The sequence below is a fragment of the Dama dama genome, chromosome 11 (assembly GCF_033118175.1).
Source record: "Dama dama isolate Ldn47 chromosome 11, ASM3311817v1, whole genome shotgun sequence".
Lineage (NCBI taxonomy): Eukaryota > Metazoa > Chordata > Mammalia > Artiodactyla > Cervidae > Dama > Dama dama.
The window spans coordinates 20,244,001-20,388,179 of record NC_083691.1 but is presented as its reverse complement, the minus strand read 5'-3'; the positions used below and the strand labels follow the sequence as shown (position 1 = coordinate 20,388,179).

General features: G+C 47.3%; 1 protein-coding gene across 2 annotated transcripts; it reads right to left on the bottom strand.

Annotated features, from left to right (window-relative positions):
- Window positions 1-61,747: 61,747 nt before the first annotated feature.
- LPIN1 (lipin 1) lies at window positions 61,748-134,679 on the bottom strand. 2 transcript variants are annotated; one of them, XM_061154827.1, is made up of 21 exons: window positions 134,552-134,679; window positions 111,762-111,962; window positions 110,829-110,924; window positions 107,591-107,898; window positions 104,675-104,800; window positions 102,473-102,577; window positions 97,974-98,103; window positions 96,313-96,631; window positions 95,734-95,827; window positions 94,878-95,068; window positions 93,800-93,893; window positions 93,002-93,071; window positions 89,375-89,467; window positions 86,040-86,119; window positions 80,228-80,354; window positions 78,822-78,970; window positions 78,218-78,304; window positions 73,575-73,727; window positions 69,977-70,091; window positions 68,039-68,142; window positions 61,748-64,210 (listed from the first exon to the last, which is right to left on the bottom strand). In XM_061154827.1, the coding sequence occupies exons 2-21, from the start codon at window positions 111,951-111,953 to the stop codon at window positions 64,051-64,053; spliced, it is 2,793 nt and encodes a 930-aa protein (XP_061010810.1). In that variant the 5' UTR covers window positions 111,954-111,962; window positions 134,552-134,679; the 3' UTR covers window positions 61,748-64,050. The 2 variants fall into 2 exon arrangements, with proteins under 2 accessions (XP_061010810.1, XP_061010809.1); XM_061154826.1 differs by lacking the exon at window positions 102,473-102,577.
- Between the last annotated feature and the right edge of the window lie 9,500 nt (window positions 134,680-144,179).

Below are 144,179 nucleotides of genomic sequence, written 5' to 3'. Positions count from 1 at the left end.
TCAACACCATCAGAGTGAGATTCACACAGGAGAATCTCAGGCCTGGCACTACCTGGGAGGCTGTCACCTGAGAAAAGGGAGCTGTTTCTATGAGGAATTCCCACCAGCAAAGGTATTCTCACCTCGCTAGGGCCGTCCTGTCCTGGACCAGGCGGGAAATGTGGTATTTCCCAGCTGCAGGCCTGATCACTTGTTAACAAGTTTGTTTTTCAGAGGCCACAGGGGACTCACTCTTCTTCTAACCAGATTCAGGGAGAAATGTTGTTGTAAAAGACCCTGATGCTGGGAAAACTTGACAGCGGGAGGAGAAGGGGACGACAGAGGATAAGATGGTTGGATGGCATCACCGACTCGATCGACATGAGTTTGCATAAACTCCGGGAGTTGGTGATGGACAGGGAGGCCTGGCATGCTGCAGTCCATGGGGTCGCAAAGAGTCGGACACGACTGAGCGACTGAACTGAACTTGTAAAAGTCATAGGGAGGTTGGACATGGAAGGTTCCAAGTCCTGCATGGGTTCACCAGGCTCCCCCATCTGGAGACCACAAGTCCTGGGCCACCCTGGGCCAGGCAACGTGGGGTCTGCCAAGAGGGTCCTCTCCTCCAGACACCGAGAGGAAGAACTCAGAATTCACCCTGGAATCCTGACCCCAGTCTCTCCTCTCCCAGGCTGGGTGATGTAGGACAAGCCCAACCTCACGAAAGGCAGCTCAGTGACTTCATGTGGATGAAGGCAGAGTTCTGGCCAAGCAACCATAACGTTCCTCCCACTCTAGAGTGCTCTGCTCATTTCCAAAGATAAACATTAGGATTAAAGATCAAAGTGGGCTTGCATGTGGGAGCCGCCGACATAACCTCCCTTGATTTCCTTCCTCTCTGCCTGTCTCCTCTGTGACCTCCGTCTTTCTCTCTTCCTTTGCTTCAAAGTGAATCCCCTCCTCCAGGAAAGGGGAGAGGACAGCACCAGCTTGTGTGTCCCTCCTGCTGGGTCCCAGGCCCCTGGATCTGGACCGAGCCTTTGTGCAGTACTCTCACCTCATTTAATTCTCAGAACTCTAGGAGTGGCTACAGTTGTGCCCAGTTTACACACTTGGAAACTGAGGCTCACAGAGGTAAAGCAGCTTGAGGTCTGGGTCCTGATCTCCAAACTTGGTCACCTTCTTTTCTAATTTAACCCTGCATCACAGTACCGCTTCTTTGGTCCCCTGATGTGAAGAACCGCTTCATTGGAAAAGACCCTGATGCTGGGAAAGGTTGAGGGCAAGAGGAAAAGGGGACAACAGAGGATGAGATCGTTGGATGGCATCACCAACTCAACGGACATGAGTCTGAGCAAACTCCAGGAGATTGTGAAGGACGGGGAAGGCTGGCGTGCTGCAGTCCATGGGGTCGCAGAGAGTCGGACAAGACTGAGTGACTGAACAACAATAATCACGGTACCAAGCTTACCTAGGAGTCCTAAATCTGTCTCCTTCTCCCTCCCAAGGGTCAGGTTCAGGCCTCCATCCACCCTCTTTTTTTTTTTTTTTTCATCCTGAAACACACAGGATCTTTGATCGTCTCTGTGGCAAGCAGGCTCTCCGAGTTGTGGCATTTGGGATCATAGTTGTGGCATGTGGAATCTAGTTTCCTGACCAGGGATCAAACAAAGGTCCCCTGCATTGGGAGCATAGAGTCTTACCCACTGGACCTCCAGGGAAATCACTGCTCTCTTCACTGTTTCAATCTCACCCGTCTTCCTAAGTCATGCCACCCTGCCTCTCCCATCTCAGCAAGTTCCCTTGTTCTCCCGAAGGTCTGCCTCAATGGCCTTTCCTCCTGTCAGTGAATTCACACATCAACAAATTCCGCAGTCTTAGGACACTGGAGGCATTGTTTACAGGTGACTATTTCCCATGCACTTCTAACTAGTTCTCCTCTGCCTCTTTCACTCTGGAGTATCATGGGGCAAACATGGACTGAGAGGTTCTGGGCTCGTCCCTGGTCAGCCACTTTCAGGTCTCACTGATAATTATTCTCCTAAAGCTTTCTCGGATTCTGCCTGTTCCCTGCCCAAACCTTCCACACTTCCCCGTAAACTACCACCCTGCTGGAAATAACACCATCATGCAAGCTATCTTCCAGACACAGGGAACGGGTGCAAGTATTTTGTGGATTCATCACAATGCACTTCCAAGGGAAAATAAAAATCAGGTCATCTTGCTTTCTTAAGAATGCTGATCTGAATGCAGAATTCAGATGCCACAGAACTGCACTGTTTATTCAGATAGATGCCAAGAAGAAAGCTTAACCCTTCCTACCTCAGAATAAATTTCCATAAGCTAGAAAAGGGATCTCTTTGCAAGGCTCTGGAATATTTAAGCTTTACCAAGTATAAATCAACATCTGTGAATAGGAGATATATGAAAGGGGCACTAGAGCTCTAAATTTGGAATGCAGTGTTACACAATAAACTGACATCTAGAATAGAGAAGATTCTCTGTTCCAAAGTAGGAAGGATAGCAGGAGATTCGGCTTCCAGTTCTGGCACTCCACACTATAAAAATATCCTCTCTTTCTTCTCACATCCTCCTAAATAAAGTAAAGAAAAAAAATTTTAAACACCTTAGCCAGGAATGATTAAATTTGCCATAGCCAGAGTATGAACAGTTAACAAGAAAGATGAGAAAGGAGAGAGGCAGCAGGGTGGTGCTAATCATATATTGACAATTAAAGGATGAACCAAAGCATCATATACAGAAAAATTAAGTCCAAATTAACAAAAGGAGAATTCAGCTCTAATGAAAACCCACTGACCACTACCTCTAATAACACAACTTTCATGCAAAAAGAGATATGAGGGTGTTGTCCAAACTTTGAAGAGCTCAGACCATTGCCTTGTTTTCTGTTTCATCACTCCCAAGATGAGGGTGATAATTCCATCAAAAGGTTGTTGAAAGAAAGAAGTGATGTCATGTATATACCCAATCTGCCTTAGAGCTTGGCACCTAGTAAGCATTTCATCATTTTTAAAGCTTTTCAAAGTTGAATTCAATGGGTCCTTTAGAACTCTCGTTCTTATTGACCACGTGATTGGAGGAACAGAGCTATTTATTGAGTGTCCATTACACATTCATCACTCTACAAGGGACTTATCAAGTGGAGTGTGTGGGTGCAACCCATGTGATATTTGGTATTAAACAGTCAAAGAACATTGCCCCTCCGAGCCTCCAACCATTGCAGGATTTATTTCTAATAGTGTGACGCATGGGGTCTGCATTTCTACCTGAGAGCAGACCCTTGTTTTCAGCTCAGACGCCAATAAGGAAGTGAGTCTTGCTTCCAAAAGGCATTCACCACACCCCTCCCTCCTCCACCAAGCAGTGGAATTTGACGTTGAAAGAGGAGGTGGGAAGCTAAGAACAGAAAAGGAAGCCATGCCTGAAATCACAAGGAAAGGCACCCAGTGTTGCTGGCAGAGCGCTGACGGAAGCTACCCTCCTCAGAGCTCCAGCAAAAGTGACTGCACAAAGAAAAATGGGCAAGTGCCCCCAGAGGTAGGTCAGACGTGGTCTCCTCTACAGGAAGATGCCGTGGAAGCCATCACCCCTCGGGTGATGGGCTGAGGGAGTGATCCTCCCAGACCACGTCCTGCTGGTTACCAGTCACTCCTGATAAGGAGGTTCTCGACACTGCGTGCACCGCACATCTATCTGTGAAACACGCTTGGTTGTCCCCTGAAAAGTGAAAGTATTAGTCGCTCAGTCATGTCCAACTCTTTGTGATCCCATGGACGGTAGCCCCCCAGGCTTCTCTGTCCATGGGATTCTCTAGGGAAGAGTATTGGAGTGGCTAGCCATTCCCTTCTCCAGGGAATCTTCCCAACCTGGGATTGAACCTTGCTTTCAGGCCTTGCAGGAAGATTCTTTACCATCTGAGCCACCAGGAAAGCCCCTTGGTTGCCCCCCTAGCTTGACCTAATTAGAACTCTCGGAAGATGGTGCCCCAGCAACTCACAAATAATAGGCATCATTATCCTACCTTTGAACCACCACTTCCAATTCTTCAGTATCTCTCCTGCCTCATTCTCCTACATCTGTTTTTGACCTTGAAGAGACCTCTAGGCCCTGGATTCCTCCATTTTCCCACACCCTCTGGGTCTCACTCCCTTTCTCTCCCAATCTGAAGTCTGGATTAGTTTGTGGTCTTCAGAGAAATAGAACCAATAGGAGATAGAGACAGGGATGATATAGACACAGAGACAGACAGAGACACACAGGGAGATTTATGATGAGATTAGCTCCCGTAGTTAAGGAAGCCAGGTCTCAAGGTCTAAAGAGCAGGCTGGACCCAGGGAAAACCAATGGTGCAGTTCTAGTCTAAGGCAGGAGAAGATTCATGTCTCAGCTCCAACAGTCAGGCAGGTGAAGTTCCCTCTCACTGAGAACTATTTTCGTTCTAGGATGGTCCTCAACTGACTGGATGAATCCCAGTGACATCGAGAGGGACAGTCTGCTTTGCTCAGTCTACTGATTCAAAGGCCAACCTCATCCAGACACACCAACACAACTTCACAGACACACCCACATAAGCTCATAGACACACCCAGAATAATGCTTAACCAGACGCCAGGGAATCGTGTGCCCCAGCCAAGTTGACACAAGACAAACCATCACAGGTTGATGATCTGAACCACACTGATATTAACAGCTTCTGCTGTCCCTGCCAGCTGAGCGCCAACCCTTCTGCATGTCTATACCGAAAGGGCTCAGTGGTCCTGGGGGAAAGTGAATATTCTGGATTGGGAACAGCTACAAAGTCATCTCTTCAACCCAGCTGGATCCTATGCCCTCCTTTCAAACTCTTCACTTCTCCAGACACCTCCACCCCAAGTTCCTTCAATACACACATTTACCACTCCTCTCCAGCCCCCTACTAAACACTTCTCATGGCCCTACAACCTCATGCCTCCCAAGCTGTAAACCCAAACATACCCATTCCCATTGCTACTTTATTTTTCCCAATTTTCCAAAGCTTTCTCCAGCTGCAGTTGATGTCCACTATTATCATTTCCTCTCCTCTATCCCCAATATCTATCCATCTATCTATAATCTCCCTGTCTCCCCCATTCTCTCTCTTTCCTACCTCCTTTTCCTCAGACTTCAAACATGTTCAATTCTCCCCCATCCAGTATTTGACAGAACAATGCCCCCACCCAAAGATGTCTAATTCCCAGAATCTGTGAATGCATTACCTTATACAGCAAAAGGGACTTTGCCAATTGATTAACTGAGTACCTTGAGCTGGAGAGATTTTCCTAGGTTCTCCAGGCAGACTCAGTGTTATCACAAAGATCCTAATAAGAAGGAGGGAGGAGAGTCAGAGTCAGAGAAGATGTGACAGCAACTGCAGAGGTCAGAGTGATGAAAAGAGGGGACCATGAACTAAGACACGCAGACAATCTCTAGAAGGTGCAGAAGGCAAGGGAATAGATCCATCCCTGAGCAGAAATGCAACCCTGCATTGATTTTAGGACTTCTCACCTCCAAAACTCTAAGAGGATATATCTGTGTGTTTTAAGCCAATAAACTGGTAGTAATTTGTTGCAGCAGCCGTAGGAAACTAATATACATCTTAAAGATGATCTCCCTTCATTCAGATCGCTCTTTAGCCCACCATCCAAAACTCACCTTTCTTTCTTATACGAACTTCTAAAATGAATTTCCTGACCTCCTCTCTTAATACTCCCTCAACCTTCCATTCACTCTTCAACCTACAGCTTCCTGTCCCATCCCTATCGATATGGATTTTATAATTTATTAGTTATCATAACTCATTGTCAAGTGCAATGGAAACCATCCAGTCATATCTTATTAAAGTCACTGCATGAGTTTATTGAACGAGGAGAGGAGGAGGGGTTTGACTGCCACACAAATACTCACGTCCTGAAACCTACAGCTCCAGCCAGACCTCTCCCCATGGCTTCAAGCCATTATATTCACTGCCAGGTGCACGTTTCCATATAGGCTCCCATTAGGAGCCTTAAATTCAAGTTGTTCAAAACAAAACTCATTTCCATTTCCATGGCCATCCACCCGGCAAAAAGCCTCTTAATAATCTTTCTCAGTTTGAATTACACCGTAGAACAAGTCATCGATTATAAACCCAGGGTTCATCTTCAATTCAATTCAAGCAATCTGACACGGAGACTATCTCCTGAATCCATACATTTTTCTTCATTCCCCACGGTTGCTATTTCATTCGAGGTCACCATTATTTCCTGCCTGGAATTACCTCTTAATCTATCTACTTGCTTCTACCCATATTGATCTGCTATCCCCACTGCAACCAGAGTCATTCATCCAAAATGCAAATCTGACTCTTTACACCTGGCGGACAACCTTTCAGGCTTCCTGGATGAGACAGAGCAAGCTGTGCGGCTCGCAGACCCCTCGATAAGTGCATGCCTATTTACCTCTCCAGTCCCATTTAACCTCAGCCTCTGTCTCAAGCATGCACCAGCCACAACACAAATTCAGCTATTCCTTTTGCTCTTGTTCGTTCAAAGCCTCCCAATCCCCTTCTCAGTTACTTGTCCTTCAAGATTCAGTTCAAGCACCACCTCCAAACATAAACTTTTCTAGACTTTCCCCAGCTGAGCTAGGCTCCCCTCTTCCAGTCTCCCAGAATGTGCTTGCCAGCACTTGGCACAGCACCCAGGGCACAGTAGGCAGTTCTGTGATGTTTGTTGAGTGAATAAATGAATACGTAAACAGTCCATGATAGTTAAAGGATGCACCAATAGAGGGGAGAAGAAGAGGCTCTAGGAACATAGTGGCGGGCACCTCGCCCCTCCTGGAGAGTCAAGGAAAATGACTTGGGAAATGGCCTGAGAAGGAGAAGGGCTGTGTGCTGGCCAGATTAACAGAGTCAGCTTCCCGGGCATGTCACCTGCATCACCGCACAGGGACCCACTTGCTCTAATCCTCTGCGGCTGCCATCTTGAAATTCTTCACCTTTGAACATGGGGACCAGCATTTTCCTTTTCACTGGACCTGCAACATAGCTACCTGGTTGCACAGGTAAGATGAGCGTGTACAAAGGCAGAGGGACAGGAGAGCTCTTCAAAGGGCTCATTGGGACCCCTGAATGCCTGAGCTCCTCCAAGCCAGACACTCAGCCACAGGAAGAATGAATCTGTCTACCCCTCGCCCCCGCCCCACACACTGTGCCTCTTGATCTATTTATAAATGTTTAGAGTTTCGGAGGGAAACACAAATCCACATTTCCAGGCCTTTTTCTGCTCAAGACTTAAACGTGCGTATCGTGGGGCAAATCAGATCCATATGCTTCAGATTCATTTACACTCTGTTCAGCAGAAGGGCCTCCTACTGCCTCCCCAGGAGGACAATCTTGAGTCCAAGAAGCCACTGATGCCCTCTCGAAGCTTCTGAGTTTAAAAAAAAGGAAGGGATTTGAAAGACCTGAGTCTCACTAAAGAAAACTGGATTTAAACCTCAAAAGATTCAATTACATTTTGCAACTCTTCATCCCCCAGGTTAGCAAAGCTTAAATCCATCCCCTGGGTCACCCTAATATCCCCATGGCAGGCAGGGCCCCCAAGGAGGGATGTTTCCTCCCAGAGATGAGTCAGGGCCTTGACTATACATGAGGAAATGAGAACACAGAGGAAATCATATCGACAGTTGTTTGAGAAAAAAATAAGCCTCTTGCTCATACTGCTGTGTTTAGAATCACAAATCCATAGGACTGAGCAGGATCATTGAAATCATCCACAGTAATAACTACCATCTGCGAAGCACTTTACACTTGATAAATCACTTTCACACTCATTTTCTTATCTAATCCCCATAGCAATTTTGTAAGGGCGAGATGGTTATCATCACCTTAGCTAGGGAAAAAATGAGGCTCAGAAAGGTTAGGCAGGTTTCCCAAGCTCACACAGCAAACAGCAGCAATGCCAGACCCAGACTTATGCTCTTGACACTCCCCCAACACCCCCAGGGCTTGTGTCCAACCCTACTCACCATTTCTCAGAATGAAACAAGGCCAGCCATGTCCAAGTCCTCCCATGGCATGCCAGGGTCCGCTTCATGCAGGGAGGGCACGACAAAGTCAGAACACCCACCTCCCCACCTGGTGCCTTTTCTGCTTCTCTCAGTGCCCCCATCTCTCTTTGTTGGAAGATGGGAGGTAAGAATTCTCCTTTCAAAGGAGCAGCTTTATTGTTTCTGACAACAACCAGCCCTTAAAAATAGCCATAAGCAGAACAGCTCGATTTAAGCAATGCTATCTTTCCAATTCTTACAACAACCTGGTAACATAGATATTCTGTAACCTCTCTTCCTCTTGGAGGAAACTGAGAGTCAGAGAGAATAAGTAACAGCCTCTGTGCTGCCCAGGTGGTTCAGTGGTAAAGAACCCGCCTGCCGATGTAGGAGACCCAAGTTCAACCACTGGGTCAGGAAGATCCCCTGGAGAAGGAAATGGCAATCCACTCCAGTGTTCTTGCCTAGGAAATCCCATGGATGGAGGAAAATGGCGGGCTACAGTCAATGGGGTGGCAAAGGGTTGAACACGACTTAGCGACTAAACAACAACAATGTAACATAAGTGTAAACAGCTAACAGTGCCAGGACTTCAACCAAGATTTCTGACACCAGGTCTAAACCACGATAGCATTTGGCTCCCATCCCATGAGGATAACCTGTGGCAGAAAATGGAGCCAATGGAGGGGAAAAGGGAGAGAGGAACAATACCTCTAAAGGACTGCGAATGGGACAAATTACTACATGGTTTGCCCATTTGGCGAGGATTATTAAAGCCTGTAGGAAACTCTTATGCACAAGGAGCAAGACAGACTGAGAGGAGCGACAGGCTGGCTTGGAGAAAACTGTGAGGAGCACATATGTATGTGCACACAAAAGACGCTCAGCTTAACCTCTTCCAAGTATATGCAAACTAAGCTATAAATTAGTACTAATCAGTACCCAGGAGGTGAATTAATTAAAAAGTTATAATTCAAAAGAGGCCTACATTACTTCATAATGTATCACCAAAGTTTATGAATATGAGAATTAATTACTTGGCCCAGATGTTGAAGGAATGCTTAATTTCTTGATCTCTTGGTTTTTAGTATCCACTGATTTTATTCAGCATTGTAGTGAAGCTAACGATGATTATGTTTACTAAATCATTATTTGAACAGTCATCATTTTATTAATGAGTTAATACGCAGGGTCTTGCTATGCTGGTTGTAAATATCATTTCATTTAACCTTCACAACAACTACATAAGATGGACATAATTATCATCACTTTATATGCGCTAAAAAAGAAAAATGGGCTCTGTGACCTAAGAAGCCAAAGTCACACAAATTAAATAAAGAACTGCATACACAAACTTGTATCTGTCCAATTTCACCTATGGCAATGACCTTTGTTTCAAATAAACCCCTTGACATTTCTGGTTTACACAACTTCAGATGCTAAGGATTTATTTCAATGGCTTTGGATGGTTTTCATTCAACGCTTAGGAGTTACATTTAAATCGAAATTTTTAGGCACATAAGTCCATTCATTTCCATGCTGTGTGTTCATTCCTAACTTGTTTCTCAGTTCCTCTTTAACCAAAACCAAACTCAAATGTTTCTGACTGGTAGGTAGTACAAATATGGAGCCAAATTCCAGTCATCATTGTGAGGACTTGGGGAGCAGAATGAATGTAAACAAGTTACATCAGCAAAGTGTCTAGGCCCCACTGCTAAGGAAGCCGTGGAGACACTGGAATTTTTAAAAAAATAATATGATTCCATGTGGTTTTGAGTTTTTAAGATGTTTTCAATTTTAATAGTAAGTTTGTATTTTCTACCATGAATATATTTTTCTTTTGTAATAGGAAAATGCATGTTAATTGTTGAAATTACAAAGGGCAATTTGACTGGATATAGAATTTTTGAGTCATAATCCTTACAAACTTTGTAGATGTTGTTCCATTGACTGCCTTTATCCAATGTTGTAGACAAATGTCCAAGGACTCTTTTTTTCCACTGTACTTGTGTTTTTTTTGTCTGAAGTTTTCTAGGATTCTTTCATTGTTCGTGGAATTCGTCATTTTCACCAGGATTTGTCAAAATGTTTGTCAGATTTAATTAAATCTTCTGGCTAAGTCTCCTGGATAAAGTTCACAACTTACTTTGTTTTCAGAAACTTTTTTTTCTGAGTTACTTTGAATACAGTTTCTGACTTATTCTTTAGGCCTAAGAGTTATTCTTTTTTCTAGTCTATGTTTATTTCTATCATCTTTTCTCTGATTTTTTTTTAATCTTTGTCATTTTTTCTTTATTTTCTGGAATCTGTTTTATCCCATCATGGTAATGCAATTTCAATCAAAATACAATAGAATGTCTTGGAAGACTTAATACCCTAGTGATTATCTATAGGAATAAAGCTATAAAACTAAATGGGACATTGTAAGAGAGGGAATGGAGAGCAGCAGAAATAAAAGGAGGGGAATCTGTGCAATAAAGATATTAAATTGAAATTTGAAGCTAAGATAATAAAGACAATGAACCGTAGCCTCTTGTCAATATAAAGGCAGGCAAATCAATGGAACCGGATCATTTTGTTTATTCTGAATAAAGTGTTTCAACTGGGAGGAGAAAGGATTTCACTTGGCAAAGGCAATGAAAATCCTACCTCACTTACTTAGGGAAAAGGTACCACACTAGAACCCTGACTTATATTTTATAGCCTGTGACATGTATATGCTCAGTCACGTCTAACTCTTTGCAACCCCATGGACTGTAGCCCACTAGACTGCTCTGTCCATGGGATTTTTCAGGCAAGAAATACGGGAGTGGGTTCATTTCATAAATTAAAGATTTCATTTTTTTAATACATAAAGAATACTTAGATAAGATTGATGAATATTTACATTATCTTTATATATAGGAAAAAGTTTGAAGTATATCAACAAAGACAAAAGCCATAAAGCAAAATCTAACAAATTTAGAAGAACAAAAAATTGAAGGTAATGGGAAAAGACACAAATGGGAAATTTTTTAAAAGGAAAGAAAAAAGGAAGAGAGAGAGGGGACAGAAGGAAATATAATTGATCAGGAACCCACAAAGCCTTCCTTGAATAAGACTTCCCCTGCTGTCATGTCCTCAGCCTGCCTTTTGTCTGTGGAAAAACTTCAGTCAATGAAGAAATTTAATCAGAGAAGTGAGAAAATGAAGAAAGAAAAGAAACAGTCAAGCAAGACAAAATATTAATAGTTTAGCCATTAAGCAAAGTCTAGGACATTTAGGACAACAGACTGGTTCCAAATAGGAAAAGGAGTATGTCAAGGCTGTATATTGTCACCCTGTTTATTTAACTTATATGCAGAGTACATCATGAGAAACGCTGGGCTGGAAGAAGCACAAGCTGGAATCAAGATTGCCAGGAGAAATATCAATAACCTCAGATATGCAGATGACACCACCCTTATGGTAGAAAGTGAAGAGGAACTAAAAAGCCTCTTGATGAAAGTGAAAGAGGAGAGTGAAAAAGTTGGCTTAAAGCTCAACATTCAGAAAACTAAGATCATGGAATCTGGCCCCATCACTTCATGGGAAATAGATGGGGAGACAGTGGAAACAGTGTCAGACTTTATTTTGGGGGGCTCCAAAATCACCGCAGATGGTGATTGCAGCCATGAAATTAAAAGACGCTTACTCCTTGGAAGGAAAGTTATGACCAACCTAGATAGCATATTAAAAAGCAGAGACATTACTTTGCCAACAAAGGTCTGTCTAGTCAAGGCTATGGTTTTTCCAGTAGTCATGTATGGATGTGAGAGTTGGACTGTGAGGAATGCTGAGTGCCAAACAATTGCTTTTGAACTATGGTGTTGGAGAAGACTCTTGAGAGTCCCTTGGACTGCAAGGAGATCCAACCAGTCCATCCTAAAGGAGATCAGTCCTGGGTGTTCATTGGAAGGACTGATGCTGAAGCAGAAAGTCCAATACTTTGGCCACCTCATGCAAAGAGTTGACTCATTGGAAAAGACCCTGATGCTGGGAGGGATTGGGGGCATGAGGAGAAGGGGACAACAGAGGATGAGATGGCTGGATGGCATCACCGACTCGATGGGCATGAGTTTGAGTAAACTCTGGGAGTTGGTGATGGACAGGGAGGCCTGGCATGCTGCAATTCATGGGGTCACAAAGAGTCGGACACGACTGAGCAACTGAACTGAACTGAACTGAGGACATTTAGTTCCTCCTCAAGGTCTGTAGATAATATTCTGAGCCAAGATCTCTGAGTTATTTTGCAGATATTGAAAACCCCACCATGTGGAAGAAGTGAACAGTATGCTGCCCAGATCAATTGGAACCAGAAGGTTGACAATGTTGACTCCTGCTTACCTAACTGCCAAGGGATCAGAAGAATGTCCAAGAGCTGATCACATACCCCACCCACCCCCTCCCTCACCCTGTCTTTATAAACCTGTCCCTGAAAGCCTTTGAGGAGTTCAGGTCTTTTGAGCACTAGCTGCCCTGGACTCCTTGCTTGGCACTCCTTGCAGCAATTTACACTGCATCTTATTTCACCACAACCCAGTGTCAATAAATTGGCTTTACTGGGCATGGGCAAGCAGACCCAAGTTTGATTCACTAGAAGGAAGGAAGGAAGGAGGGAGGGAGGAAGGAATAAAAAGTAAAAGAAATACGTATGGTCCAAAACTTAAAACAAGTAACCTCACTGTAATCAAAGCATTATAAATGGAAGGTAACTCTTACTTGACCAACAAAGGTCCATCTAGTTAAAGCTATGGTTTTTCCAGTAGTCATGTATGGATGTGAGAGTTGGACTATAAAGAAAGCTGAGAGCTGAAGAATTGATGTTTTTGAACTGTGGTATTGGAGAAGACTCTTGAGAGTCCCTTGGACTGCAAGAAGATCAAACCTGTCAATCCTAAAGGAAATCACTTCTGAATATTCATTGGAAGGACTGATGTTGAAGCTGAAACTTAAATACTTTAGCCACCTAATGTGAAGAACTAACTCATTGGAAGAGAACCTGATGCTGGGTAAGATTGAAGGAGGTAAAAGGGGATGACAGAGGCTGAGATGGTTGGATGGCATCACCGACTCAATGGACATGAGTTTGAGTAAACTCCGGGTGTTGGAGATGGACAGGGAAGCCTGGAGTGCTGCAGTCCTTGGGGTCGCAAAGAGTTGGACACGACTGAGCGACTGAAATAACTGAACTCTTAACATGTTCTCAACTTTTATTTCTTACTTCAGTGGCTCTATTTTTATGCATTGTGAGATGCAAAAGGATTTGACTGAAAAGCCTTGTAAGACCTGAAGTTGGCAGAACTCACTGGAACTTGGTTCAGGAGAAGGCAAATATGAAGTAGAATAACATAATTGTACCTGAAATTAAAAAAACATAACAGGTAGGACTAAGCTCAGATGACAGAAAACTCACCATGGCTAATGTCATCCAAGAAGACATTCCAGAGCCTGGAATCTTGAACTTGACCTCAAAGAAAAAAAAAGAACAATGATCTTGTGCGTGTGTGCTAAGTTGCTTCAGTCATGTCCAACTCTTTGCAATGCTATATACTGTAGCCCGCCAGGCTCCTCTGTCCATGGCATGCTCCAGGCAAGAATACTGGAGTGAGTTGCCATGTTCTTCTCCAGGGGATCTTCCTGACCCAAGGATCAAATCCTCACGGGGTATTCCAAACTTAGCAACATGTGTGAGGTGACCAAGATGACTGTGAGTTCGCAAGTGATAACTGAGCAATAAGAAATTTATTAAATCTAGTTTGCAAGAAAGTGTGCTTATGCACCATGCTTTATAATCTAAAAACATAATTCAATATATTATTTTCACATAATCTTCCTGTAACCCTTAGTATTAGGCAATGCAGAGGTCATACCCCTCATTTTAGGAAGAAGAAATAGAGGCCTAGAGAGATGGGATGATGCACCTGCAGTTGAACTACGAGACCTTCCTGAAGGAAGTACTTTAGCCCCATTTCATAGGGGAACCCTGCCTTCTTTCCTGACCACTCCTGTTGCCATGTGGAATAAAAATTACCAGCTTCACACTTCCACAGTACAGCTGCACCCGCTTCAAATAGTAGAAGCTCATCCAAATTTCAAATGGTCGTGCTAAGGAACACCAACTGCTGTTGCATGTAAAATGTCCTTGAAGAATCCAGATGCTCTTACCACCAAGAGAACCCTTTTGCTGTATCTGTGAGGCCTTTCTGGAAAAAGTAGGGAAACACTGCAGTGAAACTATAAAAGTTCCTGCCACTGTAGCCTAAGAGCTGTAAACAGATAAATCAGAAAATACTTCTTGGGTTTCTCTGATGGCTCAAGATTAAGAGATTTGCCTGCTGATGCAAGAGACACAGCCGCAATGTCTGATTTAGGAAGATCCCACATGCCACAGAGCAACCAAGCCCATGCCCTGCAACTATTGAACCTGTGCTCTAGAGCCCATGAGCAACAACTACTGAAGCCCAAGAGACCTAGAGCCACGCTCCACAACCAGAGAAGCCACCAAAACGAGAGACCCCACGCACCGCAACAAGCCTGCACAGCAACAAAGACCCAGAACAGCCAAAAATAAATAAATACCATTGTAAAAAAATTTTAAAAAAGCACTTCTTGGGACATGCTGCCAACCACACAGAACTTACTATACAACACTCCTTACATTGAATCTCAGTTTCTCCAGCTACAAAACTACCAGTGAGATGCTCCCTAAGTTCCCTTTCACCTCTGACTCTTATGGGTACCACTGTTTGAGAAGGAAGTAGGCATACACAGAGAAGATTAAATAGGGCAAGAGGACTGGAAACCATGTGATGACAAGGCATGGCCAAAAGAAGCAAGGACTAGTGATGGGGAGACACTGGGGGACCAGAGTGAGGTCTGCAGGGCTGGCTTAGGAAAGACAGACTCAATTCACCCCCACGAGGCCACACAGAGGGAAACAGACTGATGGGTAAAAGCCCAGGGAGTCAAAACTTGGTCTAAAAATAAATAGACCCATCAGAAGATGAAACAAGCAGCTTCTGGGGAAGGGAAAGAGAAAGGAGAAAGGAAAACAGTTATTGCCCTCCTGTCTCAACTTTGACATGCATGACCTCTGACCTCAATAACAATCTTGATACCTGGGCATTATCAAGTCTGTTTTCCAGGTTAGGAAACTACTGCTCAGAAAGAAACCACGTGATCAACATCAAGGTCATGCGTAACTGAATACCCCATCAGAAGGATGTTGAAATGGAGGATGAAATATTAACTCAAATGTATTTAGGCACCACATGTAGAAGACTGGAGAAAAATCCCCTCCAGCCTCAGAATCCCAAAATTCTATTGTCCCTGGTGACTCAGTGGTAAAGAATCCACCTACAATATAGGAGACACAGGTTCAAGCCCTGGTTCGGGAACAGCCCCTGGAGAAAAACACAGCAACCCATTCCAGGATTTTTGCCTGGGAAATCCCATGGACAGAGGAGCCTGGCGGGCTACAATCCATGGGGTTGCAAAGAGTTGGACATGACTTAGAGACTGAATAAGAACAACAAAAACTTCCTAATCACGAGAAGGATCATGTACCTCAAAATAGTGAATGGGAAGAAAAAGACCCATTGCTTCCCGGCAGCCACCACCATGATAACCCACCACTATCATCACAATCACCACCACCATCAGCAGCACCGTTATCGTAGCAGCATCTGTCATGTGTCAGATACTAGTATAAGCTATAATTAGAGATGTTGATTACCATCAAATACAATGGCTATCAAAGTAAGTTTCTTTGTCATCATTTCACAGATGAGAAACTGAGCCTCAAAGAGGTAAATTATTACCATTGAGCAAGTAAATGGCAGAACTTGGGCTCAGGACCAGTTCTGTTTGATTCCAAAGCTGGTACTGTTTTCAGAATACCTATCCACTCTCTCCCTAACACCCCCAACATGCCACCATACCAGTCGTGCACCTGAGCATAGAATATACCACACTAGGAAGTAGAGGATCAGGTGTTGGAGCAGTTTCTATTTCCATGGTTTGTGTTTTTTGTTTTTTTTTTTTTAAAAAAAAAAAAAAAGCTCTCTTATATGTAGCTCTCACAACAAGTCTTAGTTCACTAGCTACCACTCTTCTTGAGTAACATGAACTTGATGGCATATTAAGAATGAGCCTGGCTTCTCAGCTCTCTGTGGCTCTGAAAAGAAAGCTCCAGGAGACTGGCCAGATCAGTAGGAAGTTCTACCTGCAGAACCTCAAAGAGACAAGATGCTACCTTTCAGAGCACTTTGTTGTTGTTTAGTTGATAGGTAGTGTCCAGCTCTTATGCAACCCCGTGGACCACCAGACTCCTCTGTCCATGGGATTTTCTAGGCAAGAATACTGGAGTGGGTTCCCATTTCTTTCTCAAGGGGATCTTTCCAACCCGCCAATACAACCCACACCTCCTGAATTGTCACGCAGGTTCTTTAGCACTGAGCCACCAGGGAAGCTATGCAGATCATATTGCACTGGAAAGATTCACCTCCCAGAGCCATCCTCCCCCCTGGGGGTGCAGACTTGGCTTGCCTTCCTCACAAGGTGTGAAGGCCATCAGCAACTTTCCCCACACTCAGCACTTTTTCCAACCCCCTGGCTCTTTCAGCTGAGGCTGCAATGTTAAACACGTAGTTTTGTAAATTAATTCTTTGAAGATTCACTCTTGTCAGCTAACTTTTCTCACTGCAATAAACCAAGGAAGTCACTTCCTTGCAACCGAATTTTCCACTTTCATGTACTCCTGAGCCTTTTTAATTTAAGACAGTGTTCCAAAATCTCTATTCAGCAAAACTCACTGGGAATCTCAAAAATGTTCACTTAAAATTAATGGGGAAAGTGATGAACCCATCTTGGCCTTGGATTTTAAAAACTGGGTATATCATCGGGAGGGCTTCCCTGGTGGCCCAGACAGTAAAGAATCTGCCTGCAATGCAGGAGAGACTTGGGTTCGATCCCTGGGTGGGGAAGATCCCCTGAAGAAGGGAATGGCAATCCACTCCAGTGTTCTTGCCTGGAGAATTCCATGGACAGAGGAGCCTGGCGGGCTACAGTTCATGGGCTCGCAAAGAGTCAGACACAACTGAGCATGACTTAAAATAGTCCCGGTTTTCCAGTTTTGTCTTCCTCTCCAGGCTCAGTTCAGCAGTGATGTATGCCTTGAACAGATTGGCCAAGCTACAGGTGAGAACTTAGAAAAATGAGCCACTGTCCCTGCCCTCCATGAGGTCACAGCTGAACAGCAGAAGGACACAGCATCCACCATGGGGCTGGCAGTCTTCAAAGGTGCAGGGGTGTCCTGGGGGCTGCTCTGGGCTAGAAGGCCTGATCCTGGCTTGGGTTCTGACTGCACTCCTCATTTACTCCATAAATTTGGGTGCATCTCATCCCCTCCTGAATTTCAACTTACTCATCTTCTAAGAGAAATAAGGTAGAACCAGATGATACCTAAGATGCCTTCTCTCACAAGCTTTCTAAGAGTTAGGAAGAAAAAAATATTCCAGGAGAAAAACACAGGTTCTAGCAGAAATGAAGAGAGGGCTTGTCTTCAGGTTGATCGGGGAAAGTGCTGGGGATGTGGCCATGCTGGGCTTTGGGAAACACCTAGAACATTGATGGATCTGGAAATGAAGTACTGAGAGACATTCTTGTCAAAGGAAACAGATGACAGCGCAGAAGCCGGGAGACGAAGGGAGACCAGAAAGGTAAGCAGAGGGGAGACAGAAGGAAGAACAGGAGGAGCGCCACCTGATGAATAAGAATAATAGGATCTGCATAGCGCTTTGTAGCTCACAGAGCAATTCCATATACATGGGCTCATTTAACTCTCGTAACAAAACTGGGAGGCAGGAATTGGCACTTTACCCCTTCTTATGGTCTCAGAGGGGCTTCCCTGGTGACTCAGACGGTAAAGAATCCACCTGCAATACAGAAGACCCAGGTTCGATCCCTGGGTTGGGAGGATCCCCTAGAGGAGGGCATGACAACCCACTCCAGTGTTCTTGCCTGGAGAACTCCACGAACAGAGGAGCCTGGCAGGCTACAGTCCATGAGGTCGCAAAAAGACACAACTGAGCGACTAACACATACACACGCACATGGACTCAGAGTGGCTCATACATCTGGTAAGTGGTGGAGCCAGGACTCACACTGAGGTCTGACTGACTGCAAGCCCCACATCTCACACAACCACGAACACAAGCTCAGCAGGCTGCCCCCACACAAGAGTGTCCAAAGGAGGTCCACACAGGTGTCCCTGGGTGTGCTAAGGGGTAAAGTGATCTCCATGGGAGATGAAGGAGAACCACACTGTGCTCTGATTAGCCCAGGACCACGGCTTTCAGCGCCAGGTCCCACACATCGTAAATCGCCCCATTGGAACACTGCAGAGAATGGGTAGTATTCCTAAAGCCAAGCAATGTTAGCCACAATGGAGGAATCCTGGCACATTTGAGTGAAGAAGACATGGTGGGTACACAATATACTAGAATTATCTGAAGGGCTATTATATCAGCCAGAGTCCCAACTGGAAACAGATGGCTTAATCCAGTTGAGGTCATTCAAGGAAGATTTGTCTATAAACGGACTGTTTGCAGTGGAATAGGTGTGAAATAAAGTGAAAGTTGCTCAGTCGCATCTGAATCTTTGCAACCCCATGGACTACACAGTCCATGGAATTCTCCGGGCCAGAATACTGGAGTGGATAGTCTTCCCCTTCTCCAGGGGATCTTACCAACCTAGGGATCAAACCCAGGTCTCCCACATTGCAGGCGGATTCTTTACCAGCTATGCCACAAGGAAAGCCCAAGAAAACTGGAGTGGGGAGCCTATCCCTTCTCCAGCGGATCTTCCCAACTCAGTAATCAAACCAGGGTCTCCTGCATTGCAGACAGATTCTTTCCAACTTAGCTATCAGGGAAGCCGGGAATATGTGTAGAGGAACCAAATGAATAAGGCTAGGATAAGAGATGCTGTTTACCCTGAGACATAGAGTACATAAAGAGGAAGTTGTTCCTAAAACCTGAAGAAAATCATGCAGAGAGCAAATCTCCTTGAAAAAAAAACAAAACAAAACAGTATCAATAGGAACAAAGCCAATTAGAAGGAATCCCCCAGGCAGGCACCTGAGTAATCCACACATTCCAGCTTCCTCTCCTCTCTCCTTTCAGCCTCCTGCCAGGACACTCCTATGGCCAAATCCAGCCAGAAGTCAGGGCACACAGGACCCCATGGATGGAGCCCAGTGAATTCCACACAGGTCAGCCTCGCAGGGCAGAGGGCAGAGTGACAGTGAGGAGGAGGTCTGGAGAGGCAGAGGGATGTTATCAGCCATGGCTATTCTTATAGAAGAACTAGACTTGGGGATGAGACCATAAGGGGAATGGGGAGGTGAAGAAGGAAGTGGGTCCAAGGAGACCTTATTTAGAAATGAATTTTAGCTAAATTTTACGATAGAAAGGAAGAAATCAATAGTCGGAGAAGGAGGGATAAATTAGGAGGTTGGGATTAACAGATACACACTATTATGTATAAAAGAGATAACCAACAAGGACCTTCTACATAGCACAGGGAACTATACTCAATATTTTGTGAAAGTGAAAGTCACTCAGTTGAGTCCAACTCTTTGCAACCCCAAGTTCTATACAGCCCATGGCATTCTCCAGACCAGAATACTAGAGATTACAGAATACTTTCCCTTCTCCAGGGGATCTTCCCAACCCAGGGATCAAACCCAGGTCTTCCACATTGCAGGCGGATTCTTTACCAGCTGTGCCACAGGGAAGCCCAAGAATACTGGAGTGGGTAGCCTATCCCTTCTCCAGCGGATCTCCCCGACCCAGGAATCAAACCGGAGTCTCCTGCATTGCAGGCGGATTCTTTACCAACTGAGTTATCAGAAAAGCCCTTTTTATAATAACCTGTACAGGAAAAGAACCTGGAAAAGAATAGCCATATATGTGATATACATTAATATGTATCAGTTATAAATGTATGTCAGTTATATATATATATATATCAATGTCAGTTACATATATAACTAACGTGACACTGTAAATCAAGTGTTCAATTTTTTAAAAAGTCTCCCCCTCCAAAAAAACTAGGAAGACTACTAATTCATACTGAGCTTCCCATCGCCAAAATTCAAGCCAAGGTTAGAAGACCAGAGACTCACAAATTCTTTACAGGAAATTCAGTGATAAACTGTACTAAATGACTTGTAAAGTTTCATCTAACCTTGATATTTAAATACTTCATATATAACAAAGGAGATAAAAAGTAGAATAATAGAAGGGACTTTTTAAATCTATCTAAAATTTCCCCCAATCTTCCTCCTCAACCTTTTTCCAAATTAAGTACCTGCATTCATTGCCTAGAAGATAATAAAGGATGTTTATCGATCAAGGATGGTACCCCAGAGTTAAAATTCTGATTAGGTAGAATTCTGAAGTCTTTTGAATTTTTTAAATGTATCTCTTCTTTGGTTTATTTTGAAAATAGGATACCTTGACAAGGAAAGGGAATGTTCTTTTTTATGTGATCTTTTTTTTTTTTCAGCCAGTCCACATGGCATGTGGGCTTTTAGTTCCCAACCAGGGATCTAACCAGTGCCCCTTGCATTGGAAGTGCAGAGTCTACTGAACAGCCAGGGAAGCCTAGGAGTGTTTTTTTTTTAAACCAAACAACTTCAGAAGACCACTTTCTACAGTATCTCAAGATGTGTCAAAATTTTCAGCCATAATTTCCCCAGAATCTTTCTAAAATGGAGTCAAAAACTACAAATAAGGGGGTAGCTGACAAGTGACTTGCAAACTTTATTAACCTTTAGGTTTTTCCCCCTTGTTTACCAAATAACTATAACAATATTTTCCCCTGACTTATTTACCCAAAGAGTTGCATTGTGATCACTGCCACGGTTAATTAAAATCTAGATTTGCTGATGTTTCCATTTCCTGAATTTTCAAACAAATGCTTTAGAAGACTTTAGCAATTTCATAATTAGCCATAATGTATTTCATATACTAGAGGCATCTCCTGTGGGGTTTGTGTTAAATGAGTAATAGCAATGTTGTTCTGAGTGAATAATAGTTCCGTTAACTCCATTGTTACTAAGTAATTTACACTCAGTTAGAAAACGGAGAAGGTCATTTGGAATTGTGTGCATTGAAAATTGCCATACCTTGGTTACACAATGTGTTTTCCATTATTTCACAATGTCTCCAAGAATGGAACTAATAAAGCTGATATTCCATGGTGTAGGGTGCAGACTAGCAGTTTGATGTAATTTACAAGGAACAGATTAATCTATTCAACCGGAGAAAAAGACCACCCAAGGTTTAACTGCCCAGGTGAGATGCAAAGAAAAACTGGCTGACAATTATTTTCTCACAGAATTAAATGGATCCAATTGGCATATCTCCCGAACAAGCATGACAGAGCCATAGGTCGATGGATTCCAGTCCTGTTCTAGGAAAACTGTGAATTAATTCAGTTATGTTCAGGAAGCCGAAACACTACAGCCATTAGGGAATCTTTTAGAAGCCGTGGTTTTTATTTCTTTGTTCCTACAAAAAAGACTTGATTGTGAGCTCAAGCCATGTCACGGCACATTAGCACAGAACACTGCCCACCCAGGCAGGCCCTTGAGAAGGGCAAGAGGAACGCTCGTGCCTGGGAAAATCTTCAAAAGGCAATTCTCAATGCCAGAATTTCACCTAATCACCACAAAATTCTTGCCACCTACATAATCTCTCCTACCCTCTCCCCAATATAAGGTTTTTAAGTCCTAAACCAAAAAAGCAATGCCTGTCCCTTCTCTGCATTCATTCAATAAAATCCACCTTCATTCATACACTTGTTCACATTCGTCACAGACATGTAGGCTCTTCACCTACATTAGGCAGGTCTTCATAGACCAAGGGTCATCCCACTGGCACACTATGTCTGCCGTGCATCAGTGTCATTGGGGTTTTTATCATTATTTTTTGTATTTTTGCTCCCTCACAACAATGCTGGTGTATGTGCTTGCTAATGCAGCATGGCTCACAGATGCAGGGACAGACTCGCATGGGTAACAACTGTTGAAAGAGAAAATGTTAGTCACTCAGTCCTACCCAACTCTTTCCAACTCCATATTAGCCTGCTAGTCTCCTCTATTCATGGGATTCACCAGGCAAGAATGCTGGAGTGGACTGCCATTCCCTTCTCCAGGGGATCTTCCCAACCCAGGGATCAAACCCAGGTTTCCTGCATTGCAGGCAGATTCTTTACCATCTGAGCTACTGGGGAAGCCCCCACATGGGTCATGGACTTGCCCAAATCACCTGGTGCCTTAGTCCACTCAGGCTGCTATAACAAAAATACCAAAGACCGGATGGCTTATAAACAGTGGATACTTCTCTCTCCTAGTTCTAGAGGCTGGAACTCCAAAATCAAGATGATGGCAGATTGGAAGTCAGGTGAGGGCCTGCTTCCTGGTTCAAGTCCTTCTGCTGAGTCCTTGCCTGGAAGGGACAAGGGCTCTGTCCTGGGGTCATTTTTAAAAGGGCACTAATCCCACTCATGAGGGCTCCACCTTCATGACCTCATGTGTCTGCTAAGTCGCTCCAGTTGTGTCCGACTCTTTTCGACCCCATGGACTGTAGCCCACCAGGCTCTTCTGTCCATGGGGATTCCCCAGGCAAGAATACTGGAGTGGGTTGCCATTTCCTCCTCCACTGACATCATCATGACCTTCATGACCTCATCATGACCTCCTTCATGATCTCCTTCATGACCTCATCACCTCCCAAGGGCCCACCTCCTAATACCAACATATTGGGGGTTAAGTTTCATCACCTGAATTTAAGGGGAACACAAACATTCAGCTTATTATACCTGGTTAATAGTCACAGAGCTTGGGTAGCATTTCAGGTGAGTCTGACGGCAGATCCCATAATCTTTCTACTGTAGCAAACTATTTCAACATTATAGTGTCCACCACTGTCTCATGAGCTCGATCAACAATCTTACAGAAGACTCATCCTGGTCACTTCCAGTGGACTCACACATACAAATGCCTGGTCCTCATTAACCACTCCCCATGTGCCAGGCAATATTTAAATGCTTTTGAGCTGCTTACACACCGTTCAATCCTGACAACTATCATGAGGAGACTGATTAGTATTATTCTCATTCAACAGATGAGAACAGCAAGGCACAGAGGGGTTAAGGAACTTTCCTAAGATCACACAGCCAGCACATAGAGAAACTGACATTCAAAACCAAGTAGTATGGCTCCAGAGTCTGTGCTTTGAACCTCTATACTACCCTCCATCATCATATTCTGTCTTCATTTATTCAATAAGCTACCACTTACTAAATGCCTCCTGTGTGCCATGGTTGAACAGGTCCTGGGCATTCAAAAGGTAATAAGATGGTGTGGTCATTTCTGTACTAGAATGTGCAGCATAACGGGAGAGACGGATGTCGAACAAATAAGAGCAATGGAGGAAAACACACAGTGAGGAAAAAAGAAGATAATGCAGAAGCAGGGGACAAGGTCTTTTTTAGACAGAGTGGTCAGAAAAGGCTTCCTGGATGCAATTTGATGAGATTCCTAACTTCAGAGAAATGTAAATGATGGATGAGAGGGACACAGATTCTCCCTTCACAGTTCATTTCCTCAGCCTGAGTTTACATCTCAGCCTGGACCCTTCCCAGTGTTGGGGCTTTGAATAAGTTACTTCTTTGAGATCCCATTTTTGTTTTTGTTTAGTCACTATGTCATGTCTGACTCTTTTGTGACCCCATGAACTGAAGCCTGCCAGGCTCCTCCGTCCACGGGATTTCCCAGGCAAGAATACTGGACTGAATGGCCATTTCCTTCTCCAGGGGATCTTCTTGACGCAATAATCGAATCCGAGTCTCCTGCATTGGCAGACAGATTCTTTATCACTGAGCCACTAGTGAAGCCCCTTAATCAACTATGTTGATCCCTCAGTCATGTCCAGCTCTTTGCAATCCCATGGACTATAGCCCACCAGGCTCCTCTATCCATGGAATTCTATAGGCAAGAATAATGGAGTGGGTAGCCATTCCCTTTTCCAGGGAATCCTCCCGACCCAAGGATCAAACCCAGGTCTCCCACATGGCAGGCAGATTCTTTACCATCTGAGCCACTAGGGAAGTCCTCCAATACAAAATTAAAAGTTTAAAAAAAATTTTAAAAGACAATGAAGAAGAAGAAGAGTGCAGCACCCGCATCCTGGCCAGGACAATGGGAGGCTGGGGCCAGTGGTTAAAAAAAAAAAAAAATGCAGCAGCTATGAGCCATGTGCAGGTTTCCTGATGGGCTCACAGCATCACCACGAGGCCCCAGGGGGCCTTTGTTGAGCATCCTTGTGTCGTTAAACAGGGACCCTGAAGGCAATCAACATAAAGCTCAGCTGGAGGGGAAAACGTCACACAGTAGATCAGCTCTGCCTGTCAGTCATGGTTCCAGAGACAGACAGCCTTTCTGAACACTGCTCTGCCAAGTGGCAAAGCCACTACGTCTTATATTTTTCAAGAGGTAGATCAAAAAAGCATTGTAAACATGAGAGCAATGACTTATCAAAACAGAAAGAAAAACAGATTGAACGAGGAAAACTTCTGAACTTCTACATGTCAAAAAAAAATTCCCCGAACAAAATTAAAAGGCAAAGGATAAGCTAAGTAGGAAAATATTTGTAACTTAGCAAACATGAATACAAAGTAATTTGTACAAATTAATGTAAAATGTACATCTTTTTTTTTTTTCAGGAAAAGGACATTCACAGAACTATAAATGGTCAATAAGCATTTCTAAAATGTTTTTCCTTACTGCTTACCAGGAATGCAAATTAAAATAAGGTACCATTTTTTTTTGCCTAATTGGCAAAAAGGATCTTTTTTCTCTTTTCAAGCTAATACTTAGCACTCTTGAGAGTGCCACAGTGCAGGCCTTCTCCCACAGGTCGGTAGGAGAATAAATTCCAGGAAAGCAATTTAGCTAAATGTATCAGAAGCCCTAGAAATGTTATCTTCTTTGATCTAGTAATTCACTTCTGGGAATCTATCCTAGGAAACTCACCAGAAATGAGGATAAAGATTTATATTCAAGAGTTTTTAATATACTGTCATTTATATTGACTAAAAACAAACAAAAAAGGAATGCAAGCAACCTAAACAGCAAAAAAAAAAAAAAAAAAAGATTTACTAAATTAAAGACAGGGTAAGGATAAATATAGTGGAGACAAGATAGAATACTAAGAGATATATATTCAAGAATTCTTTGGCGATATGGGGAAATGTTCCTGATATAATGTCAGTTAAAAAGGAAGACTTGGATATTATTCTTTTAAAAGAAAATACTACACAAGCATATATGCACATGCAATGATACATTCACTCACATGCTCATAAGACAGGAGGAAACACAATAAAATACTGACAATGATTATCTCTGAGTGGTACATTACAGATGATTTTTTTCCTTCTTTAGATTTTTCTATATCTCCCTAATTTCCAAACTAACATATAAGGTTGGCCAAAAACTTCATTTGCATTTTCCCTAACATCCTATGGAAAAACCCAAACAAACTTTCTGGCTAACCCAGTATATACACGGTGGCGGTGAAGGTTTAGTCACTAAGTCGTGTCTGACTCTTTGCAGCCTCATGAATTGAAACCTGCCAGGCCCCTCTGGTCCATGGGCTTTCCCAAGGAAGAATACTGGAATGTGTTGCCATTTCCTTCTCCAGGGGATCTTCCTGACCCAGGGACTGAACCCTGGTCCCCAGCATTGTAGGTGATCTCCTGCATTGTAGGCAAGTTCTTTACTGACTGAGCCACAAGGGAAGCCCTACAATATATACATGATACATATACCATACATACATTCATTGTTATAATTTTGAAAAGTGTTTTGAAAACAGAATGGGACAAATGAACAACAGCAACTCGGATTACTCCCCTCCTACCTCCGTATCCTTGGAGGGATGTCACCACACTGACTCTGAGCCAGGTCACTTGGTCAGTGGGCTGTCAGCCATTGTACTGCAAACAGGCTGAAATGCATTCACAGGCTAGAGCTTGTCTGACCTGGTTGCTCTTGGATCCCACGACAGCTACCACGTGATGGAGCCTGAGTTTGTTTGCGGTGTGATGGGAGACACGTGGCCCAGTTACCTCACTGCCCTAAACATAAGCCAGCTGACCTCCAGAAACAGAGCTGCCCAGACAACCGGCAGCTCACCACCAACGCAGAAATACCACCCAGCCGAGCCCAGCCTAGATCACCAGCCCAGAGAGTCATCAAATACACAGGCTGTTGTTCTTTCAATCACTAAGATTTGGGGTCCTTTTTCATGCAAATAAATGACACAGGAAAAAGGAAATCGTTCTCTAGTAGTAAAATGGGAAAATCCTGAGTTTTCTCCGTTGCCTCCTTCATTTAGCCTCTCAGTGACTCTATGTCTTAATCTCTAACATGAGAATAACAGCACGTGCCTCCCTGGGTAGCTGTGAGAGTCAAGTTAGTTATGATGCATGAAAGCATCTGACATATAGTGAGGCTAAATGAACATGGGATGAGTCTGAACTATTATTGTTAGGAATTGTTAAGAAGAAAGAAACACTTAAAACATTAGAAACAGATGAGTCAGGATACATCTATGTCCACAGTGTAAGAATGGGCTAAAAATATTATTTTAGTTGTCAAAGGATTTCATTACTATGAGTAGAGGATAAAGGCTTGGGCTGGAAATTGGGTCCATAAGTTCTACACCCTAACTCTTCTAATGACTTGGAATGTGGCATGGGATACTTTTTTCCCCAAACTTGAAACTTTTTATTTTCTATTGGAGTATACCTGATTAACAGTGTTGTGATAGTTTCAGGTGAGCAGCAAAGGGACTCAGCCATACATATACATGTATCCATTCTCCCCCAAACCCTGGGATATTTTTTTTTATATATAAATTAACTCCCAAGTGGTAGTCTCTCAGGTCTGAGTCAACTGCAATAGTGCAAGGGAATATGACTGCATTTGGAGACAGGCATTTAAAGAGGCGATTAAATTAAAATCAAGTCTTTAGAGTAGGCCCTGATTCCCTGATGGCTCAAATGGTAAAGAATCTGCCTGCAATGCAGGAGACCCACGTTTGATCCCTGGGTTGGGAAGATCCCCTAAAGAAGGAAATGGCAACCCAGTCCATTATTCTTGCCTGGGAAATCCAATGGACAGAGGAGCCTGACAGACTACAGTCCATGGCGTCACAAAGAGTCAGGCACGACTGAGCAACTAACACCTTAACACCCTCAATCCAGTATGACTGATGTCCTTATAAGAGGAAATGTGAACATGTAGAAGCATCAGAGGAAAGACCACGTGAGGACACAGTGAGATGGTTCACTTCAGTCCAGTCACTCAGTCGTGTCCGACTGTTTGCAACCCCATGGACTTCAGCACCCCAGGCTTCCCTGTTCATCACCAACTACCTGAGCTTGCTCAAACTCATGTCCATCGAGTCTGTGATGCCATCCAATCATCCCCTTCTCCTCCTGCCTTCAATCTTTCCCAGCATCAGGGTCTTTTCCAATGAGTCAGTTCTTCGCACCAGGTGGCCAAAGTATTAGAGCTTCAGCTTTAGCATCAGTCCTTCCAATGAATATTCAGGACTGATTTCTTTTAGGATTGACTGCTTGGATCTCCTTGCTATCCAAGGGACTCTCAAACACCACAGTTCAAAAGCATCAATTCTTCAGCTCTCAGCTTTCTTTAGGGTCCAACTCTCACATCCATACATTACTGGAAATACCATAGCTTTGACCTTTGTTGGCAAAATAATGTCTCTGCTTTTTAATATGCTGTCTAGCTTTGTCATAGTTTTTCTTCCAAGGAGCAAGAGTCTTTTAACTTCATGACTGCAGTCACCATCTGCAGTGATTTTGGAGCCCAAGAAAATAAACTCTGTCACTGTTTCCATTGTTTTCCCATCTATTTGCCATTAAGTGATGGGATCAGATGCCATGATCTTCGTTTTTTGAATGTTGAGTTTTAAGCCAGCTTTTTCACTCTCCTCTTTCACTTTCATCAAGAAACTCTTTAGTTCTTCTTCACTTTCTGCCATAAGGGTGGTTGTCATCTGCATATCTGAGGTTATTGATATCTCTCCCTGCAATCTTGATTCCAGCTTGTGCTTCCTCCAGCCCAGCCTTTCTCATGATGTACTCTGCATATAAGTTAAATAGGCAGGGTGACAATATACAGCCTTGATGTACTCCTTTCCCAATTTGGAACCAGTCCATTGTTCCATGCCCACTTTTAACTGTGAGACAGTGGCTCCCTACAAACCAAGAAGAGAGGCCTCAAAAAATCCAAACCTGATGACACCTTGATGTTGAATCTCCATCCTCCAGAAGTGGGAGAAAAATGAATTTCTGTGGTTTGAGCCACTGGCAGAGGTGACTGGAAATGTGAGTTTCCCAAATGGGTCACTAGGGAGTGATAGTGAGCAAAGCCAGTCTTGCGCCTATCTCTTAGTTCCCGGACCCAAGTCATCTATCTCTTCCACAGCCTATCTCACTCCAGGGACTATATTTGTCTTCTCACACCCCCTTGTCCAAGGGCTCCTGGGGGCCAGGTCTGTTTTCATTGCTCTTTGCACCTTTCATCATTCACAGTGCCCGGGATACATCGAGGGGGAAAAATAGAGGAGAAAAGTGCTTTCTCGCAACCACAAATATCATGCCTCCAACAAAATATCAATTCTCTGGTCTTCAAACCTGACACAGGGACAATGGGTCAGAATGTTAAATTGGGACCATCCCAAAATACCTGCGGGGCTTCCCTCATAGCTCAGTCAGTAAAAAGAATCTGCCCGCAATGCAGGAGACCAGGGTTCAACTCCTGCATGGGAACCCCCTGGAGGAGGAAACAGCAAGCCACTCTAGTATTCTTGCCTAGAGAATCCCAGGGACAGAGGAGCCTGGCAGGCTACAGTCCATGGGATCACAAGAGTCAGACACGACTTAGCGACTAAACCACAAACCACCACCATAAGATACTTGAAGCATAACTACTCAATTTGGGACAGTTCCTTAAAGACCCGGAAAAAATGCTAAATATTAGCAGCAGCATATGTGTGGTTGAGAAGAGGGAGAGGGATGCCAAAGGCCAGGGTATCCGAGGTAAAAAAAAAAAAAAAAACAGATGAAACCCATTTCCTTGCCAGGCAAGGGTCCCCTTATGAGGGAACTGGGGCTGAGAGATAGTCACCTGGGGTCACAGCAGAGTCAGGTCTCTGTCCCCAGGACCACATCAGGTTCTGGGAGTGGGAGATAGGAGAGCAGAAAGAGTAACGGTAAAAAGAACTGGACAAGGACGGGCTCCCTGGCCACAGCCAACCCCGGACATCCTGCCTTGGCCAGAAGGGGCCTGGAAAGGAAGCAGACACAGAACAATTGGGAAAGGTCTAAAAACCACAGGAGTTTGATGAATAAAGCCAAGAGGCTGCCCAGTGATGCAATTCATGGGAGACAAAAAAAAGAAAGAAAAGGAAAAAAATAAATAAATAAGAAAAAAGAACTCTCCAGTCCTACCCGGGAGCATTCATCATTCAGCGTGACCTTCCGGGAATCTGCTGACAGACACACAGTATTCTGTGTGACTTTCTGCCTGGGTCCTGGAATGACTGGGGAAAGGAGGAAGGCAGGGAAGGGACTGGAAAGGGGCCGGGGGAACTGGGGGAACGGGAGGGTTGGGGAGCTGAGGGAACCTTGTTCCCAGCACCCCACGTTGTTGGGCGCCATCTGCTGATGGCCTGGGGAACTACAGCCATCTCCCTGCCCAAACAAAGTTAAACGTTTCAGAGAGAAGGTACATGTCCGAGGAGAGGAACAAAAAATTAGATTTCCACCTCTGATGAGCCACAAGCATCCAAGTACCTCGAAGGTTACATTCCTGTTAGGTGAAAATTGTTGTGTTTGTTTTACAGGGGGGAAACTGAGGTTCAGGGAGATGATCCATTTCACCAAGGGCGAGGCAACCAACGCGTTGTCATTGAAAAATCCATGCTCTTTCTGATCTCATAGAGCCTGGAATCATTCCTGGAGTGTAAATGCTCTGTCAATGAATGACTGGACAAGGCTTGAATAACTGAGTCTTTTTGCAGTTTGTCTGTTTGAATCCAACAGAATAAGAAAACTGCTGCTGCTGCTAAGTCACTTCAGTCATGTCCAACTCTGTGCGAATCCCTAGACGGCAGCCCACCAGGCTCCTCCGTCCCTGGGATTCTCCAGGCAAGAACACTGGAGTGGGTTGCCATTTCCTTCTCCAATGCATGAAAAAGTGAAAAGTGAAAGTGAAGTCGCTCAGTCGTGTCCGACTCTTCGCGACCCCATGGACTGCAGCCTACCAGGCTCCTCCATCCATGGGATTTTTCAGGCAAGAGTACTGGAGTAGGGTGCCATTGCAGAATAAGAAAAACTAAATGCAAAAATAAGAACAGCAACTCTTTTTGTCAGAGGTGCTCAGGAAATGCCCAGGGCTTTATCATCCTCCAAGATTGCAAACTACTTCAAAGCCTAAGAGGGATCTGATTTCTTTCTGACCTCTTCAGAGCACTGAGCTATCCTGCAGGGACCACATCAGGAAGAAGCTCAAGCTCCACCGGGTCGCAGGGACTTGAACCAGTCCCAAGTAACAGGGGGCAGCCACCACAGAGAGTTCTGAAAAAATCATTCACTGCCATCACAGCTGTACTCCAGTCATCCCTTTTTCTCCTGTCCCAGACCAGGACCCTTCTTCCTCTGCAATGTCTGGTGGTCCTCAGGCACATTGGGTCTCTTCATGCTAGGCCCTACCTACCTCTTCATCCACCAATCCCCCCGCCACTAGTTACCACACACAGGCATATACACTCAGCTTTCCTACAAACACAGAAGCATGCCTACTATCTATACTCCTATACACAGGCAAAAATTGCATGAATCATGGACTCCAGCACAGAAACCTCAACATTCACAGACACACTGGAATCTGACACATCTTTGAATCTTGGCAGTACTTTTCTTCCTCTTGTTCTCTAGCTGGGATGACTAGCCTTCTCAGACAAACTCCTATTCAACCTTCAAAGCTCATCTCCAATATCACCCCCTTGTAAAGCATCACCCCTGACCCAAACTACATTCACTATTTAGTTGTTCTCTTCTCTGAATACCCAGACTTTGTGCATATTTTATATATTACCACATGTAAAGACCCTTCATGGATCATGGCCTTGCAATGGTAAAGGGGCATGAGTAATTCAAGGAAGCTATGAGTCATGCCATACAGGGCCACCCAAAATGGACAGGTCATAGTGAAGAGTTCTAACAAAATGTGGTCCAGTGGAGGAGAAAGTGGCAAACCACTCCAGTATTTTTTTCCAGTAATTATGTGTGGATGTGAGACTTGGACCATAAAGAAGGCTGAGTGCCAAAGAATTGATGCTTTCAAATTGTGGTGCTAGAGAAGACTCTTGAGAGTCCCTTGGACTGCAAGAAGGTCAAACCAGTCAATCCTAAAGGAAGTCAACCCTGAATATTCACTGGAAGGACTGATGCTGAATTTTGACCATCTAATATGAAGAGATAACTCATTGGAAAAGACCCTGATGCTTGGAAAGATTGAAGGCAAAAGGATAAGGGGTTGGCAGAGGATGAGATGGTTGGATGGCATCACCAACTCAATGACATGAATTTGAACAAACTCCGGGAGATAATGAAGGACAAAGGAGCTTGGCATGCTGCAGTCCATGAGGGTACAAAGAGTCAGACACAACTGGGCAACTGAACATCAAAAACATAAAGCACTATCTTCATCTACACATGCCCTAGATAGAAGTAGATATTTAGTAAGTGTTCATTGAAAGAGTAAAGGAAAGAATGTGCCCACACTTCTTATAAACCCTGAGAAAGAGAAGAAGTATCAAAGTGGAAAGGAACCTGTCTGCCATTAGCTGCTAGATCCCAGCTTTAGGCTCAAGCAACTCTCAACTCCTGGGTCTGGTCTAGAGCCCCTCAGCAAGCGGGCCTGACACTCTGGAGGGGAAAGGAAGTGAGAGGCTCCCAACTTGTGGAAGAACAAGGGACAGCTAGTCAGAGAAAAAATGACCCTCAGGTCAGCTACATGTCAGAAGTATTGAGATCTAGAAGCTTCTGCATCAACTCAGCTCCTGTACAAACCTGGTCCAGCCCTGGGCACTCATTTTTTGTGCTTAGGCTCCGATCTCTCTTGATTTTTACCCAGCATATGGGATTTGCTGAGTGCCTAGGCTAAGAAACAGCACTGTAATTCTTTCCTAATTGAGTGCTTTAAAAATAAGAGGACAGGGACTTCCCTGGTGGTCCAGGGGTTATGACTCTGTCCTCCCCATACAGGAAGCCTAGGTTCAATCCCCGGTCAGGGAACTAGATTTCACATGCCCCAACTAAGAGTTCAAGGAGATTGAAGATTCCATGAGCTTCGACTGAGACTCAGCACGGCCAAATAAGGAAATAAAACTAAAAATTTTTTTAAATACTATGTTTAAAAAAAAAAGAGGACAAAAGGGATCAAAACCAGTGGTAAACCTGCTCATCTGAGACTCTCATCCCTGCCCCAAGGCACTGAGTCCTAGATGACGGTGACTCCCCCCAGGAGGGGAGAAAGGGACCAACAGTTAGTGACCATCCCCTGAGCAGCAGCCGCTTGACGTGCACAAATGACCACGGTAGATGCCGTCTTGCTTCTCTGGCAGCTGAAGACAGAGGCTCAGAGAAGCAGAGGAACCTGCCCAGGGGACCCAGCTGGTCAGTGGGGCAGCTGGCGTCACACAGGGGCTCACTGCAGCACATCACCCACCCCACTGCATGGATAGCCCGCCACAGACTCTGGGAGCTGGGAACTGGGTACAGATACAGTGGCCTTCCTTTGCTGCTTATCCGCCAAATGACCCCCCTTGCAACTCTTTAGCTCACGTGGGAATGACAGGGACTCTAGAGAGGGTTTGAGGGAAACTTGGGGCTTCGCTGATAGCTCAGTGGGTAAAGAATCTGCCTGCAATGAAGGAGGTCCCGGTTTGATTCCTGGGTCGGGAAGATCTGCTGGAGAAGGAACAGGCTACCCACTTTAGGATTCTTGGGCTTCCCTGGTGGCTCAGCTCATAAAGAATCCACCTGCAATGCGAGAGACCTGGGTTCGATCCCTGGGTCAGGAAGACCCCTTGGAGAAGGGAAAGGCTACTCACTCCAGTATGCTGGCCTGGAGAATTCCATGGACAGTCCATGGGGTCGCAAAGAGTCAGACAGGACTGAGCGACTTTCACTTTCACTTTCCAGAAAGCACAGAGAGGAGGGCAACAGCTGAAGTCAGCTCTTCATTGGACGAGCAAGCACATCTAGGGTGGGCCAAGTGAGGCTGGCCCTCCCACCCACGGCACCAGGGACAAACTAGCACTGCCCACCCCCGCAACTATAGGGCAGTGCCTCAGGCCTTGGGAGTGTAACACTGGTTTAGGGTCGCAAATAGGTACACAACCACTATTTTACCAAAGTTTGGCCAAGGCAGAGAAGTGGGAAGATCCCGTGTTACAGGATGTGAAGCTAAGATTCAGGTGAGCAAATTCTTGATCAGCCTTCCTGAGCAGTATTGTCACGGAGCATGGCAGAAACACTCACTGTCTGAGCCAAACACTGCCTGGCTATTGGGACACAAAGGCAAAGAAATACCAAGTGATCATTCTTACAGCAGAAACAAAGGACACATCAAAATGGCAGGACCATCCCTCTGGGAGAGAAAGATGCCAAGCAGGGGTAGGGATATTCGCACCATTATTTCCTATTTGTTTATTCATTAATAAAAGTGCAGTCATATTCTGAAGCAATGGAGTTGGAACTTCAACATATGAACTTGAGAGGTTATAATTTAGCCCATAACCCCTAGGTTATCAAGAAGCAATTTCCCACGGATAAAGAAAAAGAGGCTGGAATATCATTCAACTGTAAAAAAGAATGAAACATTGCCATTTGCAGCAAAGTGGATGGACCTGGGGGCTTCCCTTGAGGCTCAGCAGATAAAGAATCTGGCTGCAATGCGGGAGACCTGGGTTCAGTCCCTGGGTTGGGAAGATCCCCTGGAGAAGGGACAGGCTCCCCACTCCAGGATTCTTGTGTAAGTGTTAGTCGCTCAGTCGTGCCCAACTATTTGCGACCCCATGGACTGTAGCCCACCAGCCTCCTCTGTCCATGGGATTTTCCAGACAAGGACACTGGAGTGGGTTGCCATTTCCTTCACCAGCATTCTAGAGATTATCGTACTAAGTGAAGGAAGTCAGACAGAGGAGGACAAGTATCATATGATATCACTTACATGTGGAATCTAAAATATAATACAAATAAATCTATTTACAAAACAGAAATAGACTCACACACATAGAAAACAAGCTTACGGTTACCAAAGAGGAAAAGAGGGGAAGGATAAATTAGCTGTCTGGCTTTAACAGATACACACTACTTATATATATATATATATATATATATATATATATATATATACATATATATATATAAACAATAAGGATTTTGTGTAATACAGGAAACAATATCCAGTATCTCATATTAACCTATAGTAGAAAATAATCTGAACAAATATATATATGTAGAACTGAATCACTTAGCTATATGCATGAAACGAAACCACAATATTTTAAATCAACTATACTTCAATTTAAAAAAAAGAAATTTAAATTGATTTTTTAAAAAAAAATTCCCTCAACCGGTTCACAGCAAAACTCCTCAAAGAGGTCATCCAAACTCATTGCTTCCACTTCCTCACTTTCATTTCCCTGAAAACATTCTCAGGATTCTAAAGACTTCCATGGCACCACATCCAATGGACCCTCGTATACAACTACCTAACAGGCATCTTACATTTAATGTGACCTAAATGGAGTCAGGGCCTTCCCTGGTGGCTCACACGGTAAAGAGATTGCCTGCAGGAGATCCGGGTTCAATCCCTGGGTCAGGAAGATCCCCTGGAGAAGAAAATGGCAACCCACTCCAGTATCCTTGCCTGGAAAATTCCATGGACGGAGGAGCCTGGCAGGCTACAGTCCATGGGTCACAGACAGTCAGACACAACTGAGCAACTTTACTTCACTTCAAATGGAGTTAAGTGGACGCCTCCCTCCACCTCTCCTAATTCACTTCATCTGCTACCACTGTCTTGCTAGTTTAACTCCAAACATGGGAAACACTCTTGATTTCTCCTTTTCCTTTAAGCCTCACATTTAAACAATCAATCAAAACCCCTTGATTCTACCTCCAAAGTGTTTCTTACACCCACCAGGTACTCACTCTCTCCACTGTCCCTCCCTCGGGTCAGGCCTCCATCTGCCTGATCCCCGAGTTGCCTCTCTGCTACTCATCCTTCCCACAACAGCCCCCCTTAAAGTACCTCAGTGACTTCCCTGTGCTCTTAAAATCCACTTCCTCACCATCCTGCTTAGACACCTGCTTAGACTGGCTTAGACACGTGGCTTAGACACCATGGCTGAGGGAGGTTCTGAGTAACTGGCCCCCCACCATTTCCTTTCCTATCATGTCCCTCCAGCTGCTGTCACACTGGCCTTCTTATACTGCTCTGAACACACCTGGCTCCCTCCAGCCCCAGGTAATATCCTGTTCCCTCCACCTGGAAAGCCCTTTCCCCAGCTCATTTGATGGAAGATTTGCTCTCAACCTCAAGGCTCAACTTCAGCACAGACCTTAGCCGGACCCTTTACAAAAGGAACGACCCCACTCCTCCCCAGCCGGACCCTGCGGGGATTCTGCCTCACCTCCAAGCAGCTCCTTTTAGAGCATCCTCTTGCTCAAGCTGTTACCATCTGTACTTCAACTACAAGGGCAATGCCAAGGCAACAGGGACCTTCTCTCCCATCACTGGACTAGCGCAAATAGAAGGAGCCACAGCTGAGTGGAGGTGCCAGCAGGTGTGAATGGAAGTGTCAAGGTCTAAGTGTTCACACAGCATCACCCTAGACAAACACATCTGGCCAGCCCTCTGAACATTCTAGCCTACAGTGGCTCAGGCCCTTCCGAGCAGGTGTCTGAGGAGGACTTCAGTCCTGACCACCTGAGATGCATTCCCCCCACCCCCAGCATTCAGGGAAGAGCCACTCGACCAAAGACCTCTGTCTTTGCAGGGGTCCCTGCTCCCTGCCTGCAACAAACAGGACAAGAATCTTCTCCATTGCTTGGTTTCGCTTTTCTTTCTAGGACCCTCCATTAGCTCCTTATCACCTACAGGCACTTCAAGCCACTGTATCCAGCCCCACTGGCCCATTCCGGCCTCATCTCCCACCATGAGTTCACAGGACCTGCGCTCCAGGCACTCAAACCCTAAGACCCCCACATGCCACACCTTAAAGCACTCGGTTACATTTTTCTCCCAGCCTGGATTGCTTGCTTGCTTTTTCTCTACTTCTCTAGACTTAAGCACTTCTTCCAAGCTACTCCACACCTCTGTATTGATATTTCCCTTTTGAGTCTCTCCCATCAAGTCTCTTGGATTGATAGATATCAGCTCACCCCACTACAGGGTTGTGAGACCATCTAACACCAAGCTAAAATTATTAAAATCATGTGATTGGCCACGTGTCACCACAGAAAAAGGTCATGGCAGGGGCAGGACAGCTGAGTAAGATGCCACAGAATGGGGTGGAAGCTGCTATGGGAAAAGAACTGGATTTTGAGCCACATGGGAACCAGACTTCAAAACTCTCCTCTGACACTTCTTAACAAGGCAGGCTTGAGCAAGCCACTTCCCTTCATCCCTAAGCAAGATCATGAGGTAAGCGAAAGTGTTAGTCGCCCAGTCATGTCTGACTCTTTGCAACCACATGAACTGTAGCCTGCCAGGCTCCTTTGTCCATGGAATTCTCCAGGCCAAGAATACTGGAGTGGGTTGCCATTCCCTTCTCCCGGGATCTTCCTGACCCAGGGATCAAACCCGAGTCTCCCACATTGCAGGCAGATTCTTTACCATCTGAGGCACCAGAGGTGATTAAATGAGATCATGTAAAATACTTGGTGCCCAATGAGAGTCAATAATTGTCCAGCCCCTCCTCCATCCCCAGGACTCTGCTATGAGCCACCTCAACACTTTTTAGCCTCTCTGCCTCTATCTCCTGTTCTCAGCTCTGACCTGAAACTCTTGGATCCGAGGGATGCATTTTGGTTATCACCCCAGCCTTCCCCAGCCTAGCTCCATCCATGGACTTCACTGTCCCAGCTTTGCCCCTGCTCACCTCCCCTGATGTTGGCAACCACATGAGATTTCAAATTTCAGACTCAGGTTCAAGTTCCAACTCTGCTACTCATGGGTCACCTGATCTTAGACTCAGTAAAACACGTCTTCACAGGATGGCATTTATCCACTCATCAGCCCTGGTTTAACGCTCTGGTTGATGTGTGAACATGCTCTGTGACCTGCAGACCCTATACTCACCATTGTTACTTGGAAGCCAGGAAAGGGGTTTTCTCCATGGCTCTTCTCATATCCATGAAAATTAGGGTACTTGGCCGAAATTACAGACCACATCCTGTTGGACAATAGTGAGTGAAAGTTGCTCAGTCGTGGCTGACTCTTTGTGACCCCGTGGACGATAGAGTCCATGGAATTTTCCAGGCCAGAATCCTGGAGGGGGTCACCTTTCCCTTCTCCAGGGGATCTTCCCAACCCAGGGACAGAACCCAGGTCTCCTGCATTGCAGGCGGATTCTTTACCAGCTGAGCCACAAGGGAAGGTATATTGCATGATAACTTAGGATAATTTATCTCTCTGCCACTCCACTGTGGGTTTCTTCTCTCTGTCTTCCCCTGTGGAAGCACAGTTTTGGCAGAGAAGATGCTCAGGAGTTTGTCATTGGAGTCAAGGACTCGCAGACTCATTCAGTTCAGTCACTCAGTCGTGTCCGACTCTTTGAGACCCCATGAACTGCAGCACGCCAGGCCTCCCTGTCCATCACCAACTCCCGGAGTCCACCCAAATCCATATCCATCTAGTCGGTGATGCCATCCAACCATCTCATCCTCTGTCGTCCCCTTCTCCTCCTGCCCTCAATATTTCCCAGCATCAGGGTCTTTTCAAATGAGTCAGCTCTTCGCATCAGGTGGCCAAAGGATTGGAGTTTCAGCTTCAAAATCAGTCCTACCAATGAATATCCAGGACTGATCTCCTTTAGGATGGACTGGTTGGATCTCCTTGCAGTCCAAGGGACTCTCAAGAGTCTTCTCTAACACCACAGTTCAAAAGCATCAATTCTTCAGCACTCAGCTTTCTTTATAGTCCAACTCTCACATCCATACATGGCCACTGGAAAAACTGTAGAGACTAGATGGACCTTTGTTGACAAAGTAATGTCTCTGCTTTTTAATATGCTGTCTAGGTTGGTCATAACTTTCCTTCCAAGGAGTAAGCGTCCTTTAATTTCATGACCGCAATCACCATCTGCAGTGATTTTGGAGCCCAGAAAAATAAAGTCTGACACTGTTTCCACTGTTTCCCCATCTATTTGCCATGAAGTGATGGGACCAGATGCCATGATCTTAGTTTTCTGAATGTTGAGCTTTAAGCCAACTTTTTCACTCTCCTCTTTCACCTTCATCAAGAGGCTCTTCAGTTCTTCTTCTCTTTCTGCCATAAGGGTGGTGTCATCTGTATATCTGAGGTTATTGGTATTTCTCCCGGCAATCTTGATTCCAGCTTGTGCTTCTTCCAGCCCAGTGTTTCTCATGATGTACTCTGCATATAAGTTAAATAAACAGGGTGACAATATACAGCCTTGACGTACTCCTTTTCCTCTTTGGAACCAGTCTGTTGTTCCATGTCCAGTTCTAACTATTGCTTTCTGACCTACATACAGGTTTCTCAAGAGGCAGGTCAGGTGGTCTGGTATTCCCATCTCTTTCAGAATTTTCCATAGTTTATCGTGATCCACACAATCAAAGGCTTTGGCATACTGCAGACTAAATGACTTCAATTTAACCAAACCTCTCTTCCAAAATCTCTGGGCCCATTTCTTCATCTGCAAAATGGAGAGCATATGACTCCATGAGGCAAATGTAGTAAAGTTCTCCTCATTCCTCTCCATCACACTTTCCTTCTGGAATTCTCCTCTGGACAGGCGCCCCACCCCCACCCAAGCACCAGTTGTTCCATCCTCCTCCTGCAGCCTTTGTCCAAAGGAAAGACTGTAGATGAATGACGTACTCCGTGTGTGAGCTTGTGATCATATCGACGCCTCACCAAGCGTCTCATCAGGTACAGTTCCTGTGACTTAACCTGATGACTTACCTGTCCAGGCATATCCATACCCTCCGAGAGAACCAATCACTTAGGTTTGGGGGCTGAAGGAAATTAGAACTCTAAAGATCACTGGCAGTGAAATTTCAGATTCTGCGACAACAGATAGGAAGCAATTTCTTCCCCAGGCAAATCTACATCCCAGAGGGACACGGCTAAGAAGAGACTGTGATGGAGACTTCCTTGGTGGTCCAACAGCTAAGACTCTGTGCTCCCAATGTAGGGTCCCTGGGTTTGATCACTGGTCAGGGAACTAGATCCCACATGCTGCAACTAAAAACACCCTGCATACCACAACAACAACAAAAGATCCTGCGTGCTGCAACAAAGACCCGGGGCAGCCGAATAATTAAACACATAAACAAATTTTTAAAAAACAAGCTATGATGTTTTCCATCCATCTAAATACCTACAAGGGTACAATTCAAGTCCAGCCACTTCCTAGCTCTGCTGACTGAGGATAAGTTTATTTAGCCCCTTTTGCCTTACCATCTGTAAGACATTGATAATAATACCTATTTAAAGGATTACTCGGATGATTAGAATAATTAAATAAATATATTAAAATCAATAGATGAAATAGATACAATAAATACATGGAATAATTAGACATAGAAACCCATTCTATGATAAGTACACTATTTGCCTGCATAATAAGTACTCAATTGGAGTTTCGCTCAGTCGCTCAGTCGTGTCTGACTCTTACCACCCATGGACTGTAGCCCACCAGGCTCCTCTGCCCATGGAATTTTCCAGACAAGAATGCTGGAGTGGGTGGCCATTTCCTACTCCAGAAGTATTCAATAAACGAAATTAAACTTAGTGTCTGGACTCAAGACTTACTTTTCGTGTGACTTAGGTCAGGATCTTTCTTTTCTGCACTCTAGAGTTTTCATCTGGAAACCAGAAACAACTCCCCCCAGCAACCCTGCGATGAGTGTAATATGACGTCAGAGATGGGATGCCATCAAACCTGCCACGAGGCAAAACATAATTTCCTTCCACGGGTTCTCGATCCGATAGGCTGGGAGCTGGGGAGGTCAGGGGCCTGAGATCACACATCCCTCCTTCCTTGCAGCACCGGGACCCCCAGAGTTAGCTGCTCAGATTTGATTCTGGGACTCCTCTTGAGCCCCCAAACAATTCTTAGAAGCCACCCAACATGTGATGTTGGCCACATCTACTATGTGCTAGATTCTGAGATAACTATTTCCTGGTTTCATCCCAGACCAGCTCCAGACAGCAGAAGTTCTGTGAACAATCAATGTGTCCCCAGGATCTGGGGAAGCCTCCCACCAAAACAGATTACCCCTTCTGGGGCCGCAGGCACCCTTCCAGGGGAGTGCGGGGCACATGGTTGCAGCTGGGGGCTGTCCGGGCCAGTGCACACTGGCCTGATCGTGTCAGAAACCAGTGGGAGAAACACGACCTGCTCTGAGACTCACAAAGCTGCCAGGTCAGCCCCTCTCTCCAGGTGCTGCCCCTGGGGAACCTTTCAGTGGCCTTTCAGGACAGCAAGCAGCACCATTCTTAATGTATTCCCTGTGGGGCTTCCGGACCTTCCCACAGCTCTGCTTTCAGCGTTTGCTTCAATAAATTAGTAAATGGAATTCAGGTAATAGTGATAATAGGTGATGCCTTGAAAGGAGCTTACCTAGCCACCTATTTTAGTTCCATTTTCATTGTGTGAGGCCGCCCTCCCGCCCATCGTCAGAAGCAGATGTCATTGGTAATAGGTACAATCTGTCCTCTTCCCAGATAAGAGCAGGGAATCATAGACTCTGAGCCAGAAGGAAACGTAAAATTCCCCTAACCCAGTAAGTCTCAGACTTTAGGTTATATTCAAACCACCCCTTCCAAAAGGCCTGGGGAGACCGACGGCTGCAGCCTGAGCCCCAAAGGTCTGATTCCAAAGGTTTGGGCTAGGGCCCGAGAACGCGGATTTCTAATGAGTTACCATCACGGAGGCTGATGCTGCCCGTGGAGAACTGTGGTCCAGCCCATCAGTTACTACGTTGATGGTGGAGCAACAGGAGCCCAGGAAGGGGAAGGGACTCTCCAGAGGTGACAGCAGGAGTGCAGGGGAGTGGGGGGCAGACTTCTGATAGGCAGGGCAGTCTTAGCCCACCCACCCGGGGCCCTTCAAGCTTGTTTTTTTCGCTGTATAATCACCAGTGATGATCTGGTTTCTACCACTGGAAACTAGTGACAGAAGTTAGGGTGGGGATGGCCTGGGGTCTATCTGATGTGTTTTCAAAAAATGGTCCCCAGATTTCTCAGCAGAGAAAAGAGACAGGGCAATGGGATGGGTTAACGGCTCAGGGTGGCTGGGCTGGGGGCAGTGGGCAGGGAAGACTGGATGGGCAAGACCCATTCCAGGCCCCATCCCCGCAGTCCGCTGGCCAGGCTCCAAGCCACATAAGAGAGTCCCTGTCCCTACCTCTTTCTCTGCTCATCTGTCCCTCTGTTCTCCACAGACCAGCATGGATCAGGGAAGCCTGCCCCAGAACAGATCAGAGCTTCTGGAGAGATCCTTATAACCTCTGTGCAGAGAAACTCAGCCCAGCTCTGGCACCAGCTTTGGGTTCGAGTCCAGGCCATTACGCACGCAGCCTTCACTCTCCTCACCTTGAGCATGAAGTTATAATCAGCAGGAAGCCCCTCTCATGATGCCTGATATAGAACACGTGTTCACGTCTCCATTCCACCTCATTGTTCTAACCCCAGTGGTGACTCTGCAGGTTTTTATCTGAACTGAAGACCGTCCCACAAACAGAAAAACAGCAGAGAATTACAGATGCCATCTCTGATCGGGTGAAAACTCTGGAAAATGCCCTCAGAGGCTGTCCTGCTGAGCTGACGGAAGCTGGTCCATTCAGGCCGGAGGAAGGGTCCACAGAGTTATCACCGCCAACCTTTCTGAGGGGTCTTGAGGGTTTGCAAGAGCCTTTTAAGTCAAACCCACTTTCAACCTCCATCACATGTCCCCCACGTTCAGGACCAGCAGCAACTGAACCACTGAGGCCACAGTCAGTCTTTAGCAAGAGTTAAACGTAAATCTTTAAGTTATTGGGTCCAGAGATTAAAAATAAAAAAGCTACAATCAAACCAAAAAATCAGATGGAACCCACTGGGACCAAGACGGCAAAGAATCTGACCTTGAACTGACCCCATCTCATTATACACTGACTTGACTATAAAGCATATTCACACCTGCCAGGGGTCGGACATTAAGGACCAATAAGGATAAAAGGGGTGCTGCCCCCTCCCTCAAAAAGTCCTGCCCCTTCCCAGCAGACTAAGGCATGTGCCTCCCTGTCATTAGCCTCACTCCTCCTCCCTTTTTCTTTACTCTTAATTAAATTCCTCTTGCCACGCGGGTGAGAAATTGATCTGTGACCTTAATTCCCACTTCTCCATCTTTTGGCCACTGAATAAAGCCTGTGCAGTATTGATCCCGGCTTCCATTTCATTATTCCAACAGCTCGAACCCAAAGGGAAAAAGAACTGTTTCCTCGGAGGCTGGGAGCCTCGGCCAAGCTAGGGCCAGAGCAGAGTCCATACGATATAACTTGGTACCAGCTCAGCCAGGGAAGAAATGACCTGTGGGAGAAAACAGAACATGGTAAAATCCAGTGACTGCATGACCGTGGTTTAGCAGTTCAGCATAGCAACCAGGATATATGAATGTTGTCCTATGACTTTAGTCTTTCCCTGACTTGGGTATGAGTTTGAGCAAGCTCTGGGAGTTGGTGATGGATGGGAAGCATGGCGTGCTGCAGTCCATGGGGTCTCAGAGTCAGACACGACTGAGCAACTGAACTGAACTGAACTGACTTGGGTTTTTTTATGTTGAAACTACTCTTTGGACTCCCCGGGTGGCTCAGTGGTAAAGAATCCATCTTCCAATGCAAGAGACTTGCATCTCTTGCATCTAGGATTTGTGCTAGAATAAATATAGTTTCAATCCCTGGGTCAGAAGATCCCCTGGAGGAGGAAATGGCAACCCTCTCCAGTATTCTTGCCTGGAGAATCCCATGGACAGAGGAGCCTGGCGGGCTACAGTCCATGGGGTCGCAAAACAGTCAGACACGACTGAGCACAGCGCAGCTCTTTGTTCGATCTATGTATAATAATTCATTAAACAGTAATAGCTAATACTTACAATGCACTTAGTAGGTGCCAGGAACTGCTCCAAATGTTCACAAACATTAACTCATTGATTCAATCTGCACAGACTACAGGTATCATCTCCATTTGAAAGGCAAAGATGCTGGGACCTTCCTGGTGGTGCTGTGGCTGGGGCTCCAAGCAATACCAGGGGGACCAAGTTCAATCCCTCGTCAGGGATCTAGATCCTGCTCACCGCAGCATGCCACAACAAAAGACCCCAAGGGCCGAAACTAAGACCCAGAGCAGCCAAATAAACAAATATTTTTAAAATAAATTATAAAGGTGAAGATGCTGAGACACAGAGAGGTTAAGTAATTTGACCAAGGACACAGCTAGTGAGCAAAGTCAGTGTGGCTGACTGAATCACTGCTTTGAACCACAGCTGACATGCCCTGGTCCACCCTCCCAGGATCCAGCTATCCTTGTGCATGTCACAGGAATTCAGCCACTGATGTACTTGTTCATCTATCTCTTTGTCACCCCCACCACCAGTCTAAAACTCCTCCTGATTCCTTGGTGACTTAGGGGTAAAGAACTCTTCTGCCAATGAGAGAGACCCGGGTCCAGTCCCTGGATCAGGAAGATCCCCTGGAGAAGGACATGGCTACCCACTCCAGTATTCTTGCCTGGGAAATCCCATGGGCGGAGGAGCCCGCTGGGCTACAGTCCGTCAGACGTGATTTAACCACTAAAACAACACAACGACCCTGGGACGTGCTCATGGTGTGGTCGTTAGCCGAGTGTTAGCCGGCACGTGCCCGCTGTCACAGGCCTTCATCAAATGCCGAGGGACAAATGTACTAGTGAAGAGATTATGGGAGAGGGAATTCGCATATCTGTTTGAAAAAAGTACAGTATAAGGGGACTTCCCTAGTTGTCTAACAGTTAAGACACAGAGGGTATAGAGGTTGCACGTTCAATCCCTGGTCAAGGAGCTAATATACCACAGGTTGGAGGCCAAAAAACCAAAACATAAAACAGAAACAACACATTGTAACAAATTTGATGGTCCGCATTTTAAAAAAAAAATACTTAAAAAACAATACAGTACAAGAAGATCTAATATTGACTGAAAGAATTTTTTTATATGTCAGAAAATGTTTATATATGTTATCATTTTTCACCTGCAAAACAAACCGGTGAAGAAATATCAGCTCTATTTTACAGATGAGGAATGAAGGGGCTAAATAACATGCTTAAAGCCATTATTCCAGTAATCCCCAGGGTCAGAAAAAAAATTGTAGAGGTCTCCAAAATGAGAAAGAAAAAAAAAAATTACTAGGTGTTCTTTTTGGAGCATCCTTTCAAGGTATGTAAACCTGTGCTTCTCTGTGCTGTTTACTACTCTGAGAACTGTAGAAAACTGAGAGTAAGGCGGACAATTCTTGTCCATGGAAATGCAAATGAATTTGCATCCTTGGAGATACAACTGATTATTGCCCCATGGACACTGCATTCTTTTGCATCTATTTGCAAATTCATTTCCCAATTCCTGACTGCCTGTGTTGTGGGTTCTTTGAATTCTCCATTGAACCTGTTTCTACATTTTACTGGTTTCCTTGTTAATGAGTTAAGTAAAATTCTTAGCATGTATTCATTATATATTTCCATGAGAGTTTTGATTTTACCTTTATTTTAATTTTAGCACCAATCAGTATTCAAATCCATGTTTGTTGGTTCTTTCCAACTAATTATACACACATGTACACACACATACACACTTCACTGCTGATCACAAGTTCTTTACCATTAAGCTCTCTGTCAAAGGCAAACTAAGCTTGGCTAAAATGTCAAAACAACACATGTTTAAATAGGCCTTTTAAAAATTATATTTTTCAGAACTTCCCTAGTGGTTCGTCCAGCTGTTAAAACTCCACATTTTCATTGCAGGGGGATGCAGGTTCAATCCCTGGTCAGGGAATTAAGATTCCACATGCCACGTGATATGGTTGAAAACTTTTAAGAATGGTGTTTTTCAGTATTGTCTACTAAGGACTGAACTGGAAAGGTTTGACTGGGTAATATGGCAGGTCGCTCTCAGGGGCAGCCCTGGGTTCCCACTGTAGTATGTATTATCCTCCTCTTTATTCTGTGTATTTTTTGTTTCTCTGCTTACCTGCCTCCACCTCCATGCAATCCACAGGGCGTGAACCATGTATTTTCTACTGTCCTTCCTTTGCTACACTGTGGCCCAGAACATACCAGCACATGGTCAGGGCAAAAACAGTCCAGGTTGGATTCAGCCAAATTGCACTGAACTGGATCAGCCTCCAAAGTCTACCCAGGAATCCTTACTTTCCCAAAAGCTGGGTCTTGGAGAACTGTCTTCCAGAGATGCTATTCTGAGAAAGCAGGGGGAATTCCAGATCTTTTATTTTCCCTATAAGGCAACCAGAAGATTTTCAAGGCAGGAAAAAATGGCTGCTGCCATCAGAGACCCTGGGCTAATAGGCCCAGTGCCCCTACCCATCTGTACACACTCTAAATGAGACAGCGTGGCTTTAACAGAACAAATTCTGTAGCCGCCTCCCAGCTCAAGCCCTAGCTTCGTCACCAGTGCTTCTCTGAGTTTCAGCTTCATCAACTACGAAGATTAATTTTTATGCATCAACTTGGCTAGACTATTCCTGGTGCCCAGATATTCAGTCAGACACCAGTCCAGACGTTGCTGTGAAAATATTTTTTAGATGTGAGTAACATTTAAATCAGTAGACTTTGTTAAGCAGATAACTCTCTGTAATGTGAGTGGTCCTTTATTCAATCAGTTGAAGACCTTCGGAGGAAAAGACTGAAGTCCCCTGAAGAAGAAAGACCTCTGCTTCCAGAGAACCTTTGGACTTGAGCTACATCATCAACTCTTCCTTGGGTCTTCAGCCTACCAGCCCACCCTGCAAATTTCAGACTCACAGCCCCCATTATGGTGTAAACCACTTTCTGTCTCTTTCTCTTCCCCTCTTCTCCCTCTCCCTCTTTCTCTTCCCTTCTCTCTCCAGATTAAAAAAAAAAAAAAAAGATTTAAATGACAGTCAAGAGATGAACCTGTAGAATTGGGCTGTCTTGTATATTATAGAACAATAAAAATTCACTTTCAGGAAACCTACCTTACTTGGCTGAAGTCCTCCTGCAGGTAAATGAAGGGACAAAGGAAACCATAAAGCATCACAGTGAATCCTCTGCTGTCTGCTCTGTGTAACCACCTCACTCCCAACAGGTATCTGCATCTTTGGCTAAAAATAATAGAAAACTTAATCCAACCAGCTGGAGGAGTAAATGGCTCTCTGTTCCAGAATTCTTGCCTGAAAAATCCCTTGGACAGAGGAGCCTGGGGGGCTACAGTCCATAGGGCTGCAAAGAGTCAGACGCGACTGAGCACACATACACACAATACGTCTGGAGAGTGGATATTTGCCTGGCATGAGGTGGTATCAAATCCATAATTCACCTGAAATGTTGCAGAACTGAAAAATGAAAGATGATTTATGAGAATATGATCTCTTCTGAGGAGCACTTTACCAACCCCAGAAAGGCCAATGAGTGGGTTGTTGGGAAAGTACTTGAATGTCTTATGTCACACACGGTCCCCCTGAACAAATGCAGACTGAAACCAGTAGTTTGGCTGCTACCACCAAGACCCCGGGATGCATTCACAGGACTTGCATTCAATTGCATGTGTGTGTACGAGTCAGCTGTCCTCCTAAGGGGATGTCACTCCCCAAGGTGTGACTTCCACCCTCTCAACTCCTACCACTAGTCCAAATGTATTGCCAAAAGTTCTCAAATGGGAAAGAACAAGACATAATAATTAATTCCAGGACCACATCTCTCTCTTTTCTGAAAATTCACCCTCATTCTATTTCACTTTGTACATGAATTCAAACATATTGTCTAATACAACCCAGGAGAGACTGCCCACTGAGCCCAAATATACATTAAAGAAGGCTCTCAAATACAGATACTGAAAATTGTTTCCCATTTGTGAATTTCCAGATAGGAACTAAAGGCCAGAAATTGAAATCTAACATAATCTCCCTTCAAGGGTCTCGTTCTGCTCAGGATTAGAGAAAGAGGTCCTGACGGAAGTAGCTTTTAATGGATTTATTCTGAAGCTGCTCCCTCCTAAGCTCCTTCCAATGGAACAAAAGTGATTTTTCTTTTTAAACAGCTGCAAAGGGGCAGACGTCCAATGCCAAGTCTCTCATACACCCCAGTTTCCCAAAGATCCATGAAGAACCACAAGATTATCTCAGTACCACCCTCACACCCACATACATTAGAAAACCCTAGCAAATTCCTAGCCCTGTGAAAACTATGGTGATGCGGCCAGTTCATTGCAGGGTTCAGAGCTCAGCCAAATGCCATTACAGATTTCAAAAATGTCTGTGAGAGGAGAATAAAGGGAAAGCATATGGAAAATGTTCAATATGCTTGGTTTCAACTTCAGCAGAAGCCCCGTGAGCCTGGCCAGTTGTTTGTCACGTTTTTTGTTTTTCCCAGAAACACAAATTCGGCAAGAAGCCTTCACCTTTGAGGAGGTTCATGGTTATGGGTACAAACAAGCTGCTCTTCAAAAAGTGACATTTGAGACACTGCCGTCTTCCTGAAAATTTGAAACACGTGAAGTCTCCGAACTTATTAGAGGCTCCCTTCTGCCTCTTAAAATCTCTTCATTTCTGTCTCCTCAGATGTTCCTGGCACCCCCATACTGAACCCTGTATCCGCTCTGTCTCCGCTCCCTCCTGTCAGCAGAGCCCACCACGTTTATTTTTAGCATTTTGTTTCCTGATAATTCATTTTGGTTTTTTTTTTCCTCTGCGTTACTCAAGAGGATGGAATATCCCTCATAAAACTCCTTCCCCCAGCTCACAAAGGTCTTTATCTTTTGTAGATAATATCCACCACCATCCACTGTGGTTGAACCCACAGTCTGAGTCGTTCAAACCTCCAATAATCAGACTTTATGATCCAAGCACTTCCGAGCAAGGTGACCACCCCTCCCCCCGGGAGGATGGAGATTCAGAGACTCAGATTCAGCCGGTCTGGGGTCAGACTTACACATCAGTGATGTTTAAAACACTCCCCCCCCCCCCAATTAATTCTAATAACCCACCAAAGTTGAGCAGCTTTTATGGTAAGACCTCGAAGATTCTCTGCTCTGAGACTTCTCACCAGCATGAGCCACAGCTGTAATTCTGTGGGAGGCACGCAGCTGCGGCCTCGGCTCGGGACAATGGAGGCCCTCAGGGTCTGGCAAAACTCTGCCTCCCCACAAAGCATCTCCTTCTCTTCATGTAAAACTCACAAAGCTTATGCTCAAAAATTCCCAGCCAGAATGCACCAGAATGTATCCGTCACTCCTCCTCCATCCTGCATGAAGAACTCGTAGGCATAGAGGAAACAGTTGGCAGTTTTTTTCAAAAGAAGAGATTCAACCAGTCCATCCTAAAGGAACTCAGTCCTGAATATTCATCGGAAGGACTGATGCTGAAGCTGACACTCCAATACTTTGGCCACCTGATGCAAAGAGCTGACTCATTGGAAAAGAGCCTGATGCTGGGAAAGATTGAAGGCAGGGAGGAGAAGGGGACAACAGAGGATGAGATGGTTGGATGGCATCACCGATGCCATGGATATGAGTTTGAGTCAACTCCAGGAGTTGATGATGGACAGGGAGGCCTGGCGTGCTGCAGTCCATGGGGTCGCAGAGTCGGACACAACTGAGTGACTGAACTGAACTGAACTGGACAAGGTGTCCACAAACCCCTCTCTCCTGGAAGAACAGGAGAAGAGCTAGGATGAAGATGGCTTGGATCTGAGCTCAGATGAGACTCCACCCGCCTCTACACAGGTGTGAAGATGCTGTATGCCTGCTTGGCCAGCCTTGGACTCAAGAGTTTGAAAGAGTTGGGACAGAAGTTGGGGCCCAACCCCTGCACACATTATTGGAGATATGCCCGGGGCAGGGGGTTATCAGAGAGGGTCTGAGAGCGTCCGAGACTTGCTTGACTCAAAAATGAGTCCTGTCCTGGCTCCGGGGTCCTCCCTGGGCAGACCAGCCCTTCCTCCTCTGGGAGTTTAGGTCTCAGGGGACAGACAGACTTCCAGGGGAGGGGAGATGGGAGCAGCATTGGGGGGTGGGGGGAGCGGCCAGGGCCCATGTCAGAATCTCTCCTGTCCGTCTCCTTGGGGACAAAAGTGTGTCCAATTGGACACATTGCCTGCAGTTCACACTGCCAGGTGGGGAGTCCCTGGGCTGAACCAGACACAGGTCTCGGGCTGACTCTGTCTGCAGGATTCCTGGGCTCCCGGTCCTGTGGGGGCACCTCCGGCACTAAGGTTCACATCAGACCTCAGAAGTTATCCTGAGTTCCCCCGGGCGCCCCTGGTGCCCTCTCCTTCAGGCTGTGTTGCTGCCATGCTCAGGGCCTCAGCCTCCCCCCGCCCCCGGGGGGCTGCCCCATCCTCTCCAGTGAATCCTTTGGGCTCAGCCCAGCCCTCTGGCCCATGCACGCTGCTCCCGCAGTGACCCCCTCCTTCATTCAAATGGCCTTCACTTGCACATGAGACGAGGCCAGACCCTCTGGCCTGGCTACACCTCTCAACAGTGTCTCAACACACTCCTAACCCCTCCTCTAACCACATCAAGTTCATGAAGCTCCTCCCTCCCCCATGCCTCTCCCTACTTTCCAGGTAAAAAAGATGCAGGCGACACTGGGGACTCAGTCCAGGCACCGCCGCCCCCGAGGAGACCTTCCTCTGCCTTTGCACTCACCACCCCCACCCCCGCCCCCAGGTACACTTGACCTTCCCTCCACGCTGTTCCCCACACACACCCTGACAGTTCTGTCCCTGGTCCTGCCCCACCTCAGCACATGATTTCTTTTTTTTGACTGCTGCACAGTACATCGTGAGATGTTAGATCCCTGACCAGGAATAGAAACCAAGCCCCCTGCCATGGAATCATGGAGTCATAGTCAATGGACCACCAGGGAAGTCCAGCACATGATTTTTTTTTTTAATTTCTTTAACTGTAAGCTAATTTCTTTACCATATTGCGGTGGCTTTTGCCACACACTGACATGAATCAGCCCGGGGTGTACATGTGTCCCCCATCCTGAAACCCCCTCCCGCCTCCCTCCCCATCCCATCCCTCTGGGTTGTCCCAGTGCACCAGCTTTGAGGGCCCTGTTTCATGCATCAAACTTGGACTGGTCATCTGTTTCACATATGGTAATGTACATGTTTCAATGCTATTCTCTCAAACCATCCCACCCTCGCCTTCTCCCACAGAGTCCAAAAGTCTGTTCTTTATATCTGTGTCTCTTTTGCTGTCTTGCATATAGGGTCGTCGTTACTATCTTTCTAAATTCCATATATATGCGCTCATATACTGTATTAGTGTTTTGCTTTCTGACTTACTTCACTCTGTGTAATAGGCTCCAGTTTCATCCGCCTCACTAGAACTGACTCAAATGTGTTCTTTTCAATAGCTGAGTAATATTCCATTGCGTATATGTACCACAACTTTCTCATCCATTCGTCTGCCAATGGACATCTAGGTTGCTTCCAGGTCCTAGCTATTGTAAACAGCAGTAGGTGATTTCTTAAACATCCATCTCTCCCTGGCCACGAGCTCCTCCAGTCCCCCAGCACCCGGCATTTTATTGGGCATATAATAGGTCTTCAGGCTTCCCCAGTGGCTCACTGGTAAAGAATCCACCTGTAATGCAGGAGCTTCAGGAGACTCGGGTTCAATCCCTGGGATGGGAAGATATCCTGGAGAAGGGAATGGCAAACCACTCTAGCAGTCTTGCGTGGAGAATCTCATGGACAGAGGAATCTGGTGGGCTACAGTCCATGGGGTCGCAAAGAGTTGGAAACAACTGAGTGACTAACACACTATTGACTTATTAGGATGAAGATTTTATCTTCTGCATACTTTTTCTCATCCCCAAACCTCCTAGTATAAATGACATATTTTGTAGGCCCATAATTTTTCATTCCTCCTGAGACTGAGAGTTCCTCCATTTTTTATTGCTCATTACTGTTTCTGTGTATTACTAATGCTCAACCCTTCCTCAAAAAATATATCATGGGAGAAGAAATCTTCTCAGTAACATTTTTTTCCCGTTGTCAAATCTCTCTCCCCTCCCCCCACCCTTTTACAAACAGAAAAAAGAAGAAATAAAACTCAGGATAAAACACTACTTCCCCTAACTGGAAATAGAACTGCCATATGACCCAGCAATCCCACTTCTGGGCATACACACTGAGGAAACCAGATCTGAAAGAGACACGTGCACCCCAATGTTCATCGCAGCACTGTTTATAATAGCCAGGACATGGAAGCAACCTAGATGCCCATCAGCAGATGAATGGATAAGGAAGCTGTGGTACATATACACCATGAAATATTACTCAGCCATTAAAAAGAATTCATTTGAACCAGTTCTAATGAGATGGATGAAACTGGAGCCGATTATACAGAGTGAAGTAAGCCAGAAAGATAAACAACATTACAGCATACTAACACATATATATGGAATTTAGAAAGATGGTAACGACAACTCTATATGCAAGACAGAAAAAGAGACACAGAAGTACAGAACAGACTTTTGAACTCTGTGGGAGAAGGTGAGGGTGGGATGTTGCGAAAGAACAGCATGTATATTATATATGGTGAAACAGGTCACCAGTCCAGGTGGGATGCATGAGACAAGTGCTCGGGCCTGGTGCACTGGAAAGACCCAGAGGAATCGGGTGGAGAGGGAGGTGGGAGGGGGGATTGGGATGGGGAATACATGTAAATCTATTGCTGATTCATGTCAATGTATGACAAAACCCACTGAAAAAATAAATAAATAAATAAATTAAAAAAAAAAAAAAAAACACTACTTCCCCTAAAGCACAGTGACCCTCGCCATCACAGGAGGCCTCGGCAGCCACCTCCCCTGACTCCCCAGGACGGGTCTGCTGTTGTGTTTCTCTCCAATCCCTCTCCCCTAATCTGTTCTCTCATTCCATTGTTGCTGTTCAGATGCTCAGTTGTGTCTGATTCTTTGCAACCCCATGAACTGCAGCACGCTGGGCTTTCCTGTCCTCGCCATCTCCTGGAGCTTGCTCAAACTCATGTCCATTGTGTCAATGATGCCATCCAACCATCTCATCCTCTGCCGTCCCCTTCTCCTCCTGCTTTCAATCTTTCCCAGCATCAGGGTCTTCTCCAATCAGTTGGCTCTTGGCATCAGCTGAGCAAAGTATTGGAGCTTCTGCTTCAACATCAGTCCTTTCAATGAATATTCAGGACTGATTTCCTTTAGGATGGACTGGTTGGATCTCCTTGAAGTCCAAGGGACTCTCAAGAGTCTTCTCCAGCACCACAGTTCGAAAGCATCAAGTCTTTGACACTCAGCCTTCTTTATGACCCAACTCTCACATCCATACATGACCACTAGAAAAATGACTACTCTTTCCATTGGATAATGCTAGTTGTTATCACAAATAAACCTCTGAATCTCAGAGGCTATCACCATAGGAACATTTCTCACTCCACAAATTTCACGCAGGTATTCAGCAGGCCACCTACCACTGAGTGGCTCAGTGATCCAGGTTCCTTCCATCTTGTGACTCTGCCCTGGAGACCTTTGCTTCCAGTGATGGAGAGAGACAGGGAATGCGAAGAAGGCACACCTGTGTTTTATCTGCTGTGGCCCAGAGGTGGTCCGATCACTGCTTCTTGACAGTGGAAATCAGCCCCCAGATAGGGGGCTGGGAACTGGGGGACTTAGTCCCTGGGAGGAAGCTCTTTTTCAGCAGTAACTCTCCAGAACAGCAGGACTCTTTAGAAGACAGCTAGCCACCTCTGCCCCACCTTCTAAGGCTCAGGGTCCCCAGATTCCTTGTCCCTGCCTCATTTTCACAGCAAGTCCAATATCAATTTGTATTTCCACCAGGATATTATACAGCAGGAAAGTAGCAACTGAACATAAGTGTCGTTCCTCTGTGTTGCTAGGCTGTTGTAGCCCATCTATGGCAAATGCAGAACAGAAGGCTGGAGAGGAGCGCATCATCCATTCCGTCCCCTGCCCCAGACACTGCTTCCTCAGCTCACACCCTGCTGCGTCCAGCCGGCAGGTCTCATGGTGCCTGGCAAGTCCTCCAGCGTAGCCTGACAATGGTGCCTTTGGCAGGAGTGTCCATGACATACGCTCCATCGCCCACCCAAGCGAAACTGGGTCCTTGCAGATATTTCCTATTTGAAAGGTTGAGCTCTGCTTGGTGAGAAGAACGGGCCCTGGTTTGCATCTGTTTCTGGTCAAAACAAGAGGTGCTTACCCCATTTTTCGAAATGCATTAGCTCTTTCAAAAGCAAAAGGCATTGTGGCACATACAGTGATTCAGCCCTGAGTAATCTGTGGAAGAGTCTGCAGGTCTTTCTCACGGCCTGTTCCCTGCTCTGAGTCTTCTCATCTCCACCAGCTCCACCAGGACAGATGTCAGTGCCTCTCTTGTGTGCAGAGTTCAGGGCACACGGTGGAGTTACTCTGACCTTTGCCCACTTCACTGCCATCACTCAGCGGCCACCCGTATGACTGCCACTCTCGGTGGGCCCCACGGGACGGGGCCTGTTAGCACTTGAGAATATTCTGGATTTGGAGATCTGAGTTCCTGCTCTACCTTATACTCATCAGAGGACACCAGACAAATCAGTCTTTCTGAATGTCGATTTTCTCAAGAAAACAGAGAGAACATAAAAAGTGATCTGAAACAGCAATGATAATAAAATTTAGGATTGTCCCAAGTCCAAAGTACAGATAACACCCATTATTTTGTGCTGTTATCTGCTCCATGGCAACCATGTAGACCAGCAGGGAAAACGATTAAGAAACCCAGGCCCAGGTAGGATGCTGGAGCCCATAACGGAAGACCACAAACTGACTGGTGACAGTCCACATTGGTTCAAATCAACCTTTCTGGGCATAAACCAGGTGCCAGGCACTGGATTTTTCCAGTAGTCATGTATGGATTCGAGAGTTGGACTATAAAGAAAGCTGTTTAGTCACTCAGTCGTGTCTGACTCTTTGCGACCCCATGGACTGTAGCCTATCAGGCTCCTCCGTCCGTGGGATTTTCCAGGCAAGAATACTGGAGTGGGTTGCCAAGCTGAGTGCTGAATAATTGATGCTTTTGAACAGTGGTGTTGGAGAAGACTCTTGAGAGTCCCTTGGACTACAACGAGATCCAACCAGTCCATTCTAAAGGAAATCAGTCCTAAATATTCATTGGAAGGACTGATGTTGAAGCTGAAACTTTGGCCACCTGATGCGAAGAACTGACTCTTTGGAAAAGACCCTGATGCTGGGAAAGATTGAAGGTGGGAGGAGAAGGGGACAACAGAGGATGACATAGTTGGATGGCATCCAACTCAATGGACATGAGTTTGAGTAAACTCCAGGAGTTGATGATGGACAGGGAGGCCTGGCTTGCTGCAGTCCTTGGGGTCACAAAGAGTCGGACATGACTGAGCGACTGAACTGAACTGAACTGAGGCACTGGGATCATTGCTTTGGAAAAGAAATCTAAGAGCATATCCTTCCGTGGGGCTCTGAATAGACCTGGGATGACAGAGGGAAATGGAGAATTCCTGTTTCTGGCCCGGCTCCCTCTTGTTCAGCAAGTTCGGATGAATTCAATGATGGGCGTGTGATGGCTGTCCAGAGAGCTTCGTGTGAGCCAGCTGCAGAGACTAGACAGTGAAGATTACACCAGGCCTCCAGAGACTCACCAAGGGGCAAGCAGGGAGGCCAGTGAGCTAAGAATGTGCGAACACATCACAAACTGTAAAGAGGTGCTCAGAGGTGCGTTACTGTAAATGCAGCCTACCAGCACCCTAGCTGAAAGGTGGGCTTAGAGGCCTGACTTCAATGAACACATTGCCAGTGAAAATAATCAATAAACAATCTATAATAAGAACGTGCACGCTGCGTGCTAAGTTGCTTCATTAGTGTCCGACTCTGGAACTCTATGGACTGGTAGCTCCTCTGTCCATGGGATTCTCCAGGCAAGAATACTGGAGTGGGTTGCCATTTCCTCCTCCAGGGGATCTTCACAAACCAAGGATCAAACCCATGTCTCTTATGTCTCTGCATTGGCAGGCAGGTTCTTTAACACTAGCACCATCTAGAGAGTTCTATTTGAGCCTCACTGAGGCCAATCGCCTGGAAGCCAGCTTCCAGATCACTCTGAGAACCTGCTCCAGAGAAGCCTCATTTTCAGCACGTGAAACATATCTTTTATATCTTATCAAAACAAAAAACATTAAATTAATCGGAGATACATTTCTTCAAACTGTTGTTAAAAAAAAAATAGAAAAACATACCAGCACACGCAGAATGAGTCACTATGTCCTCAGCACCTGGGAAGGGAGCCTTATCATGTTAGGTGTCCCGGTGCTGGCATCCCAGGAAGGGAGGTGTTTATTTTTTAAATGGACATTCTTTGCAGTCAGCGAGCCTTTTTCTTCAACACTTACAGCAGATTTACAACACACACTTGGTAGGCCACAAAAAAACCTGTTCTAGTTACCATAAGATTCAGGTTATCTCATGTGTAAGCCTGAATGACTTCCCCAGACCTCAATATGTGACCATTTCTTCTATCACCATGAACAGACATAATTAGCTACACAGAAGCAAACTGCCTCAAGAGTGATGTTCTATCCACAGGCCTGGGTGAGGTCTTCCCACGGACACTCAGGACATGCTCAGTTTTAATGTCTGCCCTTTTGATAAGCTCACATTTATCATACATTATACATCGACAGCCCTAAATTATTTCTTGTGTCCGCTTTTTTTTTTTTCACCATGCAGTGCAGGAATCAGGATCTTAGTTCTTTGACCAAAGATTGAACCCATGCCCCCTGAGGTGGAAACTGCATGGAATCTTAACCACTGGACCACCAGGGAAGTCCCTCAGTTTCAATGTTCAATTTTTATACATTAGTTGATGGTTTTATGCTGTGGTAAAAGAATGCTGATTGCAGGTATGGCTGTTCGGCTGGGAGAAAAAAACCAAACCACCTCTGAGCCCCAAGTCAAGTCCATTGTCCTCTCTCCCCGCCCTACCCACAGAGCATGTCGGGGGTATCTGGAGCTTTCTCATTAGCTGAGTATTGCAGGGGTGAAGAGCTAGGAACTTAGGTGAGAAAGACGCCAAGGTCCCATTCATCTCTGGATGTCAAGGTTAGATCCCTCCCCCTCTTTTCTCCAGATGCTGTGGGAACTGGGACAGACTTTGGGGATCTGCGGCTGCTCAGCTACCCCACCCCAGTTCTTGCAACAGGAAGTGCTCGTGGGAAGGGGAGGTGTCAGGCCCGGTTCCCCAGTCCCCAAGAAAGCCATTCCAGGATCCCCCAAATCCATGCAAAGGTGCTTTACCTGGCCACTCGCCAACTTCCTCTCAAAGCAAGCCAAACCATCCTTCAAAGTTTCATAAGAGCTTTGGCTCCCTAGAAACAGAATTGCTCACCTGCCTCCCTGAAAGCGCACAGGTGAGAATTTAGCTTATTGGACCCTTCACCTTGTTAGAGGGACACGGCGGGAAGGAGTATGAGGGAAGCAGCTGCCAGCAGGACCTGTCCTCTCTGCTCCATCTGGCGGGTGGGATGGCTGGGCATCCGCCAAGTGACAGGGGTGCAGGCCAGCTAGAATCAAAAGTAGGAGGCAGGCTCCGTTCTCCATGGAGCCAAAGATGGGAGGAATTTTCTAGTTTGGGGGGTGAAAAGAGGTATTTAAATGTTCCAATGTGACTTCAGGCAACTTCCATAATTTTGGTCACTTTGGGGAAGAAAACTGACCCACGAATGTCCACTGGATTCAGCTGTACTCCATCAGTCAGAATCCTGGAAGAGAGAAGGGTGATGGGCATTCCACACCCAACCTCCAAGTGTGCTGATGCCTTGAGTACCAAACAATGTCACACAATGTCCAAAAGGAGGTCTGACGGCACATCAAACACAGACTAGGACCATGGAGTCCTCATAGTGCAATCCCTGGCTAAACACCAAAGTCCCATTTCCAAGTCTGTGGCAAGCTTGTCCCATCAGACAACTCACTGAGGGGACCCCATCCTGTTGGGAGAATCCGCAACAGTTCATTAGCCGGCTGTGTAGATGGAAGTGGGTAATAAGAACTTTTTAATTAGTTTTGTAGGCCAGTGCTAATGATCATTTAAATGATGACACCCCATGCTCAAAAATTGAAAGAATAAAGTTGACAAATGAAACATAAAGCATGGATACCTCTATTATCAACCCCAAAGTGAGCATCATCTTACTGGCTTTAATACATCATTTTCTACCACATAACATTCAGGTTTATTTTAATTTCACTGCTGCTATAGTTCTACCTGCACTTAATTTTAAATGCATTTTGGTTTTATTATTATATAAGGGCTATTGCTTTCTGTTGATGCATATTGAAATAAAATTATATAAAAACAATTTTGTTCAACATTTTAAGAAAATGGCAACCCACTTCAGAGTTCTTGCCTGGTAAATCCCAGGACAGAGGAGACTGGCAGGCTACAGTCCATGGGGTCGGACATGACTTAGAGACTAAACAACAACAAACAACGACTAGTGCTTTCTGTTGACATGTATTTCAATAAAATTATACAAAAACAATTTAGTTCAACATTGTGATAATCACTGTATTATTTGAACTGCGGGAAAGATGCTACGGAGCACTGGTCCACTGGGCATACACTCTCTAATCCTAAGAAGCTCACCTATTTAGGTATCATAAACTGACTTCTGCAGAAAGTCCAGATGAAAACAATTTTACTGCATAAGAAATGATCTCCTTTATCATTCTTTGTGAGCCACATGAAAGCAGGAACATGAACTTTTGTCCAGAACTAAATCCCCTTCAATAAATCAGAGGTTAACCGCCTCACTCAATCAACAGGCACTGTTTATTTTTTGGATATCCCAGAGGTATGAATCAAGAAGACAAAAGAATAAAAGTGAAACTATCAGGTCACTCTGGAAGGAAAAATATAAAGTTCCCAAATGAACGTGTTCCTTGAAAATATAAACCATTTCTCCTTAGCTTGGCTCTGTCATCCATCTCGGAAAAGGATGTTTTTACAATCAGAGCAGAAATATGACTGGCGCTCCTACATTTACATTTCTTTGTTGCAAAATGAATGTAACTTGTTCGGATTCCAGCAGCAGGAGAAAGCTGCAGAAGTCGTGGTTACTTTCCAAAGTGAAACCTAAAACCACCATCTCCGGTTCACAAAAGGCAGAATGAGTCACCGGAAGAGGCTACTTGCTTGCAAAACTCATTAAAGGCAATGCAGGCCTGAATGGACTTCCTGCACCAGTGAAAAGATCCCTGGCGTCAGGACAGCACCTCAACGCTCCAATAAGCTGGGGGAGGGAGCCATCAGAAATCTGGGCGCAGCCCAGGGCTGCTGGTTCACACGCACTCTGGCTGCCCGGCCTGGTCGAGGGCACTGCCTCCTCCCAGCTGGGACCAGCAGACACGGCAGTGAATGCCCAAGAAGGTGGCTCAGGCTAGCGGCTGTGCATTGAAGGTCCAGGTTACCTTGTGGCTCTGGCAAGCCGCTGTATTAGATTTCCAGGTCCCTCTCTCTCAGCAACTCCTTTCTGTGGCCCTGACCAGGCCGGATCGAAGTAAGATATCATGTGCATGCACGCTCACTCGCTTCAGTGGGTCCGACTCTTCTAGAGCCTGGAGGGCTCCTCGGTCCATGGGGTTCTCCAGGCAAGAATATCGGAGTGGGTTGCCATGCCACCCCCCACCCCCGCAGGGGATCTTCCCAACCCAGGAATCGAACCCACATCTCTTATGTCTCCTGCGTTGGCAGGCAGGTTCTTTACCACTAGTGCCACCAGGGAAGCCGATAGATGTCCGGTAGAGCCAGGATCCGCCCCCCATGACCCCCAGCTCCGTAGAAACAGGGCACAACGCTTTGTGCAGTTTCAAAGGGAAGCAGATGAATACGAAATGACGGGTGATGTGACAAAGCTCCCTGGAACAGCTGGTGACAGCAACACTCCTGCTGAAAGAAGTCAGATCCCAGAGTTTTATTTTTTAAAATAATGCCGTGTAACTTGCCTCCATGCCTGTTCTTCTGTCAGGATTGTCCGAGGGCTGCCTGTGTTACCTTTTATAGGAAAGGTCACTCTGAGGCCCAGTGGTCACTGGCTGGTTGTCAGGGCTGCTTAACATCCGCTCAAAGGGCTGGTGCCTCTGGTGGGGTGTGTCAGGGTTTGAAAACCAAGGTAGGAAGTATTTTAAATATTCAGGTGATTACAGCTGAGACATCAGGAAATGCAAGCTGCTGAACTGGTTTTCCTTTGCACGTGTGAGGGCTGTCTGCACAACCGAAGGGAAACAGCATAGCCTAGTGGTTCCGCAGAGGAGTGGGGACAGGCCCAAGACCGCAGCTTACATTCACTTTCCAGAGAAGCACCTACCATTTGAATTCAGGGTAGGACTAAATCTGTGATGTTCAGCTGAATGACAGCTTGTTTTTAAGATGCACAGGCATAAATTCTACAGAGATGAACTGCTTGGATCTGGGCTTCACAAGGAAATAAGCTGGTACCCTGGGTGGCCATCTTTGGGGCCCCTATTCTTGCATTTATTCCAGAAATATTTAGGCTGATGCAGGTAAACTGATAAGATGCCTCGGGCATCTCAACAATATGCAAAATCAGTAGGAATGTTGACGGTTTTCAAGTTATCTGGGTGAACTCATCAAGGATTTTGATTTATTCAAAATGAGAAATGAATCTGGCACACCAGAGTCCAAAAACTGAGGACGGTGGACCTGAGGCAAGGACACCTGTACCATCTCTACTTTTATTTTACGTCTATCACGCCGCTTAGTGACTTTTTAAAAACCTTTTAATTTTATATTAGAGTATAGGCAATTAGGGCTTCCCTGGTGGTTCAGACGGTAAAGAAGAATCCGCCTGCAATTCAGGAGACCTGGGTTTGATCCCTGGATTGGGAAGATTCCCTGGAGAAGGGAATGGCTACCCACCCCTGTATTCTTGCCTGGCGAATCCCATGGACAGAGCAGCCTGGGGGGCTACAGTCCATGGGGTCGCAAAGAGTCGGACACGACTGAGTGACTGACACTTCCACTGTCCAAAGTCGATTAGCAGTGCTGTGATAGTTTCAAGGGACTCAGCCATACATAGTGTTTTGTGATCTAAACTACTTTCTGGCTAGGAGAGACTGGCCAGGCACTTTTTAGAGATAGCAGAGGGCCCAGCCGGAGCATGCCTAGGGAATGCAAACTAGACGATGCCGAGACCCAGAGCAGGCCTCCTCTGTCCGGCTGGCACTGCAGCTATACCAGCATTGGCACTATTCCTCGGCCCGCACTGGCCCAGGGCCTGGTACCAGGCAACCGAAGGCCATGCGTATAGCTTTGAGGCCACTGAAACGAGCCATATCTGGCAGTCCTCAGCTCTCCCCCGGCCCTGCCTTTTGGGCAGAGACCCCAGTAAAGGCTGGGTCCTCGGCTCCCCCCTCACTCTTCTGCCTCCTGACCACCCTGGGGGTTTCCCATGTGGCCTCCCACTCTGAGAACCTGGGAGTGTAAAAAGCTTGGTTTTCCTGAGCTCTCCTGGGGCTGCACCTGACTGATGTCCCATACGACAGCACAGCACACAGCCCGCCTGTGCAAGAGTCACATGCTGAACATCGATCATGGGCCGGGTCCTGGGAGCTACCTCACATACAGCATCTAGCACAATTCTCCCCGCTTCTAATTCATTCCCTTCAAGGTGAGATGAGTCCCCGCCCCTGGGTGGGGAGGTGGGGAGGAGCCCAGCCGTCTCCTATCTTCACCCTCTCTCCCTCCCAAGTGCACACGGAGGGTCGGGATTTCACCAAAGGCGTCAGAAAAGAAGGGCTTTTTTTATTCCAATATTGACCATTCAAAGCTTTAAGGTTTTTGCTTTTTAAGTAGAAAATAAAATAGTATGCTTGAGATCACACAACAGGAAATCAGCAACTTAATAACTTACCAGAAACTAAAATTCACACACCTGGCTTTCAGGGAAGTCTTTCATTGGTCTCATTTATTACAATATGTTCTAGCTCTGCATCCAGGACAACGCAATCAAGGATTACAGTGATTTTTTTTATCATTGTACCAGCATATACAAATACAGATCAAGTGTTGTAAATAAAATATATTTAAAATGGCGATCCCAAACCTAAAATGGAAAAGGGAATTCTCTTTGAAGTTGTCATCATTTTCCCCAGTGTATCCGGGATGTACCTTTTTCTCCATCACGTGTGATGAACGTTTGATGACCTGTCACTATGGAGGGATTCGTTTCCATTGGGCAGCTTTGAAATGTGTGGTCCAAACACAGCATCCGAGCCCGTGGCCATAGGGTCACAGAGTTGTGGGTGTGTGAACATTGATTAAAATAGCGCACGCCTGCGTGAGTGCTTCCCAGGCACAAATCTCATTTTCCAAAGCCCACGAGGCAGGTGTGACACAAACCTGACACTGCAACTTTCTGGAAGGCGCGCTCTGCTTCAGAGGGCAGTGGTGTGGAAGCTTAGCGTACATCCAAGTTACATGCTCTCAACGGCCGGTCATCCTGATGAAGGGCACTCGCTACGAGGGACAGGTGACCCAGGGCACAGCCAAATTCCTCCCAGGGCAAGGGAGAAACTGGGCCAGCCTCTGCAAACCTGTGAGCTGATACTCGGTTCAGAGCAGTTAAAATTCACCCCAAAATACCCTTGAGACAGAAAGAACGTCACTAATGAGCAAGCCCAAGGTAAGGCAGGATTATTTTAAATTGTTTTTAATGCCTCCAAAAAGGGATCTGCACATGTGGGTCATGCTTCCGCGCAAATCTGCGATTAGCTACACACGGGCGTTGGTGTTTCCTGTGTGGCCGCATGGACCACTCGGGAGGGCGTCCACTGCAGCAAAGCCCACCAATTACAAGAAAGGATTTTCTTTCACAGAAAGAGTAGAATTGCCTCAGCTGTTCCACTGTTTGCCTCCTATGACTCTAACATGCGATTTAAATAGGAGAGCATTTCAATAAATGGAGTAAAACACTCTTTAAAAAAAATAATAGCTCAAAAAGTAAAGCAAAATCTTTCACCAAGATAATTTTTTCACTTTTCAAATTATTCTCTCTAGGAGCCAATTTAATAAACAAGTAAAAGATCATCTTCTACCAGCTTAAAGAATGTCATTCAAATAACTGCTGACCCACTTGCCCTTAATCTGAGTGGGAAAAGCGAAGGGAAATAAAAAGTATTACTCATAAATTCCAAAAGAAGGTCAGCGTGGTGAGGATTACAGAATAAGGCTCTTTGGATGGTCTAACACGTATATCTTTTTAATGTATTACTGACAGTTATAATAGATTATGGCTAAAATGCTTATTAACAGTAACCCCAATTAGAATAAAGTAATAAATAACACTATCTACAAAGAATATATAATTTAACTTTTTCAAACTGCTTTTCTTAAAACCAACCAGTTTCTGTTGAAAGCTCACAAAAGAAAGCGACACCATCACTGTTTGGCATAAGCTCTGTTCAAGCCCCCACTTTCAGCAGCACCTTGCAGGCTAGGTTGCTGGCAGAGTGTCGAACTCGAATTCGAATTACTGCCTTGGTAGTTATTTCCTATAATCTGAACTTAAGGCATTGCAGTCACAGGGAGCTAGCCAAAGCACATTCCACATAAAATGTCTGCCATGGATGCGTTAAGGCATAAACATTCCAGCCTCGTGCTGCAAAAAATGGGGGAACATATGCCAGTTTATGTAAGTTAGCTTTAACTGGAGGAATGAGAGAACTTAGCCAAACATCTGACCAGTCAGCAAACACCGCAAAGGGACATACGCAAGGTCAAGGCCCAGCACAGGGAGGTCTGGAGTCCCTCCGGAGACCTCAGATTCAGCTCACAGGACCCTGCACAGCCTTCCCGCCACACGCAGCAGCCACGGCACAAACCACCACGTGGCGATGTGTCCCCCACTCTCCCAGAAGTCCTGCACACTTGGCGCCCCTCCCCGGATCCCGTCATCCCGAGGACCCCCGGGGTTCACAGCCCATCTTGCACACTAACCATTCCCGGCCTGGACTGGGCTGCGGAGGGCAGCAGGGCACAGCCTCCACACCAGAGGTCAGCTGATGCCCCCCGGGGACAGACACTCTTCGCGTGTCACTTAGAAATGACAACCCCGGAGGGGGGGCGGGGAGGGGAAACCCCCTCCTCGGTCCTCTCTGCTCTTCAGCAAATGACTGCACATCCCCAAACCTATCCTTTAATGGGGGCGCCCGGTCTTCACGAGATGTCAGGAGGGGGTGGCCGGGAACCTTCTAGGCTGATGCAGAATGAACATCCTGGTTTTCGAAGGGTGGCGGTGGCTCTCTCCAGAAGGTGAAGTTACTGAAGGTGTCCGAGCAGGGGAAGTCAGAAGAGTGGCTCCTTTTCAGCAAAGGGAAGACGTGGTCAACCACTTCGCAGAGTCTCACGTACCTGGAAGGAGAAGGGACTGCATCACTGCCTGGACGCATGGGACACCTGCACACAGCCCCCGCTGCACCTGGGAGTCAGGGGGAATCCATGAGCCCATGGAGGGGAGCACGCGATTAACGCAAGGGAGGCTGTTCTAGAATAGTCCCTTGCTAACTTATAGGAAAATCAGAGGGTCCGCCAACCAAGGAGTCGGAGGCGGCCCCATGGGCGAGGCGGGTGTGACCCGACCTGACTCGATGGACAGAGCAGAAGTGAAGACAAGAAGCTATCAGTAGGACAGACACACAGACACATCATCTGCCTGGGAGGGGGAAACCACAGAAAAGAAACATCTCCTGGGCATCAGCCCGAGGCTGCAACACCGTGCAGTGAAAGGGCGCTGGGACCCAGAACTAAGGAGACCTTCGACCTTCAGCTCTGCCATTGAGGGCTTTCCTGGTGGCTCAGACAGTAAAGAATTTGCAGACTCGGGTTTGATCCCTGGGTCGGGAGGATCCCCTGGAGAAAGGAATGGCTACCCACTCCAGGATCCTGGCCACTGATAAGCTGTGCCGTCTCTGACAAGCAGTCTCATCTCTCTAAGCCATGATTTCCTCAACTGGAAAGGGAGAAGGTGAAAACTGCACAGTGTACGTGCGAGGATTAAATTAAATGACGTATGCACAGTAAAATAATGGGAACTGATGCTCCCGGAATGTAACAACTAATCATTAACATTCTAAAATAGTTCACCTTGGCTAATTATTAGTCTCAGGGAAAAAAAGCCCTAGTTGGCACAAGGGTCATGAGACCTGGAATCTACTCCTGTCTTACTGCTGTGAGACTCTGGGCAGGTGTCTTGCCCTCTCTGGGCTTCAGGTCCTTCTAGAATGTGGACATGGGCCTCATCAGTGTTTCCCCATGTTCCCTGTAATGCTCTCTCACTCTATTTTCTGTGTATTCCCCAGGAGACGTTGCATATTAGTTTCTGTGACCTAGAACTACAAAGAGAAAGTTGCATATTGAACACGCATTTTCAGACCTCTGGGCTCCAACCAGAAACTATGATGAGCCCAGGCCTCCCAGAGCCTTCCCTGACAGTCCCCGGGTCCCTCTCCAGTTCCAATTTGCTAAGAACCAGAAAGGGCTTTTGAAATCCAAACTCCAGGAACTCACATTTCTGAGGCATAAAACAACTTTTAAATAAGGGTGAGTGTGTGTATTTAACAAAGGACTTCCAGAGAAACATTGTACTTACACAAAATGGAGAAAATCTCCCTTAATAAGCAAGAATGGTGTCTTTCCCAAGGATTGAAACAAAATTTTAAAATACTTCCTGGCTTTGAGTTCTGTGACTCGGGGAGGCGGCCCCTCCCTGCCAGGGGGCGGCTCACATTCATCATCAGGGTTCGGTGGCACCAAACCCAAACCCAGTCCATCCATGCCTCTCTAGGGCCAACCTTCCTCACCAGGGGCTCCTTCAGAGCAAGCAACACTGAAGCACTGCTGGCCACAAAGGCCAAGAAAGAAAGCACTGAAGTCCCCCACCTGGGGTGGGCTCTTGACTTCTCAGAGACAACATGCCAGCTCCCTAGGGGCAAGCACCTGTTGGGCTCTGATGCCAGGGTTCCAAGCTCAGGCACAGGGGTTCCAAGCTCAGGGTGCCAGCTTGGCACCCGAGCTCTGAGCCAGAGAAAAGCGCGTGCTTTCCCGGGGAAGGAGGGCTGCTCTCCCAGCTGTATCTCCTGGTCCAGGTAGAAGGTGACATCATTCTTTGCCAACATGTAAAGTCTTCTGCCATGAGGCGTGGGCACAGCATGCATTTGGGCTCCTGGGCAAACCTGTGTAGCTACGGAAGTCCCCCCTTCCCACGTCCCTCGTGATGAGACTTGCCCCTTGGCTGCTGCTAGCTGGGCAAAAACCTTTGCCGTTTCCGGGAACCGTTTCACTTGACTTCTTTTGACCCTAAATGGAAATCCGCTGTCTCCTCGAGACCAGGAACCGCTCTCACAGGTGAGCGGAGGGAAAAGAGGGAACTGAGACACTGTCGGGGCGGGGTGGGAGGGCCCCACCGAGAACTCGGGACGGGGAGGAACTGCGCGGAGAGGGGGAGGAAAGAAGAGTTCCTGCTGTCGTGGGCTCACGACGTCATGCCCAGCGCCACCTCCGGTTCCAAGGGTTTGGAGGAGGGTCCTGGCTTCCTAGCTCCACCCTCCCCTCGCCCCTCCACAGCCTAAGAACTCCTTAGGTCTGGCCTGGCCTAGGGGAGGGAGGCTTAGGGGGCAGCCCCTAGGGCACCTCTAACCTGGAACTGTCCTATTTAGGCTGGATTAGACTCCACAGGTAAAAGGACCATCTTGACAATGAACATCTGCTTGAGGAGAACCTAGATCTCTAATTTACCAAAATACAACCCCTGGGAAGCTGCTGGACCCAAACTCCCCCAGTCTTACTCCTCCATACAAGGAGGGCCCCGCAGGCCCCCTAGGATGGCTCAGGCCAGAGGCAGCTTTCCAGATCTCCAGTGACCAGGCCAACAGGGGTACAGCCTCTGATACAGACAAAGCAGAGTGACATCTGTCTGCCCGACGTCACCCAGTGACAGCTGACGTTACCCAGTGGGCACAGCTGAGGACATGTGATCCACTCGAAGCAGTTAAGAACCCAAAGCAAGACACATCCAAGTCAAGAGGGGCCCCAGCCAGCCAGGCGGCCTCCCTGCAGACAGTAACCCTGCTGGGCCCATGGGATGAAGGGCTTCAGCCAAAAACACAAGAGGAACTCTTAGGGGTCACACGGTGATGTTTCTGGCAAGAATATTATTATAGGTTAGGATGTGAAGAGCTATATACGTTCCTCATCTTTAAATATAGCTTCTCATGATATTTTAATTTGGTTACATTTCTCATTCACATTCTAGGCTTTCAAAGCATATTTGGCAAATCTCAGCCATGAGTTTTCAACTTCACGCCATTCCACTCTGTAGCAGCATCTAATTATGCATTTAAATATTCAGCCCAGAGGTGGTTGTTACAGCAGCAACAGTCATTGTTCAGTTGCTAAGTCCTGTCCAACTCTTTGTGACCTAATGGTCTGCAGTATGTACACCAGGCTCCTCTGCCCTCCACAATCTCCTGGAATTTCCTCAAACTCATGTCCATTGAGTTGGTGATGCTATCTAACCATTTCATCCTCTGTCGCCCTCCTCTCCTTTTGCCTTCAATCTTTCCCAGCATCACTGTCTTTTCCAATGAATCAGCTCTTCACATCAGGTGGCCAAAGTATTAGAGCTTCAGCTTTAGCAACAGTACTTCCAATGAATATTCAGGGTTGATTTCCTTTAGGACTGACTAGTTTGATCTCCTTGCTGTCCAAGGGACTAGTCTTCTCCAGCGAAAATATGAAAGCATCAATTCTTTGCTGCTCAGCCTTCTTCATGGTCCAACTCTCACATCTGTACATGACTACTGGAAAAACCATAGCTTGGACTGTATGGACTTTTGTTGGCAAAGTGATGTCAATGCTTTTTAATACAGTGTCTGGTTTTGTCACAGCTTTTCTTCCAAGGAGCAAGCATCTTTTAATTTCAAGGCTGCAGTCACTGTCTGCAGTGATTTTGGAACCCAAATCACTGTTTCCACATTTTCCTCTTCTATGCGCCATGAAGTGATGGATCTGATTTAATTCAGGTTGTCCAAAACTTAGGTTGTGGACAAAATCTGAGAAATTAAAACATGTTTTCTTTGTAGGGCTTAAAGGTTAAAATGCAGGCAACCAAAGGATTAGAAAGGTATACTGTTAACTGTAAGACATCACTCCAAGGTCATTGCCAATGACAGTGATACTCACGAGGAGATGTTGGTCTTGGCATGTTCTTGCACGAGCTCTCCTTTGGGGTTCACCGTGAATATCCTGTTCAGAGACACTCCCACTTGCTTGTAGGAGTACACATCCTATATTTGGAGAAGGGTTAATTAATCAAAAGAAGAGAGTTCATTGTATATACAAATACATGATTTTTCAGATTTGATACAAATACAAAGGTAGAAAGGGCAGACCTTGGGGATACGGCAGATTCAGATCCAGATGCCACAACCAAGCTAGGAAAGCCAATTGCATAAATCTTTTGGTTTCGTGGTGTACATAAAAGTGATGTTTATACTATATTGTACTCTGTTAAGTATGCAACAACTTTATGTCTCTAAAAAAAAATGCGCATACCTTAATTTAAAAAGATGGCTAAATTGACACATATACACTAGCACGTATAAAACAGACAGCTAATGGGAAGCTGCTATGTAGCACAGGGCTCAGTTTGGTGCTCTGTGATGACCTAGAGGGGTGGGAGGGAGAAGGCTCAAGCGGGACAGGATGTACTTAGAGCCGAGTCACGTTGCTCTACAGTGAAAACTAACACAACATTGTAAAGCAATTATCCTCAAACTACAAAAAATGCTATGATAAAAAAAACTCAACTGTTGAAAAATGCTAACCACCATTTCTGAAAGCACCATTGAGCTTCCAGTGAATCCTAGTAGTCACATAAGAGATCACTGATCCCAGATCAGCACAACATACAAAATCATGAAAAAGCTTGAAATAGTGCAAGAATTACCAAAGTGTGACACAGGGACAGAAAGTGAGCAAATGCTGTTGGGAAAATTGTACCAACAGGCCCGCTTGATGCAGGGTGTTTCAACTTTGTTTGCTGAAACACAAACTTTCAACTTGGGGGGAAAAAAAAAAGTGCATTACCTGCAAAGCACAACAAATCAAAGCACAATAAAACAAGCTCCGCCTGTATTACAGAACTTTCATTAAACCAGAACAATACCCCCAAGTAGAGTCAAGAAATAATATCTCTGGATGTGAAACTAGTAAGTCAGTTGTCCTCTACGGGCCTCAGCTCACTCATCTGTTGAGGAGCTGAGTTAAAAAATCAACCACCTACTGCATTCCCTGCAAGTCTAACAACTTTCCTTAAGGTTCTTCACTCACCCATTTTCTTGGGCAAGAGTTTCAGAAACAGGAGAATTTGATCATTAGGAAGTCCCAATTATAGTCTCTAATACACTGAACTTTCCAGCCAATTTGGGTGGTATGCACAAAATCTCAGAGTATGACTCTTGCCATAGAAAACAACAACATTCACATAAGACACTGAATTCACCTCTGTGCTCTGTGGTTTCGTGGTTCCCTTCCTGTAGAAAGGGTCTAATCCTATTTAACATTCTTGTTTTGCTAATTTAGCACATAATCTCTGTCAAGTTTCTAGTTTCATATTTCAAGCTGAAACCCATGAGCCCACCTTCAAAGAAAATTAGAGGCCATGAAATGAAGATGCTGTCCTTGCCTTCAGATGCAGGCAAGTGGATCTTTAGCAGCTATATCTAGGAGGAGGAAGGTCTGGCCTCACAGTGGAGTCTAGGCCAGCCTTTCAGATGATAGTTGTCAGCTGCTGCTGCTGCTGCTAAGTCGCTTCAGTCGTGTCCGACTCTGCGACCCCATAGACGGCAGTCCACCAGGCTCCGCCATCCCTGGGGTTCTCCAGGCAAGAACACTGGAGTGGGTTGCCATTTCCTTCTCCAATGCATGAAAGTGAAAAGTGAAAGTGAAGTCGCTCAGTCGTGTCCAACTCTTCGCGACCCCATGGACTGCAGCCCCAGGCTCCTCCGTCCATGGGATTTTCCAGGCAAGAGTACTGGAGTGGGGTGCCATTGCCTTCTCCGATGGTTGTCAGAACAGTCAGTAATTTCAAGAGTGCGGATATACCCAACTACTACTTACAGCTGGTCGGTTTCCAAAAGCAGCATAGAAGGGTTCTGTGTTCGGGAAAAACAGGTTTTTGATGTCTGTCAAACACTGGACTTTAAACTTCTCTGGCTTCTTTTCGATCACTTCCCTGTTAAAACAAATCGATAAAATAATGGGTCAGTGCGAGCTTATTAAGAATTCATTAGCATCCAACTGTTTTTAATTGTCAAAGATGCTGGGATACTGAGTGCATTCATACCTTTGGAAATTAAATATGTGTAAGTCAGTTAAGCCATGGGATTGCAACAGAATCAGACACAACTTCAGAGGAGGCAATGGCACTCCACTCCAGTACTCTTGCCTGGAAAATCCCATGGACAGAGGAGCCTGGGGCTGCAGTCCATGGGGTCGCGAAGAGTTGGACACGACTGATCGACTTCACTTTCACTTTCATGCATTGGAGAAGGAAATGGTACCCCACTCCAGTATTCTTGCCTGGAGAATCCCAGGGACAGGGGAGCCTAGTGGGCTGCCGTCTCTGGGGTCGCACAGAGTCGGACACGACTGAAGCGACGTAGCAGCAGCAAGTCAGTTAAGCCAACCCAGGAAAGCACTAGACAGAATGTGAATCCATACTTTCAAGTCTGCCCACAAAGAAAATGCCCTGGAGCAGGGATTTTGCTGAAGACCTCGACCAATCAGCCAAAAAACAAAGAATTCCAGGGCACAGAAGAGAGAGCCTCTTCACTCTCTTCATGAGGCCAACAGGACCTCAGAAACTAAACCTAAAGAGGTGAAGTAGGTGGAAAGGAAGGTCAGTGCAAAGGTTCTAAATAAGTGAAAAACCTCACTGCCATAGATTAGAGAAGACCTAAATAAATGAAGAAATATACCATCTGACTGAACTGGGAGATTCAATATTATAATGATATTAACTCTCTATTGGTCTATAAAGTGAAAGTGAAGTTGCTCAGTTATATCCGACTCTTTGTGACCCCATGGACTGTATAACCTACCAGGTTCCTCTGTCCTTGGCATTTTCCAGGCAAGAGTACTGGAGTGGGTTGCCATTTCCTTCTCCAGGGGATCTTCCTTACCCAGGGATTGAACCCAGGTCTCCTGCATTGCAGGCAGACGGTTTACCATCTGAGCCACCAGGGAAGTCACCTATTGGTCTATAGATTCCCTGTAATTTCAATTAAACTCACACCAGGTTGTTGTCTGTATGTTTTACAGAGCATGACTTGAATAACACAGACAAATAAAGACCAGAAATGGAGGCTCACATTTATGGGTCCTCGATTTATGACCCTGACGACAAGTCAGAGCAGAGGAAAAGGGCAGCCTTTTCAGCAAATGGCGTTGAGGCAACTGAACCTCCATAGAGGAAAAAAAAAAATGGACACCCTACTGCACCCTATGTACAAAACACAATTCCTGGTGAATCACAGATGTCGGTGTGAAAAACACCACCTTTAGATAAAATATGGGAGACTTTCCTTGGGCCCACAGTCAGGGAAGGCTTTTTCAATGCACAGAAAGTACAAACTACAAGAGGCAACAATCTGTCCAACTGCACTAAACTCAGATTTCTGTTCATCAGCAGCCATAAGCTGGGGCAAGATACTTGTAGTACTTCTAATAAAGGCCACATCTATAGAATCTGTAAGAATCTGTAAGACTCTTACAAATTAGAAGGAAAACAAGGGAAAGACGTGAACAGGCATTTCACAGAAGATGACGCCCAAATGGCCCAGAAACACACGAAGCCATATCTTTCCCACCAGACTAGCAGAAATGTAAACAGCTGACACTGGGTAGGCAAGAAAGGAACGCTGATGGGAGGAATACCCAGCACTGTTTGCTGTTGGTGCACAAATTGTTTCAACCACTCTGGACAACAATGTGCAGTGATTTAAGAAAGCCAAGCATGTGCACACTCTGTGGCCCAGGGACCCCACTCTTGAGCGTCCCTATGAGTGGATAACCGCAAGTGGCTCGAGCACCCACCAACAGTAGAATGGATAAACGGGCGGTGGTGGAGTCCAACCACGGGACCTACAGAAGCTAAGACGAGCCAGTGACGGCCACTCCCAACAATCCTGGAGACATAGTATTGAGCAATAAAAACAAGCTCCGGGAGGACACACAATTTGTTTACATCAAGTTCACAAATGTGCACAATTAAACATACTGGTTAGGATTACACGTAATTGTACTGATTACTTAGAGGAACAGGGAGGGATGAACACAAAATCCAGGGAGAAGGGTTACTGTTCCTGCCCAGGGATGAGGGATGAGAGCTAACAGAACTTGGGGCACAATGGTTTATCCTCTGGCTTTATCTGAGTCTGGGGTCCGCTAGTGTTAACTGTTTGATTACTGGATGATCTCAAAGGTCCCTTTCAGCTTGCATATAGAAATATTGTGTGTATATATATATGTGTGTGTGTGTGTGTGTGTGTTAGTCACTCAGTTTTGTCAGACTCTTTGTGACCCTATGGACTGTAGCCCACCAGGGTCCTCTTGTCCATGGGATTCTCCAGGCAAGAATACTGGAGTGAATAGCCATCTTCTTCTCCAAGGGATCTTCCCGACCCAGGGATCGAGCCCAGGTCTCCTGCATTGCAGGCAGATTCTTTACCATCTGAGCCACAGGGGAAGCTCATATACAATATGTGTGTATATACATAAACACACTGCATAATTTTAGAACTATTCTTCTGCAGCTTAAAAAAAAATGTAATTTAGATGATGATGGTGATGATGGAGATGATAGGGATAATGAATGGTGATCATGATGGTGATGATAACAGAACCCCAAACTGAGTATCAGAAGTCCCAGGGGCTGGTCTTGGCTCTTCATGGACTTCTGTGGACTCTAGAACCCTCCTTATCACTATAAGGGCCTCACTGTTGACATCTCAAGACTCAGAGAGACGTGAGTGGCTGTATGAGTCTCAAACTTTGATCCAGTGCAGGACATCACCCTGGGCCCCCAGCTCCAGGGAGGCTGCTGTTTTTCTGTCCCCACCCCAGAAGGCCAGACTTAGTTTGGCTTGGCTGCCCTGAATGTGGGCATGAAGGTGAAGGGAGAAGGGTCATTGGGAAATGGGCTGGTGGCGGTCTGTAAAAACAAAACGGTGTGACCAGGGCTCAAGGAGTCCCAAGCCAGGTGGTGGTGGCTGCAGAGAGGCCACATAACCCAGCCTAGGTCCCCGGTCAGACAGGAAGCACATGGATTCTCAGAGTTGCTAAGACACAGGCCAGAAGTGCTAGGTTTGGGGAGAGGGCAGCTCCCCACAAAGGAGGGCAGCACGAGCCAAGGCTCCAAGCAGAGATCACCTCTCTGGACAACGGAGACTGCATCCAGGAACCAGAGACAATGAGGCGGGAGAGGAGGACAAGGCGGGTGGTGGAGAGCCCGTGATGCCGAGCTCATGGCTGCCATGGCTTTTCTCCCGAGGGCCATGGTGGGCTGACAGAAGAAGCTGAGGGTTGTTGGGCCAGACCTGCCCTTCAGGATGAAGCCTCCAGTGCCCAGCATGGAGCAGAGGTGTTGGTGGGGAGGATGAGTGAGCAGGACAGAGATCCGGAGCCGGCCCACAGGTGGGGGCAGGCCGAGCCTCACCTGTGCAAGGCGGAGAAGAGGCTGCTCGGGCTGAGCAGCAGCGGGCCCTGGGGCAGCACCGTGCCGCGCTCGTTGACCCAGTGCAGGTAGCCCCGAGTCATGTCCGCCATGCCGATGGCCCGAGCCGAGCAGTACAGAAACTTGTACCCGTTTCTGAAAGAGAGACAAAACGTTCGCCGTGAAGGGCATCACACACTGGAACCGTTTTGTGTGCACAAACCGTGATCCGTATCTACTCTGTGAAGACGGGCTCTGTTGCAATTCCCAAGCAAGAGGCCACCTCCTCTAAAATCTCATTTTCAACTGAACCCCATTTCCTATCATTACTGAAGCACCTTCCTGGCCTCACTTGGTTTAATCCTCATGGACACCTAATTCCTTCCACTTTACTGTTAGGGAAACTGAGGCTGAAGGCACCAAGCTGGCCAACCTATCTGCACTGGGATCATTCATACCTCTTCATCTGGCTGTTTACCTGTATCCTTTATAACCCTGATAAAATAAACAGGTGAACATGTTTCCTTGAGTCTTGTGAGCCATCTTCAGCCCTGAGGAGGGGTTGTGGGACCCTCACTTTGTACTCAAGTCAGGCAGAAGTGTGGGTAAGCTGGGGACCTACCGCCCAAAACTGGTGTCTGAATTTGGGGCAGCCTTGGGGGAATAAGCCCTTAACCTGTGGGGTCTGCACCAACTAGGTAATGACAGAATTAAATTAAATTGTTGGATACCTGCTGGGATCTGCAGAGAATTGGGTAATTGCTTGTGAAAAACAGATTACATGGGAATATTCTTTGGTTAAATACAATTTTATTTAGTAGAAATGAATTTCCCTTTTTTTGAGACTTTGAAATCCTAAGAGTCCCAAAAGACATGGTGTAAATATTAAACAAATACCAAATTCAATGCCTTACTATATAAAGGCAGAATGTAAGATACATCCCATTAAGAATTTCTATATTGATGACATGTATTTTAATGTATTGGATTAAATATATTTTAAAAAATTTAAACACCATCTATGGGCTTCCCCGGTGGCCCAGTGGTAAAGAGCCTGCCTGCCAGTGCAGGAGACACAGCAGACATGGGTTTAATGCCTGGGTCAGGAAGATCCTGGATGAGGGCATGGCAACCCACCCCAGTATTCTTGCCTGGAGAATCCCATGGACGGAGGAGCTTGGTGGGCTACAGTCTATAGGGTAGCAAAGAGTTGTACACCATTGAAGCGATTTAGCACAGCACAACATAAACTACCCACTTCCCATCCCACTTACTGCTCCACTTTGACTGTTTCACACTGACCAATGGACCTGCCTCAAGATTTTCCTAGTAATATGTTCTTTAAAACTAGGAAACAGGGAAGAGCTACAATGCAGAGAATCTACAAACACCAGCTTATCTGGAGCACAGAAATGTATCTGAATATCAAGCAACCTTTTTAGGGACACATCTTTGTATCCAAGCTGTCTAATTAATGTAATTTTTTTTCTTTAAATCACTATTTCTGTATACAGGTCTTCACATCAAAGTCCTAAAAGCTGCCGCCTGCAGGGGTCTGAAATGTTCATTTTATTCGAGCCTTGATTTGCAAATGCTCTTCACTGCTGGATCATGCCACTGGCTGTCCTCGCCGAGCAAGTGTTTTGCGTCAAAGGCTGTTTCTAAACTTAGCTGGAAAACCAGCTCCAGGATGTCCTAACCAGAGGAACGCCTGTCAGTGGCAACAGGGATCCCCTTTCCAGAGCCTTCACCCCCAGGGGAGCCATGTGAAAGACCAGGTGTCCCCACCACTCGCTCGGTGGGCGGGCAGCACCCCGCACAGCACCCAGCACAGTCCCGGGTGCCCAGCAGGGCCTGCCATCAGCGAGATCCCCAGGGCACTCACAGAGGACTGGCTTGAACAACACACACGCTTGTGACTTCAATCGCACAGCGCAGCTGGCCTAGCAAAGACCTAGGGGATCGTGCAAGCCAGCTTCTCACTTTAGAGAGGACACTACAGCTGGCTTTGGGGGACGGATGGGGGGTCTACACGGAGCCGACGGCCCCTAGAGCCCAGGTCCACGGCTCCCTCCCAATCGCCACACGACCCCCTCCCTTCTGGGCAGACAGTGATGATGCAGTAACCTGAGGGGAAAGACAAGAACTGCTGTGGCAGGAGAAAGATTCTAATGAGTCTGCTAATGATCGCTTCCCATCCTCACCATCCTGACTTCAGAGGATGCATTCCTCAGGCCACAGATGAACTGTTTATCTATGGAAACACAGGAAGCAGTCACTCTCACTAAGTCATGGAGGCACTGATTTGGTTACATGAATATCACAATATTTATCAAGCAACACAGGAAATTAGAACAATTATTGTCTGTTCTCTAATCCTCCTTGGCTCAATGATCTAGATATTTTAGGAGTCAGTCCTTCTTTTCTTTCTTTCCACTTATTGAACACGTATATTTGAATGAGGGAGTCTTCCAATCTCTTCCATTTGTATCTGCTAGAGTTCTTTTTAATCAATAACCAAGTCAGCTTTTTAAAATCGATAACTAAGCAAGCTTTATATCCTCTCTGTGAACAAGGTAATAATCAACCTGACAGCTAATTTCTCATGGGCTGACTTACTCAAACAAGTTATTACACCTGGCAAAAAGATAAAAATTGCCCTTATTTTCTGTTGTTTCCCGGTAAACGGTTATCTGCAACTGGTCTTTCCATTAGAAAAATACTGCAGAGTGTAAAATGTAGGAGGGACCCAAACTCAAGGAAAGCAGAAAGTCAACAGCGATCAGTCCAAAGCCCCGCAAGGAAATGGCCTCTGCTCCCTGGTACTCTACACGCTGAACGTTTCTCTGAACGCGTCTCTGAGTAATCACAAACATGACATCAACAGAAACGACCTCCCAACCTTTGCCAGTTCTCAATCCCTGTACTTTTCCCGGTTGTGGCTGCCTAAGACCTGGAGGAGGTGGTGTGTGAGATGCTGCCTGGATGGGTATTTGCTCTAACCAGCTACAAAAGCCGATGCCGTGTCCAGCCTGAGCGAGCACTCCATGATGGCACCTGGGCCACCCAGACAGGGCGAGCCCTCGGGTACCAGAGAGGCCAGAGGAGGAGGACACAGAGCTGCCCGAGTATCGATTCTGGCCTGGAGAGGCTTTGTGAGAAACCATGGGGTCTGAGCATTACGGGCGGGAAACCTGTGAGAGGCAAATATCAGAGGTAAAGGTCCTCCAAGCAGGAGCCATCAGGTGAGGAAAAGTGGGAAGATGGGAAAACGAAGGATGAGGCGGGGAACAGTCAGACTGGGGTCGAGCAGGAAGTTACGGGGCGAAGCCGCCGAAATCAGGCACTAGCAGAAGCCTGACCCGACAATGCTGGGTTTGAGAGCCATACAGAGGGGCCTGCACTTGCTTGTGTCTGGAGCCCCTGAAGGCCATGGCCAAGCTGAGTGAGGGTCTGAACGTCGCTGGTCTAACCCTGTGAGTGCCAATGAGAACACGCATCAAACTCGGTGAACAAGTAAGTGTCAGGCTCCCTACTCTCAATCGCACCCAAAATGAAAACACCACAAGTCCTCTTAACTCTCAGATCCTCATCCACAGACTGGACTCATTCTAAACCAGTTGATCAAACAAAAGAATGATCAGGCGTTCTTTGGTAAGCAAGATAATTTTTGTAGGAAAACCTAAGAGAGACACAAATCAATATCAAAAAATTTCAAAACCGCATCAGCAGCCCCCGCCCCTTTTTTTTTAATATTACAGTAAGAACAGGAATAGATTTATGTTCCAAAATCCAGAATCAATCAGGCTGGGAACTACTCAATATCCTGACCCACAGGGGTTTCTTTCGACTGAAAAATAGAGGCAGTTTTCAGTGTCAGGCTAGTCAAGACAGTTCATCAGTGCATTAATCTTCAAGGCAAAGTGTCAGCCATGGGGAGGCTGTGGGCGACTCCAGTCCACAGAGAGATGGAGGAAGTGGGACTAAGCACTGCTGATGTGGGGGAGGGAAACCCCAATGGCTCTGAACCCTGGAGATGAACCAGAGCAGAAGCAACGGACCAGGAGCTGGGCCGACCAGGACTCCAGGGGGCTCTGCCTGGTAGCAGCTATGGGAATACGGACCAATCGTTTTAAGTCTCTCTTAGAAATGACAATACTTGCTTCTCAGGATTACTGTAAGAATGAAGTGAAGTGACACATGTGCCCGACGCTTGAGAGCAACTCAAGATGTATGTTCCCACCCTGATGTCCTGGGTACGGGCCCCTCAGCAGAGTACTCCCCGGACCAAGTGGACGAGACGGGCACTGCAGGCTGGCCCACAAAACCTGCTTGGAATCGGGACCATTTTTAGCCTAAAACACATCCCATGGCCAACGTCGGGCTACCATGTCCTCACCTGACTGCGAACCTCGACCCGAACCCTGAGGCTCACCATCTTCCCTCCCCATCAATTTTCAATATCCCGACCACTTCCTTTCTTGCCTTTTGGTACTGAATTCAAATGCGGAGCTGGCAGGCTTCCACTGTGCGCTCCACCACCACCCCTGCCAACTCTCCCCGGCTGAGGGTGCGCCTGTCTAAGCCAGCCCAGCAGGAAAGGTTATTTGTGCAGACTGCCGCGTGCTCCCCGGCCGTAGACTTACTGGCTCACTTTATGGTATAGCTTGGCGATGCCCTGGTGGGTCCAATCCTTCCCCAGTGTGGGCAAAATGTGCCCGAGAGTATCTGATCTGAATAAAGACAGAGAACAGAAAAATTAAATGACAAGGGAACTGCATGAACAGCAAGGTCCTACTGTCTAGCGAAGGGAACTACAGTCGATATCCTCTGACAAACCACAAAGGAAGAGAATATGAAAAATACACACAACTGAGTCACTTTGCCGTACCGAAGAAATTAACACAAGACTGTAAATCAACTACACTTCAATAAAATCTTTTTTTAAAAAAAGAGAAAGGCGGGCATCAGTAAAGGAAAAAAAAAGTTCACTCTGATTCATTGTACCAGAGAAGACTCGTTAAAAATGCAAGTGAGATACACAACTTGCTCTCTGGGCGGAAACCCTGAGACTGAGCAATGATGTCAGGGAGCTGCTGCCCCAGAGGCAGCACTCCCCAAGCCCCCACTGCAGCTGTTTAATTCAAGGAGCCCCAGAAACTGAACTACATGAGCCCCGAGAAGCCCCAGAAAGAGGAGCCAACACGCCTCCAGGCCCAGGGCCCACAGCCCCAGAGCAGCAGGACTCACCTAGTGATGGTCCCATCAATGTCAGAGATGACCACCTTGTCGTCCCAGTTCCACAAGTAGATGGTGCCCTCGCAGCGGCACGTGCCCTGGTACTGCGTGGTGACGCTGAACACCACGTCGTTGGGGCCGTTCTTCAACTTCAGGCTTTTCTGAAAGACAGGAGCTCTGTGTCCTCTGGAGGGCAAGGCCCAGGGAGGGGGCGTGTGGTTTCTGTTCCATGAGAAACCAGATCTGGACTTTTTTTTTTTTTAATCACCCACCCTAGGCCACCATACAATTCCATCCCTGTCTTGCTCTTGATGAGGATGGTTCTTTCCAGGACTGGGGCAACCTGAACCCCAGCCCCCCTCACACGCCTACATGTAGAGCAACTGGGACACATCCCCCGGGGCAGGCGACAGGCACTGGGGCTCACGACAGGAAATCATGACCCTAGACTGGGATGTACTTCCTTGGCCACGGCTGAGTGTAAAAGGCCATGACCAGCGAAACGAGTCTACACCAAATGCGGAAATACATTCCCCACACCAGTCATGAGTATGGGTGATGACGCACACAGACTGGAAGAAAGCAGTCTCGGTTATCAAGCACGTCTCATGTCCAGAAGCACAGAGGCCAGGTTCCAGGAAATCACTCCAGCTTCTGAAAGCTTCTGAAAGTCCCTTTTGGGGATTCTGAATCTCTGCACCAGGGCCCTCAGGTGCCAGCCAGCTGGCGGCCAGAGTCCAGGTCGACCCCAGCACTGCTGGAGGGGGCCCCTGCCACCCAGCTGCTAGTCTAGGACCGCAGGCTGCAGGGGTCTGGCCTGTCCCTTCTCTTTTCCCATAAAACATCATCATGGCTAGACCCGACCGCCATGACCTCTTGGGACAGATGAACGGAGATGCCCGCTCACTGTCTGCTTGTGGGAAACAGGGTCCAGGCCTGACTCAACCTGGTGGGACAGATGCACAGAAGAGGACACCCTGATCAGGATGGCCCCTGCTACCGGCAGGTCTCAGAACCCATCACGAGTGCTCCAGCTTCCCCCGATTCAGGAGAGGCGCTGACCTAACAGATATCTCCGGGAAAGTGGAAACGGCCCCGTGAGGTGTGGTCTATCAGTCATTTACACCTTGAGACAAACACCCTCAGGCCGCCCTCCTCCAACACTTGAGACCAGGGCGCCTCCAGGGCAGACACAGGGGAGCATGGCTGGACAGGAGCCAGCCTGGACAGGAGGCACCGAAATGTGGGGAGGATGTGAGCCCAAGGAGGAGGGCAGCGGGTACTGGGACAGAGAAGGTGCTTGAGGCTGACTCAGGGCAGGCAGGTGGGGGGAACCCAGTCCATGGAACCCGCCGAGCACAGGCGGCCGGAGCCGGGCCGGAACCCACGTCGCGGCGATGGGGGGAAAGGGCCCTCACCAGCTGCTCTGATGTGAGGCGCAGGGTCTTCTTGTAGCTGACGCTGGACAACAGGGGGAGGTGGCTTGTGCTGGACGGCTTGGCGGCCGCGTGCTCCTCGTCACTAGAGGATGACTCATGCTTTATTCTGGAACACACAGTGATGTAACCGCCAATTAGGAAGTCCATCTGGGCAGCCATTAAACATGCATTAGGCCAGAATCGATGACGGAGTGCTGTCCCTGGGGCGGTCACTTAGCAGACACCGTCACTGATCCCATTCATGAGGCTCCTGCATTATTCACCCGGGGCCGCCACTCCTCATTCAGGTGCCTGCTCGCTGGCATCAACGTTCTATTTTAAACTGAGAGGCTCCCCCCGTCCTCCCTGCAGTCTTGGAGGGCACCCGCGTTCTCTCTTCTCCCATCCCAGGCTGCCGGCCAGGCCAATCACAAGGAGCCCAAATATTTCCTACACATCCAAGCCCATCCGTTCCCTCCAAATACACAATTCCAAATATCAAGGTCACTCTAGGGACTTATAAACAAATGCCAGGGAAGCCAGGAAGACCTCCCCAACCCTCCTCCAGAACCCCTCAGCAGGCTGCCCCTGCACCACGAGCCACACCTCATTCGCCTGCACGGAAGTCAGGGCTCCAGACCTCTCCACATGGCGGGTGGCGGGGAGAAGGGCCGGGGAGGTGCAGGTGGGGAGCAGGCTCATTTTCTCCAAATAACCTGTATAAAGCATGTCAGCAAATAACTGCTCCCTGGATTCGAATCCTGCTATGGCACCGTCCCCAATCTACAGACCTGCTTCCCAGGACCATCTTCTTTAAAAATGCCTTAACACCATACAAATTGCTTCCTAAATGACTATTAGGCTAAAGGGCGACGGCTGAGTGATCTGGAACAAACCGGTCCCGAGGCCCCGGGTGCGCACCTCCCCATAAAGCCTCCTGCTCAGCACATCACTTTACGCAATACTCAGCTTCTCCTGGTGTCTCAGGAGGCTCCCGCCTTGTCCGCAGTGCCCTGGCCTCCCCCTTGCCTCCCCACCCCTTCTATCAGAAAATGGTTGGGTGTTTCCTCCACAGCTTGTTGCTTTCTTGCCCCACATGTTCATTCCAGAAGCAGTTCCTACAACCCAACACCGCCCTGAACTAGGGAGATGCAAGGGAAGCCCCATTACCCTGCTTCTGTGTTGTTTCTCCCAGCTCTTTCCCCACCCAAAATGAGCTGCCCCTCCCCAGGGCCCTGCTCTCGGCCCTACAAGGGGTGGCCCCCAGTGGGCAGTGGGCTGGTGGACTGGAGCTCAGGCCACCAATGCTCCTAGGCACCGTGCCAGGCGTGAAAGTGAAAGTGGAAGTGTTAGTCACCCAGTCGTGTCCCACTCTTTGCGACCCTGTGGACTATATCCCGCCAGGGTCCCCTCTGTCCATGGGATTCTCCAGGCAAGAATACTGGAGTGGGTTGCCATGTCCTCCTCCAGGGGATCTTTCCCACCCAGGGATCAAAGTGCAAGGCATGGAGGATACAGCAAACCGCCTGGCCCCAGCTCCCTGGGGCTTTTTGTCTGAATAATCACAACAGAGCAGGACAAGGGCTGCACTAGGAGGAAAGAGGGTGTCCTGGGAGTGGCTGAGGCCCCGGGGCAGAGAACATCCTGGGTTTTGGCTGGACTGGAGGCCCCGGAGCTGTGCGGACCAACCACAGCTGAAGTCCCAGACTTGGCCATCACAGGGTCACAGCCATGGTAAATGAGGGTGGGGATGGGACAGAGCACGAACACTAGAATCCTGATTGGTCCATGGCAGGGCTAAGCCACATGCAGACAAATCAAAGTCTGTGACATCGAGGACAGGTTCCAGGTAGAGTGGAGAACTGGGACGCCCAGGTTTGAAGCCTAGGAACTTCAGGCTGTGTTCTCCTGCTCAGACTATTTTCTCTCTGGCTTGATTTCCTCATCTTAAAGCAAAGGGAAGCAAACAGCATCCCACACAGCAAGAGATCCCAGGAGCCAGCAGATAACAGACAGACATGCATCCCAGGAAAAACCTCACAGTCACAGAATTCCTCCCTGGGCCTCAGTGGCTTGTCTGAAATGACACAAAAGCCCCTCGCCATCCCAACCCTTGCCAATCCTAAGAGCAACGCTGACCTTTCTGAACCAACAACCTAGAGGTTTCAGACAGACAGGTACACATGGTCCTGGAGCCAAAGCAGCCTGACCAGAGCCGGGGTGGGAACCTAGGGACAGGCAGCTGCAGGCCCCTTGGTGAGTCGGGAAGTGTTTATGTTCCACACAGACAGTTTGGAGGGAAATGAGATCCTGAGATCCAAACGTGAACCGAAGCTCGCAGTGACTACAGACTGACGTTGAGTCGCTGCTGGCGAAGTGCAAGACAGGCGGGTGAGCTCTCAGCTCCATCTGCCGCTTTAAGACAAAACCCCAAACCCCTCAGTCGGTGCAGCAAGCCTCGTTTGAGGGAGCATAGGAAGGAAAACAGAGAGACAGAAACTGAGACAGGAGCCGTACTTCTGAGCTGGCAGGGCCGGCTGGAGGCGAGGACGCGTCAACCTTGGACCTGGCCGCCCCCACCCCCTACTCCTGCAATGGTCCTTAATGTCACTGGCTTTGCAGCGTCTGCGAGAAGCGACAGGACAAAAAAACAAAAGGGCTCATCTCACTCAAGTATCCGTGTTCAGCCGAGGAGCTGTGAACAACACTGAAGTTCGCGCTTGTCAGTGTACAGTTTCCGATGGTATTTTAATGACTTGCATGGTGACAAGCTGTTTGCTCAATTATGAGACTTCAAGGACTGTTCTGTCAATCACAAGTCTGTCAATTAGGAGAGCACTCCAACACTTTTTTCCCCAGGCAATTGCATGAATCTAATTAGCAGATGAGGATGCCAGTAAAAATGAAAAGATGCATATGGCTCAGGAGAACTTCATAGGAAGGCTTTTCAAAATCTCAAATCCTTTTCGCCAAGAGTCAGTTCTTCATTTCTCAGGTTTTGTAAAGAAGCGTACGTAGCACGACTAACTCAGAGTGGTCAATAGTCTATTTCTATTTAACTGGGCAAAGCATTTGTGTCAACACTTGAATAGGATCGTATCAGTTCAGTTCAGTCACTCAGTCGTGTCAGACTCTTTGCAACCCCATGAACTGCAGCACACCAGGCTTCCCTGTCCATCGCCAACTCCCAGAGCTTGCTCAAACTCATGTCCATCAAGTCAGTGATGCCATCCAACCATCTATCTCATCCTCTGTTGTCCTTCTCCTCCCACTTTCAATTCTTCCCAGCATCAGGGTCTTTTCAAATGAGTCAGTTCTTTGCATCAGGTGGCCAAAGTAGATTGTATCAGATGCTAAGAAAATCCGCAATGCTTTAGACAAACTGTCAGTCGATCTTCCAACTGGGGAAGAGCAGCAGAAGCGACTTGCTACTCGGCCTACCCCACGCCCTCCGGGAGTCACCACACTGCTGCTGGAAGAATACAGACCCTATTCCAGCCACTGTTGTGTTCTGTCCCTCCCTTTAAATCTCTCTGAGCCCCTGGCCTGCTGTTCCCAGGTCTCAGACTGGCTGGCATATCACAGGCTGGACTTGGCTGACATCCTGCGTTTGGCCCACACTACGCAGTATAATTTCAAAACCCTTGCAACTGCACGGTTAGGACAAGCCTGCGTCCTACAGAGCCACCCTCCTGACACAGGCACAGCCCACGTGGCCTTGCTGGGTCTTACGCTCTGGACCTCCTTTCCCAGGAAGCTATGAGCTCAGATCTGATAAGCCAACTTTTGTGGGGTGTGTTAGTCTTCTGCCCATTTCCAAGATGATGGAAGAAACACCGAGGGGCTGAGGATTTGCCAAAGATAAGAGAGAAAGTCCCAGCTCGCGCTGCCTCTTATGCTTGGAAATTACTGTGGGACAGAGAGGTTCTCAAAATGTTCCCTGCATTTCTAGTGCAGCAGTTTTAACGGCTGGGTTAAACTGCTTGGGACAGAAGGGTGGCATCTCTGCTCCTATCTCCTTGCCTGGGCTGCTCTTGGCACGGACACCATGCTTGTTCCTTAACTCAGATTCAAAAAGGAGTTTGCCCAAAGCCAGGACTCCAAGCCAGATCTGCTTGACTCCAAAGCCTGCTGTGCACAGCCTGCTGCTTCAAACAACTACTTACCGAAAACCCACTGACTTCCTTCCTGGTTACCGCCTTACCTGCTCAGGACTGTGCACTCTTAGCCCGAGCTCCATCTTGAACACACCTGCCCTCTCCCTTCCAAACTCACTCAAGGTACACTCAAGTTCCAGGTCGGGGGACTTCCCTGGTGGTCCAGTGGCTAAGACTCCATGCTCCCAACGCAGGAGCCCAGTGTTTAATCCCTGATCAGGGAACTAGATCCCACATGCCACAACTAAGAGTTCGCATGGTACAATTTAAAAAAAAGATCCTGCATGCCATAAATGAAGACCAAAATTCAACATGCTGCAACCAAGACTCAGTGCAGCCAAAGAAATAAATAAAATATATTTGTAAAAAATTCCGGGTCAGGACGGTATCCAGATAATCATGCTGGAAAGCCCCTCCCCAGAGAATGAGCCAGAGACAGAGGGTAAAGAACAGAAAAGCAACACACAAGCAGGTCAACCCTTCTCCCTTCTCCAGGGCAGACCTACACGGGGGCAGGTGGGAAGGAGCTGTGCCGGGCACCATCGGGAGGAACAGAAAGGGTGTCCTCCAAAAACAAAAACAGCCCAGCTGAGAGCCAACCCCGCCATGCAGTTTTATCCGGTCCTACACACTCTTCTCACACGGAGGACAATAAAGAAATCAGACTGTCTCCTTCGTGACACCTACATGCGTTTCTAGTTCCAACAATGAATTCTAGAAATGACATCGTTTCAGATACAGAGCTGTGGCCAGGAAGCTAAGGACTGGACGGCTAAGCCCACCTTCCCTAGGAAACAATAGATTGGGAAAATCTCATTGGCTCACTAACAGTACACTTAAGGTATGCCTACTCTGCGTCAGGCACTGGCTTGGCCTCCAAGGTATGAAAGGATGGAGGTAGGCAGCTTGCCTTCAATGAATATGTCAGAATTTTCTGCCTGTAAGTAAGAAATGCAATCCTGGTTCTCTTAAGCACAGGAATACTATAAGGGCGAGGTCATCTGTAAAGTTGTTATAATATATCAGATCACTCAATGTTGATATAATAACACCATCAAATTAGTGGCTGATGGCACTGCCCTCAGAGGAGTTACCCTCAAATCCCATAGCATCAAAACAAAAACACATAACAAGCAGGTTACCCTGAAGATAAAACCCTACTAATGTGGATAAGTTATCAAATTCTAATGTCTTTCTAGGACAAGTTAATATGAATCTCTATCAATACTTAACATAATAAGTCCTGGTAAGTGATTAAATCATAGAGAAAGGCAAGTTCCTGCAAAAGGAGCACTTGTTTTCACATCATCCCCATATCACCCATATCATTATTTATCACCACAACCCCTGTTATTACCTTCTGCAGACAGAGCTATCACGTTCCCAGACCATGAGGAATGCTCTTGTGACATTATCTCATTTACTTTGGAAAGTCAGTATCTATGGGGTGCTTCCATTTGATTCATGAGAAGATCAATTTCAGTAAATTACTCCAGGTCATTGAGTAAATGACAGAGCACCAGGCCTGTAACCAAGATCGGTCCGGATTCAAGGCCCAAGCTAATTCCGAGAACCCTATCAGCGTCTGAGTGGCGTGTGCCTTGACTTTGGACACAGACAGGGGCTACAACACCCCAAGATGACTGGCACTGTACCTGGTGGCCATGCCCAGCTGTGACGGCTGCTCCCCAGTACTGTGGCTCTTTCCCGCCAGGCACTGCTCTGGCTTACTTTCCTGGAGAAGAAGACGACAAAGAATCATGGACACAGCAAAGGGAAACCACCTGAGTGACGCAGGTATTCCCTGAAGGGCTCCCTGAAGTCCAGGGCAGGGCCCCAATGCCTTCCCCAATAGCACACCCCACCCCCAGGGATGGCAGGTTCTAGTTATTCCTTTGCTTAGCCGTCGTCTACAATTGAGCTGAGAAACATTTTTGACAAAAATAAGTCTGTTTTCCATAAGTGTTTGTGGCACCAAACCAAGGCTCCATAATCATAGGCAGCTTATGCAAATGCTTTATCAAGGGCTGCTTGGATACGCGGGGGCTTTCAAAATATTTTCTTCTAATTGCTGATAGAAATGCCTGAAAATATTTTCACACCATATTTCGCTTGAGAAAAACATGGACGCATTCTCTTTCTCAATCCCGCATGCTCTTAATAGAAGATGCTCCCTTAATGTACTGCCAGAGCTTTGGAATATTGAGAGCTCTGGGCCGGTCCTGCTTCTCTGGCTTAAAAAGCTCAGGCAAGTCATGGAATGTTTCCGTTTCCTTTTCCCACCAGCAAGGCAAGGGTGATGACCTGCAGCTCCTAACAGTGTTGGGAGGACCACAGAGATGCTACACATAAACCCAGAGCCTGGTCTCCAGCAGGCAGGGGAGGCGGAAGACATCCACCTGCCAGCAGACATCGCAGAAAGTCATCACAGGCCAGACGGACGTGTCAAGAGACAAAGGCTTTACAATCACATCTCCTTATCTATGGTCATTCAGTCTGGAGGGAGGTTAATGCATTTAATGTTGATAAAGAAAACGAGTGATAGAAACAATATAGCAGGGTGACTAGCTTAACATATGATGGGTCCAAGCCATTTTCAAAAATTCTTTTGCTTTTTATAAGCATGCAGATAAATGATGTGAAAAGAGGCCCAGTGATGTTTAATCTATCTATTGAGGCAGGGAACTTAGCCACCGCTATTAACAATTCTTTATTAGACTTGTTCAAAAATACATGTCTATCTAAAATGTGTTTCATGTTTTTAAGAGATATTTCATAACTCTTCCTCATTTCATGCTGGCATTCCCCTCAATTCCAACTAATGAGACTCTAGATACTCTGCAAAAAAAAAAAAAAAAAACAGGTCCTTAAAATAGTCTTTTGTCTAAATTCCAGAACGTTCTGTTCTCTAGTAAAGGAATCAGAAAGGCCTCTTCCACTTTAAGTCTCGTAAAGCAAAGTGAATGCTAGCTATAATGTGTTTATACCCTCTTGGAGGAAATGAGATGGTCAGAAAAGCTCAGGGATGCTAACAGAAAACGCCCCAAAACAGTGTTATCTTGGTAAAAACACTTCCAACAGACTCTTTCCCTTTGAACTAATGAAATAAACAAACTGAGCATCTGAGCTTTTTTTTTCACTCTTGTAATAACCAACTCAGCTACTGTCCTCGAGGTTTTTTCACACTATATTCCAAGTGTGATCAGCATTCCCTCTAATATCTGCCGAAACCCTGCTCTGGGTCCAGTCTGGGTCCTAGGGAGACCACAAGGATCAAAGCCATACGTGGTCTCTGTTTTCATGGAGTTTAGGGTCTGGAGGGGAAGGGAGGGTTAATCAAACAGTCACACTCATCAGTGTATAATTATAAATGCTGGCAACATTTGTGAAGGAAAAGTTCAGAGGCAGGGCCATGAGGGCAGAGAACAGCAGACCAGATCAACCTGCCAAGAAAGGGCCATTTAAGATGCTAGGTAACTAAGTGAAAGGGATGAGAGGGGTCCTAAGGATACCAGGCAGAGAAAATAACACATGCAAGGGTCCTGGGGTAGAAGTGACACCACAGCAGAGAGGTCAGGGGGAGATGGCAGAAGATGAGACTCTACAGGGAATCAGGGGCCAGGATACACAGGGCCTGTGGACCATGTTAAGGATTTTGGTCTTTAAGAATCTGGGAATCCACTAAAAGCTTTCAAGAAGGGAGTAATATAAATTGGACTATTACCCTAAACAAACCAAGGCAACTCAGAGAATGAGGAAGAAGAGAAGGCAGGAGTGGATACAACTGGACCATCTGCAAGTAATCCTAGGAAAAAGATGGCAGCCTAGATTTTTGGGGGTGAAGATGGCGAGAAATGGAAAATTGGAGCAACATACTGGATGGTAAACTGAAAGGAGGGGTGAGGAAAAAGGAAGTATTAGCTTATTGATGGACAGTGGTATCATTTTCTGAATATGGTCCAGCAAAGGAAGAACTCTCGAGAAAACCATCAGTTTGATTTTAGAAATGATGAGTTTGAAGAGCTGAACCATCCACGTGGAGACATCTATCTAGCTGGGAATTTGATAAATGAATGTGAATTATAAAATATCTTCTTGGTTAATAAAAATGGAGTCGTCGTACAGGCGTGGGTGAAGTTGCCTGGGAAATAACAGGCAGACTTTGAAGAAGAGAGGTTCCTAAGACAACCCTGTAACAGTAGTAGTATTAGTCACTCAGTTGTGTCTGACTCTTTGGGACCCCATGGACTGTAGCCCGCCAGGCTCCTCTGTCCATGGAATTCTCCAGGCAAGAGTACTGGAGTGGGCTGCCATGCCCTCCTCCAGGGGATCTTCCCCACCCAGGGATTGAACCCGGGTCTCTCGCACTGCAGGCAGATTCATTACTGTCTGAGCCACCACCAGGGAAGCCTGAGGACCCACTTATACAGCGGCTGAGCCAGAGGACAAACAGCCCCTGGGGCAGGGGGTGGGGGGGAGGCAGGTGGACACAGTGACATGGAAGCCAAGAAAGAAAGCGCTTCCAGAAATAGACTGAGAGGCTGGTAAAGGTCTGAAAAAAGTATAAGCATTTATAGAAACGGAAACCAAAGTCATGTATATTTTAGACATGCTACTGACATGAAATGACTAACAGGAATCAGTCTACACTATAAGTCTGCCTTGCTAAAACCGTTCTCATGAGCAACAGGAAAATATTTTACTTAAACATTAAAAAAAAAAAACAACAGGTTAAATCTCTTTTTTCTATAGATGAAGAAACGTTCCAGAGCGGGAGTGACCTGACCACACTCTCCAAGCTGAGAGGTAACAGAGCCAGGTGAGGCCATCTCTGCCCACCCGTCCAGGTCCTTCCCCACCTCCCCTTGTTCTGTGCTGCCTTCACCTGCGTGGTGGCAGAGCTGGCTCCTGGCTCAGTGTGACGGCTTTGCGCACTGACACACGAGCCCTTGCTGAGCCAGGCAGAAACACTTGTGTTTTCCAGGCTTACCTCTTTGATTGTGGTGTTTCTTCCCCTCCATGAAAACCACCATCTTCCTCCCTTTCTGGGCATCTTATCCCTCATGATAGACTCCACCGTGGCCTGTTTTAAATGGATGGTAACATAAATAATGGAACCAAAAAAAGATCAACTTAGCACATTCAAACCAAAAAACACGCACATGCAAATTAAAGATTAAAAAAAAAAGAAAGAAAAAAAACAGAAAAATCAGAGAAAACACGACATACTATTTGTGGATTAAAAATTTTCGAGAAGCAAAACCTAATGGCATCCAAAATTACATTAAGGTAACTTAAGCATGAAGACTTAAGAAGATGTTAAAGGAATAAACAAACAACAAATAAAATACAACACAACAACAACAGAAAAAGAAAGCATTGAAAATCATTAGTGATTAGTCAGACAGCAAGTTTTCAAATTAAAGTGGTTTACTGATTAAGATACTGTTATTCTCAATAAGATGATTATAAAATGAAAAATGAAATGATTAATATGAGGTACAAGGTAAACAGTTTTAAACAAAAAGTAAAATGCATGGAATCTTTTTAGTAGATGTAAATTTCCAAATTTGGGCAAACTGAATATTCATAGATGCATTTGACTTAAAAGCTCAAGTATTAAAAAGAAAATCCATACTCTTGTCCTAAATAAATGCAAATTGAATAGAAGATTAAATATTAATTAGTAATATTCTTTGTAAATCAGTTGTACTTCAATAAATATTTTAAAAATAATAATAATTTTCTAAATATTTTAAAGAACAAAACAGTCATCTTGAGGCTAATTCAAGTGCCAAAGTAAATATTATCTAATTTCCCTTCTTTGGTTTATAGAACTCTCAGGCACTAATGCCTCAGCTAGTAATGAGAGAATTGTCTTTCAACCAAACAAGTTGCAGGTAAGTGGAAAGATAAATAATTCACATATTTAGCCTGAAGTGTGCTTCTTTTTATCATTTAAGAATCCCTACCTGACACAAAAGAAAACTTGAATACACTGAACAAGCCAATCATGCCCACCGATTCATGAACAGGACAATTCATAAAGATGTCAATTACCCTACTCCTCTTGTTTCATCCATATATTAAACAAAACTCCAATTAGGAAAAAAAACAGGATTATTTTCAAACCTAGACAAACTGGTTGTAAAGTTCATTTACAAAACAAACAGAAATGGCCAAGAAAACTGAAAAAAGTAGGCATAAGCCTGGCATGTGTGTGTGCTATGCCGCTTCAGAATACTGGAGTGGGTTGCCATGCCCTCCTCCAGGAGATCTTCCCAAACCAGGGATTGAACCCATGTCTCTTATATTTCCTGCACTGGCAGGTGGGTTCCTTACCACTAGTGCCACCTGGGAAGCTCAGGCATAAGCCTTACTAGATATTAAAATATATTTAAAACTTAGAGTAATTAAAAGAATGCAGTCTTGGGACATAACATTATCAGAAGAGAAAGTCCAGAAATAAACCTAAATTCACAGGAAATGTAATATAAGATAAAGTTGTAATTGCATATCAATGGGTAGAGAGTTATATAATGAAAGGTATGGAGATAATTAGGGAGCCAACCACGACCCTCTCAGTTGACTCTCTGGGTGAACCACCCCTTCGTTTCTCACCATCACAGCCAAAACTCTGCTCAAGAATCAGACTGCACTATGTTCCATGAAGGCAGGCTCAATTTTGGGGGAGAAACTTAAGATTGTTCTGCACCATTCATGGGCATTCCATTGTGTTGCCAACAACTGGCTTAGAGGTGATCATGTGACCAAATTGTGGCCAATTAAATGTGAGAAGCCTGTCTCCATCCTTCCTATTTTGGACACTTGTATGAGGAGCTGTTGGATAAAACAGTCATCTTGGGATCATAAAGGGGAAGCCAGGAAAATCAGAGAAGCTCATCCAGCTTCATCCAGCCTGAAACTACCAACCTCTAAGATTCTTATTATGTCAAGTAATAAAGTCCTGTTATTCCAGTCACTTGTAGTCATTCTGTTTCCTGAAACCAAAGCATCCTGATTCAATAACCAGATGGAAAAAAAAAAAACTGATTTCATTACTGATACCTCAACTCATGACTTTCAAAATAAAATCAAGATGGATCAAAGATTTAAGAAAGTGCTGGAAGAAAAGGCAGAGCATATTTTCATAAGTTTTAGAAATGGGAAGCAGGGCCATTCCAAGTGTGACACAAAACCTAGCAGCCTCAAAAGATAAGATTGATGAAGTCTCTGCATAAGAATAATTTCTATTACTAAGCAAACACCAAAAACAGAGTCCATAAAATTACTGACAACCTGTACAATATTTAGGCTGCCTACCACAAAGACTAATTTCTTTAAGTTCAGGAGTCATGTGTATTTCTTTTTCTGTGAACTATATAGCCTTTATCAGTAAATTTCTATTGCACTGGTCTTTCTTCTTACTGATTTGTAAGAACTGAGACATGTAAGATAAAAACTTGTTCTGGGCCACACTGTACAGAACCTGCCAAGGACAAAATAGAACCCACTCTGAAGCATAAGCCTTCAGCTCAGTCCACAAAGAATACTCACAGATAAAGCTCCATGAAAGATGCAGTCACAACCCCAAAGCGTGTGCACACGCACACACAGCCACAAAGGAGAGAATGTGAGCTAAACGAAGTCAAAATAGACCTGCACGACCTTCAGGTATGAGAACTACCTGACAGGCCACAACATCCAGAGCAGCACAAGGCCTTTGCTAAGCATGTGGAGGATGCAAGTGTGAGATGTGGGCTCTGCAGCTGAAAGAACGGAGCATCTGGAACAAAGACCCAGTGCAGGAAAGCGATCGATTCCAGGAGAGGCCTAGGGAACCGGCAGGCGGAGGACACGGGCATGGTGGGCTGCTGCAGGACATCTGCCCGTCACCCTGGCTCTTTCCTGCAGCTGCTCACCTGTTCTCAGGTGCAGTCAGGAGCTGCCCAGGACCTGCACTTGCTCCTTCTTGGCCAATCGGCCCCTAGCCTGCTTCCTGGCTGAGCCAGGCCTGACGTGAGTGCGGGCACCTGGCGTCTGGTATCGTACTGCCCTGCTCCCCTCCTTCATCCTTCTCCCCTCATCACCCTTGGGCTCAGCATCCACCTGCTTTGCCCCCCTCTGTGTCCCTGGCATGGCAGATCCGGGGACAGGAATCCTGGAGAGGCAGGACTCAGTCTGGCGCTGCCTCCACTGGGAGCTTTTGCTTTGATGAGAGAAGGGAGAAGGACATTCAAAGTGCAAGGGAGACCCCTGCAGTTTACACCCGTGAACTTCCAACCAGCACAGTGTAATTAACCTCATGGTTTCTAAAGAAAATGAAAGAAAGTGAAGCTGCTCAGTTGTGTCTGACTCTTTTTTACCCCATGGACTGTGGCCTACCAGGCTCCTCCATTCATGGGATTTTCCAGGCAAGAGTACTGGAGTGGGTTGCCATTTCCTTCTCCAGGCGATCTTCCCGACCCAGGGATCGAACCCAGGTCTCCTGCAATGTAGACAGATGCTTTATCGTCTGAGCCACCAGGGAAGTGTAAAATAAAAGCTAAATTCCAATCCCCCAGATTCAGCGAGCCATCATTTTCATGTCCCTTTTCTTTCTCATGGTAAAGCTCACCTTTGGCAATGGTTTCTGGAAGGCCTGCATGGCCAGGAGCAGAGGCGCCGCTGTCGTCCAGTTATAGTACCTGACACAAAACAACAAAAAGAGGTCAGGAGACCAAGGCTCAGACTGAAACTCTAATGTCCCAAGAAGCGGTCATGTGAGGCTCTGGACATCCAAAGGGTCCTTAAAGAGCCCAGTACTGTGGCCAAGACCCCAGGTCAGCTGCCACATGCCCCACCCTTGCAGAAGTCCCTCCTCCAGCCAAGCCCCCAGCGGCCACTGTGGCAACAGGACAAATGACATGGCAGGTGACCCAGCGGCCAGCTGAGAGCAGCCCACGCCCTACTGGGCATCAAGCCACTGATGTGCTGGAGCATTTCTTGCCCACACTTCAAGGAAAAGGAAACGAGGACCCTCAGTTAACACGTAAACATCTGCGGCTTCCTCTAATGAAGAAAAGTTTGCCAACAGCCTGTAAAAACACATGCATATCCCCTGACCCCACACAACAAAGCTTTCAAGAGGGTGGTGCACGGTCTACGTGTGATAGAGGCCAGGGCTGTGACATCACACGTCCCATTGTAAAATCTGGTGCAGCTGAATGCAAGCCCCACAGGATCCAGTTACATCAATGTTCTAACCATGTAAGTGATGCAGCATTTTACCAGTAGTGAAGAGACAATAATAGATTTTTAACAAAGACTTAAGTTTATACATTTCTAAGGGTTACTGTCCAGGTCTCTATAGCTGAGAAGCTGAAGCTGAACGGGTATCACACGATGGCTGAAATGACTTTCAGGAGGAACTTACTTATTTCCGATCTTCACCACAAGATTGGGGTCATCAATGAGGGCAGGGTTGTCCGCAAACTGCTGATACGACACGGCCTGTTCCAAAAATGCGTCTGTGAAGGCAAACGGAGGGGAGGAATACAAAGAAGATTTAGCACAAACACCAGGCCTGTTTTCACTCCCTCACAAGTATCTTCTGCGAGTTTATACCATCCAGCTATGCAGACAATCCTATCAAATCTATTTGTCAAGGGGCCTTCAGTTAGTTTTGGGGGCTGTGTCTGTGCAGAAAGGAAGGGAGATGGGGGCAGTCAGAGGATGGGGGACAAATGCACCCTTAATCAGGGCACACGTGTTCACACGGGAGCAGGCATGTGGGAAAAACCATAAACACAGGCTCCTGCAGAAGCAGACTGGTGCTCAAGGTATGGTCACCCAGGTCTGAGTCACAGTCTTTGGTGTGACCTTCCACACCCACCTCCTTGCCAGTGGTCATGGGGATGGACAAAGTCACGAATGAAAGCTCAGTGACCTGCCTAAAGCAGGTGGGGACACCCTAGGGCCACGTGGTCCAGGGGTCATCAGCTGCAATGGCTGACTGCACTCTCTGGAGGTCTCGGGGCCACCTCACCATGTAAATAGCATGAGACCCTGGGAAGCTAGGGATACAAATAGGCTGGGGGCTATGATTTAACTCAGATCACCTAAGGCAACCCTGAGACACCCTTCTGACACAGTCAGGAAGGGTCCAGGGCTCTCTCAGACACCCCTCCCTCCTCTAGCGTTTCTGCACACTTGCCACACACTCTTTTCCCAGTGTTGACGTTGCCACCACCCCGGGGGCCCCACCCCGCTGCAGGACAGGCACAAGCTGTGCTCAAACACGCCTGACGGCCAGTAACCCCAGTGGCCTTGTTGTCGCCTGGGGCCACGTGTGTGTGCGCCCTGCAGAACACTGCGGTCAGCCAGCCAGCCAGCCGCCACCGAGCCGCAGTGAGTCACGTGCGCTCCTTCATGAGCCCGGGGCTTCGGGCCGGTCCGGCCGGCGGCCACCAGGGGGCGCTGCCGGCTCAAAGATGGCGGCGGCCCCGCAGTACCTTTGGTGATCTCCCGGTTGTCGCTGAGGCCCCCGCACAGGGAGATGGCGATGGACGGCAGGTCCCTCAGGCCGTCCGACGTGCTCTCCACGCCGCTGTCCACGCCAGAGCTGCCCACGGACTGAGGGGACTGGTTGGCGGAGCGGGCTCCGTTGTCGCTGGCGGGTTTCGTGAGCCCGGAAGGGTCCCCGCTGGAAGGAGAGGAGTGGGAGGGGCTGTGAGGAGGACTTCCGGAGCCTGGGGGGCAGGGGGATGTCTCACTCAGATGTCAGGTGACCCCGGCAGTTAGAGGGACAAACGATGTCATCGCAGCGGGCCCTTACTAAGGCACCGTGACAGGCACACGAGCTACATGAATGACCTTAGGAGGGAAAATAACCATTTTTAACCCCTACGTCTCCCTGCGTTTTCTCCCAAATGCCCCGGTATTGAAGAGAGAGCACGCCTTCCCAAGAGGCCACGGTCCTGTCACACCGTCTCCGGAGCCAGGCCTCCCCACAAATGATGGGAACCCCAGACAGCGGGCCCCCTCAGACCCAGGGGACTTGCCCTGGGGAGGGGCAGGACTGTGCATAGCTGATCTGGGATGAGGACCACTGACTGCTGCAACATCACCTCGGTGTACCTGGGGAGATGGCCTCGAGCCTGTGTCCCCGGCTCAAAAGCCGTCCCAGGAGGGGTGGACAGCCATGCCCTCACGTCTACACAGGGTCTGTGCTTTGACCGGTTGCTCCTCGCGGTAAAACGTGGGACTCCTGCACCCTTTTCTCACTCACTTTCTAATCAAATATAAGGAAAAAGCAGTTCCCAGGTTAACATATACAAAACTAATAGGAAGCATAAAAGGGGCTCTTACTTTTTGGGGAAATACAGGGCAGCGACTTCGGGATCCATGTCCGTGAGGTCATCTAAGTAGACGCCGTCAGCCCCCAGGTGTCGGCTTCGTTTGTCTGAAAGGGCACACGGGTCGGGTCTGAGCACCGTTCTTCGGATGCAACCTCACAGACTTCCGAGCCTCTCTCGAAAGGGCACTTGAGCACCGTGTGCAGATCTGCTCAGAAGGGCCCACTGAGTGAGTCGGGTAGCTTCAGTGGGCCTCAGCACTAGAGGGAAACCAGGGGCAAGGAAAGCAGGGTGCAGACTAACTTCATCAGCAGTGTCTAGTGCAGTCCTAGCGTGGGGGACCCCAGCATCCCTGACCTGTACAGTGGAGGGCGGCAGGGGTGGATCACTGCACCATCCCCGAGGCCTCCTTCAGGTTAGATTTTCTACAATTCATTTCTGAGAAAACACATATTCAGCAAAAAGGCATGGACTGAACAGGAGAGATGTCCTGTCTCCCCTCTGAAGAATCGTGAACTTTGCGGGGGAAGAGGCTGTGGTGGGCAGAGCCCCCAGTGCACAGGAAGGCGCTAGGAAACGTCGGCTTTCTCACCCTTTTTCCTGGAAGGCGAGTCCGTCTTGCTTGCAGCTACTGGGGCAGTGTTGGCAGAAGGGGCTTTGGGCTCCTCGATCGTGGGTAAAGGGGGGGCCGCTGCTCCCAAGGCCTCGACATCGTCTTCGTTCACAAACTGTATCTCTGTCTGCGGCTTGTTCTGCTCCAGCAGTGGCTGCACCGGAGATGCCCTGGCCAGTGTTGGTGACTGGTCACTAAACGCATCTGAAGATTCACTGTGGATGGCTTGGAAGTGCATTTTATCACAGATTTTCCTGCTGTTCAACGGGCTGGACTCTTTCATCTTGTGTGGCGAGGACTGGATCAAAGGGGCAGGGAGAGAGGGAGAGAGAGAAGGTCAGAAAAGAGTCAAGTCAACCAAAGGGCCCCTGGGCAGACACAACTGTACAGGACACAATGAAGCCTTGGGGGAGGGAGGTAGGGGGAGGTGGCGCACTTGGTGATTCCCATACCTGTCGAAAGGTCTGGAAACCAAGGATAGTATTTCCAAAGCAAATGAACTTTCATATAAAACAGTTGCCAAATGGGAGTGAGTGAGTAAGTGAGTGAATGAGACCACCAATCTAACACAAATGTCCAGCAGGAGAAAGGGGAATGTATTCACACTACAGGGCGATCAAGGTGCTGAGAGTAAGTGAATTATGACACATGGTAACAGGATGAGCCTTGCAAAACTAAACTCTGCTATTAAAGTCAAGATTGGGTTTATCATTATTGGGGGGGGGGGGGGGGTGAGGCGTCAGTTAGAACAGTAATTGCAAAGGGTCGGGGGGCTTCCAAGTTCTGATTTAGTCCTGGTCTGGGTGCAGGTCACATGGACACATTCACCTGTGTGAAGTGTGTGAAGTGAAGTTATTTCGATTTTGGCACTCAGGATCTGGGTGTTTCTCTGCACGTGTGTTACAGTTTAATGAAGTCCACCCCCAAAACGTGAGTGAACAAGGGCAGATTTGGTGGCTGATTCCCATGAGTGGGAAACGGGCATTTCTGACGCTAACTCTCCAAAGAATTTCCAGTTATGGAAAAGATTTATCTAAATAGAAATCAAAATGCAGCTTGTGGGCTGGAAAGCAGGGAGCGGGTATGCATTTCTGCATCTGATCCTACAGCTTCGAGCACAGAAGAAAACACTGCAACAGTGGATCTGTGGTCAGAACTGTTTTGCCAAAAGTGATGGGTTTGCACGTTTGTGCTGTTTCTCCAGCAACAGATGACATGCATTTGTAAAGATGGCTGGCTGGGTCAGCACGACTGCTTATAGGCAGAGAAATCAGCATTTTCCATGAAAGCTAAATATAACCTAGAAAGGGAATGAACCCACAGCTTCAGCCTCAACAGACCTACTCTCCAAAGAGCTGACTCTTTGAGTCATCATAGAAATGCTTTCAGTCTTCACTCACTCACTCATTTATTTATTCACGTCACAAAGATTTACTGGGGATACAAGAGGCGGTAGCATCTTCTAAGGGTCTTACAGTATTTAAAAATACCCAGCTTGAAATACCATAATATAGTTCGAGATTCTTATAACAAATTGGAATATGAAATAAAATTTCTTGAAAGAAAATATTGTGACCATTTCATGTCCTCAGAAACTACCTTTGATGGATGGCAGAAATGAGGAAGGAAAAAAAACCTACCTTTGTGGCTTGGGGCAGTTCTCCCCAGAGCCAGAGCATTTCTAGATTATTCTTCTGCATTGTCCTGTCCGCAGATTTGCTGACCAGTTCTGAATCGCTTTTAGGTGTTGAGGGTCGGGAAACTGAAGGACTTAAGGAAACACAAATGGAAGATTAAAGTGGGAAGAGAAACTTTGGAAATGTTTTTGTGCCCAGCATTTCTATGGTTCAGAAAGCCTAGAAAACGGACCCAACAGACCACTGCCTTGCAACCACAGCTTTGTGACTATCCCCTCTGTGGCCACCAGGGGTGGACAGAACACGCACCCGGGAGAAGGCACTCCCCATTTAGGTAACCATGTCCCAGCCTACTGCCAAATTCCAAGTAAAGATGAGAAGTAGCATTTAAAAGGGGGAAATGGAAAAAAAGAGATGAAATGGGAAAGGGAAGAAAAAAATTTGCTGCCATCTTTGCAGGCCTCACTCTGACCTCAGTGCTCCTGCAAGCTCAATTTCCAAATCGAACTCCTCAACTCTCACACAGCTGCAAATAGGTCTGGGCCATCTCGGACATGCACCCATCACATCCTATATTGAAGATACTTATACATCTGCACCGGCTTTGAAAACAAGGAAATGGATGATGTGTCAACTTTACCACAAATGCTGGATGCCACCAGTAACTCACTAACGTGCAGGGCTCTCTGAGCTGAGATTCTGCAAAATATTTTATCTTCAAGAAATACTTCCCAGATTCCTATTTGCTAAGACTCTTCCTACAACAACACAGCACGAGGTTTAATTCTCAAACGAGCGTTTAAGTGGTTGTGACTTGCATTCGGGTCTCCACGCATTCTATATTTTTCTCTCCTGAGACCGAGCTGTCTTACTTCTGTCCAGCCACAGAAACCATCGATTTAGGCACAAAATTCTTGGAGCCTTCTAAGCAACATATGGATGAGAAAAAAAGACCCACTTGATTATTTCACTCTTTGACCTCCTATACCCTTTCCTTTCAGACAAGTTTTAATGACGTGAGAAAGCAAGCCCTGCAATTCTCCTTTTCCACCTTCTCTCATACCTCACACGGGCTCTCTCAAGCACCGCACATCATGTGCTTGGTCTCACGTATCTGCTTGAGACATCAGCTCCAAGGGGATAGAACTTGCCTGTTGGGACAAGGTGAGCTGGTAGATGACCCACAGCTTGTCTCAGACAGATGGGGACCCTTAATGGCTAAACAGAGTACATCATGAGAAATGCTGGGCTGGAAGAAGCCCAAGCTGGAATCAAGACTGCTGGGAGAAATATCAATAACCTCAGATATGCAGGTGACACCACCCTTATGGCAGAAAGTGAAGAGGAACTGAAAAGCCTCTTGATGAAAGTGAAAGAGGAGAGTGAAAAAGTTGGCTTAAAGCTCAACATTCAGAAAACTAAGATCATGGAATCTGGTCCCATCACTTCATGGCAAATAGATGGGGAAAGAGTGGAAACAGTGTCAGACTTTATTTTTGGGGGCTCCAAAATTACTGCAGATGGTGATTGCAGCCATGAAATTAAAAGACGCTTGCTCACTGGAAGGAAAGTTATGACCAACCTAGATAGCATATTAAAAAGCAGAGACATTACATTGACAACAAAGGTCTGTCTAGTCAAGGGTATGGTTTTTCCAGCAGTCATGTATGGATGTGAGAGTTGGACTATAAAGAAAGCTGAGCGCCGAAGAATTGATGCTTTTGAACTGTGGTGTTGGAGAAAGCTCTTGAGAGTCTCTTGGACTGCAAGGAGATCCAACCAGTCCATCCAAAAGGAGATCAGTCCTGGGTGTTCATTGGAAGGTCTGATGCTGAAGCTGAAACTCCAATACTTTGGCCACCTCATGCGAAGAGTTGACTCATTGGAAAAGACCCTGATGCTGGGAGGGATTGGGGGCAGGAGGAGAAGGGGATGACAGAGGATGAGATGGCATCACCGACTGAATGGACATGAGTTTGAGTGAACTCTGGGAGTTGCTGATGGACAGGGAGGCCTGGTGTGCTGCGATTCATGGGGTCGCAAAGAGTCGGACACGACTGAGCAACTGAACTGAACTGAACTGAATGGCTAAACTGATGCTGGCTGTCTTTAGTCCAGCCTTTCAGACAAACAGATTCAATGTTCCTCTCCATCATTTCACACTGAAGTAGACACGGGCTGGTCCCTCCTCCCTTGGCATCTGCTGCCCTCTATCCATGGAAAGGCATATGGCAGCCTTCAGGCTCGACATGGCCAGTCTGCAGAGAGGAGGAGCCTGAGATCGCATACTGTGGGTGTGTAACCAAGGGGACACCTCTACACATACACACACACTATGCCCTTCAGAAAGCTGCCCCGAGAAGGAACTCTGGGCCCTCCAGACATCTGAGAGATAAAGTGCTCATCATCTCCTTGCTCTTGCTTCCTCCAGTTTCCTAATTCTGCTTTTCTCCTGAGGGTCAAGGCTCTTCTGGTACCAAGGTGTCCAGAATTACATGTTCAGGACCATGAAATGTGCAAAGGGAGCATTGTGGCCTCCAGCAAGGGGCCTTTGTGCCAACAGCTCTGACCTGGATGATTCTCCAGAGGCATCAAGGGGGAAACCCGTCATAACTGGCTTCCTACCCTCATCAACGCAGCACCCAAACCTCAAACTGTTTGCTTAAAAGGAACATATTTTTTAATTTTGCTATAACAATTCTCTGGAACAGTATCCACTGCATTAAAGTAAAACCCTCTAGACTGAGCCTGCTCTGGAGCCAAGTGTCAGCAAACTTCCTCTGTAAGAGGCCAGACAGCAAGTACTCCAGGCTCCAGGGGTTATGTGGTCTTTGCGGCAACAACTCAAGCCTGCCCTTGTGGTGGAAAGGCAGCCACAAACAGTATGTGGACAAACTGGCTGTGCCCCCATAAAACTTAACAGAAACAGAGGGTGGGCCAGACTGGGGCCACAGGCTGGAGTTTATGGATCCCTGCTCTAGGAGAATGTAAACACTGAACACAGGTCTCCATCACCCTGCCCAAATCCAGAACCCTTAACATCTGATCCTGTGATGAAAGCTATAAGCCATCGAGATGCTGAGGTGGGCAAATTCAGATTCAAAGGACCGAGCCCTGTGTGATCCATATGCCGGGCACACCACCCCTCATTCATGTGCCCCCAGCCACACCAGCCCCATAGAAGGCGCTGCACCCAAATACACACGCACCGACTGTGCTGCGTCTTGAGGGAATTTAGACAGATGGGACATAAATGAGGGAAGAGACTCCTGATGCTGAGTGTGACTGACAAGAAAGAGGATTCCAAAATTGCCCATTATCGAATATGAGACTTTCAAGATCAAAAGTTGTTCAAAAAAGTAAGCTTCAAGGTCACACTGACTGATCTGTATCAATAATGCATTTACTAGCCATAATCATTATCGGCATTTTTGCTGGAATCCCAATTAGGCACATCAGTTATATAACTGCTCACAACTTAGCTGACCTCATTTTAAAATGGCCTTTGTTCTGCACCCGTAACCTGGGAGGGAAGTATTAAATACATCCCGAGACTTGGTTCTTCAAAAAGAAAAACAGTTTCCCAGGCAGAAGTTAATCACGGCTTCACTGCTCAAGTTTTTTACAAAGCAGGCAGGTCAAAGTGTGGGCAATTCCAAGGGAATGGAGGCAGGAACCTATGGCTTCTGCATCAAATGAAAACTCCAACCTAGAATTCTGAACCTTCTGGTCCATCCTACACTAACCAAGAATTCTGAACCTTCTGGTCCATCCTAGACTACTCTCCAAAATTCTATTCTACAAATGCTATGGACACATCTGATCATATTACTCAGAAAATCTATAAGCTCTTTACTGAGTTACAATAATTAATAACTCTCCTCATGCTTAAATGATGGGACTTCCCTAGTGGCTCAGACGGTAAAAAAAATCTGCCTGCAATATAGGAGACCTGGGTTCAATCCCTAGATCAGCAAGATCCCCTCAAGAAGGGATGGCAACCCATTGCAGTATTCTTGCCTGGAGAGCTACAGTCCATGGGTCACAGTCAGACACGACTGAGTGACTAAATAGGCAGGCAGGCATGCTTACGTGATATTTGAAAAAAGTTTTGTAAACTTATTTGTTGAACCCCAGATACAAAGATCATATTCCCAATTTTCAATTCCTAATTCTATTTTTCAAAGTACATCACAAAATAAGAAAGGACTCTATGCTTACCCTAATTTCCAGAGTCAAATTTAGTATTTAAAAAAAAATATAACCATCTACAAGTGCTTAAAATGAAAGGAAAAGAAATAATCTATAAGTATTTTCTTCATAAGTAATTTGGTTAGTGGATAAATAAATTGGTAAGGGTTAGATCAAATTTTTCACTTCCAAGAATCCATACGTATTCTCCACATAAGTAATTTGGTTAATGGCAAAACTTACTTATTTATAAGAGTTAGAGCCAAGTTTTTATTATAAAGACATCCACAGCGGGAAAATAACCCCTCTACCTTTCCGAAGCGTGGAAGTGGGAAGACTGTGGAGGGCAAGAGCTAGAAAGACCGCCCTCGGCCGCAACCACCAGGTGAGGGGGGGGCCTCCTGCAATCTACCAGGCTACGGCATACCACGTGATCCACATTAAAAGAAAGAGAAATCAGAGGTCAATTCAATAAAACAAAATCTCTTATCAGTTATTTGACTACTCTCTCAATAACAACTATAAGAAGGTGAAGGTACTTGGGCAGCTGACAATGGCAGAGAACCACATGTTGAAATCACACAGAAATCAACATGATCTTCTTAACCATGAAAACAGAAAACTGCCAAGACACCCATTTCACTTTCTGTTTCATCCACAGGCCCATAATGAATTGCTTTTCTTGGGTCAGAGTTTAGTGCCTAATCAAATGACATACTCCAAAATGCTTGGTAATCTGGGCTGGCAATTGTCTCTTAAAAGAAAATACATAAACCCAAGTATAGATATGTATCTGTTTATTCTAATTCATAATTTCATTTAACCGTGGTCAGATCACCTCACCTGACACAGTTATTACTCTGGACTCATAGAGCAAAACATAAAAGACAGAGAAATGTATTCAGGGTTGTGTTTAAAGGATTTGTTTTAAATGTTTAAAATTAATGTAGAATGTTTGAACAGTTTTCTTCCTGTTAGTAACTCCTAAATATTCCACATAATTTTCTTCCTAAAGTACTATGTTTTTCCCTCCTTAGGGTTATAACTCCACAGACCGCGGGAGACAATGTATGAGGTTCTAGAAAGGTCTATACCTATACAGTCCAATACAATAGCCACAGGTTGCGTGGGGCTATGAGCACTTGATGTGTGACTGGTTCAAACCGAGAGGGTCTGTACATGCTGAGATACACAACTTCAAAGGCTTGTGAAAATGAGAATGTGAAACAGTTTCACAGTGTTTTACAAAACTGATTACTTGAAAAAAAAATCTGATTACTCGAAAATAATTTTTAATGTATTGAAATTCAGCATAGATCATCAAAATTAATTTTATCAGTTTCTTTTCACTTTTTAAGGATGGTTACTAGAAAATTTTAAATTACATATGTATCTAGCATTATGTTTCTACCAGACAGGGCTGGCCTGAGGACAGACAGACCCCTGGGAGAGGACTCCACAGGTCCACAGTCCCACCCTGGCTGATGTCCATTCACGATCATGTGATGCATCTATTTTCCTCCAACCTCAACTTCGACGCACAGCGATGACCATGCGGTCTCATTAATGAGATCACTCCAGTCAAGCTGGAACTGGGAGAGGTGTATACTTCAGGTGGGAAGCCCTGAAGCATGTTCCAGGACTTGGGGGGCTCTGACATCAGAAGCAAACCTAACACGTTAGGAGCACGAGTAACCCAAGAAGGTCACTGTCACCTAGATCAGTGCTGCCCATCTCTTCTGCATTCTCGCCAGACCCTGAGACCTTTTCTTTCCTAACAGCCCTCCCTCCACCATGAAATTTTAATGCCCTGAATATACTCCACGTCTGCTTATGTTACTATGCCCCTTTGGAGGTCACATGGCTATTGTAATCTCTAAGGTTTTTTTGCCATCCAAGAACCAATTTTTGTCCCAACGGGGGTGATAATCATCCCCACAAGCTTCAGATCTGTCCCCTGCCCAGTCCTTCTGGAAACTGCTCAGAAGGGCTCACGTGCCCACACAGGCTTCACAGCCTGAAATGTTCTCGAGTCTTCTCTCACACTGAGCAGCTGTGGTTCTCCAGCCTCCTACAGGAAGTCTATGGCCCCTGAGAGGCCATTTCGGGGAAGCCATCAGAGGGAAACGGGGGAAGACGGCATAGTTCTCACAGCCCCAAATGACCTCAGGGCCCCTGATGCAGCTGCCCTGCTCCTGAATCTCACTTTAGGGATAAGTATCCAAAAAGGCTGTCACTGTTTTCTCCTCCTGACAATAAGCTTTATGTAACTTAACACACGGTTTCCCTTTCACATCTGTGGTTTGATTTTGCTACTAGATAGAAGTTTATGATCTGCTCATGTTCCGTGTTTAATCCTGATCTGTACCTTTTAGCCTAAGCTGAATTTTGGGGGGTTCTAATTCTATTCATTTTTTACGTAGATTTCACTGTGAAACATGCCTCCTGTGACTGACTTGGAATCCTCTGGACCAGGACAGGTAAACACACATGGACATACACCAGCCATTCACCTGGCGTTGGGTGACCACTCTCTGTCGGAATTAGGGTAAGAGGCTGACTGAGGGTAAGTCATGACAGGGGAATGGCTCTCCTTAGGGACATCTTCTTGGAATGGAGGTATATCATCAGGAAGAGTTCTGGAGAAAGAGAAAAAAAAACAAAAAACATCAAAGTCAAAGAGATTTTACTGATAAATACATAATAAAGGCAAGTTTCTATTTCTCCTTATCTCTAATGCTTTGCAGATCAACATGATCTCCTGGTATACACCCAGGGATATTCTGGGCAGTGGAAATGAAAAAAGTTACTCAGGGAAATGTTGTATATGTTCACGCTTTGGCCGAATTATAACTGGAAAATGATTAAGTTCAAGAACTTGGACTTAGACAGGGGCTTGATGACCACACTGCTTGTTACTGTTAGTTACACTATGTGGTGTGTGCTCAGTTTTCAGTCATGTCCTACTCTTTGTGACCCCATGGACTGTAGTCCTCCAGGCTCTTCTATCCATAGGATTCTCCAGACAAGAATACTGGAGTGGGTTGCCATTTCCTCCTCCAGAGGATCTTCCCGACCCAGGGATCAAACTCACATCTTCTGCATTGCCAGGAGGATTCTTTACCATTGTCCACCAGGAAAGCCCAGTTACACTGTAGGCCCTACAGATTTATCTTTCACACTTCATCTCGCAAAAGCCTGAGAGGTGGATGGCACCCGAAACTGGACCCAGAGGTTATAAAACTCTTGCCATTCGTGACTGAGCTACCAAATCCCTGAATGGCCAAACAGAGACAATGTTTCGTCCAGCACAATAAATAAATGACACAACCAATCGTATCTTATACTTGCAAAATGGCTGCAAACCTACCTCCTTTCAGGCACAGCACGCTTTAATAAGAAATATGACTCACTATTTCACCCATGCAAAGGCCACCTGTCTCTGTTTTTGATGTGACCTCAAACATCTGACACTAAACTCTGCAATTAGAAGCCATACAGGGCAGGTGACTGTAATAAGCCTGACCACCCTCCCTTAAAGAAGACTGAGAGCCAAAGAAGCGATGCTTTCAAACTGCAGTGCTAGAAAAGATTCTTCAGAGTCCTTTGGACAGCAAGATCAAACCAGTCAATCCTAAAGGAAATCAACCCTGAATTTTCATTGGAAGAACTGACATGGAACCTGAAGTTCCAATACTTTGGCCACCTGATGCGAAGAGCTGACTCATTGGAAAAGACCCTGATGCTGGGAAAGATTGAAGGCGGAAGGAGAAGGGGATGACAGAGGATGAGATGGTTGGATGGTTGGACATGAGTTTGAGCAAACTCCAGGAGACAGTGAAGGACTGGGAAGCCTGGCGTGCTGCAGTCCACAGGGTCAGAAAGAGTCGGACACGACTGAGCTACTCAACAACAACCACCACCCGCTTCTGAGCCCACAGCAAAGCAGAGGCCACAGTCAGGTAAAGCAACATTGCCCACAGGCCACTACGTTTTAGCTGGAAAAACAAAAATTCTAAATAACAAAGCACGAGGTGAATCCTGTGTTTCTTCTTCCTCCTTTTGTTTTTTAACTGAAGTACAGTTAATTTACAATGTTGGGTCAGGTTCGCGTGTACAGTAAAGTGATTCGGTTATCCGTCCTTCTGTGTTAACAAGACACAAAAACAGTGATCACAAATTACATTGAATTGCATAAAAATCTGAATGAGTTTGGCTTTCAAAACTGGCACTGTTCACCAGTGCCAGTAATTCACAGAAATAGAATTTCACCACACTATTAAAAGCAAAGAAAAATAAAACATGTGTCCAACTCAACTTTGGGCCTCATGAAAACTGAAAAGGAAAAGTTTGCTTGTGGATAAACTGATCACGTTCTAGATTCACCTGTGGCCCTAAGTCTATCACAGGTCAGCCCCCGGCTATCTATCGGTCCAACTGCCGGGCTCATAGTTGGTGGTCAAGTGAGAATAAGGAGATTCTGAAACAACAGTTTGGTGCATGAAGTGTTCACTTCCGGAACCCCCATTTCTTGGTTCTGATCTGGAAGGCTGGAGTTATCACCAAGGCTATTATCAATCCTGTCTCGGTTACAACGTCCATCCCATCTTCATGTGACTCTAGAATCGGGCCTGCAGGATTCCAAAACCCAGTCTTAAATGCATTAACAGAAAAATAAGAAATTCTGGGGGGGAGGGGAACGTTTATAAAAATCTTTCTACTGTAATCCCACTCTTGGGCAAATACAAGAGGAGAAAACCATAATTCAAAATGATACCTGCATCCCAATGTTCATAGCAGCACTATTTACAACAGCTAAGACATGGAAGCAATCTAAAGGTCCATCGACAGATGAATGGATAAAGAAGAGGTGGAACCTATATACAGTGGGATATTACTCAGACTTAAAAAATAATAAAATAATGCCATTTGCAGCAACATGGATGGACCTAGAGATTATCACACTAAGCCAAACTGAGAAAAACAAATGCCATTGATAGCACTTAACATGTGGAGAAAAACAAATACCATTTGATAGCACTTAACATGTGGAATCTTTAAAAAAGAAAAAGATACAAATGAACTTATATATAAAACAGAAATAGAAGCACGGACATAGAAAACAAACTTATGGTTACCAAAGGGGAAAGCAGGGGAGAGGAGTTTGGAATTAACATTTACACGCTATGTGCAACATAGGTAACCCACAAGGACCTACTACATAGCAGAGGGAACTCTACTCAATATTTCATCATGACTTATAACGGAAAAGAATCTGAAAAAGAATATATACACATCTAAATGAATCACTTTGCTGTACATCTGAAACTAACATAACACCGTGAATCAAGTATACATCAGTTAAAAAAAACAGGACCATTCGAAACACTGAATTCACCTAGCGCATGCCTTCCGTCACCCACACTTACCTACTGCTGTCCAGCGGCTCAGCCTCCTCGTCCGAGCTCATCTCTATGGGGAACATGTCTTCATCCTCGGACGTGTTCATGTTCTCGTCCCTTTTCAGGCTGTCCAGCTGTGACTTCCTCCTCCTCTTCCTGCGCTTCTTCACTAAAGAGCCACTTGACGGGGTCTCACTGGGAGGGGAGACCTGGGCTGACATGTTGGCGTCCAGGCCTCTTATCCGATCTGCGGAGTTCCTCTTCAGCTGGGACTCCATCCTCGAGGCTCCTTCCGACAGGATTGGGGAGGTGGCCAGGTGCGTGGGGATCACCTCCTGAAGGGCAGCAAACATGTCCGAGAAGGAACCTGGTTAGCTGGGGGCAGGGGCCAGGGACAGGGGGCAGGGGTTAAGGGTTGGGATGGTGCTGACAACCCGCCAGCATTAATTCAGGGGTCCAAGCACAGGTGGAGGGGTGCAATGAGGAGCACAGGGCAACCAAATGTCACGGTGATCTGGGGACGTGGCTGCAGGATTTGACAGATGGTCATGAAGTCAACATGTCACTAAATGCCATTTTGTACTGAATCCTGTGTTTTCATAATTATAAGAAAGTGAAGTAATTTTTAATCATTTCAGACTACCAAAATTCAACATGGTCTGAAATTTCCAGGGAAAAGAGGAAAAAATCAGCTTGGAGTTATTATATTACCCTGGGAACTGAACTCAATTTTGCACTCCAGTGTGTGTGTGTGTGTGTGTGTGTAAAAGAGAATGCGTGTGTGTATTTTTAATACACTGAATTAAGATGATGATAATAATTTTTAAAGAAAGTTTTTCTGGTGCAGATAAAAGCCAAATAAAATTAAGAGGCTTAGAGAACATCAAATCATGTACTGCACGTATAAAATCCACACCTGGAAGGTGAGGTTGAGGCTGGGAGGGATGGGAAATAGGTCACACCTCCGGGGAGACCGAAAGAAAGCAAAGCCTGGGACGGTTTTGTCCTGAGATTGAAACTGTGGGTATTCATTTTAGAGCCTGAAGCTACTCAAAGCCATTCCTTGATAGCCAGGCTACCTTCCCATAAAGGAACCAGTTCAAGCGGATTTTACTGAGGAATCACTGTATCAGATCCCTTCAAAGCGACTTTCTCAGTGAATGAAAGAGTGAAAAGAAATGGTTTATCTTAGAAGAAAACATGTGGCAAATCTTCATGACTTGGAATTTGGCAAAGGATTCTTAGATATGACAACAAAATCATGAGCCACAAGGAAAAATCAGATAAAATCGACTTCATCAAAACTGAAAAGTTTTGGTTTCAAAGGACAACATCAAGAAAGTGAAAAGACAGCTCACACCATGGAAGAAAATCTTTACAAATCATCTCTCTTATAAATCATGTAAGTCCCTTAACAAATCATAAAAGGGACTTATCTCTGGACTGTATACTGAACTCTTACAGCTAAAATGATAAGAAGACAAATAACCCAATTAAAAAAATGATCAAAGGATCTGAACAGACACTTCTCCAAAGAATACAAACACAAGGTCAATAAGCATGTGAAGAAGTGCTCAACATCATGGCAACAGGGAAATGCAAATCCACACCACAATGAGATACCACTTCACGCCCACTGGGATGGCTAGAATCACAATGCCAGAGAGAAAGTATTGATGAGGCTACAGACAGATCGGACCCCTCATGCACTGCTGCTGGGAACAGAAAATGGTGAAGCGGCTTTGGACAACAGCCTGGCAGTTCCTCAGTGTGAAACTCAGTGTTGCTGGAGAAGACTCTTGAGAGTCCCCTGGACATCAAAGAGATCAAACCAGTCTATTTTAAAGGAAATCAACCTTAAATACTCTTCGGAAGGGCTGATGCTGAAGCCAAAGCCCCAATACTTTGGCCACCTGATGCAAACAGCTGACTCATTGGAAAAGACCTGATGCTGGGAAAGATTGAAGGCGGGAGAAGAGGGAGACAGAGGACCAGATGGTTGGATGGCATCATCGATTCAATCGATGTGAACTTGGGCAAAATCCAGGAGATGGTGAGGGACAGGGAAGCCTGGCGTGCTGCAGTCCATGGGGTGGCAAAGAGTTGGACATGACTTGGCGACTGCACAACAAAACTAAATGACTCAGCAATTCCATTCCCAGGTACAAACTCCCCAAAGTGAAAACATATGCCTATATGAAAACCTGTACACAGCATTATTCACAGTGGCCAAAAGGTAGAAACAAACCCAAGTGTCCACCAGCACATGAAAAGATAGACTAAACATGATCTGTAGATACAGTGGAATATTATTCAGCCAAATAAAGGAATGGAGTACTGACACAGACACAATACGGGTGCCTCTTGAAAATATTACGGTACATGAAAGAAGCCAGGTGCAAAAGATCACAAACCATGAGATTCTATTCAGATGAAAGCTCAGATTAGGTAGCTCTATACAGACAGAAAGTAGATTAGCGGTTGCTGAGGGCTCATGGTGGTGGGGAGTTAGGGGTTTAGGGAGAGGGGAGGGGATAGCCTGCCTCTGAGGTGATGAAGAAGCTCTAAAATTGACTGTGTGATCAGTGCAGGTATCTGTGAAAATACTAAAATCCACAGAACTGCACACTTGAGATGGATAAACCACATGATATAAAAATTATATCTTAATAGAGCTGTTAAAACAGTTTTTAATAATAAAAAATTAATGTGATCTGGAAATTCACTAAGCAAAACTAAGAGCACTCAAGACTTGACACACAGGTGTAATTTGTACGCTTTGGATGATGGCTTCAGGCCAGCATCCTTCAGCTCCTCTGTCTCCCTGGAAACAGAGAGCAAATGCAGGAGGCAGGGACCAATGTGTCTCTGTGTGGACACAGCACACACCCACCCTGCAGCTCGATCCCCTGGTACAGGAAAAAGCCAATTTCCTCCTCCACCCTCACCCACTCAGCAGGCACCTGCACTTCTCCTGCATCATCCAGAGAAGCATCCCACAAAGTTCAAAACTAGGAAGTAAGCATCACCACCCAGCTTCCCAGGTGGCTCAGCAGTGAAGAATCCCCCTGCCAAGGCAGGAGACGGGTTCGATCCCTGCATCGGAAGATCCTCTGGAGGAGGAAACGGCAACCCACTCCAGTATTCTTGCTGGAGAAATCCCACAGACAGAGGAGCCTGGTGAGCTACGGTCCACGGGGTCGCAAAGCTTCAGACACGACTGAGTGACTGAACGTGCATGCAAGCATCACCCAGCTGTCCTCACCTGATCGTTATCAGTCTCTTGAACAAAAAATGCTTCTCCATTATCTCCCAGTTTCATGTGCAAATCCACAGATTCCCCGTTGATTTCTATGTCAACCTGAAGGAAAAACATACTTCACCACGACAGGAAACGTCACGGGGATTGCTCAGGTCTCTACACACACTTCAGTTACATACACCCCCAAATATCTCACAGTCCCTAATCTCAACAGGTCAATCTGGTCCATCAAGAAACAGAGTCTAGGGGACCTCTCTGGTGCTCCAGGGGCTAAGACTCCATGCTTCCAATGCGGGGGGCATGGTTCGATCCCTGGTCAGGGAACTAAGATCCCATACGTCACAGCATAGCCAAAAAGAAAAAGAAACGGAGTCTACTCCCCCCACCACCACCCCGTGGATCCTTGCAGGCTTGTGATCGCCCAGTGAGTTGAGCACAACAGCAGTGACTACTGAAGCTAGTTCGCCTGGCTCCCTCCCTTGCAAGAGGCTCGCCCTTGCAGCCAGCCACCATGGTGTGAGGAAACCGAGGCCACATGGAGAGGACAAAGGCGTTCTGGACGACAGCCTCAGCTCAGAGTCCAGCCAAGGCCCACCCTCCTGGTGAGCCAGAGCATCCACGGAGGAGCCCAGCCTCCGACCCCAAGTCTTCAGCTGAGGCCCCAGGCAGCGAAGAGCAGAAACTAGCCAGCCTCCTGCTCTTGGCATGCATGCCAGACCCCCCCAGAGTTTAATAAATAGTTGCTTTATGCCACTATAAATCTTAGAGAAATTGACACAGTCACAGTTAACAAGAACAGTTGGTAACTGTCAACTTAGGGACCAGCCTTCCCGAATGAGAGCTAACCCTCAGGGTCCTCAAGGAGCTCCGGATACACAAGGCTGTAGAAATGCGAAGAGTCTCTCTAAGGAGGGCCCCTGCCCCCAGGCCACTCACCACCTTCTCCCGGGAGCGCAGGACCCCCATCTTCCCGAAGCGTACGTGGAAGGGGGAGCACTGCAGGCTCCCATTGGGCTGGCGGACCACGATGATGTCGATGCATCCCGACAGGGTGGCGGGGTTCAGCCCCTTGTAGAGCTCCTTCACAGTGACGAACACCTGGCCCGCCAGCTGCCCGACGTAGTTCATGGTCTGAGCCTGGGCAACAGAGACACAAGCGAGACACACACGCAATTAATTCAGCTCCAGAGGAGGCTCAGATGGTAAAGGATCTGCCTGCAATGCAGGAGACCCGGGTTCCGTCCCTGGGTCAGGAAGATCCCCTGGAGAAGGAAATGACAACGTACTCCAGTATCCCTGCCTGGAGAATCCCATGGATAGGGAAGCCTGCTGGTCTACTGTCCCTGGGGTCACAGAGAGTCAGACACAACTGAGGGACTGACACTTTCACTAGAGCCAATCAGGATGAACGTGTGTGCACTGCACACCCGACTTCATACCCTGCTCAGGGCATTTTGTTCTACCTGAATGGGACTCCTACGCCTCACTCAGCTGCTGCTGCTACTGCTGCTAAGTCGCTTCAGTTGTGTCTGACTCTGTGCGACCCCTTAGACGGCAGCCCACCAGGCTCCGCCATCCCTGGGATTCTCCAGGCAAGAACACTGGAGTGGGTTGCCATTTCCTTCTCCACTCACTCAGCTACCCCCACCCCAAACCCTGGCCACCAGGCAAGGCCTAGTCTCAGTTGTCCCTGGGCCACTTCTCTCTGAATCCATGGTACCTGTTGACACCGTCCTTAAGGTTCTTGTTCTAACTCATGCGCAGGTTTTACAAACCAAATCTCAAGACTCTTGAGAAAAGAGACTGTACATGAAATCTTTCATATTCCCCACCACGCCAAAAAGAGTAAAGTGACATGAAGTGAAAGTCACTCAGTCGTGTCTGACTCTTTGTGACCCCATGAACTATACAGGCCATGGGATTCTCTAGGCCAGAATACTGGAGTGGGTAGCCTTTCCCTTCTCCAGGGGATCTTCCCAACCCTGGGATCGAACCCAGGTCTCCTGCATTGCAGGTGGATTCTTTACCAGCTGAGCCACCAGGGAAGCCCAAAAAGAGTAGGTATGTAATAATATGATTAGAGACAAATGACTATTTTTCCTTGAGAAGGAAAAAAAAAAAGTGACTTTTATTTTGAACAATTTCCACCCTGGGCCTTGCCTGCCTGCCCCATGCTCTCACATCCTGAGGGATATCTGTGCCAGACTTCAGGTTTTCTGCACAGCTGACCCACTGGAGTCCCCTGAGCAAATATCCAGGACTGCTGCTCTGCAAGGGCCCTGGTGCTAGGAAGACAGATTCAAAAGACGCAGGCCCCCTCCCCCAGAGGGACTTGGGCTCGAGAAGGAGAATGCACGTCCGTGAGGTTGTCTCTTTTAAGGAGACACTGAGGGAATTCACTTTGCCAACAAAGGTCCGTCTAGTCAAAGCTATGGCTTTTCCAGTAAGCACGTAAGCATGTGAGAGTTGGACTATAAAGAAAGTTGAGCACTGAAGAATTGATGCTTTTGAACTGTGGTGTTAGAAAAGACTCTTGAGAGTCCCTTGGACTGTAAGGAGATCCAACCAGTCCATCCTAAAGGAAACCAGTCCTGAATATTCATTGGAAGGATTGGTGCTGAAGCTGAAACTCCAATACTTTGACCACCTGATGCGAAGAGCTGACTCCTCTGACAAGACCCTGATGCTGGGAAAGATTGAAGGCGGGAGGAGAAGGGGATGACAAGAGGATGAGATGGTTGGATGGCATCACCAACTCAATGGACATGAGTTTGAGTAAGCTCCGGGAGTTGGCGATGGACATGGAGGCCTGGCGTGCTACAGTCCATGGGGTGGCAAAGAATCGGACACAACTGAGCGACTCAGCTGAACTGAACTGAACTGAGGGAATTCTGTCCAGGGGAGGAGGAGAGACATCGCGGAGGAGCTGGCAGTCAGCAGGAGGGGAGGAAATGTGGGGATGCTCACTGGCAGAGAGAGGCGGACAGGACACTGTATGTGGAGAGATGTGCACCCCGGACAGAGGGGGCGGCGCCTGCAGAGGGAACGCGCAGTGGGGGACCAGAGTGGACACCTGCGAGGAGACTGGCCAGCGCGTGGTAGCAACGGGAAGCCTTAGGGGACTCGGGAACACAAAATGATAACTCAGTCCACGACTTAGAAAGAGCATTGCAGCAGAAAAGGCTGGCAGGAAAAGACCCTGAAGGCAGGCAGGCCACTCTGTGGCTGCTGATGACCGCGCAGACAAGAAAAGATGCCAGCTTGAAGGGCGGCAGTGACGGGAGAAACAAGGCAAATATTGGGGGCCAGAGCAACAGGAGCCCCCGCAGCGCTGGGCCCTGGTCCTCTCCTCACAGCTGGGGCTCCACCGGCCACCCCAGTGTGACCCGAACCTGCCCGGCTGCCCAGACGGCCTCGCCTGCCCTCCAGATGCCGGTCGCCCATCCTGATGGGACTCGGACGCTCAGATGGGCCCAGCTTCCCCTGGGGATGTGGCTCACGGTCCTGCCGGCTGGGTTCTGCCTCCTCCGACTCCAGCTGCACCTCCACTGCAGGGCCGAGTCCACACACTTCTGTCCCTTCCACTTTGTACACTCTGGTGGACTCATGAGGCCACGTGGTTTCAATATCATCTGAGCACCTAGGGGTCACACAACGTGACTTCCAACCGACGGGTCCCCAGCCCTCGGCCGGCTTCCCTGCCCACAGACCCCAATTCCTCAGCAGATCTAACCAGGAGCTCATGGGACTGACCACACTGACCACCACCCAGGGTCCCTACGATGACTCCAGCAGCCGCCACGGCGCGTGTGTGCCCACCTGGCCCTGACAAACCTCCATTTACACAGCTTGGAATCGTGAACGTTCTTGCTCTGATGTGTGTCCATTTTGCCATGTGGTTTTCCTGTCACTCAGTGAAGTAAGGTTCTCCTTGAGGCCAAGGATCAAGCCTGGTCCTTTCAAATTATTACCAAAAAAAAGAAACTACCTTTTATGAGACTCTCATCTCAACCCCTACAACATAAGCTGAAGTGATTATGACTTTCCCTGCTCCCAAAAAAGGAAACTGAAGCACTAAAGTGATCAGTCAACTGCCCTGCATGCAGACAAGAACTGCTGATTTGATTCTAACAGAACAAGCCAGAGACCTGAAGCAGTGAGCAAAACCCTCAAAGAAAAGAGCATGAGAAAGTCCTCTGGCTCATGGTACAACTTTAAATGACGTTCTCTGGATTAATACACTTCCTCCCTCAGATGCAGAAGGAAGCCGACCTTCAGTAAACACATTCAGAGGTGCACAGATATGCCTCCCATCTGCACAGCCTCCACCACTAACTAAGGGCCAGGTACCTAAATACATAAAATCACACACGTTCTAAGCTGGCTTAGTGGTGCAGGTTAACCAAGTCCATGCACAAGGGGAGGCGGGACATTTCCTGAGTCATACAGAAAAGGACTGTTTATAACCCCGACACTTTCTCTAGGGAGTCATTTTATAAAAGGAAAGCATCACCACAATGGTCAACCTAGATTTTAACATATTGGGCTCATGAGACAACAGTGCCTGCAGTAAAATAACATTTTTTTTTACAATTTCTATCATATGTGTGCATGCATGCTAAGTCACTTCAGTTGTGTTCAACCCTATGGGCTGGAGTTCGCCAGGCTCCTCTGTCCACAGGATTCTCCAGGCAAGAATTCTCCGGAGTGGGTTGCCATGCCCTCCTCCAGGGGATCGTCCTGACCCAGGCATCTCCTACATTGTCAGGCAGGTTCTTTACCACTAGCACCACCTGGGAAAGCCCCTTCTGTCATGTGATTCTCACAATAACCCTGTAGGTATAAGGCCTTTCAGGTAGGAAAACTGAAGGACAAGCAAATGTGCAATGCAGCAAATGCCCCAGATCACCGACCTGGAACCTGACCTTGGCTTTGGTTCTGTTAAGCCCCTCTCCCATCCCCCACAGCTTCCTCCAACTTCACCAGCCTCACATATGGGCTCTGCCCACCCCTGAATGACAGTGACCCCTGAATGACCGCTCCCCAGCATCACGGTCCTGAACCCAGGCCAGTGTCACCACTCTGCTGGCAGGGCTCCTGAGAAGGCCTCAGGACCTGCTGGCTGGCATTTTTTATTCAAGAGAAAGCTCATAACTGGATGGTATCACCAGCTCTGTGTCCTAGCCTCTCATCTGTCAAATGAGCATACTGGCCTGGGAGACCGGCAAGGTCCAGGTCCAGCTCCAATCATCCAAAGATAAAGGCTGCAGTCTTCAATCCTTAGCAACTGCAAGGGCATCTTTCATAATTTAAATGAAATGTTACTCTGTGCTCCTGTCCTCGAGAATGAAGCTCCTTCCCCCACCCACCAATGAGTAAATTCAAGGTAAATGGGCAGAAACCGAGAATTCTGAAGCTGGCAGGATCCTGACTGAGCTTGTGTCCCAACACCCTCGTTTTAAAGAAATAAGCCCAGAGGTGGGACATGGCTTAGGCGAGCTCCCCACCACTAAGACAGAGCCAGACTTCAATTCCTCAATTTCCAGCCCTGGGATTTCCCCTGTGCACAGGCCATGGGTGGGCTGATGTGTTCTTCCTACCACAAATAATCAGAAGTTGCTTTGAAATCTTTAGCTACCCTCTCTATTGAATAACTTATTTGCAAATCTGAAAATATCTCCATTCCAAAGCAGAAAATCTGTTCTATAATCCTTAAGAAATGACGGAGCCAGGGCCCCACCTGCCAACACGCTCCTAGGAACTGTCAGTGTCTATGCCCTAGGTCAGCTGGAACCGAGCACTGAGAATTTTTTAAAAGGGGAGAACACTCACTACCACCTCACACCTATTTGTGATTTCAGAGACGCAGCAGTGAGCGGTGGCTTGAAGTGAGATCTTAGTTCCCTGCCCAGGAATCGAACCTGGGTGGTCGGGATGAAAACCAGGAATCCCAGCCACTAGACCAGCAGGAGACAGTGGCTGGAACAAAGCTTGCCCTGGCTCTTGTCGCCACAGATAAATGCATTTCTCAAGAAGGCGAAAACTGTAAAAACAGGTATAACGTTTATTATCAGAGACACAGCACCAGTGGGAGAGCTCACAGAGAAATGGTTTAGTTAAGACAGAAGCAAGGCAGAGATGCAGACCAGGAGAGAAAGGGTGTGGGTGGCCCCCGTAATGAGAAGGAGTACAGTAAAGAAGCAGTTAAGTTGTTTACATAGGGCAGTCCTTCTGGGTCTTTGCTTTCCTTGGGCCAGTTATCTGGTTTCTTTTTCCTCACCTGACCTACCAGAGGACCCTCTCCAACATCCATGCACTACTTTTTTCAAGAAGAATTCCAACCCAAAGGCCTGGGGGGGAGGGGGGGTGGCATCACATATTATGGGGCGGTGCCCCCTCCTTTTGACCCCCCAGAAGCCTCTCTGAGCATGTGCAGTGTCTTCCTTGCCCCAAGGATGGGAAATAAATGACTTCTTTATTTTTTTTTTTAGAGGTTTTTTTTTTTTTTTTTAATTGAAGGATAATTGCTTTAATAAATGACTTCTTGACCTTTTACTCAAATGGAGTTTAGCCCTTCTCTGTTCTTGCCATGACTGTTATCTTAAGGTGTCATCAGGAGACAAAGCCTGGCTCTTTATACTGTTTCTGTTATTTCTGTCTCCAAGTGCAAATAAGAGGCTAGTTGAAAATATCTAACCTGGAGCCCACCTGTCTCCTGTCTGAGGAAATGCAAACAGGAGGCTAGTTCTAAGTGTCTCACCTGAAGTCCATCTTTTCTCACCCCAGAGAAATGTAAATAAGACGCCAGTTGTAAATGCCTCGCTGGAGGCCCATCTATCTCCTGCCTCATTAGGATGACTACTGCCTAAAAAGCAGGAAAAAAACATGCACTGGTGAGGATGTAAAGAATATGGAACCTACATACACTGTTGGAGGGTAAATGGTACAGCTATAGATCACAGCATGGTGATTCCTCAGAAAAATTTAAAAATTAAAAATTCCCTCAGTTCAGTTCAGTTGCTCAGTCATGTCCGACTCTTTGTGACCCCATGGAATGTAGCACGCCAGGCTTCCCTGTCCATCACCAGCTCCCAGAACTTGCTCAATCTCATGTCCATCAAGTAGGTGATGCCATCCAACCATCTCATCCTCTGTCATCCCCACAGCCAGTCCCTCCCATCAGGAAGCTTCCACAAGCCTGTTATTCTCACCCATCAGAGGGCAGACAAAATGGGAACTACAATCAAAGAAAACTAACCAGGCTGATCACTTGGATCACAGCCTTGCCCAACTCAATGAAACCATGAGCCATGCCTCAGGTAGGGCCACCCAAGACAGAGAGGTCATGGTGGAGGGTTCTGACAAAACGTGGTCCACTAGAGAAGGGAATGGCAAGCCACTTCAGTATTCTTGCCTTGAAAACCCCATGAACAGACCTACCCTAAGACCCAGCAATTCCACTTCCGAGTACACAGCCAAGAGAATGGAAAGCAAGGTCTGAGAGAGATATATCTGTGTTTATAGCAACATTATTCCCAACAGCCAAAAGGTAAAAACAACCCAACTGGCCATCGATGGATGAATGGATAAACAAAATGCAGTCTGATACACACAACGGAACATTATTCAGTCTTCAAAAGGAATGAAATTCTGACACATGCTACAGCTTGGTTGAACCTTGAGGGCATCATGCTAAGTGATATACACTAGTCACAAAAGGACAAATACTATGTGATCCTGCTCGTATGAGGTACCCGGAGCAGATAAACCCATAGAAGCAGAAGGCAGAATGGTGATTACCAGGGGTGGGGGCAGGGCGGAGGAAGTTCGTGTTTCATGGGGACAGAGCTTCAGGTGTGCAAGGTGAGACGAGCTCTGGAGTTGGACAGTGACCGTCCACTGTGTGAATGCACAGCTGTGTATGTGTACTTATATTGAGTCTATTGAGCTGTTCACTTAAAAATGGTTATAAGACTGCATTTTATGTCTTGTATTTTACCAATTTTTTTTTTTTTTAATTTTTACAACACAGATAAAGGAAAATACTGCATCAACCAGAATTCATTTCAGGAAGATGAACGTTATTTGGATAAAAAGTTTCTTGGAGGGACTTCCTGGGCAGTCCAGTGGTTAAGACTTCACCTTCCAATGCAGAGGGTGGGGTTCGATCCCTAGTCGGGGAGCTAAGACCCCACATGCCAAAAAAAAACAAGACATAAAACAGGAGCAATATTATGATAAATTCAATAAAGACTGTAAAAATATATTTTAAAAATTAAAAGTTTCTTTGAGTGACAGACTGGGTCCAGGAGACCAAGGGGAGAAAGTGGACCCAGGTCACCTCCAGCATCTGCTTGACCGAGAAGCACAGACTGGCTGGAGGCAGCCACGCTCTCCTTGACCTTCCGCTCCTCCAGGGTCTCCTCCTAAACACATGCTGGTGAGTGAAAGTGAAAGTTGCTCAGTCGTGTCCAACTCTTTGCAATCCCATGGACTATATATTCCAGGGAAGTCTCCAGGCCAGAATACTAGAGTGGGTAGCTGTTCCCTTCTCCAGGGGATCGTCCCAACCCAAGGATCAAACCCAGGTCTCCCATACTGCAGGTGGATTCCTTACCAGCTGAGCCACAAGGGAAGCCCAAGGATACTGGAGTGGGTAGGCTATCCCTTCTCCAGCAGATCTTCCCAACCCAGAAATCGAACTGGGGTCTCCTGCATTGCAGGCAGATTCTTTACCAGCTGAGCTGGTGAGTAGGTACCGAATATAGGAGGCAACCGGCTGGGCACCGCTTTCCAAGTTTCACTTCTGTCAGCTCCATCGGAAGTCAAAGCCTCAAGGAAGAAGCTAATTTCCTGGTGAAGAAGCCAGGCCAGCCAGAGTCCCCTGCCAACCGCCCTTCACCTCCCCTCCAGCCATGGTGTCCACTGAGACAGGACAGGAGAAGGCCCGGAGGGGGTGTGTGCCCTCAAGAAGAAAGTGCCTTCAGAACCTCAAGAAGCAGCCAGAGATAAGCAGAACCTGTACACAAAACTGCCAGGAGCCATTATGGGAGGTCCCACCCGTGACGAGGTCATGAAGAAAATACCAGGCAGGCAAGGCCGTCTGGGATCCCATCCATGACGAGGCAAGGCCGTCTGGGATCCCATCCATGACGAGGTCATGAGGAAAATACCTGACAGGCAAGGCCGTCTAGGATAAGGGACCCTCCAGGTTGGCCTCGGCCTCTACACCACCCTGTATCCTCCCCCCTTTTCTGCTGTTGTTCTTGTTTGCCCTGCTGCAGATTCTTGTGTTGCCTGCCGAGAGCTCTCCTGCTCCTCTTTCACTGAATAAAGACCAACTTAAAACCCTAATTAATAAATCTCCTGGACGCTGGTACCCTATGAAGGGGCCAGGGATGAAGGAAACGCTTCAATTCAAACCCTTTTGCTGGCATTCTGGCTTGTGTGATAAATATGTGCTCTCATTGCAAAACATGCTCTTGATTGTCCTAAACATCCTAAGCACAGTACGCTAACAAAAGAAACTATTAAGCATAGGTCCCTCCTCGGGATGAGAAAAGCCCCACAAATAAAATAGCCACAAATGTGCCTAATAGAAAATACTTTAGATAGAGATTAGCTGGTGACTTCTTGCAGGTAGTTAACTTTTAGACTAAGAGCCTGTTTTGTGCCATATCTGCTGTTTCTGCAGTCCTTCGCATTTCTGTTCTGTAAAAATGTAATCCTATCTAGTTCCCATAGAGATGATGCCTATTAGAAAGAAAATAGATTAATTATAAGAAAAACAGGGTCGGCTACTGAAGTTGCTTAAGTGCAAGCCATAAAATGTTAGCAGGCCTGAAGGCTAAATGATAAGAAAGACTCTTGTGAACGAAAAGTATGTGGGTGACATCCTGTTTCTGTTGAAGGTCAAGTTGTTGTAATGTTTTGAGATGACCTGTGTGTAAGCAATATGCACTTCCCCCAAAAAGATGTTGTTAAGGGTATAAAGGGGCCGCGCAAAAATAAACTTCAGACTCAGCCTCCGAGCTTTGTCTCACTGTCTCTCTCATTCGCCGACGCCGCTCATCCCGAGGGTTCCCCTGGATCCTGCTGGGGCTGGACCCCGGCACAAAACAAAGGCTGAAATTTCCAGCTGAACAGCTCTGAGACCCCTGATCTCCACTCACCCCACTCCAAGTCACTTCTCGATCTCTTGATTTTAATCTCAGGATCTGGCAGGAGCTACCTGCTCCACCCGACCAGCCTTCACTTACCACTCGAAATGGGATTCCTTTAACCCTCGTGCAAAAGGTTTTCAAGGAAAGCTGAGCCAGACCTCAAAAAAACAGAAAGATACCCCTCCTGCCAAACTCAGGTTCTCTATGCTGTGCTTAACTCTGAGGTTAGAAAACAGGTAAATATATTCTTCTCAATGTGACACCTTCCAGTTTGACCTCCTGGAACACTACTGACTTTCCAAGATTATTCCACGCCACTGGAATACGGTCTTCCTGGATACTCTTCCGTAAGTTAGAAAGCACTGCAGCACTTGTGTTAGACCCCAATAGATAGCACACATGGAACACAAAAATCCAAAAGCGTATTCCCACCTGGGGTTCCATCTGCAACGTAAATAATCAACAGAGCATCTTCAGCCTGAAAAGCATCAATTATTGAAACTAAATATGGGCCTTTGAATTATTTCAGGCCAACCCCCTTACTCGAAATTCAGGAATCAGGTACATTCATTTATTATGCAAATGTATAAAGGTGATTTTAATTAATTCCCTTTCTAGTTCTCTCAACTAAGAGACCATTATCAAAGGCACATTATCTACAAGGTAAGTTTCTCCATTTTCATCTTGTGGGCGTGCCCAAAGACATGTGATGTTATGACAGGCAACATCCAATCTGGAGATACTCCGCCCCAGGAAGGATAGTGGGTCAGGACTCGGGGCTGAGAAACCTCACCTTAGCATAGGTCAAAGAGAGTGCAAAGCTGTCTCAGTGGACACTACCCTCAGAATCACCATTTTTGTTAAACCTTCCTCACCTTGACACTTCTTTCTACCCTCAGCTCTTTAAGCCCCACAAGAGTTCTACTGTCACTCCTTAATCTGCATGTCCCATCGCCTCTTCTGTGTCTTTGCCTGCATGTCAGGCTACCTCGTCCATCTCCACACCCACATCAACTCATTGTTCTGGGAACTGAACCTCCCTCCAGGCTTTCCTGTTCAGTTGATCCCCTCTCCTCCTATCCTGGGCAGCAGCTTGATAAAACACAGGTTGTCACTTGTCCAGCTGGAGAGACCTGATAAACTCGGGCCAGCATTTGTCCAGTGGCTGGAGAGACCTCATTCACCAAGCTGTCTGCCCTCCTTGAGGACAGGGAGGGGCCTGCTCATCTCGGGCACCTAGCCCCTCACATGGCACTGGGCCCATCCCAGGGACCCAGAAATGTTGCTGTCACACATGACCGCATTTGAATTACTTTCCAGACTGCCGCTGACTCCATTCTTCAGCATTTGCCGGGAGCCTCATCTCTTCTACTTGTCCATTAAGTGAAGTACCTCTGAAATGAATTAAATCTATTGATTTAATTAAATCTGATTGAATTAAATCTATACAGTGATTGTCTTCCATGATGGGTGCCTGATTGAATTAAATCTATAGAGTGATTGTCTTCCAACAAGTGAAACTGCTTCATTGGTTGGGGACACTTTTGCCTTGGTTTAGTGGAAATAGAGGAGGTACTGCCTGCATCCTACTCTTAGAACACTGAAACAGACGCATGGCTCAGAGTGAAGGACCAGGGCACGGCGGACACCTGTATCCTCCTGGTACTTATCACGGCAGAAGAGGACGGGAGCGGTGGCAGGTAGGAGGGTGCGGAGCTGTGCCAGAGAAGGGGGGCTCCACTTACCAGGGCCCAGCCAACCTTGGGGCAGTCATGGCCACACGGGTGGGCACGATATCCTAGTGCTTTCCTGAGGAATGAGGAGGCAGGTCATCACACAGAAATGAGGGAACATCCGAGAAGCAAATGAAAGAGAACTACTGAAAATAAATCCCTCCCTACACTCACGTTCCAGCAAAGGCTAACCTGAGGACCATCTTGGAAAGGATGTCCAGAGTGAAACAGAATTTCAGGCTCTCTGAGAAAACAAGTTCTGCAGCATGCATGAGGTTAATTTTCTGTCAGACGGCCCAGCCTCCCTGAGACTGAACCTAGCTTTTCTGAGAGGCTCTGCAGGGAGCTGCAAAGTATAGCCAGGAAGTGCAACCTTCTTACCTGACACAACAACCAAGAACTCCAAGGGTAATAAGTGGAGGTGAGAAAACAAAATGATGCTTGTTGAGAAAGACTTAAATGGACTTGGAAAACCATGATGGGTGCCTGCTGTCTTTGGGGAGCAAGTGAAGTAAAAGTCACTCAGTCGTGTCTGACTCTTTGCGACCCCATGGACTATACAGTCCATGGAATTCTCTAGGCCAGAATACTGGAGTGGGTAGCCTTTCCCTTCTCCAGGGATCAACCCAGGGATCAAACCCAGGTCTCCCGCATTGTAGGCGGATTCTTTACCAGCTGAGCCACAAGGGAAGCTTTGGGGAGCAAGGAACACTCCAAAGCCATCAGCACCCATCCCATGCAGTAGATGCTGTAGACAAACCCCTAGCAAACCACTAATGGCTAATGTCACTTCTTCCTGAATCCCAGGCAAAAGGCCACACAAGCTTCTACTCAACATCTGTGCAGCACTTCACAACATATGGAAATCCTTTGCCGAGGTGGACTCATCTGATGAAGATCTAAGCATACTCAGAACTAACATCATTACCCCATTTCCAACGAGGAACTGGGGCACCGGCTTTGTGTGGCATTCTGGGTAGCTCAACTGGTAAGCTACAGTGAGGATGGGGGCCCAGGTGGAACCCCGAGTCTTCCCTGTCCTGCTGAGCTCAGCGCTGCCTCCCCATCCCACTGGACAGAACTGGTATAAATGGGTGACACGGCCAACGTGCATGCTCAGTCGTGTCTGACTCTTTGCCACCCTTTGGACGATAGCCCACCAGGTTCCTCTGTCCATAGGATTTTTCAGGCAAGAATACTGGAGTGGGCTGCCATTTCCTCCTCCAGGGAATCTTCCTGACCCAGAGATTGAACCCACATCTCCTGTGTTGGCAGGTGGATTCTTCACCCACTCAGCTACCAGGAAGCCCAATAAATGGGTGAGGCCCAGTTACAGAAAAATCAGTTTTGCTTTAGCGAAACAGATGGCAATCGTCTAGTTCTAAAAGCCAGATAACAACATTCAGCACATGTTCACAGGGTATCCCAGTACTACCCAGGTGACCAGAGATTGTAAAGAAAGTTGGAATTACAGACAGGCCATTCCAGAGCCAGGACGGAAAGCACAATCTGTGAGACCAAGCTTCTAAGAGAACTGACTCATTGCTCGGGGCTGGGGGCGGGGGGAGGTGGCGGCGGGGCCAGGGATGGAGCGGGAGTGAGCTCACCATCACCGGGGGCATGCAAAGAATCTAAACCATGATCTGATGAAAAGGCTGTAAAGAGAATTCAAGAATGGGGCTCTGAGTTCATGATTCTATGACTTGGTCATAACAACTTCATGAAATCTAGTTTTTATCTCCAGCAAGAAACCAGGAGTTTAGAATTGCTTTTTATTCTTTCAGGGATTGTTTGGAGGGTGAGAGCAGTCGTACAGGGGAGAGGGATTTGTTTTGGAATTATTTTGTTCCATCACAAAAAATTCCAGATGTGTACACACCAAGGTGCACATACCACCTCAAAGTAGCTTAGCAGGTATGGGTATGGGGGGAACAGTGATAAAATTCAAAAATTAGAAGAAATTAAGAAAACGGGAATTGTCCTCTCCCAGGAACACAGAACTAATGAAGACAATGCAAATATAGTTCACTGCAAACTACATTCACTGCAAACACAGTTTAGATAACAGGCTCATTACGCATTTCTTGCCAGCAAACAAGCCACAGAAGATAAGGATTAGTCCAAAAAAAAAAACCAGAAATTGCACAAAATTAGGGGTGTGAACAACAACAAAAAAATGTTGCCCTCCATTTCAGTAAACAAATAACACTGTCTGCCACTCAAGTAAACAATGAATGTTGCCTCCAATCAAGCCATCGGCCACTGCAGCTACCCAGCGGTGCACCCTGAGAAGAACTCAGGATAGAGAAAAACAGGATACCCCTGTGGGCAATTAAGATGCACACCAAGGGAATCACTTCAAGGAGTGAGACTCCTGCACCTTCCTGTACACAGACGAGCACTGAAATCATTAACTTAACATGGCTATTTTTTGTGTGATTAGCAGTGATCTTTCATATTCGACTACATTTTTTTCCCAGCAAAAACTTCCTATATATCCTGGCTCCTCCCTGTCCTCTCTGGAACACCCAGGCTATGGTCCTCAGGTGAAAGTGAAAGTTACTCTTTCCCACCCCATGGACTATGCAGTCCATGGAATTCTCCAGGCCAGAATACTGGAGTGGATAGCTTCTCCCTTCTCAGGGGATCTTCCCCACCCAGGGATCGCAGGTCTCCCGCATTGCAGGCGGATTCTTTACTAGCTGAGCCACGAGGGAAGCCCAAGAATACTGGACTGGGTAGCCAATCCTTTCTCCAGCAGATCTTCCTGACCCAGGAATCAAATTGGGGTCTCCTGCACTGCAGGGGGATTCTTCACCAACTGAGCTATCGGGGAAGCCCTCAGTAAGGTCACCAAATAAAACATAACTCTCAGGTTTTAGGTTGTGCGTGTATTTTTTTTTAGTGGACAGGGTCAGGAGGCCCGGACATGACTATTTCCTCCAGCATTCAGGAGCTCTGCGCTAGGGGCCAGGTCTCCCCCAGCCCCTCTGATGAGACTCACCAGCTGTCATCAAGAGCACTGAACAAGATGATAACTTTGAAAAGGTCTTTGCCCTTGCAAAGCATAGGCCGAAAAGTGAGTGGTTACTGTAATTTCTTTCCTTAGCAAGTGGCTAGATAAGTCAGACTCTGGGCTCTGGGTGTATTATTTTCACAGGCATCCACAGCCCCCCTCGCCTACCCCTACCCTCAGGGCTGCCTAGAAGGTCAACCCAAAACCTGCCCCCACAGTCCTCAAGGCCCAAAAGGTCAAACGCCCTCCTTTCATCAGTCTGTGACTGGAGACATCTTTGGCACACTTGTCTCCAGAATGAGTCATCACTTCCAGGAGCCAGCCTGCCACGATCCCCCGCCCGTGTGTGCAGATACAAACATGCACTGTTACCTCTACCCCGACAGCAGGTGTGGAATCTGGGCTTAAGGCACACGCAGGGCAGGTCCTGATTGAAAAACCGACCCAACATCCCCCAGGCAAGGCCTCCGGCTTTGCGTTCCTGTTATCAACAGCAGGACTGCAGCCCCAGACACCCAACCAGCTACTGCTCTGCTGGGGGCCAAGGTTCCAGCCTGCCAGCTACTCTGGTTACAGAAGTGCGTCTGAGAGACTTCTCCATGCCCACTGAGTTCACGGCCAGCATGAGGCAACGACACCTTGGCAGCAAGCCAGTGTGACACAAACCTTCAAACCTGCTACCCGTTTTCAAACACCACAAACCTGCTACCTGTTTTCAAACACCACTACCGCTAGAACACCGTCCAGATGGTGATAGTAACAAAGAGTTCAAATGGCTTGCTTAGTTATCATAACAATGCAAGGGATATGATTTTCCCATTTTGCAGAGAAGGAAACTGTTACAGTTTATATAACCTGGGCTGGGTGAGGGGTGGACTCACCATCCAAACTCACATTGAACCTCTATCCAGCACTGGGACGACGCTGTCAAGTTCCCCAAGACTTGACGGTCTGACCTACGTATGGGACAGCACGCAGACCTTAAATTATATACACGGGAGGGTCTAACGCACAGCAGTATGAAAACTATTCACTTCTCCAATGGGGAAGTACAATGGTACAATGGTACATTTTAAGAGCTTGATTTCCTGGTTTGGAAACTGGTCTGCTTGCACCAGAGGTCTGTCTGTGCTTGCCGGTGGGTCGAGCAGCAGCAGACCAAGTCTCGTCCTCCCACCTCTCCAGGTGGCACACGCGGGTAATCGGAAGACACCCAGGGGCGGGTGCACAGGCTGGGCGGAGCCCTGCCACTGGCTGACAATCAGGGTCATGCCCCTTGCAGATCTGGACAGGATCTCATCACTTTTGAGCTAACAAAGAAAAAGGGCAAATAATTTACTAGTAAAAGAAAAAAAAAAATCTAAATTGAATATCCATGGATAAAATCTTCTCCTCTTTATCCAGATCTACACCTCAAGTCATTTCTGAGGGCTGGTGAGCAACTGGCCAATACCTTCCTGCCCATGCCCCCTCCCCTCTCACCCAGTCACACAAACACTCACCTGTGCCCAGTGCTGGGCTTGGCACCGGCCAAGACTTAATTCCTGTCCTGAAACACTGGAAGTCTTGTATCTTCACTGGCTCGGTTATTGAACAACTAACTGAACGTGGATGTCCTTTATAACCTTTCTAAATGGTGAAGAATTTGCTCTGGGAGAGTGAGCCTCAGTCACTGGGAGTATGTAAGCCACCTGGCTTTTCGCTCGTTAGGACTGTTCATCCTCAAGGACACGACAGAACCTGCCATCCCTGAAGCCCCGGGATGACTCCTTCCTCTGAGGACAACCCCTTGCGCCTTAACACCAGAGCCAGACCTCGAAGGGATGGTGGGGGCCTCCATCCACCACCCCTGGCTGATCTCCTCTGAGCATATTCAACTGTGCCCCCATATCTGGGGTCCAAATCTGAGGTCTGCCCAGCTTTGAGCAACAAAACAGATGGGTGCTGCTTCAGGACTGGCCAGGACCACATCCACCTGAGAGGTTATGGGATAAACGCTGGCTTTCATACAAAGCATGAAAAAGAAAAAAAAAAAGACAATTCCTAAGAAATTCCAAAAGGATATGATGACTAATATGACTTATATGAAAATGAAATTGGTTTATAAATAGCACATCTTCCTCTTGCTATTTCTATTAACGGCAAAGAGGAAGTCTTCTTCTCAGAGCCCCTGTGCGTTGATAATTATCAGTTGGCAAGGGTGGTAAATTACATACAGATGACAAAAAAGGAAGTATGACTTTGGTGCAGAGTGATGCAGGAGAAACAATGCCAGACTGGAAGTCCAGGTGCCGGGGTTTTATCCCCACTCCTGCGCCCTACCCTGCCTCAGTGACAGCACAGGGGTGGGGAGGGGGTTAGTCCCTCCCCTCCCAGCCAGCCTGGACCAAGTGAGACTATCAGCAGATGCTCCGAGTGTTAGTCCAACCACTGTGAACGGACCCCTAAGAGAAACTTCTTACAGACAAGCATGTGCTCAGTCATGTCCGACTCCTTGCAACCCCATAGACTATAGCCCGCCAGGCTCCTCTGTCCATGGAATTTTCCAGACAAGAATACTGGCCTGGATTATCATTTCCTACCCCAGGGGATCTTCCCGACCCAGCGATCAAACTCACATCTCCTGCATTGGCCGGTGGATTTCTTAACACTGAGCCATCAGGGAAGCCTGAAACTTCCTACACAAGAGAGCAAACGCCTGTGTCCATCAGTGCCTGTGGGGATTCAGGGACTTTACTGGCAGGTCAGTGTTTTTCAGGAGACACTCTGGTCCAATAGTAGAAAAATTCACCAGAAAAGCTTGCAGTGCCTTGAAGAGCTTGCAGGTCAGACTAAGACTTCCTGACAAATGATGAAGCAGTGAATCCAGCCAGCCCTGGCATCCCAGCACCAAAGCCTGTTCTGCATTAAGCAGTCCTGCCCATCGCAGTTGGGCTGCAGGCCATCCTGCAGGATGCGGGGTACCACAGGTGGCATGGGGAGTGCATGCGTCTGGGATGCAAGGAGCTGTCACCCTGTAAAAATGCGTCAGGAAAGCAGACACCCACAGCAACTCCAAACACACAGGAAAGAGAGATAGAAGGTGCGGGAGGTTTCCTCTCCTCCTTCAAGGGCCCCACTCGGCAGGAGAGCCCCACACTCTGGGCACAGAGCCGATGCACAACACACCAGTTACCCCAAGTCTCGTATGGTTCCCGAGGGCAGGGCTGCTAACACTTTGCGTCACAATGAGGTAATGGAGGTCCCATGACTTCTCATCTCACTGCTACATCAGAAACATCAGCATTTCATCTAAAACTGGCAGAATCCTTCTCCAGGATTCGCAAAACTGTCAAGAACGTGGCTTTGGTGGAACTTGTGCCCAAATTCAACACCCCAGCCACAGCTCTCATAACCCCACTGTTTTACTAATGTCACTGACCTGTAGAATACTAAGACTAATTTAAGAGGGCCTCAGGCCCAACTGTTGAGTGCAGTATTTATTCATTCTATGACTGAGTTATTTGCAAAGTACTCAGAGTTGAGAGGGAGAAGGCAATGGCAACCCACTGCAGTACTCTTGCCTGGGAAGTCCCATGGACAGAGGAGCCTGGTAGGCTGCAGTCCATGGGGTCTCGAAGAGTCGGAGACGACTGAGCGACTTCACTTTCACTTTTCACTTTCATGCACTGGAGAAGGAAATGGCAACCCACTCCAGTGTTCTTGCCTGGAGAATCCCAGGGACGGGGGAGCCTGGTGAGCTGCCATCTATGAGGTCGCACAGAGTCGGACACAACTGACGTGACTTAGCAGTAGCAGCAGCAGACCAACCCAACAGAATAATGAGCAAAAAAGAGTTGACAGAGAAAGAAGTCCATAGGGTCAATGAGGCACGAGAAGATATTCAATTCTATTTGTAATTTAAGACATGCAAATCAAAGATGGCCTTTCAGATGGTCCAAAATCAAAGCATTTTGTAAAACCTGAGGGCTGGTGAGAATGGGGAAAAAACAAATGCTGATGACTCCCTGCTGGTGGGGTAATAAACGGGGTAGGCACTGTGGCAACAGCTGTTGTCTTTTTTGCACACACCAGCAAAACCCCAGCAATTCTGCTACAAGACCCATGTACAAAACAGTAATTACGAAAAAAAAAGTAATTACGGCGCTGATTATAATGAGGAAAATTAGAAACAAATATCTACAGGACTTTGGTTAAGTAAATTAGGGACCACTCAAACCATATAATTGAGTATTATTAGGGTGTGAAAAGATAAAACAAAGAGACAGAGAGGTAGTTCCCCAAATACTACTAATAACATGAAAAGATGCATATACTATGTGAAAAAGGTACAAATATATTTATAATAGGAAATCACTTTAAAGAATTACATTTACATATATTCCGATATGCACAAAAATGATGGACTGATGTCTGTACCATCAAGGTTCACAGGCTCACCCCTGGGGATGAAGAGGCCTTCACTTTCCATCACAAATACTTCCACAGTGTTCATTTCTGGGTTTTTATTACATAGGCATGTACTGCTTTAGCATTAACTTTTAATGACCTCAGAGACCTGGGGAGAAGATGGCAAACTCTGGCCTGCTGGGTATCAAGGTCCCCCACCCATCCTTGAAACTGCTGAGACAGGAGGGGACAATGGGGGGTGGACGCCTGCCTTGGTCGGAAAGGTCAGATGGGTGACCATCTCCAGCACTGGGATTTTGTAATGCTCAGATCTTATAATCCCATGTGATGAGTGTTCTCAAGTCCCTGCCAAGGAGCACAAAAGGCCTGGGGGTGGGGGTGGAGGGGGGGAGGGGGGGCAGCTGAACGACCCAATGGCTGGGCAAAACAGGCCCCGGTTTAGACCCTGATGCCTTGGAGGAGGAAATGGCAAACCACTCCAGTATTCTTACTTGGAGAATCCTCTGGACAGGGGAGCCCTGAGGGCTACAGTCCACGGGATCACAATGAGCTGGACACAACTGAAGTGACCTAACACACAAAGCACAGAGCACCCTCAGCTCCTAACCACTAACTCGTGGATGGAACACGGGACCGTGGAGCCTCTCTTTATACACCTGCAAGGGCCCTATGTCCAGGTCTGTGTCTTGGCCAAAAAGAAAGCCCCACTGTGGGACTTGGGCCCAACCCTTGTCCCCTCCCCTAAGCAATTCATGGAGAGGGGGTGGCTAAATATCACCTGGATGCTCCCAAGCGCTGCCTACAGCTCAGGGGTAAGAGTTCGGGGCCTGGAGGGAGACACTGGCCTTCACATCCCAGCTCCCCACCTGCTAAGCCATGACCATGGGCAACAGACCAGCCTCTCAGCCACTCGAATCTGTAAGACGGACGATCCTAACAGCGCCCGTCCCCTGGGATGGGTGTGAGGTGGTACACGAGAAGGCCTTTTCCAAGTGCACAGCCAAACCAAAGCCAGATGCTACCCTGTGGTCACAAAGGGGTCCAAAGGCTGGACCGAAAACTAAGACCGCAGCCTGACAGTGCTTTGCCTGTGTCAACTATTTAAATCACACCCGCCCAAAAAGACAAGGGCAAATAAGACTACTGGTTAAAATTAATATAGAAATACCAGAAAGGTATGGCTACATTTCAATAGGCTGGGCATATATTTCCATTTTGTCCAAAAAGTCTGAGTCTAAGGGAACCCCAAGACTGGGCCACAATCTGGGCCCATGCAGAGTTCACCAGCAGGTTAAGTGCCCGGTTATGCCCCAGGACCCTTGCTGCTTCTATCTTTTGTCAACCAGAGGTGCATGCCTAGTGAGACCAGGAAGAGAAGGATTTCACCAAAAAGGGAGAAGACATGTGTCCAAGGAGATGCTGGATCTTCAAGAACAAGACACACAGTGTAAACCCGCTCGTCCTGTCCCCGAAGTTGGGCCAGCAGGGTCCGTGGGCGCCCCTAGGAGCAAACAGGCCGTGGATCCGGAGTCAGGACTCTGCCCCAACAACTAGCAGCCTTTTTCTGGAAAGCACAGCATTCAGCACCAGGGAAAAAGTCTTACAGGAATTTCAAACCTACTCAGTGGGTTGAGGGATGTGGTTGCAATCACCAGAACAACATCCTCTCCAAACTGAGCCCTGGGCGTTCGCTCCCACCCTCCCTCCAGCTGGACCATCCTGGGCCAACCCCCAGCCAGACTGCCGGGGGCCAGCACCTGAGACACGCAGGCCCGTCCTCACACACCATGCACTGGGTCTCACACACCCTTCTTCCCACCATCGGAGCTCACACACACACACACACACACACACACACACACACACAAACACATGTCAAGCTAAAAGAGGTTTCAGAGAACAATATCTAACCTTAGTATGCCTGGGTCCAATATTTTCTTTTCTAGTCTTACCTCACTTTTTTAAAAAAATGCCCATGGACCCACTAAACTGATTTTAGGGCCAGTGGGTCGCAAGCTGCTCTGTGAAAAAATTACTGTGTCCAGAGCCAGGGCTCTCTGCAGGCAGAAACTCCAGCTGCTTCTCACTTCTTGTTTGTTAAGTCAAAGGTGGGGAGAAAGGGGGAGGCATGGGAAGAGGAAGCAGCAGGGGAGCACAGAGAAGCGGGGGACACACGAAGGAGGGGGGGCAGGTCACAGGCTCCCTGACAGCTCCACCGTCAAGAGGCTGTCCCACTCCCGCCTGCCGTGTTCCCCAAGCTGGACCTGCAGCCAGGAACCCAAGTAGGTGTGGGGCCCCGGCTCTCTCTCCGAATCCACTGCTCACAGCTTGGAAAGCTCCCATTTCACAGTCAGCCACCGAACAGGCAGCTGGAGTCACCTATACACTGAGAGTGTGTCAAATCACTGAAGGGCTTGTTCCGGCTTTGCTCAGCCTCTCTTCCCAAACCCCATTCCGAGTCCCAGTGAGCTTATCCCGTAGGAAACCTGGCCAGAGTTCAGTGACACGTAACAAGTAGGACTTCGCCCACCCCTCCTGGGGCATCCGCCCCAACGCTGACCCTGCATCCCGGCCTTGCGTGTTCCTTGTCACCTCAACAGCTCCGGGTTCTCACGCCCCAGTCACACTGAGGAAGTTAAAGTTCCCGCAGGTCAAACCACCAGCCTCAGGGTCACAAAAGGACCGCCGTCATCTAGGTCTTTCTCAAAATGCTCCAAAGGTCACCCCTGCCAACAGGCCTTCCCTGGAATGAACCGCCTGCAGCCTCAGCTAGCCCCAACGGCACCCTCTCGCTAATCAATCCATCGCATTTAGATACCTTTTAGACCTTGAACCCAGAAGAGTGAGGATCCAAGAGAGGCTGACTCACAGGGGACAGGGGGTCCCACAGCGGTGATTCATGGCCCAGATCGCAGTGTCAGGCAGGACTGTCTCAACTCTACAAATAGCCCTCCTCACTGGCACCTTGCGTCCGTCCCTTAAAATAACAGTGACCACTGTGACCCCACGCTCTGTCCCAGGAGCTCTTATCCATCTCAGGGAACTTTTACAATAACTTGCAAATGGGTGTGATCATCTCACAGCGGAGGAAACCGACACTCAGAGAATTTGTCTTTGGCCCAAGTTACAGGGCTCAACTACAAGGCCAGGTTCTTTGCACCAGCCTGTGTGTCCCACTGGCCTCAGGCCCTTCTTTTGAACTATCACCCTCCATCTCCTGCCCCCTCCCTCCGGTCCAGGGCCCTGAACACAGCTGACTGGGTGGAGGGTAGGCTTGCTTCCTTCCTTCTGGGCTGGCCACCCCCACCCCTTTCAGGGCAAGACTCCTCCTCGGCCTTTCCGAGGTCCCCTCAAGACCCAAGATCCCCCCACTTGAAACAAGACTCAGCCGGTGTTTATTTCTTGATTACTATACGTTCCTCACTTGCTTACTTTAATTCATAAGACCCAAATTATTGAACAGGGAATGAAAAGTAACTTTCACAATTACCCCCCCATTACCTGCCCCCTCCCATGAAAACACTGTGTGTAAGCTCATCTTTCCAAAACACTCCTATTATCCTGGGGAAACTACTAGGTTCTAAAAACTCTGAATCAATACTGCCAGTTATTTTAGTCAAGTTCCTGTTTGGTGGTCAAAACCTAGTTGACATCTGCTTTCTCCAGCAACTACCCTCCACACAAACTACCCTTCAGTTATCTACACACAATGCAGTTCCATGGCACTTAAGAGTTATTTCCAAAACACTGCTTTTCATCCTACATTTTCCCGGGCTTCCCCCAAATAACATTATTCTGCAGGGGCATTTGATGGGAGGCCTAGCACCCCTCCGGCTGCAGAAAAGGTGCACAGAAGCCGGCAGAGCAGAGACCAGGCTGTAATAGGAGAACTCGGATTCCAAACCCGGCTCGGTTGTGTGACCTTGGGCACGGTAAGTCAAGCTCCCTGAGCCTCAGTTTCCTCAACAGCAAAGCAGAAAACCTTAACATTCCCCCTCCCCGAACAGCTTCATAAATGTCCCTGACGCTAAGCAGGGGCTGCTCGCTGCTCAGATAAAACCCACTCGTCCTTCCCCGAATGGAGCTGGCTGGTCCCGCCGTCCGGGGATGGAAGGGGGCCTCCATCGAGTTCGCCTCGGCGACCAAGGTCAGGTCAGCCCTGCAGGAGAAGGCCCGAGGGATGCTCACGAGGCCGCCGGGCCCCTGGGCCTGTTCTCCGCCTCCCTCCCCGAATCTCCTGCCCCGGAAGGACCGCAGGGGACCGAGTGCGGTCCGGGGAGCCGGGTGGACTTGCATCTCCCCGCCCGCGCCCGTTACAGCCTGGCTGCATCCCCCCAACTCGGCCCTGCGGGCCGCGCCCCGCCCCGCCTGACCCGGCTTCCCCCAAAGGCTGTGGCCCCCTACCTCGGCTGCAGCTGGGCTGGGACAGCAGCTCCGCAGGGGGTTCGACACCGGAGATCTGTGGCGCGGAGGCGCTACAAACCCTGCAGAGCCTCGCGCGTGGCCGCCTTTGTATGCAAACACCCAGCCCGCCGCGCGCTCCCTGTATGCCTGGCCCCGCCCCGGGGGCGGGGCCATCAGAAGGGGGCGGGGCCAGAGGGTGGTGCGGGGCCAGCGGGGTGGTGCGAGAGTTCCTTCGACCCCGCCCCGGGGCGGGGCCAGGGGGAGGGCGGGGCCAGCGGGGTGGCGCGAGGGCCCTTTCGAGGAGCGAGCCACTCGGCAGCTTCCTGAGCCCGTCGGGCGCCAGGCGGCGGATCCTCCCTCGCAGGAAGTCCCCGGGCCGGCCTGCCCCTCCTCCCTCGCCTACCTTTAGTGCTGTTTACTGAGATGCAGAAGGAAGAGGGAAGAGTCCTGTTTGAAAGGAAGCAGGAGTGCCCGTTCTGGCCATTCTTAAGATAGATTTTCCCCAGCCATCCGAGACATGTCGGGAAAGGTTTCTGGTGCTCGTTGGCGAAGTCCCGCCGGCTCTAGGTAGAAGTAGGGGGGTCGTCTGCTATCTCTCCCTGCCCTCCCTATTACTGTCACAACAACTGAACAAAGGCCAGACTTTTGCAGGGAGAATTTTTTTTCCCTCAACAGACAATAAGAAAACACTAAACCACACATTTCAGTACAAGCAGATTTGGATGCCCCGAAGCGCTTGTCCGGCTGACGTTGCCGATCGGGAGTTACCCCCGCCCCGGAGGGCCCCTGCCCTATGGTCTGCAATCACCCAGCTGTGACTCAGCCGGGAGAGCTGAGGTGATCCCCTGAGCCAATCCCGGGACCTGCCGCTTTCTGCCCAACTCGGGTGAGGAAAAGGAAACCGCGGGGATGAGTAGACTCGCTCCAGGCTCTGGAGGAGGAAGGAGGGAGGAGTGATGCCCGGGCCGAGTGATGCAAGCCTCCTGGAGGCTAAGAAGACTCAGTTTCACTATCTGAAAAATGGGAGGCAGATGCTCAACGCACAGGTCCACTTTGAGGATGGAAATAGCCATCATATGAAATACTCCAAGGCCTTTCACTAACTTGAAAGTGAAAGTGGCTCAGTTGTGTCCAACTCTTTGCGACCCTGCGGACTATGCAGTCCATGGAATTCTCCAGGCCAGAATACTGGAGTGGGTAGCCTTTCCCTTCTCCAGGGGATCTTCCCAACCCAGGGATCGAACCCAGGTCTCCCGCTTTGGCAGGCAGATTCTTTACGGGCTGAGCCAATTTTAGAACCTTATACGTGAAGGCGTCCCAGGTGGCGCTAGTGGTAAAGAACCCACCTGCCAGTGCAAGAGGCTCGGTTTCCATCCCTGGGTGGGGAAGATCCCTTGGAGGAGGGAACGGCTACCCCACTCCAGTATTCTTGCCTGGAGAATCCCCATGGACAGAGGAGCCTGTAGGGCTACAGTCCATGGGGTCGCACAGAGTCGGATACGACTGAAGTGACTTCGCACGCTCGCATACATGAAAGAGTGGCGAATCCCAGAAGGATTTGTTCAGTGCTTAGCCCAGCTGTGATACAGGGAGTGGCCGGCTTGCCCAGTCTCAAGACTGGGCAGGCTGCTGACCTTCCTCCTGGGAGGGACAGCCTAGAGAAGCCTGATGCTGTGTAAGGCTAAACAATTACAACTCCTCCATTGTCAGAACTTTTCTCGGCATATAAAAACTCCAAGAATGATACAAGCTGCCTGGCTCTAACTGGAAACCTCCCTCCTATCCACAGACAATAGCAACCCTGAGAATTCTTAAGATTTCCAGATTAACTACCTACACAATTTAAAGGGTTCTGCAAGTGGGAGGGGGAGACAGGAGGGGTGAAGGCACGCCCCTCTTCACTGGAATCTCGTGAAACAATCCAAGTAGGTGTGCAATTGACTGATCTCCTGACAGTCACATCCTCGGGTGAGCTCTGTAAAAGCCTGGGGCAGACAGAAAAAGAATGGGTTATTTCCCCCGGAGGGTTGCACGTTATCTCTGGCACCTGACTTGGGCTCCTGGGAAGGGAGGGAATCTAGGATGTTTGGCCAGTGCTGGGCTAGAGGCATCGTGACTTCAGGACTCCCTTGCTTGAGGCCTCAAGAATCAGATGGGAACCAGGGACCACCCGGTGCAGCCTCGTTCCCCCCACCCCTCGGAGGGCAGGAGACAGAGCAGCCTGGAATCTACCAGAGATGGAGTGGGTCCCCCAGGTGCCCATGGGCGGGCTAGCCACAGCAAGTTCCTTAGGGGAAGAGGCAGGAATGAGGGGAGTTGGGTTCAACTGGAGAAGGAGGAGGAGGAAGAAGGGTACATCAGGGGTTTGGGAGGGAAATGCTTGGAACCAAAACTATATTGTACCAGTTGTACATGGCTATGGGATTTGACCTGCTCATCTCTGGAGGAGTCGGCCCACTCTAGTCCCGGTGTGGAGGAGCAGACCATGAAAGAAGGCCAGCCTGTGCCAAGCGGGCCGGGCCTTTCAGGGATTGAAGGAAGACTCACTCACACACACACAATGATGCGGCAAACACACCAAGTCCCCTGACTGCCCTGGCAGTGGCTCCCAGCCTGCGTCCCGGTGATGGAAGGGGCTGGGACAGCTTTTCTCCCCTGGCCAAATGGGGAAGACTCCTGATGAACCAGGCAAGGACAAGAAAGGTGGTTTTGCTAGAAAACTACATTGTTCTCTCTTGTTGGTCCACTGCCAGGCCCGCAGGACCCAGGCCTCTAGGAAGCAGCCCTCACCCCTGGGAAGGCAGGTCCTTTGGTGTACAATTCACATACACCAACTGTCTAAGCTTCACTTCATAGCCTTCATCCTGTCCCATCTTTTCCCCAGCCTTGTAGTGAACAGGTTGATGTGCCAGACCCAGGATTAGAATTCTCTCTATTCGGTCCAGCGTGAGCACTTGCCAGTCACCATAGACAAGAGTACAGCAGACCAGGATTCTGCTGGATTATGGAGAAGGTGGGAGAAGGGAAGAGGAGAGATGAGGTAGCAGGAACGAAGCCACTTAGGGAACTTGGGACCATGACTGGTCACAGGTATTTGAATCATTGATTGGCAAGGCCATATTCATGTGTGTGTGTGTGTGCATGCTCAGTCATGTCCAACTATTTGCAATCCCATGGATTGTAGCCTTCCAGGTTCCTCTGTCCATGGGATTTTCCAGGCAAGCATACTGGAGTGGGTTGCCATTTCCTCCTCCAGGGAATCTTGCCGACCCAGGGATCAAACCTGTGTCTCCTGCATCTCCTGTATTGTAGGCAGACTCTTTACTTGCTGAGCCATGGGGGAAGCCCACATTTGTGTACACTAGATGAATCTACCCAAGAAGAAAATACATTTGGAATTCAACTGAGAAAGGCATCTGCTATGGACTAAATGTTTGCATGCGTGCTAAGTTGCTTTGGTTGTGTCTGACTCTTTGCAACCCTGTGGACTGGAGCCCTCCAGGCTCCTCTGTCCATAGAATTCTCCAAGCAAGAATACAGGAGTAGGTTTCCATGCCCTCCTCCAGGGGATCTTCCCAACCCAGGGATTGAACCCACATCTCTTAAGTCTCCTGCATTGGCAGGCAGGTTCTTTACCACTAGCATCGCCTGGAAAGCCCTGGACTAAAAGTTTATATCCCCCCAAATTTATGTGTTGAAGCCGTAACTCCCATATTGATGGCAATTGGGATGCAGAGGTAATTAGGTTTAAAGATGAGGTAATGAAGGTGGACCCTCACCAGAAACCTGGACGCCAAAGCTAAACATAGTGATCCATCCTCTGACCTCAGCTAGGGAAGCTGGCTCCAGAATAAAATCAGGCTCCTATAAGAAGATGCTACACAACCTGTTACGGCGCTGTGGGCGCAGGGCCAACCACAGGGTCACTGCTCAGCTGCTAGAGTTTTCAGCTGATAGACCTTTGCACCCAGTTAAGATAAAATCTATGATGCTAACTTATATAAGCCTTTGTCAGCTCTAAACAATTAGGAAAGCAGAAGAGGACTGGATTTGCCAACAGCTTATAATATGTGTTAACATGCAGCATTTATGTACTGCTTGTCAATAGCCGTTCACATTGGCGTCTTGCTTGTTTCCTGGAGTCTAACCACAACATCTTTAATTGTTGACCTAGAATCTGGGCTTGGTTGTGGAAAGTCACTCTATACTCTGAGGACTCCAAGTCTTTGCTAGTGTGGTTCAGTGGTAAAGAATCTGCCGGCGATTGCAGGAGACGCAGATTCAACCCCTGGGTGGCAAAGATCCCCTGCATAAGGAAATAGCAATCTACTCCAGTATTCTTCCCTGGGAGATCCCATGGACCGAGGAGACTGGAGGGCTACAGTCCATGAGGTCCCAAAAGAGTCGGACACGACTTAGTAACTAAGCAACAACAACAAAGCAATGTTTACCACGAAAACTTGTCACAGAGTAGAATCACCTGGAGAACTGTTAAAACTCTCTATGCCCAGACAAGCATTGACATCAATTAGCCACAGTCTCTGGGGGCAGGACACAGGCATCGGTATATCACAGAGGCTCCACTGTACAGTCACATCTGAAAACCAGTGTTCTAAGCGTCCACTTCCCTTCATCCTGTACCCTGGCCAGCTGCCCTCTCTCTCAAAGCACACCCTCTCCTCTACCAGTGCCCTGTTCCAAGGGTCGACAAAAAATTTATATTTCTTCTAAATGTCCATATAAACCAACTCAAAGTAGAGTGAGTGTGTGTGTGGAGCATGATACACTAAAGGAGCCAGGGATTCCAGAAGTGGGCCTTGAACTGCGGCAAATTTCTGTCTCTCACTCTCTTTCCACTTCCTTAACTCTGCCCCTTCTCTTCTCCCAACTGCTTCCTCCCAGAATCCCTCCCTCATCAGTCCGGCCACACGTGGCTCCCCAGGTAGCTCTTTCCTTCCCATGACTGCCTACCTCGGTTCCCCTAACTCCAAAATGTCAACAGAGAAACCGGATTGATTCAGCTCATCTTCTCAACCTACAATCCAAAGTCTTAGGTGACCAACATCCTAGGAATGACCACCCTTACTGGCCTGTCCCTGTCTAGAGCCTCCCAGTGCAGCTCACGTCCCCTTTCCCAGCACCTAATATACCCCAGACGCAGAGCTCCACATTGCAGGAGACAGCACCGTGATCAGACTTGGAGCCTTCCTTGCAGGCCTCCTCAAGTCTGTCAGATATCCAACACTTGATGCAGGAAGCACTGAGGGAGGAGGAACAGAGAAGACAAGATCAAGCCTGACGGGAGACCCCAGGGCAAGGGGCTCCACCCTGCACTCTGATCCCCGCCTTACTGCTTGCTAATCATGTGACCTGGGGAAGGGATATTTGACCTCTCTGACCCTCAGTTTTCTTTTCTACTGACTTGGGGTAAAGCGTCTGATTCACAGGGCTGCTGGACTTATCTCAAGTGTTTAGTGCATTGTACTGTATCCGTGCAATGTCTGACACAACGTAGATAGTTCACTCCGGTGAGTTTTATGTTAGCAATGATAATTACTATTATTGTTATTTATTTATGAACACTTAGGAGCCTGTTAAAGAATGCAGTTATCACGTTTGGGCCTTCAGGATGGGGAAAACGCCTAACACAGGGAGAGTGGGTTAAAGGAGGCCTTTCAGGTTGAGGACAAGCAGGTGGAAAGACCCCTGGGAAGGGAACGGGGAGCTCAGTGCCTCAAATGGCGGGGGGGGGGGGGGGGGGATCACCTCCCCAGTTTGGATGCAAGAATGAATTCATACCCTCCTTCTCTCTTCCGTGGTGTCCAGTGCATGCTGGGCCCACAGGTGGTCTCAGACAATGTGTGAAATGAATGATTTCATTTCACACATTGGCTGCACTGGTAGTCCAGGAAGGGGATTAACCACTCTGGAGAGTTAAAGTCAATTTCCTGAATTAAGGCACATGTTCCTTTGTGCTTAGGAGAGTTAAATTCAGTTTTCGCTTAGCCCAAAGCAGAACCTTAACGTCACACCTGAGTGTAACAACACGCACCTACAAGGAGCATCCGTATCCACCTCCTTTGGTGTCCGTGGGCACTCTGCCTCACTCACCTCTGGCCTCTCTCTCTGTCCTCGCCCCTTCCTTCTTGTGGAAGGAAGTACAGAGGTGTGGCTCCTCTTCAGTGTGACAGTCAATACAAATCAAGGAAAAGATTCCATCTTCCCCGACGCAATAAGGGGAAGATCCTGCCTGCTCCTCCCCACCTTTTCTTAGAGCTTTTACTATGTGACCCTTCTTATATATTCTTTGTCTGCCCCTCTGAGATGCAAGTAAATCTTTTTTTAAAGATCTAGATAAGCCTCTGGGCACCTGTAGGACTCAAATGTTCAAAGAACCTGGCAGCCACCTCTTGGAAATGAGAACTGGAAGTTTGTACCCCTGTCTCCCAGCCTCTCTGGGAGGGCAGGCGCCTAACTCTGACAGGTGTTATGCCTCAATCCATGGTGCAAAACCAGCTCTTATCACAAAGGTACTAGAGGTTTCATTATTCCTTTAGATAAAGGCAATAAGCTAAAACAGATGATCACTCCATTACCACGTGAGCTGTGTGTGACAAATAGTCCATCAAGTCCTCTTACGAGGACTACTGTCATTTAACTTGAGAACATATAACCGGCCTGACGAGACGAAGGAGTGAAATCCTTCATGTCTCTGTAGTCTCTACTGGCTGGCCTGGTTTAATGCTTATTCAGTAATCACACTCTTTTCTTTCTTGTCTCCCTTTGTGGAGAGGTTCTCTGGGCTCGGAGGAGATTTGTTCTTCATGGTGTGTCCCAGCAGCCTGGCTGTCCTCGGGACGTGGGCCTTTCCCGCCCCAGGTTCCCTGAGCCAAGGCTGGGAAGCTTGCAAGTGTGACGTGACTAAGGTTAACTCACGAGAGAAACTCTGGTCACACGCCAAGTTGTGTCACTGTCGTCTCTCCCTCAATCTGCGAGTTGTCTCTCAAAACATGCTGGTTAGGAGTCTGAAGGATCCAAGGATCCATAAAAAAAAAAAAAATCTAGGCACTCGATGTGGAAACAGTCATACCTTCACTACCTTCTAAATCCAACGCAGCAGTGTTCTTTGATTGTGAATGTCGCCAACAAAACAACAGAATCCACAGTACCTGTAACTGACACCATCACCACAAACAACAAATCACAGATATTTTCATGTCACATCAAAGTTGTTGTCGATATTGAGAAACGTCCTGGACACTCATTACTATTTTAAAACTGTGGTTGCTATTCTATCTGCAGCTCAGAGACAGGAGGACCAAGGCAACTTGACCCCGGAGAACCAAGGACAGGAGGTTGCTTCCTCTGGAACTTAGTCAAAAGCAACAGAGAAGGCCTCCCTCCACCATTTCACATTGCTGAGCTCACAGGAACAACAGGAGGGTCACAAGAACACCAGGGAGAGGAAACCTAACAGGCCAAGGGACCCTCTCCGAGGTCCAGTGCAAAGGGAAGATCTAAAGCTAAGAGGCAGGGAGGTGAACCCACCGGCACCCTGAAAGGCAAGGTGTGCCCGCAGGAACGTGAAGGGTTCAATGCGCGGAGGGCAACCACAGCAGCAAGGAACTTCAAACCCAGCCCAGCTTCTACCCAGGTTAACTCACACCCCCACACTAAGGGCCTGCCATGAGGAAAAGTGGGTCCGTTTCCCGAGATAAGAACAACTTGTAAGTTTCTATAGTTCTACTGAGATGTCCAGCTTTCAAGAAAAAATTAGGAGGCAAAGGAAGAGGCAAGATAACACCCTTGCCTCCTGCCCTCAATCTTTCCCAGACCCTGATGTTAACCATTAAAAAACATAGAACAATTAGCTCAGTTCTTCCTGATTAATGAAATATCTAAGTCAATGTGAAAGTAAGTAATTTGGAATTATGGTTAGAGTGAGAATTTGCCTCCTGCAAAAAGAAAAACGGTGCCTCACGTGGCACCTCAAATGGCCCTTTAAACTGAAGGCCCTGGAGAACCCGTGAACAGTTTATAAGCAGGGAACGAAATGTTATGAAACCTCCATTTTATGGAAGTGAATCTTGCCAGGGTGGGCCGTGCAGGATGGCGGTGGGCCAGGCGGCAGGAGACAGCGGAAGTAGCCGGCTTCTGGCACGGCCTGGATATCCGGTTCTGGGGTCAAGTGATGATCAGGCACCGGTTGCCATGGAAAATGGATGGAGGGGCAACAAGTTTCCAAATGCCTCAGCTTTTGAGTTCAGGGACCCATGCCGATCCTCCCAAGCTCCTGGAGGGGTGTGGGCAGTGCCTCTGCAGGCCGTGAAGTCTTGACCCCAAACTGTGAAATGTGAGCTCTTGGAGCTTCCCTGAAGCTGAAGGTAGAAAACCTTTTTTTCTTGGAGGTAGAAAAATGGACTTTTGCTTTCGCAATCATCATGAAAGAAGGGCAAGAGACCCAGGGAGAAACAGTGCTTTAGGAGCTGTGCTGAGCTGTGTTCACCCGTCCCCCACCCTTGGCTGGGGCCCTCGTGTGGGCATCTGTCTACACAAGCTGGCTTTGTGGGGAGGACATGACTGAGCGACTTCACTTTCACTTTTCACTTTGAGCATTGGAGAAGGAAATGGCAACCCACTCTAGTGTTCTTGCCTGGAGAATCCCAGGGACGGCGGAGCCTGGTGGGCTGCCGTCTATGGGGTCACACAGAGTCGGACACGACTGAAGCGACTTAGCAGCAGCAGCAGCCTGGCTGCCACAATGTCCCAATCAGAAACATAACAAGACCAAGAAAATACCCACTATCTTAAAATCCCAGTGAAAGTGCACGTCCCCGTAAATATTTGTGTGCTGCTGGTGGTTCACGATTAGCTTGCCCTGAGTGTCTCAAGACACCTCTAATCTGTAGCCTACAGGAAGGGGAGGAGCAGGGAGCCCAGGGGGTTGGAGGGCAAAGGCAAAGGTCACCTACTTTACAGGGGCGCTGTGGGCTCGGCTTGGGTCCCGGTTTGGGAATCGAAGTTCCTGTCCCTATTGTCTCGTCCTTCTAACAGGAATTAAACTCTGGAGGTTTCTGTTCGGTGCCAACTTGCAGAACTCCCTGAAAATACACTTAGTATCACAGGCCCGCACGTACATCTAAATGGCATTTCCTTTGCATTTCCCCATGTTAATGAGACAAAAATATTGGAAAACTATTTGTATAAATTCAAATTTTACAAACAGGCACCACGGTTTACCCTTCTTCAAGGAACTCTACCAGTACGCGATCAAAGACACTAAGCAGATGAGGAGTCCTGGGTTTAACAGCCCAGAGCAAACCACAGAAGGTCACAGAAGGGAGAACTGAGACCCCCAAGAGTCTTGTAACAGGGCTCTCACGTCCCCACTCCTCAGCACTGGGTCCACTCTTCAGTGGGTTCTGTGCCTGAGAAGGCAGCGTGGGGAACAGCTGGACGTGTCGCCTGAGGACTAGCACCTGGTCATGTCCACCCTCCCTCCTGCCTTTTACCTTCGCTGCAGGCAGAAAGCCTCGTCTTCTCCTCTTGGAGGGCATGTCGTCAGGACCCTGTTCCACTTCCGTTAGCTTCATATGGAGGTCCCTGCTCGTGGGAACATTGGCCCCCG

Excerpts from the sequence above, each read along its gene's own strand:
- LPIN1 (XM_061154827.1), bottom strand. The coding sequence starts at position 111,953 with ATGAACTACGTCGGGCAGCTGGCGGGCCAGGTGTTCGTCACTGTGAAG. Across the intron at positions 102,578-104,674 it reads GAGTGGTCACCCAACGCCAG|CCTGGTAGATTGCAGGAGGC; the intron begins GTGAATGGCTGG and ends GGTATGCCGTAG. Across the intron at positions 70,092-73,574 it reads CTCTTCTCCGCCTTGCACAG|GGAAGTGATCGAAAAGAAGC; the intron begins GTGAGGCTCGGC and ends TTGTTTTAACAG.